General features: G+C 43.5%; 1 protein-coding gene and 1 long non-coding RNA gene across 2 annotated transcripts; one reads left to right on the top strand and one right to left on the bottom strand.

Moving 5' to 3' along the window:
* Window positions 1–1,400: 1,400 nt before the first annotated feature.
* Window positions 1,401–2,203, bottom strand: LOC138770146 (uncharacterized). Its single transcript, XR_011359411.1, has 3 exons — window positions 1,826–2,203; window positions 1,697–1,740; window positions 1,401–1,606 (listed from the first exon to the last, which is right to left on the bottom strand). It is a non-coding gene; the product is annotated as an uncharacterized lncRNA (long non-coding RNA).
* Window positions 2,204–34,792: 32,589 nt separating this feature from the next.
* C1QTNF12 (C1q and TNF related 12) lies at window positions 34,793–86,936 on the top strand. Its single transcript, XM_069949086.1, has 8 exons — window positions 34,793–35,766; window positions 67,878–67,994; window positions 68,253–68,370; window positions 69,548–69,732; window positions 71,303–71,411; window positions 73,329–73,419; window positions 79,831–79,909; window positions 86,182–86,936. Exons 1-8 carry the CDS (start codon window positions 35,596–35,598, stop codon window positions 86,278–86,280), a joined length of 969 nt encoding a protein of 322 aa, XP_069805187.1. The 5' UTR covers window positions 34,793–35,595; the 3' UTR covers window positions 86,281–86,936.
* Window positions 86,937–144,179: the final 57,243 nt, after the last annotated feature.

Genomic DNA, 144,179 nt, shown 5'->3' with positions numbered 1-144,179 from the left:
TGGGCTGTACAGCAGCTGGGCCCCCTCTCCTATATGGGCAGTGTCACCTAGGTGGGCTGTACAGCAGCTGGGCCCCCTCTCCTATATGGACAGTGTCACCTAGGTGGGCTGTACAGCAGCTGGGCCCCCTCTCCTATATGGCCAGTGTCACCTAGATGGGGCTGTACAGCAGCTGGCCCCCTCTCCTATATGGACAGTGTCACCTAGGTGGGCTGTACAGCAGCTGGACCCCTCTCCTATATGTACAGTGTCACCTAGGTGGGGCTGTACAGCAGCTGGGCCCCCTCTCCTATATGGGCAGTGTCACCTAGGTGGGCTGTACAGCAGCCGGGCCCCCTCTCCTATATGGGCAGCGTCACTTAGGTGGGCTGTACAGCAGCTGGACCCCCTCTCCTATATGGGCAGTGTCACCTAGGTGGGCTGTACAGCAGCTGGACCCCCTCTCCTATATGGACAGTGTCACCTAGGTGGGCTGTACAGCAGCTGGGCCCCCTCTCCTATATGGGCAGTGTCACCTAGGTGGGCTGTACAGCAGCTGGGCCCCCTCTCCTTCCTATATGGACAGTGTCACCTAGGTGGGCTGTACAACAGCTGGGCCCCCTCTCCTTCCTATATGGACAGTGTCACCTAGGTGGGGCTGTATAGCAGCTGGGCCCCCTCTCCTATATGGACAGTGTCACCTAGGTGGGCTGTACAGCAGCTGGACCCCCTCTCCTATATGGACGGTGTCACCTAGGTGGGCTGTACAGTATCACTTTTTTGTATGTGTATTGTAATTGATATATTATTACACCCTGTCTATGGCAGATGGCTCTATGGATCCCTAACATGACAGACCTGGGTATCTTTAACCAGTGTCCAATCAGGTTATAGAGTGGGGGACCTCATTTAAAGGAGACCTGTCACCCCCCGTGCCGGGGTGACAGGCTCCCGACCCTCCGTTACAGCCCCCTATACTCACTTGATCCCGTCGGGTCCCGCTTCCTGAGCCAGTCGGGTCACGGAGATATCTGCGCCTGAACCCCGGCGCGCGCGCTGACAGGAGAGTCAGATGCTCATAGAGAATGAATGGGGAGTCAGATGCTCCGTCATTCTGTGTGGGCATCGGACTCTCCTGTCAGCGCGTGCGCCGGGCTTCGGGCGCTGATATCTCCGTGACCCGGCGGGATCAGGTGAGTATAGGGGGCTGTAACTGGGGGTCGGGAGCCTGTCACCCCGGCACGGGGGGTGACAGGTCCTCTTTAACTTAGTCTGAGCCCACTCTATATGCACCTCGGCTATTAGGCCTAAACCTCCTGTACAGCAAAGCATATACAGTATTTTCCGTGGATAAAAGGAATAAAGATACAAATACAGATTAAATTTTCATTTATTTATTATAAATTAATATTCATTGAAAAATAAATAGTCAGATATTTGGGTAGAAGAGAGGAGGCCTGGCTGCACGATGCTAGGAAGAGTACAGAAGGCGTCTATCGGATGGTGGTCCGCACAATCCTGGATGAGGTGAAGGTTTCCCAGGCAGCAGGAATCTTGTGTTCTATGGAGCTAGGACAGGAGCCGAGTCTTCAGGAGAACCTCAGATGTTATAGAGGTTATTGGGAAGCTGAAAAGAGACAGAGAATAAGGATTTCATCTTCCAGCATTTCTAGAACAGTCTACAGAGAGGAGAAGATCATCCCTGTGACGTCCTTACCTCTGCTGATGGAATCCGAGCTCCCAATAGATGTTATGTATAACCTAGAAAACAACGGACAACAATGGTTATAGGTCAGAAACTTCCAGAAAGTGATGAGAAAGAAGAAAGAATAGGAAGTCACTGTACCTTATAGTGATGGCAAAAGCGCTTGCTAAACAGTTGGAAAGAAAAAAAGCAGTTTAACTCCTTTTGGCCTTTGGCTTTATCAGCCACGGTGTTACGTCCTCCATGATGGCATCATCGTCAGAGTCATAGGTGAACTGCAGCTCAGGACTGACGTCCGTCATAATGCAGTCACCATCCTCATCAAACCTGAACTGCTTCTCCGGAGTGATGTCCTTCATGATGCAGTCGCCATCTGAGTCGAACGTAAACTGGTACTTTTTTTTCCGCTCCCTCCGCCTGTTTCGCCTCACGTTAAGCGTATTGCCTCCATTACTGTTCTCCACCTTCTTCGGTACAGCTCCACTAGCCGGAGACACTTTCCCCCCACTCATGTTGAGAAAGTGTCACTGTTGTCAGGGCTGCAGTCTGTTTTACTAGGATTCTGTATGACATCACAATTGGTATGTGTGTATGTGTGTATGACATCACCAACAGTATATTGTATGCAGATGTGTGTATGACATCACCAACAGTACACTGTATGCAGATGAGTGTATGACATCACCAATAGTACACTATGCAGAAGAGGACATCACATGATACATTGCTTCCAGCTTCAGTTAAGATAAAACCAGGATCCACCACATCAATAAAGTTTGCAATACATAGTGGATGGGGCCCTCCATTCCCCAGTCTGCCAATGATAAATACCATGAGGGAGCTCAGGTTAATAAAAGAATGTAAATCCATATACATAAGTCTATAGGGTCTGATAGAGAATTAATAGAACAGCAGGGGGCGCCAGTATGTAGACACAGGGACATATAGTTGTACATAAATGTAAGGTTATGTTCACACACTGTAAAATAAAGGTAACATAGGGCAGTAATGTTGAGGTTAAAATAAGTCCGTATAGTGGCTATGTTCACACAGCATTTCTGTCAGTCTTTTTCAACCAAAATTAAGAGTGGAACTGACAACGCATAATTATAATGGAAAGATTTACACAGTTTTTCAACCCACTCCTGGTTTTGGTTGATCTGAAGACTCTGAGAAATGTTGGTAGAGATTATCAAACATGGTGTAAAGTGAAACTGGCTTAGTTGCCCCTAGCAACCAATCAGATTCCACCTTTCATTTAAGGTGGAATCTGATTGGTTGCTAGGGGCAACTTAGCCAGTTTCACTTTACACCATGTTCGATAAATCTCCGCCATTATGTGTAACTCTAAGCTTTCAATGTAATAATGTGAAAAATGTGAATTGATAAAAGACTGACAGAAATACTATGTATGACCATAGCCTGTCACTGTAATAATGCTCCACACTGACATACAGTAAATGGGATATTGGCCGGCAGTGCAAACACTGCATAGAATAACAGCCATAACTGGTTACTACACTACTATATACTATTAGTAATATTTGTCTGTATAGTGGATTGTATTCAGTGACCATATAGCGCACATGTGTCACACTGCAGCCCCCCAGCTGTTACCATCATGGGGGAATTGTAGTTTTGCAGCAGCTGGAGGGCAGCGAGTGTGACCCCCCTGGTATAGGCTGGGTTCACACTACGTTTTTGCAAAAAACGGATGAAAAAAAATGGATGCAACCGTGTTCATCCGTTTTGATCCGTTTCTTTTATAATGTAAGTCAATAGAAAAACGGATCAAAACGAATGCACACAATTGATACAATTTTTTTCATCTGTTTTTCAGCCATTTTTTGCAAAAAAAAAAAGAATTGTAAAAACGTAGTGTGAACAAAGCCTATTATGTTGTCATGATGGTAGTGATCATGGTATTGTGTGCCAGATTGACCCTAGGCCAGAGTATACCCCGGGGTATAAAACAGCCTAGGCCAAACTATACCTCTCCAGGCCAGAGTATACCTCGGGGTAGAAAACAGCCTAGGCCAAACTATACCCATCCAGGCCAGAATATCCATCTAATGTTGAACCAGGACACAGTATACCCTGGGGACTAAACTCTATACCTGGGGTGTAAAACAGCCTAGGCCAGACTATATCTCTCCGGGTCATAATGTTATCGTCTCTCTGGTTTTATCACCCCTGGCCCAGGCCACAGTATACCCCAGGGCATATATTTTTGCACCCAGGGGTGTATTATAGCCTAGGCCATACTATAAACCTGGGTATTGTCTGCCCCAAGCCACAGTATACCCCGGGGGATAGACTCCGTATTTGGGGGTGTAAAACAGTCTAGGCCAGACTATATCCCTCCAAGTTATCATGTCACTGGTTTTCCCCCTTTTGCCTAGGCTACAGTATACCACGGGATATATTCTATACCTGGGGGTGTAAAATAGCTTAGGCCAGAATATATCCCTCCAGGTCATAATGTTATCACTTCACTGGTTTTCTCACTTTATCTCTAATTTGTTGAAAAGTGCACAGATCTTTTTTTTTTAATCATACTCAGATAGACAGCTGCTTCCTCTTGTTGGGAAATACAGTATAGTGCTTACATTAAACTGACAGTAGATGGCGCTGTCCCATCACTGCATTATCTGCACATTTTTTTTTTTCGCAGGAGGTGCTTTGTATGGGCTATGCAAAATTTTACAGTTGTGGTGCAAAAATCATCATAAGACACGAGAAGTGTCTTGATACATTTGACATAAGGCTGGGTTCACACTGCATTATTTTCATCCTTTTTTCAAACAAAACAACGGATTAAAAACTAATCAAAACGCATCTTTTTTTAAGCGTATACAAAAACATGGTTGACCATGTTTTTTGTGTGCGCTAAAAAAAATGGATGCATTTTGATCGTTTTTTATTGTGGAAGTCAATGAAAAAACTGATCAAAACGGAGGCACACGAATTCATCAGTCCAGCAGGATTTAATAGAATCTCCAACATACAGCAGGTAGGTATAATGAACAAGTGGCACTCACCAATGCGTAGAATGGTCATTTATTGTACAAACAATACTTGATAAAACACTTGTGTGTGATATACAGAATTCTAGGGCGTTCCACAGGCAAAATCCATTTTGCGCAGCTTGCGCTCCTTCCGGCCTAGTGGGACGTCACTACGTACATGTGTAAGGCTTTAAAAGCCATGTAACAGTCATGATACATTGTAACAACACTGCATCCAAACAATATTTAAAGTGACAATAAACCCAACATAGTGAATGAATAAATAAATATACAGATAACAGCAACAGAAGATTACAGGTATAGTATACATATTAAATAAGTCTCGGGGAGCCTACTCTCATTTGAATAGATCTGTTTAAATCTTGGCAGCACTCTGCGGCACTTGGCCCCGCACGGTTCAGTCACTACAGTGTGGCAGAGTTTCAAACAGTTTCCCCGCTCCCAGCATGATATTAAGACACCATGCCGTGCGAGGAAACAGTCCAGTAAAGGGATTCACCCTTGGGATGGGATGGGAAACACAAGGACTGACAGAGATTGCAGGGAGTATGAAGGAATGAGCAGGGCAGATGTGGGCACTGTATAGCAGCACTCTCTGTCTGGGGAGAGAGGGGTTACAGCTATGAAGAGATTACCTCCACAGCCCTGTCCTCTGATGCAAGCCCCAGCGTGAAGTGTATCTGCTATGATTTGGAAGGTGAGGGAGACTTCCTGGGTCAGAGTACAGTGCTGTAGACCACCCTGTGCAGGCCATGTCCTTCCCCCCACTCCCACCCAGTAGAGGGAGCTCTTAAACCAAAGCAATGCTCTTAAACCAAGTTACAATTTTGAAAAACTGTGAGCTCTTCTTGAAAAACGCTCTTAATCCAAGTTGCTCTTAAACTAAGGTACCACTGTACATATAAATAGTCAATCTTTTATGATACTAGCAACAATCCTGACACAACCCCTTGGGAACTGATTAAATGTGGCTAAAGGTGGTCATACACCCTCAATACCGCTGGCTGAACAGTTACCTCTCCTGTCCTCTCCACACGGCTGAGTATTCCTGCGTTCTCTAATGGGAGGGGTAAGCCGCAGGCAGAGAGTGATTTTCCGTCACGCCCTACCCCTATGTCCACTGACATTATCTGTTTGTGGACTGGAGAGCCCAATACACGTTATACTGATGTCTGAACCCATTGTGATCGTGCCACCAAAAGAAGCCCCCTCCCCTAATAAAAATTTGAATCACCCACCTTTTCCCATTTTATTAATAAAAATATTATAAAAATAAATAAAAAAGTAAACATGTTTGGTATCACATCACTAAACTCACACTATAAACGGCGTAAGGGTAAAAAAATTCCAAAGTGCAAAATTGCTCATTTTGTTCACATCAAATCCAGAAAAATTGTGATAAAAAGTGATCAAAAAGTCACATATATGCAAACAGGGTACCTATAGAAAGTACTGATCATGGTGCAAAAAATGACACCTCGCACAGCCCCATAGACCAAAGGATAAAAGCGTTATCAATAGAGCAATTTTAAGGAACATTTTTTTTTTTTTTTTAAAGGTTTTGATTTTTTAAAAGCCGTCAAACAAAATAAAAGTTCTACAAGTTGCCTTTTATTGTAATTGTACTGACTTGAAGAACATAGATAACGAGTCAGTTTTACCATATGGCAAACGGCGTAAATGCAAACCCCCCCCCCCCCCCCCCAATAAAAAAAAGGTGTTTTATTTTCAATTTCACAGCGGAAATTTATTTTTTCTGGTTTTGCAGAATATGTAATGCAAAAATTAAGTCTGTAATTGCAAAGTACAATTAGTAGAGCAAAAAGAGAGGACTCTGGCCTGTGAAAAAATGCAAGGCTGATTTCACATGCAGCGATATCAAATATGTTTATTTATAAAATTGGAAAAGGTGCTAATTTGAACTTTTAATATGGGATGAGATTTTTTATTAATGAAAAAACATTATTATTTTTTTTTTAACACTAATTTGTAGTCGCCCTAGGGGACTCCTTTGAGCAATACACTGATTGCTTATAGGGATTAATGCAGTATATATTGCACTTTACTTAAAGGTTGCCTCTTCATATGAGGTATTTTGCTTCATTGTGTTATAATAAGGAATTGTGCCTCTGTATACAGTACTGTGGATTGTTTCCTGCCATGTTAAGTTGTTCCATATGTCTATTCAATAACAAGTACATCTCACACATACAAAGACATACTTAGCATACTCATGGTGTACCCTGGGGAAAAGACTACTGCCACCATCAGTGTACAGTGGCAGCCTGGAGGACTGTGAGAGGACCAGTGAAGCCACTTCTATCACTGTGACTTGATGACCCTGCATAATACCCACTAGATTCAGGGTGACAGCACACACAAATATATTGGGTCCTAGAGCCACATAACATTCTGCATGATCAGGTATGTCTAGGAGAGTTGAGTCATTGGTATCTGATCAGCTGCTGCTGATAGCACTGACATCATCTCTCTCAGCTCTGTGATCTCAATCTCCCGTTCAGCATCAGTATTTCCTGTAGTTTACAGCAGATCTTGTGAAGCATGTGACCTTTGTGACCTAAAATATAGGCATCCATTACAAGAGCAGAATTCACTTGGTTACTTAATCTGCCCCAATTAAAAAAGGTTAAAAGGAAATTACAAATTACTTAAAATGTGTATTGTATGGTGTAAACCAAAAGTAGATGTCATTTAAAGCAAGTTTGCAATATACATTCATTTTTTTTACCGTTATTATGGAAAACACGGCACTTCCTTTTTTTCCTCAAAGAGTCAGAAAACAGGAAGTCCTGTGTTTCACAGGCCATCTGAGCACTCACAGAGAGGAGGCAGTCATGTGACTGATGGACACACTGAGCCGTGACTCTCTTTACTGGCCGGAATTCCTGTGTTTAGTCTGTTTTTTTTTTTTCAACCAGTACAAGTCAGAAAATCTGCCTTTAGGAGAGTGGACCTGGATTTCTGGTAAGTACAGCTTTGTTTTACAGCATGATAACAAGAAAAAAAATAATGAATGTAAATTGCAAACTTGCTTTATATCACATCTACTGTTGATTTAGATTTTGAAAGTTATAACGACAGTGACACTTTAAGGACATGCAAAATAAGATTGCACTGCAATATAATAACTAACCTGCAGGAAAAATTCACTTGATCCTGTGGATAGGGTAAAAGAAGTAGATCGCGTAGATCTCTGTATTGGGCCCCGCCGGTTCTGTTATGAATAGAGCTGTGGGTACTGCATGCCACCCACGGCTCTATTGGAGCTGGGTGTGGAGGGGAACGGTTTGAGTTGCCATGACAAATTTGATAGGAGATTATGTAATTTTTCTGGTTGTCAGACTGGTGGTCACATGACCAAACTACAATGTATGAAATGTATAGATAGTAGCTGAGCAGGGATGAAATAGATGAATCTGCAGGAATAAGGTGGTAAATTAGAGTCTTTGGGAAATATGGAACAGCTAAGGGATACAGTACTGCTGATCATGTAAGGGGGTATTCCTATCTCAAGAGGTTACTCCACCTCTACAGAATAGGGGATAACAAGTTTTAATTGGTGGTGGATCAACTGTCCTGAGTAGGGATACTTTCTTCCAATGGAAATTTCTCTTCAATCCTCACCTGCAATAAAGGGGTGACAATGCCGATAGGATGCAGCCACATTCTTTTTACTGATTGGCATTGCTTAAAGAGGACCTGTCACCCCCGAAGCCGGGGTGACAGGCTCCCGACCCCCCTGCTAGAGCCCCTCATACTTACTTTATCGCGCGTCGGACTCACCATTCATTCTCTATGAGCGTCGGACTCATCTCAGCGGCACGCACGCCGGGTTTCCCGCGGGGATATCTCCATCCCGGGACTGGCCAAAGAAGCGGGACTCGGCGCAATCAAGTAAGTATGAGGGGCTCTATCGGGGGGTCGGGTACTCTTTAAGTTATACAAGAATAACTAGGGGTGATGCCTATAGCTTGGCAGCTGTCCAAATCTATACACACTTTATCTTTCCATTACATACAGGGTATACGTTTTCCAGAAGGTAAATTCATCCCAGTTTGATGTATCTTGAGAGCATCTTCAGTGACACGGACAGATCCTGTATGTTACCATTGGCCATCCCTGCCCAGCTCATTGCTGCTAATCTCGGCAAGCATCAAGTGCACATCCTCTCCAATGATCGTCACACATTAATCTGTCAAACACACAGCTTCATGTTTTCTTGTAAAATCTCCAGCCGCAGCTCATCACTGCATCGTGCACGGACAAGGGAGACCCGAAGACAGTCGGTGAATGTGAAATGTACCATATTCCTAAGTGCACAAGACATCCGAGATCCTAATCGATGAATCATCTCGTACAGACAGCGTATGGACATAGTTCAGAATCCAGCAATATCAGATCTAGTGTCACTTCCAAGCATTTCGCTTTAGCTTCTAATAACAGGAATGTGCCTCTCCTGCAAAATGTGTCTGCGCCGCGTTCTGAGCCTCGAAAATGCTCAAGGGCTTAGAAGATAATATGTCAGATTATAACATTATAACTACCGTTTTTTTGTATTACAGGATCCTACATTATAAACAAAAGCTTCATTGAGGGTTAGGAGGAGTAGGAGGCTGCCTAGGGCAACATTGGCTAGGAAAAGAGAGAGTAATATACAGAATAACACTAGGGGTTAATAGGAAAGAGTCAGGCCATGTTCACTATATAACACCGGACGTTCTGTGACCCGGCCAGATCACAGAATGGCCGATGTTACTTAAGATCATAATTGGATGATGATTACTTCTGGTGAATTCGCACACGGGTGTGCCCGCATCCTAATTCACCATTGCACACAATGGGGCGTGCGGCCGGAGCTGCATGCTCTTTGCGTGAACTGACACGTCTTGGGCGATGTGTAGGCGATAACAATGCATGTAAATGGCCACATAATCCAGCTATGGAGCCTTGTGAAGGCACTGCATATGAGTGCCGATCTTGCTGATCAGTACTCAATTGCTGCCTCAAATTGGGCCATGTAAAAGGGTCCTAAGAATGTGGTCTAGGTTAGGGGTGGTCTTCTCAAAGAAGTGATCCTATAGTGAGGCTGCACTATATCCAATCATCATAACATTTGCCAAATTACAGCTGTAGTCCACAAAACTGCATGCAACGTCATGTTTTCCTTTGAATTACAGTCAGGGCCGGCTCCAGGTTTTTGCGGGTCCTAAGGCGACAGAGCCTCCGAGGGCCCCTCATTCATCCACTATGCCTCCATCATGCAAACACTATGCACAATCACTTGAGACATCACTAACATACACAAACACACTTTATTGACACAGACACCGACTGACACAGACACTGACTGACACATACAGCACTTACAGCTCAGTCTTCTTCCTCTTCCTCTCTGTCAGGCTGCTCTCCACACTGTAAGGCCCCATTCACACTGAGCAAGAGGGGCGGAATTCCGCGGCGGAATTGTCTGCCGCGGAATGCCGTTAGTCTCTGTGTCATAATGACTGTTCATTCTTCAGCGCCGAGAGATGCAGCGCGCGCGCCTCCCATAGAGTGTCATTATGACACAGAGGCTAACAGCATTCCGCAGCGGACAATTGTGCCGCGGAATTCCGTCCCTCTTGCTCTGTGTGAACGGGGCCTAAGGTTGAGGACCTTCGGGTCATGTGATCAGGTCCTTCACTTTCTCTCTCTGTGCAGGTCCTGCTACGTCTCCTGTGTCTTCTGATGTTTGGCCGCTCAGCCTGCACTACAGTGAGCCCGTTCAGTATTAGGCCCCTCACCGGGTCCTTCTCTGGGCCCCTAGAGGTGCTGTGGGCCCCGGGTAAGCCTTGTGCTGACGCCAACCCTCATTACAGTGGAATAAGCAATAGCACAACAAAGAGTTATCGAGCCACGTCTTCAGTCCACAGTAATCCTCAATGGCATCTGTGAATAGGCTGCAATCTTGGTGATCTGCTCTCATATACTGAGTCTTCATAAAGCTTGGTTAGGGTCTAGAGATGAGCGAACCTGGAGCATGCTCGAGTCCATCCAAACCCGATTGGCATTTGATTAGCGGTGGCTGCTGAGCTTGAATAAAGCCCTAAGGCTATGTGGAAAACATGGATATAGTCATTGGCTGTATCCATGTTTTCCAGACAACCTTAGAGCTTTATCCAAGTTCAGCAGCCACCACTAATCAAATGCCGAAAGATCGGGTTCCGATGGGCTCGAGCGTGCTCGAGGTTCACTCATCTCTATTAGGGTCCTATTACACAGGAACATAATCAACCGAATTGGCCCGAGAGAATGATCAGACAATGAAACGATCATCAGCTGATCGTTTTTTTAGGCCCTAAAATCAACGCATATCGCTATGTGTAGTAATGATGCATGGCCGATGGCTAACGATTTAACAAGCCGTTTACGTCAACTGTCCACATTTCTGGTCTCCTCCTGCGCTCTGTATGCATCCCTGCACTGCAATGCAGCTTCGGAGCGGCCTGTCTGAGGTAACAGGCCGCTCAGGTAATCACTGGCCGTTTTGGTCCCAGGCAGTGATTGGCTGAGCTGCCAGTCAGCTTGGACAGGCCGCTCTGAAGCTGCAGCGCATGGGACCATGGAGGAAGCAGAGCGCAGGAGAACACCAGGAACGTGGACCGGTAATGTAAACTGGACAACCCTTGTGCCTCCGTGCAGCACTTGCTAAATGATTATCAGGCCGTGTAATAGTCCCAATAAACGAGCACGGATCTAACAGATTGGCGCTCGTTTAGAGTATTGATCAGGCCTTTATTGGCCCCTGTAATAGGACCCTAAGTTGCGCAACCAGGCCCCACAAACAATCGCTGGACCTTTACACGGACAGATGTGCAACCCATGGCCGGTGATTTCTTGGCATGTTGGAACGGCAAGATCAGCCGACGAACATTTACCTATTTGTTGGCTGATCGCACACCTTTTTAAATAGGGCGATATAGGCCTGCTCGTAATGGGGCCCTTAGGCTTATAGCAGTATACAGGAATTGAGTCCATCACAATATAGTTATTAAAAGCAATGATGGCAATAGAAAGTTAGATGATCATCCATATATATATATATATATATATATATATATATATATATATATATATATATATATAGTACATGCTCAGATTTAACTTCCCTATTGTAGTTCCCAGTCATATGTAATACTTGTTGCATACGGAATTATGGCAGTATAGCCATGGCATGGCATGGCTAATAGCAGTATACAGGAATTGAGTCCATCACAATATAGTTATTAAAAGCAATGATGGCAATAGAAAGTTAGATGATCATCCATATATATATATATATATATATATATATATATATATATATATATATATATATATATATATATAGTACATGCTCAGATTTATCTTCCCTATGGTAGTTCCCAGTCATATGTAATACTTGTTGCATACGGCATTTCATTCTAATCACAATCTACAGGTCTCATAACACAGCGCCGTATTACTGCCAAGATGTAATCAAAATGGAAAGATTAACAGATATCTGATCTGGCCGTAACTTAAATAACCTGCCCTCCAGTTTTGAAAGTAAATCTAGCATGTAAAAGACTGCGGTTTCTAAATATAACTTACATATATAAAAATAAATTCATTATACTCTGGTTTTATTAACATCAAACGAACAAGTAATATATAACATGATGAAAAGATCTCCTAAAAAGGACCGGAACCATAGAGGGTAATGTTAAAGCATACCCTTAAAGGGGAACTCCAGCGATTATTTTTTTCTTTCAAATCAACTAGTGTCAGAAAGACAAAGATTTACACTTTATTTCCATTTGAAAATCCTCAGAATTCCCGTATGTCCTACGGGAAGTGGTGTTTTCTTTCGAGTCTGAGGGTATGTGCACACTGCTTAAAACAGACGGAAACTTCATCTCATAGTCAGTCGCTCGCGGACAGCGGCAGGCGCGTTTCCGCCCATGTCATAGACTCCATTCTATGCACGGGGGATTCCTTCCTCCCTCCAAAGAATGAGCTTGATCATTCTTTGGATGGAGGAAGGAATCCACCCGTGCATAGAATGGAGTCTATGACACTAACGGAGACGCGTGCACCCGCCGCTGTCTGCGAGTGACGGATTATGCGATGGAGTTCCCGTCTGTTTTAAGCAGTGTGCACATACCCAGACACAGTGCTCTCTGCTGCCGCCTTTGTCCATGTCAGGAACTGTCCAGAGCAGGACAGGTTGTCTGTGAGGATTTGCTACTATCTGGACAGTTCTTTACATGGACGGAGGTGGCAACAGAGAGCACTGTGTAAGACTGGAAAGAAAACATCACTTTATGTAGGACATACAGCAGTTGATAAGTACTGGAAGATTTAAATAGAAGTAAATTACAAATCTCTTGCACTTTCTGGTACCAGTTGATTTGAAAGAACATTTTTTTCAGCTGGTGTACCCCTTTAAATTAAATAAATAAATAAATCTATGTTGGTGTTATTGAGCCCCTGAGAGTCCCCTCCATGGTGCATAGCTATTCCTCATCCCTTACTCTCATGACATGTTTAATTTTGTAGTCGTTACCTGTCTGCACTGTATTACAGGCTATTCTATGCACAGCCATAGGGTATGTGCACACTGCGTAAGAGACCGGCTGTTCCGTCACCCGGCTGGGTCATGGAATGGCCGGTCTCTGTAAAGATCATTCCGGCCGGTACTTAAGTACCGTCCAGATGATCTTTCCTGCCGCAGTGTTCTGATGCGGGCGCATCAGCGCGCTCCCGAATCAGAGCTTCCCGTAGCGCACAATGAAGCAAGCGGCCAGAGCCGCTTGCTTCATTGTGTGAACTGACATGGGTTTCAATTCAGTGACAATGTCAGTTCTTTGCGGTGCCGCATGGGATCCCGGCTGGAGCGTATACTATGTGTATACGCTCCGGCCGGGATCCCATAGCAGTAAAGGCAATGTTTCACACCGTACAAAGTTTACGTAGTGTGAACATAGCCATATTCTGTTCAGGTTTTTACGGCCAGTTACAGTGCTGATTTTTCACCAGTAGATGGAGCTTTAATACAAGAAAAAACTCAGATAATACCGTACAGTACTTCTAAGGTGAAGTTGAACATTTTTATTTATTTATTTATTTTTTTTAAATTATAGTTTATTAAATTTTAACTGAATTTATAAAAGGCATACACACACCTAAGGAACCGCATTGGTTCGCATACATAGTAACACGTTCTACATCAGCATACAATCATCAGAGCAATAGTAGACCTAGAACTTAATCTAAGCAATGGAACAAGCTACCTAAGTTACCCTGATATTGCGAGTAATACGCATAGGTGCGGGGGACTTTAGCACAATACTCAATTGGGATGTAATCTTTGCAAACCCAATGCAACACATCAAATGTAACATACTGGACCAGTATCAACCGTGTACCGGTCAAAATAAGCATGAACAATCAAACAAACCAACAAAAAACAAGCAAGGAAACAAACAAACAAGCAAGACAGGGTGGTACAAGAGAGTCAAGGTACTATCATTAAGGTCAGAGCATGATCCGCTCCAACAGAATTCTAGCATAGCATATTGGTAAAATAAAACCGTATACAACGATCACGTGCTAATCATCAATGGACTTAAATGTTCTCCACTTATCCCATAACTTAAGGAAGGACCATAGATTATTTGTCTTAGCACTAATTGTGCCTTCCATATTGCAGTTGTAATGGACCACATTTAGGATCTCAGGTATGGAAGGTAAGGTAAGGGCTCTATTCCACCAGACGATTATCGTTCAGATTATTGTTAAATCGTTTGAATCTAAGCGATAATCGTTCGGATGAAATGCAGTTAACGGTTAACGACCGAACGACTAATCGTTGATCGCTTTATAAGACCTGGACCTATTTTTATCGTTGCTGGTTCGCAAAACGTTTGCAAATCGTTCGCATTGAATAAGACGTCGTTCGGTCGTTCGCAGTAGATACGAACGCAATAGCGAAGATAAAACGATCGCAAATACGTATCATAAGTAACGATTATCGTTCCATGGAAATGAGTGAACGTTTTCAGGTCTTTCGCAATAGCGGTCGTTTGGGATTGTTAATCGTTAACGATTATGCGAACGATAATTGTCTGGTGGAATAGGGCCCTAAAGTGGAACATTTTCTTAGACAAATGAATAAACTTAAAGTATATAAAATTTTAATCCTAACACCATCCTTTAATTTCTGTTTAGACCTTCACAACTCCAGAACTATCTGTTTCTTCATTATTTTTTCAGGTTTGACTATTATAGAAACAAAATGGAATGTACCTAAAAACTTCCTTTTTACCACCTTTAGGCTTCCCATTGCCCACTAAATCAATTTCCCCGTTTGCATATGCCATCCAAGCTTGGTTTCACACCACTTTCTGCCCCATCCTGCTCTGCCCAACTGGTTGTTCTATAAATGTATATCTATCTACATGCTACTGCTCTACCACCATAATGCTGAATAACTAAGCCAAGCCCCTTCATGCAATCCACCATTGGCCCTCTGATTCCCTTCACTCTGGCTGCTGCCTTCAACCTTAGCTGCAACTGCTTTTCTTGATAAGCCAGAAACATCTGTATATATTTGCTACTATTTTCTGGTCAAATTTGAATAGATTGGTGACAATGAACATGCACAAGTTTCTTCTCCCTCCACCACCAACGCCTTTTCCACCAATGCCCCCCCCCCCCGATACCCCGTTCAACGTTCATACTTTTCTTGACCTGCACACTTTTCACTCTCATCATCATCGTCAGATTCACCCCACTCCCGCTGTGTTGACGCCATCACTTTCCTAACTCACTGTCACTCCATCTATGGTAGAATCCTATCCTTTTCTCACACTCCCTAGGGCTGCATCCGACTTCTTCAGGCTCCAGTATCCAAATGTCAAATGATTGGACCCAAGCTTGCTCAAGTTACGCTCACGAGTTCACCTCCCAATGACCGCTACACAGAGTACTAAACCATATTTATTCTTCCCCATAAGGATAACCTAAGCCATTCTGAACCTGAGGTGAACCTGAAGAAGACCATGCCCATTGTTCACCTACCTCGCCCATAGATCACCGGGTGACAACATAAAACAGGTTGACTTTAGACAGATGAAGGCAAAGAGACACCTTGAAGTCGATAAGTAAACCTCATAGAGGTCTATGTGATCTAGCTTGTTGCCACTTGTGGAAATAGTAAGCCCAATGGCCACCACTAATTTATATAGTCCCCTAAGGAGTTTTATCGCTAGTTGCTGTGGTTTGGCCATGCCGTTTTATTGGGTGGAAACATATAAAGAAGAGGTGTGTAACCTGTAAACAACATATCACAGACCTGTGGCAATTCACGTACAAAACGCTTGTAATCTTGCCATGCAACTTGTAAACCCAGCTGCGATCACTGGCTTGAACGAAATGGAAGCGAATGGGAAAGTGCTGACGCAAGGTAGAGGAAGCAATGGTAACAATATGAAGGTGCTGCCAAACAGATGCTAACACATTGTAATGTCTAAAGCACCTCAGCATAAAATAAAAGTTAACAATATAATAAAATGAAGAGGAAAAAAAAACACAAAATGCAAAGCCAACAATAAGAAAATTTGGTACAACAAATATTTTATTATTGCCAGTATAGTCACGTCTTTTAACTGTGATGTCATTTACAATACCAAGTACAATGACTCACATCCAGAATAATAGAGTAATAAAACACCAGGAATTGCTGTAGCTTGCATGATCCATCTGAAACCAAAATACCTTGCATTTTAGCGCAAGAAAAACAATCCCAAGTCGGTTCAACCTGGTCCAGTTCAGCAAATGGTTTCACAATCTACTTTGAATTTCTCATTGATTCCAGGAAAGAAAACATATTCTGATGTTCTATTCATACTTAGAAATGGATACGTGTGGAGATAGCACCATGCGCTAATAGTCCGAGGTGTAAACTGCTGGACTGGAAAAGATCCACATGGCACTCAAAAACTCTAAAGTAGAGATAAGCAAAGTAATTAAATATATTCGAAACCTCAAAATTCGATTCGGGTAGACCGCGATGTTCGACTATTTGAACGAATATATAGAACCCCATTAAAGTCTATGGGAGAAAAATGCTTGTTTCTTGGTGAACTCCAAGTGGTCGAATTTAGGTTTCCAAGTCCACAATGACACTTTAGAAAATGATGCAAACACCTCTGGAATGCAACTGGGACAGCAGAGGAAGCATGCTTGGGTGCATCTAACACGCTCAAGTCGCAGTATTACACCACTATCACAGGCTATCAACAATACACTCCAAACACAAGATATGGCAAGAGGTGTTTCACTGTTTTCAATGAGGCGCAGAGTGCAAAATAAACTGCAAGCCTTTTTTTTTTTTGGCTCCACCATGTCTACACAGGCGTTTATACTATATCTCAACATTTACGTGTGCCAACAGGCGACAGGTGTCAGGTGTTTTACTGCTTTCAATGAGGCGCAGAGGGCAAACAACTACTGCGACAATTACTAACTGGGACAAAATAGTCCGACACAAGTCTATGCAAGATAATTGCTGTCTGTGCTGTGTGGTATCCTTGATAAGGGCTTTTATGGTTTCTCCTGCCTACAATCTTCTAAAATCCTCACTGTCCCTACTCCAAAATCTATCCACTCAACTACCTGCAACACGTACAGGAGGAAGTAGATGAACTGCAGCTTATTCTTCACAGTGAGCAGCAGCTGATTGCCTGTCTGTGAGAATAAGCTGATATGCTGTTGGCCGGTTTATTTGCTAAATATCTGCAGATAACTGCTGTGCTGTGTATGGTTGTAGCCCTAAAAATGGCTTTTGGGGTCTTTCCTGTCTACAGTCAGCTAAATCCTTACTCTCCCTGTTCCAATCTCTTTTCCTGACAACCTTCAAGATGACATCTTAATGGAATAAAGCTGAGAAGACTGGAGCTGGAGATCTCTCCCTCTGTGCAGCTCATTGTTCACACTTGTAATCCGCCCGACATCTAGTCTCTCTCGTCCTCCACCCCGAAGAAACTGTTTTGATCACTTTTTGGACTTAGTGAGTTGATTTTTTTTTTTTTAATTATCAAGCAACATGTGATAAAATTAGTTAATTTATAGACAATCACCAATTTTTTTTTCTTTCAAATCAACTGATGCCAGAAAGTGCCAAAGATCTGTAATTTACTTATACTAAACAGTCTCAAGTCTTCCAGTATTTATCAGCTGCTGTATGTCCTGTGGGAAGTGATGTTTTCTTTCCAGTCTGACACAGTGCTCTTTGCTGCCTCTTCCCATATTCCCATAGAAAGCCTCTCCTGCTATCCAGACTGGAAAGAATACACCACTCCCTGCAGGACATACAGCAGCTGATAAGTACTGGAAGACTTGAGTTTTTTTTTTTTTTATAGAAGTAAATTACAAATCTGGCACTTTCTGGCACCAGTTGATTTGAAAGTAAAATTTTTGGGGTAAACTACTCCTTTAAATAGAGATAGGTGTAGCGTTGAAAATCTGTGGAGCCCTCTCCTGGAGCGAGACTGAAATTACAGTGAAGTACGGTGCTTCTCGTGACTTCATCTTACAGTTGGTGGTCTGGACACGGGTCATTTTTTATAATGACAGTAACACTTTAACGTACATAATTGTAACACGTATACAGCTCTGGTCCAGATTGATCCAGTTTACCTAAACTCTTGGTTTTCTTCACCGCCATAGACCTCCCATTGTCTCCTGTATGTGCCCGGCTTTATGTAACCAGGGACAGTTCATAGCAAGCCTCCAGAACGGCTAATTTACAATGTGGCTACAGACAGCAATGCAGATCATAAATCTAAGTGCTAGACAATTGTTTTTGTCTCCATAGATCTCAGCTCATAAAACAAGACCCATAAACAGAACAGCATACGCCGACCCCAGGTTTATCTGTATGTTATTGTACAAACAAATACATGGGATTCGAGAATGGTCTCTACTGGAAATAAATCAACATTGTCTTTGCCTAATGCGTAAATAAGTGATATATAAAGACGTCGGACTATTAATATTTATCTAATGATGGCGGTAAGTATCAATCACATCTGTCCGGGTCCCCTGGTGGAGTTTACAATCTACATATTGCATAAGAAAATACACACAAAAATACAATATATACAACACAAAAAAATGAGCTCTATGTACATATACATATAAATATACGTATATACACTATGGGGGAGATTTATCAAACATGGTGTAAAGTGAAACTGGCTCAGTTGCCCCTAGCAACCAATCAGATTCCACTTTTAATTCCTCACAGACTCTTTGGAAAATGAAAGGTGGAATCTGATTGGTTGCTAGGGGCAACTGAGCCAGTTTCACTTGATAAATCTCCCCCTATAAGTATCATGCTAAACAGGACCTACGATTTCTTTTCACCCTATGAGATAAATATAGGGATATGTGCAAGACTTCTGAACAACTGGGGCCCAGTTCTCATTTGCAACAGGGCCTTCATTTTTGCCCAATGAACCTCATTGACCCCTCAAGGTTTATGGCAAGAATAGCACTGGGTTCTCATGGTTCAGGCAGTAGCCAGTGGTTTCATCCTACTCCACCGGCCATGATCGATAAATTCCTTAATTCCTCCCTTTTTGGTTAGGCCCCGTTCCCACTGAGCAAAGCTAGCGGAATTCCGCGACGGAATTGTCCGCCGCGGAATGCCGTTAGCCTCCCGCTCATAATGGGAGTCTATGGGAGGCGCGCGCTGCTGCTCTGTACGCGCTGAAGAATGAACATGTTCATTCTTCAGCGCGGACAGGGCAGGAGCGCGCGCCTCCCATAGAGTCCCATTATGAGCGGGAGGCTAACGGCATTCCGCGGCGGACAATTCCGTCGCGGAATTCCGCTACCTTTGCTCAGTGGGAACGGAGCCTTATAGGGGGAGGCTCTATCAATCAAGGTCAGTGAGGCAACATGTAAGCAATGTCAGGTTTTCTATCGATCAACAAGAACTGTGTTTTTAACATTGGCCCATTTAACAGGGTCTTTATTGGTCTAGTATTGCACTTTCTGAGGACAACCCCCCCACCCTTTTTTCAAAAAAGTTATCAAACGTAAAAGTTAATAAAAAGTAAATAAGTGGGTGCCAGTGAATAGGCAAACCATTTAAACCCTGGTTAGACATTACTCCAAACAGAGAGGTGGGACAACTTATTTTTGAAGGTTTTAGTAAACACTAGTGTTCAGCGAACACTAAAATGCTCAGGTGTTCGGCTCAAGTAGCGAACCCCATTAAAATCAATGGGAGATTTGAAAATTTAACTAGGTGCCCCTTGCTTTGTGAAACGGTGGGTGCTTGGTGAACCTATGTCATTTTTTGTTCTAATTTTTGCATCTTTCGTCCCTTGAAGGATGTTTAAACAAAATATACAAAAATTATAGTGAAAAAACAAAAATAGGTTACTGCGATGGGTGAGAGATATGATGAACAATCATTCGTCAGTAGAGATGAGCGAACCGGGTCCGGGTCTGAGTCGATCCGAACCCAAACGATCGGCATTTGATTAGTGGCGGCTGCTAAACTTGGATAAAGCTCTAAGGTTGTCTGAAAAACATGGATACAGCCAATGACTATATCCATGTTTTCCACATAGCCTTAGGGCTTTATCCAAGTTCAGCAGCCACCGCTAATCAAATGCCAAACGTTCGGGTTCGGATTGACTCGAGCATGCTCGAGGTTCACTCATCTCTATTCGTCAGTCAGTTATTGAAGGTGTATGGCCACTTTTACCTGATGACCTTCTACACTGATGACCCTCTTAAAAATGGGGGACTGTTAGGATCACTTTGATAGTATTGTTTTGTAGGGTTAACTTCCCCAAATGGGTAGCTGCAGGCCTGTTGTCTTGAGAATTTCTCATTGAGTAATAACCTACTGCTTTCAGACTCCTACGGCACTGAATTTCGCTTCTGTAAGCTATACGTTTTTTTTACGGACAGTAAAGATTTGATCAGAAGATTTGAAAAAAAGAAAGTCCTGACAGTGAAAACTCAAATTAAATCAGAGATGGCCACTTAATCCAATTGGCTTTAGTTCTTAAGGCTGTTTCACACTTTTAGTTTTTTAATTGCAAAGATATTGAGGTGTAATCATCCTAAACATAAGAATCTTCCAATGGCTAGGTTCAAACATCGTATTTCTTTGATTGTTTGACGGCCATCTTTTTGGACGTCCGTTATTTTGGAATCACAGGGTCCTCAAAATGACGGATGTCCAGAAAGACGACCGTCGAACGGCTAAAAAAAGATGGTGTGTGAACCTGGCCCTAATCTTTTTAGAGAAAAACTGGTTGAAGATGGATAAACACTATGCTTGCCTTTACAGCATTTGAACTGCATGTGTATCCTGTAAAAGTTTGCCTGCTCCTTTAAATGAATTATACCTCCCGTAGCTTAACCCTTTGAGGACCAGGCCCAAAATGACCCAGTGGACCGCGCAAATTTTGATCTTAGTGTTTCCGTTTTTCCCTCCTCCCCTTCTAAGAGCTCTAGCACTCTCAGTTTTCTATCTACAGGGCCATGTAAGGGCTTATTTGTTACAGGAATAGTTGTACTTTGTAATGGCGTCTTTCATTTTACCATAACATGTATGATGGAATTCCAAATATATTATTTATGAAGATATAAATTGGTGAAATCGCAAAAAAGAATGCAATATGGTAACGTTTGGGGGGTTCCTGTGTCTACGTAATGCATTACATGGTAACAGCGACATGATACTATCATTCTATAGGTCAGTCCGAACACAACCATATGCAGGTTACACAGATTCTCTAATGTTATATATAATTTTTAAATGAAATCCTTTTTTTTGGCAATTAATTATAAATAAAATGGGCCTATTGTGACGCTTATAACAGTTTTATTTTTTCACCTATGGGGCTGTATGGGGTGTCTTTTTTTCCGCCATGATCTCTAGTTTTTATTAATACCATATTTGTGAAGATCGGACGTTTTGATCACTTTTTATTAATTTTTTTTTATATATAATGTAACATAAAATCGGTAATCCGCGCACTTTTTTCCCTCTTTTCGTGTACGCCGTTTACCGTTCGCAATGACGCTTGTTATATTTTAATAGATCGGACAATTACGCACGCTACGGTATATTATGTGTTTATTTGTTTATTTATTTTTATATGTTTTATTTATATAATGGGAAAGGGGGGTGATTTCAACTTTTATTGGGGGAAGGGTTTTGGGGTAGTGTGTTAGTGTTTTTAACTTTTTTTTTTTTTACACATTTGAAGTCCCTTTGGGGGACTTTTACATAGATTAGTTTGATTTCTACACTGATGAATGCTATGCCATAGGCATAGCATTGATCAGTGTTATCGGCGATCTGCTCATTGAGCCTGCCTGTGCAGGCTCAGTGTAGCAGATCGCCGATCGGACCGCACGGAGGCAGGTGAGAGACCTCCGGCGGCCCGTTTTACCGATCAGGACCCCTGCAGTCACACTGCGGGGGTCCCGATCGGTAAGTGACAGGGGACTCCCCCTGTCACTTACACTTAAACGTCGAGGTTGCGGCGTTTAAGGAGTTAATGACACGCGGCAGCGCGATCGCTGCAGCGTGTCATTACCGGTGAGGGCCGGCTGCTGATTGCAGCCGGCCCCCACCTGCTATGAAGCGCGCTCCGCTCCGGAGCACGCTTCATAGCGGGAGAAACACCCAGGGCGTACAGTTACGTCCTAGGTCGTCTGGGGACAGACTTCCATGGCGTAACTATACGCCCTGGGTCGTCTAGGGGTTAAAGTGTCACTGTCATTACAACATTTCAAATCTAAATCAACAGGGGATGTGATATAAATCAAGTTTGCAATATACATTCATTATTTTCCCTTTTTTAGTTATGCTTTTAAACAAAGCTATACTTACCAGAAATTCAGGTCCAGTCTCTGGAAGCTTTTTAGTCTTGTGCTGGTTGAAAAAAAGACAACAAACATATGAAACCCCAACAAGTACAAAGTGTCACAGCTCAATGCGTCCATCACATTACTGCCTTCTCTGTGAGCGCTCAGGAACATCCTATGTTTAGTCTCTTTTTTTCAACGAGCACAAGACCAAAAAGCTGCCTTCAGGAGACTGGACCTGGATACAGGTAAGTGCAGCTTTGTTTGAAAGGATGAGAATAAAAATAAAATAAAAATAATGAATCATTTAGATTTTGAAAGTTATAATGACAGTGAGCCCCTAATGGCCTTACCGGATAGAGGATTTTACAACAAACAGCATGGGAACAGTGCCGGGGATGAAGGTAAGAGGCATACCTTCATCCTCAGCACCCTATGTGTAGGTTAGAGTCGTCTAGCTCACTCATAGTTTCCCTTTAAATTTTGATATCTGTGTTTCCATGTTCTTAGACTGAAGAAGAAAACCGGAAAGCTATTCAAATAAAGGGAGAACATAGGCACTTGAAGACGTGATACTTTGTCAGACACTAAGCCATGGCCAATAGTAAAAAGACAAAATGAAAGATATTCATATATATCCTTATAGCAAATAATATATTATGTGATCTAGCCTATATGTGTAAATGTGTGTATTATCCCAAGGAGGGGAGGAAGGAGCGAGAATGTCAGTTTCTACCATGGACTGTGCATCTGAGGATCTGTCAGAGCTGTTTAGCTGCTCTCTGACAGATTGTCCTATTTATGTGTCATCAAGTGTACTTTTAACAAATTCGGGGCTTGTCTACAAGTAACGTAGAAGGGGGGCTGAAGTACAAGCAGGCGCCAAAGAAGGTTAAATATTATTAACAAATAAAGAAAGGCACATACTTTTAATGGAATGTGAGGAAGAGAATGGGTGAGGAGGAGGGACGGTGGTGATTGGAGGTCGGGCTGTTTAACTGTTCATAACCCTAGTACCTAGAGAACCCATCGCAGGGGGTATTAGTTTGTAAAATAAATATATATTTCTTTCACTCTGTAGACTGGTATATGACTCAAGGGGGTAAGTCACATACTTAATTTCATGATAAAACTAACTTGTGTAGTGTGTTGCATCCTATTGAATGGATTGGTTGTTCTTTGTGTAAAATCTTTTTTTTTAGCGCCTCTAACAGTAGGAACCCTGGAGCTAATGTTCTCTTTAAAGAGGTATTTTGCAAAAAAAAATAAAAAATATCTTTCAAATCAACTAGTTCCAGAAAAGGCCAGAGATTAGTAATTTACATCTATTAAAAAATCTCGTCCAGTTCTTATGAGCTGCTGTATGTATGTTGTGTAATCTTTCTAGTCTGGAAAACAGGAGAGGGTTTCTATGGAGATTGCTACTTCTTTGGACAGTTCCTGACATGGACAGAGGTGGCAGCAGAGAGCACTGTGTCAGACTGGAAAGAATACACCACTTCCTGCAGGACACACAGCAGCTGATAAGTACTGGAAAATTTTAGATTTTTTTCATTAGAGGTAAATTACAAATCTCTGGCACATTCTGGAACCAGTTGATTTGAAAGAAAAAGGGCCCTATTACACGGGACGATTATCGTGCGAAAAATTGTTATATATCGTTCAAATTTAAAGGATAATCGTTCTGTGTAATTGCAGGCAACGATCGAAAAATCGTTCATATGTCGTTGATTTAGATCTGAACCTAAAATTATTGTTAGGCGCTCGCTAATCGTTCGCTGTAATTCCACATTCGTTCGCTCAAGTTCTGCATTTTTTAAATAATCGTTCAGTGTAATTGCACATTGTTCATTGTTTTGCTGGGATCAGAAGGAATAAGCGATCATAGTGACGATCGCAATAACGATCGTAACTAACGACCATCGTTCTGTCTAATAGGGTGAACGATTTTAGGTTAACGATGAACTAACTCGTTTGCGATCGTTTATCGTTAGTCATTAATCGTTGAAAATTGCTCTGTGTAATAGGACCCTAAATCAACCACTGGGGTGGGACACATTCCTATGTGTCTCTGTCTGTCTTACCTAGTTCCCTCTTTCTACACTTTCCTTTTCTATAGATATCTATGGGATGAAGAAACCTGACATTTTAGGGAGCTGATCAGTCTCAAGATTGTTGCAGTCTTTCCAGTTACATTTTAGGAGAAAGGGGGAAAGGAGAAAGGCATTTTCTCTAATAAGATATATTACAAGTTACTGACACCTTTGCAGTGCCTTAATATTATTTTTATTATATTTGTTTGCTGAATGCAAAATTAAGTAGCTTGTTTTTAAATGCTTGAGTTCTATGCAGAATTTGAAAGATTATCAACCATTTAAACCATTTCTGGAAAGAAAGATATGCAGAGCAACTCTGGTGCCAACATTGGGAGAAATCTTTTGCTTCTTCAATTGTAGACTCCTTTAAAATGCCTTAGAACATGACGGGGATGTAATAAGCCAAGCCAGAAGCTCCCCCATCTAAAGACAGCTGTTTCAGGGTTATGACCTCTCATCAGTACAGAGCAGAGTGTTGGTCGGCTGCAGAAAGGGCTATTGTTGTGGAAAAGCTACCTGTAAATAGTGGCATCATAGAGCACCATTTCCCCAGAATTCCCAGATGATGAGGTGCATCAACCCGCAAACAGCTCTATACAAATGAGTAACTTCTGGAGGAGTTGATGGCTTGACTTATAAAAATCCTAAGTCATGTTCTAAGGCTTCTTAAAGGAGTCCAGCATTGACCATCTACCGTCAAAAGTAGGCATCAAAGAGATGACTATTTACATGAATATTTATTTGTTCAAACCCTTTGTAGCAGTGGCGGGCATATTACTTGTGCAGCCTGTTCAGCTGCACAGGGGCCCAGGCCAACAGAGGGCCCTCCAGGTTAGGATTCTGAGCCTCAGCCTAGCGGGCCCCAGTGATGTCACCTGGTGGTTGTACATTGGCAATCGCAGCATTGAATATCCTGATGACCTGGAGGACCACTGGCTGGGTCAGGTGGGGTATTGTGTGTGGGGATGGGGGTCAGCCAGGATGGGTAGTGTGTGGAGATGGGGGGCAGGTGGAGTAGTGTGTGTGGGGATGGGGGTCAGCCAGGATGGGTAGTGTGTGGGGATGCGGGTAACCAGGAATGTGATGGCATGGCTTGCCTATATGGGGGCCCCAGGCAAATTTTCTGCACAGGGCCCTTTGCAGTCTGTGTCCGCCCCTGCTTTGTAGAGACTATTATTGTAAGGCTTTGCCTTAGATCAGCACTCCGGTTACTTGACTGTGGTCCTGTGCTTCCCTTATAGGTGAACCATAACTATCCATATGATTACAATTAGTAGAACCATAAGTAGAACTTTTATTATAACGCTGAGGTATAGCGTTCCCATGGTCCTTACAGATGTGTATGGGGATGAATACCCTGAGTTCTGCCCAGCTTCCGTTACACTGTCTAGGCCATGCTATTGCTATTACAGCCCGTATGTTGACACTTATTAGATGTATTTTGAAGTGTGCGCACACAGCCTGAAACACAACCCTCTTCCACTGCGACCTAAGGCACACTTTTTCACGCTTGTGGAGTCTGATTATCCACAGCTCTGCACATACATGTTTATGAGGTTAAATTAACATCAATGTGTTTTTGGTGAACTCCTAGTACAGAACCGTGCTGACGGATAGCATCAAATGCTAGAAATCCTCAGTGCCCTTGGCTACAATACTTGACGTGAAGTTTTTATCATGTGAATGTGACATGTTAAATTATACTAAAGACACTTCTTTTTCTTATGCTTAAATTAAAAAAAATAACCTACATTTTTGTACAGATTATAACTAGGGATGGTCCGAACCCTCCAAGGTTCGGGTTCGTATGAACCCGAACGCTCGGCATCAGATTCCCGCTGTCTGCCCGCTCCGTGGAGCGGGTGGATACAGCGGGAGGACCGCCTGGAAAACTGGGATGCAGCCTATGGCTATGGCTGTATCCCAGTTTTCTAGGCGGTCCTCCCGCTGGATCCGCCCACTGCACGGAGCGGGCAAACAGCGGGAATCATTACCGAGAGTTCGGGTTCGTACCATGCCTAATTATAACCATGCAGATTATATATATATATATATATATATATATATATATATATATATATATATACTGTATTTTACGGCTTATAAGACGATTTTTTAACCCTGAAAAATCTTCTTAGAAGTCGGGGGTCGTCTTATACGCCAAGTAGGGTCGCCCCATACGGTGGGGGAGCTTAAAAATGGCCCCAACCCCACTGTACGGGGAGACCACTATAAAAAAAACAAACAGTTCACTCACCCAGGGCCCATTCCCGGCATCAGCGCGCCTCCCGTACTGTTCCCGACACAGGCAGTGTGAAGTATACTACCTGCGCTGGAGGCGGAGATCGCTGAACCTCTCCTGGGCAGCCGAGCGTCTCATCGGAGAGGCTCGAAAATGTTCGGCTGCCGGGAGAGCTTCGGGAGAATGAGGGCGGCGCCGGAAGTTTCCGAAGCCTCCCCGCAGCCGAGCGCCTCCGAGCCTCTCCGATGAGACGCTCGGCTGCTGGGGAGACGTTCGGCAATCTTCGTCTCTGGCGCAGCTAGTATACTTCAAGTAAAAAGGTATCTGTGTGAACTAAATTCACTATCTCATGTGCATGTCAATCACTCACACAGGTGGTGTGCACTCTCAGTTGCGCAGGCTGCCACTAGCCCGTGTATGTATATCAGCACAAAATACAAAAAGTTACTGGAGTGCCGTACAGGTACGTATGCTATAGTTCCTTATGATTCCAAGGTTAAAAGAGAGATAGACTCACGTTTCAGTTGCTGAAGTATTTTCAGTTTTATTTTCAGGGATCTTGGCATGATGTGTTCATACTAATCACTTGCGGGCTCTCTCGGGTGTGCATAGAACGGAGTGGGTGTTCCTTACTGCCGTTGCGCGACGTTTCGGGGTGGACCCCTTAAAAAGTTTGCAATTTTACAGAGGCATGTCAAAAGTTTTGATCTAGGTGTTTTGGGTGAATCAGTAGAAGCACATGGCCAAGCACTTCACTCTACAGACCACTGACTAATCACTTGCGGGCTCTCTCGGGTGTGCATAGAACGGAGTGGGCGTTCCTTACTGCCGTGACGCGACGTTTCGGGGTGGACCCCTTAAAAAGTTTGCAATTTTACAGAGGCATGTCAAAAGTTTTGATCTAGGTGTTTTGGGTGAATCAGTAGAAGCACATGGCCAAGCACTTCACTCTACAGACCACTGGCTTTTCCTGCCCTCTGTAGGAGAGAACCACTATAAGTCTTTTGCATGACCGAGATCGCAAAGAGTCAGAGAGGGAAGGGCTTGGCTGAGTGCTTCTCACAGTGCAGTATAGTGATTGTTGGGGGTCTAAACACCCAGTCCCTGAAAGATGAAAATTGTTGACATGTCGGAGCACCTTGGCTAGCCTGAATAGCTCATTGGCATAGATACCCTATCAGCTATTGAATTAGTGCATGCTTCTGAATCATTAGCATACCGTCATACCAAACAGGTAAGGCTTCATTACCACTATGACATCATAAGGGTCGTAATTCCAAAATTACAGCCATGTAGCTCAATATTGTCTCTAAGGCTATGTTCGCACTGCATAAAACAGTGGCCATTGTTTGATTCTGTGATTGTTTGCAGTGTCCAACAACGACCGCTGTTTTACATGTTCCTGCTGCCGATACTGCCACATATCTGCCACAGAAACTTTATTTTAACCCTATTCAAATCTGCTGGCCGTATGGGTGTGCCTGGAAATCAATTAACCAGCATGACGGCCGGCACGACAGCCACACTGTGTGTGAACTGTCAATTATTTCCGTCGCTGTTTGGAAACAATGGCCGGAAATAATTGACAGGTCAATTACTTCCACAACCATATTGAACAATGGCCATTGTTTAATACACTGTGTGAACAACGGCCATTGTTGGCATTGATTTCAAGCAGGACTTTTTTTTTTATGAAAAGAACCGCCGTTGTTTTAATTGCCACCAACGGCCGTTCTTGTTAAAAAAAAAAAAGAATACGTAGTGTGAACATAACCTAATAGCCTAAAAGAGCATTGCATAACTGCTGTCTCCTCCTCTTCACAATGAGTACTGACTCGAGGAGATATGTTCTTTTCGTGGTTGTCCACTTAAACCTTAAAGGGGTGTCCGGCAAGCAGAAAACGTCTGAAACCTTGCGCTTGCTGACGCTTACTGAGATGGAGGACATGACCAAGTAAAAAAAAAAAAAAAAAGGATTGTTCCAGCATAGGGAAGTTTCCCTGTATTGAAAGCTTCCAAAACCATTAGGCTCAGCTATGATTGGCAGTCTCAATACAGGAAGCTATGGAGAAGAGCCCACCTCCTGGACACTTTCCGAGACAGTGACTGGCACGTTGTTTTTCTCGCTCATACAAGCTGCATGACAGAGACCTCAGGTATGTTTGGATTCCCCTTCCCACCCTCTGCATAGGGCTGTCAGCAGGTTTGATGGCTCAGAGCCGCCTACAGAATCCCTTTAAGGTAACAAAATGTAATTATAAGACTTTGGCTGCTGCTGTAACTTCTGGTCTACTCATATATGGTTGTTTTAACATTTTCGGGTTGAAATCGGCTATTATGTAAGCAGCCAAATAGAACAGAATGTTACGTATCATTTGCGTGTAAACTGCATTTTCACGCCATGAATGTCCTTTATATTGAACCGTCTGAATTGTTGTGTAAATCGTTTCTAATCCCATTTAATTATGAGTGTAGAAGTGACACTCCAATGTTTGTGGTTGGGGATAGTTATTATAAGACACCACAGAATTGTTTTTGGAATCCTGGTGAAACATCAGTCTATTGTTTTCCTTCAGTCATTTTATAACACAGAGAACACTCAATACATCATTACTTAAAGGGAACTATGCATTTACTGAATCGGAATGGGTGGCGGTTTGTTTATACAACTATTATAACAGAAAAACTTTGTTTCCTATGTGTGTGAATAATGTAGAAGGGCAGACTGCCACTCACTGGGCCCGCCACTCTCTGGGCCGCCGCTCACTGGGCCCGCCTCTCTCTGGGCCTGCCTCTCTCTGTGCCCACCTCTCTCTGGGCCCGCCACTCACTGGGCCCACCACTCACTGGCCCCACCACTCACTTGGCCCACCACTCACTGGGCCCACCACTCACTGGGCTACATTACATATTAGCCAAAGGTATTCTTCTTCATGGAGGAATCCACCACTCTATCAGGGCAGCTCCTGCTCTGGCAGACTTGAGTGGCCACCATACAGTATATACCTACATTTCCCCAAATGGCTGGCTAGCCATAGCTTTCCTAACAAAATCAACATTTCAAAATAGGTGGGGGAACAGCTCCAAACTGAAAGGGGGTGTTTCTGGTTAGCGTATTCCTTTACCTATTTAACTATATAACTATTTAGGCTACTAAAAATGCTGTTTGGTTATTGAAGATGACATGCCTTAGGCCTCATTCACACGATCCGTGCTGAGGTTTGCGCCACGATGGCCGGAGGAGGATCACGGCACAGTTCCCACAAAGTGCAGCCACCCTGCCGCCAGCCGATGACAGGAGGGCAGGAGACAACTACTCGCCTACTCCCCCCGTGCCGTCCGGCTCACATGTTCACCAGTATGGGGGAAGTAGGCGAGTAGTTGTCTTCTGCGCTCCTGTCTCTGCTGCCGGGCGGTGGGGGGAGGATCTGTGCCATGATCCGCACTGGGATATGTCCTATTTTTTTGCTGTGGGGGTTGCGGCTTTCCCCTCCTCTTAGGGAATATAGGAATGTGCTGAAAGCTCATGTGTATGTGAAGGACTAGTGCATGGGTCTCTAAACTGCGGCCCTCCAGCTGTTGTAAAACTACATTTCCCATCATGCCTGGGCAGCCAAATCCAAAGCTTCGGCTGCCCAGGCATGATGGGAATTGTAGTTTTGCAACAGCTGGAGGGTCGAAGGTTCCCCCATCCCTGGACTAGAGGGTCAACTGATGGCCGACTGATTGTTCCACAAACAGTTAATGGAGGTGTAGAGGCTCGTTTAGAAATGCAGTGAACCCCACCACAGGCAGTGAGTGCTTCCGAATTTGATATAAAATGTAAGGCCAACTTTAGTTGTGACCTCAGTTGAAATAAATGGAAACCCAAAGAGCAGGAGATTGCTTTGCTAGCTCCGAGAGAAAAAGTTGGCTGACCTGCATAAGCCCCTTCTTTTGTGTGGCCAATTTCCGGGGGTGGGGAAATGATCACAGTTCAGGTTACCCAGCCTTCAAAATGTCTGGCTATGATGGCAACTTTCTGTTCCCGGTTCCACAGAGAAGAACAGGAGTGCTGTCCTAATATTCACCTATCTCATCCCTCTAAAATCACTCATGGGGGGATGCTTGGGGGATGGGTAGTGTTAAGAAGTGTAAGATCACTTCCTTGATGTCTCGTTCAGCACAAGCTCTCCCGTGGGCAGAAGTTCTCGTACTATGACAAAAGGTCTTGTTCATTAAAAACCCTTATATATATATATATATATATATATATATATATATATATATATATATATATACAGGTGGTCCTCGAGTTACATCGTTTCGTGTTTACAACGCTTTATTCGACCCCTTATTCCAACTTACACGGTATCAACGTAACTCGAATACATGCAGCTGTATATATATATATATTTTTTTTTTAGCTTCCAGTCGATAAAAGACGACTTGATATTTGCTCATATAGTTGACTCTGACTCCAGCAGAGACAAAGGCTTTATTTATCCATAAGCTTATTAATGATACAGCAACCAACCTGCCTTGTGTTTTCTCTGTCATAGTGCCAAAATCCTTTGTCTTGTGTCACCGAGAAAATTCCCCCCCCCCCCCCATTCTTTCACACTTCCCCCCTATTTCTAGGTCTTCTCTCTAAGTGCTAGGGAGACTATGAGCAAGCAGAAGTCATAGGACTGTAAATGTAATGGATATTCCAGTATAAGAAAATTTAAGTCTTAAAAATTGAAAAAAAAAATAAAAATAAAATAGAACTATAAAATGTGCCTACCGCTGCCCAACTCCTCCTTTTCTTCATAGACAACACATCATCCTCATTGTCTCATGTCCACCATTGTCTCTGAACCCCCACCCCACCCCCCGAGTGATGTCTCCATCTGACCAGCCCCTACAGCACCATCTCCTTGTCATATACATAGATACATACATACATATCTTTTTTGGGACATTTGGGGAGATTGCAGTGTGATACAATATGCTGCCTTGTTGTGCTGAATGATGCAGCAGGTGCTGCAACCTCACTGTGTAATAGTCTGCAGTAAAATTAGATGTTCTGCAACAGCCTTAGGGCCCGTTCACACTGTGAAAAAACAGGTGGAAATTCCAAGCAGAATCCCCACTGTGGACTCCGCTCAGAATCTCGCTTTCCTCCCTGTCTCAATGTTATGTATAGGGTGCCTCCGCTATCTGCGGCTCTTCACTCAAAAAATCGACATGTCAAGAGCACGTATACATAACATTGAAACAGTGAGGCACACAGCATTCTGAGCGGAGTCTCGGGTGGGGATTCCGCTCGGAATATCCACCTGTTTTCCGCAGTGTGCACAGGCCCTTAGGAAGGGAATTGGCAGGAATGCTGTGGGAAGGGAGTAGGCAGGGTGGGAGGACTGTCATAATCAGCTGAAGAAAAGCAATGCATTCTGGGACTTATAGTACTGAGAAACTGCTCAACCAGTAAGTAAACCCAGAAATACAGAACTAAGACCCCAAAACAAATAGATTTTTGGTGGTTTAAGAGCTAGGCGGACAGGTAAGCAATGCTATATATTTCTGTAGCATGTTTTTTTTTTAACCTAAAGTCGGAGTACCCCTTTTAAATAAATGGAAAATCCTGCCTCAAAAACCACATGTAAGGCTATGTTCGGGTCACGGAACGGCTGGTCTCAGAAAAGATCATCTCAGCCAGTACTACAGTACCGGCCAGATCATCTTTAGCGCTGCTGAGTTCTGATGCAGGCGCATCCGTGCGCGCCCAATCAGAACTCTCCACTGCACACAATGAATAGCGGCCGCAGAAAACTGACATGTCAGTTTCTCGCTGTGCCGCTAGGGATCCTGCCCGGAGTGTATACCATGTGTATACACTCTGGCCTGGATTCCCTCAGCCTGCAGCACAACTTAAGTACCGGAACTTACGTTGTGTAAACATAGCCTAAATGAGCATTTAAAATCTATGGATATTTTGACATGGATTCCCATGCAAATTTTAGAGTGGAAAAAATCTGCAGTGATTCCATGAAGAATGCACCGAAAAGTCACGTCATGTTTTCCATGCATAAAAATCTGTTGTTTGAAGCATTGTGCAGCCATTTTAACGTGATTTCTGCATTTCTGCAGAATATCATTGTCCTATTGACCCCTGGTCAACATGCAAAACAGTGAGGATATTAGCCATCTGAACATGCCCTTATATTTAATGGATGCCAATAATACACCTGTTCTTTCTAAAACCCTGAGGAAATAGAAAAATTGTGCTTAGCCCACAGCATATAGGAACATACTTAAAGGGATTCTGTCACATTGAAAATAGATTCTAAGCTGCAGGCAGCATGTTATAGAGCAAGCTAAGCAGAGTAATATATGGGTTTGTGTGTTTCCAGTATAATTGATCATTTATTAATCTAAATCTCTGCTTAGTCTGGGATTCCAGAGTCCAGTGGGAGGTCCTATCAACAATTCACAGTTATATTGGAATTTAACACTTTGTAACGGTAAAACTGGGTAAAAACTTTTAGAACGTTGGACTAAAATACATATTTTTACCCGATGTGCCAGTTACAATGTGTTTAGATTGCTGTTTTTCGTGGGTTCCGAGCACTGGTATTGCGGACCTTCACACAGGCATGAGAGATATAAGGTGAGTTGGAATCACTTTGTATTTGTATGTAAACTCATACAGGGGAGGCTGTCAGTTACTGAGTATTACCAGATGCTCAGTAATAATATATCGTTATTCTGGGTTTAGGAGTCCAGTGGGCGGTCCTATATGCTGCTGGTTAACTTTGTATGTAAGCTCAAACAGGAAAGGCTTTTAGTTTCTGAGTCACATGCTCAGGACCATCATCTAGTTATTCTGGATTTAGCCAGTTCATAATGGGACCTGGACTGGACTCCTATCTTTGTGTATAAAGTTATAAAGAGAAGGCTCTCAGTTACTGCGTAGGACCGCCAGCCCAGGACACTCATCTAGTTATCCTGGGCTTAGTCCAGTCCAGTGGGCAGTCCTGCCAAGTAGCTAACAGCCTTCTCTGTATGAGCTTACACACAAAAATAACTTACAATCACTGATAGGACCACCCACTTGACTCCTAAGCTCGGACAGAGCAAAGGTTTAGATTAATATATGATAAGTTATATTAAATCTTTTCCACACAACCCTATATATCAATCTTCTCAGTTCCTCCTGCTCTATAATAGCTCCATAAAGCTTCCATCCATGGAAAGTACTCACTCTCATCCTCATATATTAGCCAATCACAAAACCTATTTTACCATTAGGGCGCGTTCACACTAAAAAAATCAGTGCGGATAACCTCAGGCGGATTCTGTGCGCGCTCCCACTTAAACATCTGGCCGTCACATAGTCACATGTCAATTCTTTTTCAGTGGACGGCGGAATCTGCCTGAATACCCTGGAGCCTATGGGACTGGCAGATCTTCAAGCGGGGGTGCCCAGCGCATGGATTCCATAGTGTGAGCGCGCCATTATACAAAGTTTTTGGAATGATCAGCTGAAAACTGTGCTGGAAATCAGCACGTACATGTTATCCGCCCACCCATCAGAGCATTTTAAGGGTTAATATGAAACATTTTTTTTTTCACGTATTCTGTTTTTGACATTTCCATAAACAGTCTTTTCCCCCTGGGGTTAAGGAAAAAAAAAGTTTTTATGGGTCATTAAAATGTGATTAGCATCTCTGTGGAGAAGGGCTGAACTGCTTATCAGCTCTACTTTAATAGGGCTGTTAAAAAAACTAGGATTGACAGATGAGCAGGGTGAGTCCCCTCCCTCTCCTACAAGTAGCAGCTACAGGAAAGAAGGATATATTTGGTGAAATGAGCAGCCCGGAGAACAACTGCCAATTTGCAGTTGGGGAGAGAGACAGAGTGAGAGAGAAATTGAGAGAAGACTGGGACACGGCAAGAAGCAATAAGCCATCATTGTGAACAATCACTAAAGGAGCAGCAGCATCTAAGAAGACGTTTCTTAGAATTTAGATTTTTTTTTTATTTTTGTGAACACTTTTATAACCCAGAGAACAGGGCTGTTGACAAAGAGCCAAGACGAGATATTGACTACTGTACGTGAACATTTTCACTTGTTTGGGGAATTAATCCTGAAAAGAAGCTGCTGAGAAGATCCTGAATTTTACCCTAAAGGTGGCTTCAAGTCAACTGGAGGACATGTGTCCGAGGATGATCAACAGAGTTTCCGTTGTTTATTGTCCACCTAATGGGTCCACTCATTGATCTCCATCTCCGAAGAAGGTCTAAACCCATGGGGCTCTATGCTGACAGATGTGGGCTGAGATGTCATCCTGATCCCTTTAACGTTACAGGCTTCATCGTTGAGTGAGTTTTAATTATACTGTTTGGACTTTTGAAGAAATTGATGGGAGAACATTTACTTTCACCCTCCCTCCTACTTGTCATGTGTAAAAAGACCTGGTGGAGTTAAGTAGATTAATGCTTTATCTTGACCCCTTTTGTCTTGGCAAGTGCTTATCTACACAGAAGGATCACTTTCCACTTGTTTTGTTCCTTTCGGCATCTTTTGAAGGTACTTGGAGCTTTGCACAATTCAACTTTCTAAACTTTTGAAGGATATAATCACCGAGCATAATGAGGTGTTGGGTATGGCTCCTGGTGGCCACGGTACTGTGCCAACAACTTGCAATTTTCCCGGTCCTGGCAGCTAAAAAAGAACGTAAAAGGGGAAAGGATCCACATCAGTTTACTGATCCTTTCAATGTTACACTATCCAACAGTGAGGAGGTACATGAACTTGAAAAGGTATGTGAGCCATGCATAGACACCTCCACTGCCTCTTATCTTCTACGCAAGTCAAGTCGCATCAGCTTTACAACATCACTTGTGTCCATGTGATTTAACTGTTAGAGTGCCGTAGACGTCCATGGTAGCAAAAAGGACCTCAAGCAATGAGGAGGTTCAAAGAGAGGTTTAGCTAGAACCCAGAAAGTTGTAGGACGAAATTCATGACCACCAATGAAGCCATTGGTTGGAGACAAGTTCTCTTACAGCTGTCTAATCATTATATGTAGTCTATGCATAGATTATTTTATGTATGTATCATTAGCTTTAGCCTAGTTACAAGTATAGAATTTTATACGTATATAGATTGTATGTTGGTTTAGCCTAGGTAAGATGCCCCCGTTAGGTTTGTGGTTGAAAAGTTCTTTGTACTTCAGTCAGCCAATATATTTGAATATATTTCTGTCTGGTTATACATCTATGGGGTAAATACATCTTTATCTTTGTTATTTTTTTAAGGGTCGGTTGATAGAATTCAACTTTATTCTGCTTTTATTGTGAGAGTATATTGTGGTACTATTAGTAATACAGTGATCTGTAATAGGTGAATTTCATTCTTTTTTTTTTTTTTCTAAAGACACCGACTTTTGTATTGGAATACTTTGTATTGCACGTTTATGCTATTTGGTATTAGAGTGAAATAAGAAAACTCAATAGTGATGGCCGTAGTAGTAAAGTTTATAGACGTTACGTTTAGAGTCGGAATGATGAATGATTTGGACCAAAGCCTCTTATTTCTGAAGGAACAAGTAAGTTTGGCACCTGACCCACCTGAAATAGTTGTGTAGAACACAAGATCTACTGTGTAAGGTCATGGTCATTAAAATAAGACAAATGTTAGTAAAACGTGTCTTGATATAGTCGAGCTATATCTTCAGAATGAATGGGAGACACTGTCAGGAGGAGTAGGGGGGGTGTTGAGAAAGTCTTGGCCTGGCTGCGAAGAGGGAGAGATGAGCAATGTGGTGTAAAGTTGTGGAGATAATGAGAGTGAGCATTGGGAATGAAAGAGATGTATTTCAGGAAGAGAGAGGTGTTTACGTTGTGGGAGGCAATGGAATGTAGTGGAAAGATTGGACTGAGGCATGTCGGTCGCCTTTGGGCCAGAGAAATGGTGTGCCAGCCTGAAGTGGTCAATAAAATGTAGACAGGAGCAGATGATGGGGCACAACATGGAAATGTATATAGACAGAAATACCTGGGAGGCGGTTAGAGAATGTTCTGTAGACATAACCCATAGGCATACAGATGAGTGATGTCATGTAATAACTAGCGTGATTATACAGAAGGGAATGAAGAGTTACTAGAGAGATGAACGAGGGTGATCACAAATATTGTAATAGTGTGTATGAAGATTAAAGGGGTAGTTCACCAATAATGCTTTTCTTTCAAATCTATTGGTGCAAGAAAGTGACAGAGATTTGCAATTTAATTCTATAAAAAGATATCGTCCTTCAGTACTCATCAGCTGCGGTAAGTCCTGCAGGAAGTGGTATATTTTTCAGTCTGGAGAGCAGGAGAGGTTTTCTATGGGAATTTGTTACTGCTCTATACAGTTCCTGACATGGACAGAGGTGGCAGCAGAGAGCACTGTGTCAGACTGGAAAGAATACACCACTTCCTGCAGGACATACAGCAGCTAATAAGTACTGGAAGACCATTTTCCAAAAAGTAAATGACAAATCTCTAGCACTTGCTGGGACCAGTTGATATGAAAGAAAAAAAAATTGGTGACAAACCCCTGTAACTATAGAAGGAGAATGATTGTAGAATCAGAGACTGGACAGGTAGAGATATCACAGGGTGTAGCCATAGAGCAGGTTTCCACTGTGACAGTAGCGCATGCTGGGTGCCACTTACCTGGGAGCATTTGTAGATATGACTATTATGTATCAGGTACCTTAGTTACATATAATTACTATAATCTAATAAAACTAATATTTTATACCTGGAAGACATTTTCACCATCTTCACAGCAGGGGCGTTGTTAGGGTTATCCGAAGCACGGGCCCTGTGTGTTACATTTCCTCAGTATGGGCCGGTTCACACTGTGCAAATACGGCGCAATTCCGCGGCGGAGCTCTCCACCACGCTCACTGTTCTACTTTGAGCGGTGGGAAAGCGTGCGCCTGTCCTCTTCTCTCCGCTCAAAGAATGAACATGTTCATTCTTGGAGCGGAGAGCGGCCGCAGCGGACAGGCGCGGGCTCTCCCATTCACTCAAAGCAGCACACCGAGCACGGCGGGAATTCCGACGATCTTACTCAGTGTGAACTGGCCCTAAGAAGTAAAACACAAGCCCATGTGCTTTACATTTTACGCATCCGAATTCAGCAGAAATGGAGATCATCTAGCTGGTACTGCAGGGATGATTTTCAGTAGCACCGGCCATTCTTTGACCCGACGGGGTCACAGAATGGCCGGTGTTATGCATATAATCTACACACTGTGGAGGAGATTTATCAAATATGGTGTAAAGTGAAACTGGCTCAGTTGCCCCTAGCAACCAATCCGATTCCACCTTTCATTCCTCACAGAAAAGGTGGAATCTGATTGGTTGCTAGGGGCAACTGAGCCAGTTACACCATGTTTGATAAATCTCCCCCTATGTGTATATACCAACCCTAAATAGTTATTCTGTACAAATTGAGATTTAAAATGACCGCACACATACACAGAAGCAAATCAAGCATAAACGAAACTAACAGCCCAACAGACCCCACTGGTTTTTGTTCTCAGGGGAGATAAGCCGCTGCCAGAGGTTCCTGGCAGTTCGTTGCTGTCTTCTCCTCTGTTCTTCTCAGGTGTACCGAGCATGCAAGCATAAAGAGAAGTTGGGAATGATGGCTATCTTTAGGGTCCTATTCCACGGGCCGAGCAGGGCCCAATCAACGATGTAAACGAGCGCCGATCTGCTAGATTAGCGCTCGTTTACTGAGCCTATTCCATGGCCCAATGATCGTTGAGCGAGGGCTGCAGGGACATCGTTACTGATGTCCTTGCAGCATACATTACCTGGCAGAACTTCTCCTCTGCTCCGTCTTCTTCCCCGGGTCCCGCGGCACAGCATCAGCAGCTCCGGAGTGGTCTGACTGAGCTGTCAGACCGCTCAGCCAATCACTGGCCGCAGCAGTCCTGGCCTGTGATTGGCTGAGCAGTCTGACTGCTCAGTCAGGCCGCTCCGGAGCTGCTGATGCTGCGCCGCGGGACCCGGGGAGGAAGACGGAGCGGAGGAGAAGCCCTGCCAGGTAATGTATTCTGCTTCTCAAATTGTCGGTCTATTCCACCATAGCGATGCGCAATGGGGGACTGATGATTTTAGGTCTGGTCCTAAATGAACGATCACCCAATGACACGATCATCGGCGGATCGTTTTCTCTATTCCACCGAGTGATAATTATCGATCCCGTGGAATAGGCCCCTTAGAGTATGGCTAGCTTTACAGGTACCACTGTTGTGTTCCATTGTGAAAGGGAAAAATGTGGCATTATGGGCCAATACTTGAGGCTGAAGGGGTAATATTTCTTCTAAGGCTTGTGGTGACTTTTGATGCTCCAGTGGGAATTTTAGGAAAAAAAGAATCTGCAAAATTGCTCTCTCTTTCCAAAGGAAAAGAGCTTGTTCTTTGGTGCCATCCTCCTTACCTCCAAGAGGTGGCACCAGAGAGCAAGCTGCTTATCCTTCTGGGAAAGAGCTGCTTTGCATATCCTTTTACTTGGAGCAACACTTGATGATAGGAGAGTAGACGTTTTATGTGAACTTTAAGCAGCAATCTGTCATAGCTTTTACACGGAAGGGGATGCCCAATGCTTTATGGGTGTATAGTGGGCAATGGCAAAAGCACTTGCTAACACTTTTAGATTATAATACTTTTAGGCTATGTTCACACTACGTATATTTCAGTCAGTATTGTGGTCCTCATATTGCAACCAAAACCAGGAGTGGATTAAAAACACAGAAAGGATCTGTTCACACAATGTTGAAATTGAGTGGATGGCTGCCATTTAATGGCAAATATTTGCTGTTATTTTAAAACAACGGCTGTTATATTGAAATAATGGCCGTTATTTACTGTTATATGGCGGCCATCCACTCAATTTCAACACTGTGTGAACAGATCCTTTCTGTGTTTTTAATCCACTCCTGGTTTTGGTTGCAATATGAGGACCACAATACTGACTGAAATATACGTAGTGTGAACACAGCCTTAGAATGTGTCAGAAACTGAAAGGTGTTCTCATTTCTAAGCTGTGACCTGTGTAGAGGCCAGTGGGCGGAGATGGGGAGCAGGTGAGCTGTTGACATCACCTATCGTCAGTGGTGGATCCTGTGTTATCTGCCTCCACCTTGGTAACATAGGTGTAACAATACATTGTAATCCTGGTGACACATTCTCTGTGCCCATACACATTAGGGAAAAGTCAGCTGAACCCGCTGACTTCTGACTTCAACGGGATCAGCTAATTGACTGGCAGGTCATTGACTAATTGGCTAATCGGGATCGGCTGATTGACTAGCAGGTCATTGACTAATTGGCTAATCGGGATCGGCTGATTGACTAGCAGGTCATTGACTAATCTCCAACAGGTGATGTTAGGGAAGAGAAGGGCCTGGCATGTTGGATTTCAAATGCTCAACCATATTTGTTTGAGAGAGATTAAGTGCCACCAGGGTAATAGGACAGCGACTTACCCCTCCTCTTTCGACTGGGAACACATGACTGTCCTGCCAAGCCAAATCTTTAAGGGTATGGAGGGATCGGGAGTAAGCGCTGTTTGCAGAACAAATATTCAACTGACTGTAATGACAGAAAGCCATGGTCGGGAGGGAGAGAGGACAGGCATGCCAGCATGTGGCTTTTCAAGGTGAGGCTCCGCCCCTTTGACTATCTTGTTATAATGAATAAACTGGGTTTTTGTTGTTTTTACAGTACAGCTAACACAAAAGTACAGATACCGATATCCTAAATCATCTTAGATTGTGAGTGGTTTGTTATGGTCGCAGCAGGTGACGGACTTCCTATAGCTATAGCTATATATCTTTTTTTTTTTTTTTTTTTTAGAAGAATCAACATTTGTCTTGGCCAGGGCCTTCAACAGTCAGCTGTAGACATGAGCGAACCTCGAGCATGCTTGAGTCCATCCGAACCCGATCGTTCGGCATTTGATTAGCAGTGGCTGCTGAAGTTGGATAAAGCTCTAAGGTTGTCTGGAAAACATGGATACAGCCAATGACTATATCCATGATTTCCACATAGCCTTAGGGCTTTATCCAAGTTCAGCAGCCCCTGCTAATCAAATGCCGAACGATCGGGTTCGGATGGACTCAAGCATGCTCAAGGTTCGCTCATCTCTAGTCAGCTGTAATTGAATCCAACAGCAATTGTTGTGTTCAGTTTCCCTGCAGCACCTCCACAGGGGAAATGAAGAATTACAAGTTCCTGAAATGCATAGACTCTCTATGTAACACAGAGACATGCTGGGTCTTCCAAAGCAAAAGATGCTCTATACAGCTGCTTTCTGCTTGGTCAATATGCAAAAAAGGGGTCCGTGGAGCCTCAGTTACAAGTCTCAAAACACGGGAATAGCCAGATATCTCTCTCTCCAGAGAAGGAAGCCCATTGCTAAGGGGTGCCTCCTAGTGGGGAGAGCACCAAACCACCCTGATACATAGTCCCTCAGGTCCTCACTCTGTTACGAGCTTTGGGACCTAAATAGGGAAACACCAGGGTGGCCCTTGTAAATCAAAGTCTAGCTCTGTGGCGAGTATAACAACATAAGACAAGGGTTACCAAGGCCAGGCATCCATCCACAGACTGCAGTTTCGGGGTATTTGCCCCTCGTCAGTGTGGAGCAGGATTCTGGCTACTGGGGCAATGATAAATAGACCAACAAAACACAACAATCACTGAACTCAGGGAGAACAGTGAAAAATTCCAATGGAGTACTCATTTACGAGTCTCCATTGATTGTCCCATACAAAATTTAAATATGCAAAAAAGGGGTCCGTGGAGCCTCAGTTACGAGTCTCAAAACACGGGAATAGCCAGATATCCCTCTCTCCCTCTGGTCAATAAATAAGGGGGCTTAATATGGGACCTGCCTCTCATAAATTTTATAATGGGATATTGAAATTCATATTGTAAACCAGACCAATATAACCAATGAATATCCAGCTAAGCTGGGTTTTCTATGTTATTGCATCACATCGAGGTTGACTGCTACTCTACTGCTACTTTATATACTAGAATTATCAATTTTTCTAACAATCCTTGTAGAACAAAAATTTCCCGCCAATCTGTGATCCTGAACTAAAACACCCAGCATGACCTGTCAGTCAGAAGCAGAACACTATGATCAGGGCGGATAGGATATCACTGTCATCAGCTGATAGCATCTCCAGCTGGGTCTCACATTCTCTCCGGCAGACGGATCTGTCTTCCTTCTCTAAAATCACCTAATCTTATACTTGAACATGATCTCTATTTACGTCATAGGAAATGATCCCATTTTTCACTTTGATTATATGGAAAATGGAAAGTGTATATAATACCTCATTGCGACATTAATCAACACATGGTTCCGGCTTTAAAATAATTGTAAAATATTTGATAAACCACAATATAACATGCGGGACTAGCAGCCATCTTCCCGTAATATCACTATGTTATGTCTATGGAATCACATGGAAAGTTAGGACTGATCCTCATACAGATCACCCAATAGGGTGCTCTAAAGGTGCCTATACACCTTCAGTAACTGTCTCTCCCATTCTTTCCATACACAGACATTTATGTGTTCTCTATGGAGAGGGTAGAGCTGCAGCCAGACAGTTCTAGCAGTGGTTTATCTCTTTGAGAACAAAGGGGTTGGAAAGTCCATCACGCCAGACAATTTTTAAACCAACATTATGTGTTGGTGCAGATTCAGGAGGCCTCCATACATTTTAGGCTATGTTCACACTACGTACGTCTCCGGACGTAGTGCGTTCCGTGAATAAGCGTCCGGAGACTTACGTAGTTTGCGTACAATGGAAAGTATACGATATACGGCGGCACAGTTCACACTACGTAAGAACTTACGCGAGGATCGTACGCGGCGCCATATAAAATTAACCAGACCATTGTTTGAGGACGAAAATGCCGTAACTTACGCCCGTAGCGTTACATGCGGTCCCGTACGTAGTGGTGATTTCTTCATTTTGCCATCTTTTTGTGCCGATCCAAAAGGTTCTGTGGGGTGTCCGGGGCTAGGCGAAGATTTCCAAGTAAAAGACCGCTGTAAGATCGCTACGTAGGGCGCTCGGGAAGCGTAAGTAGACTTTGGGCGTAAGTTCGCGCTCTGTACGTAGCCGGCCGCAAGTAGCGTAAATCTCCAGCCGGAGTTTACCGCGTATGTGTCCGGCCGCGAAAATACGCAGTGTGAACATAGCCTTATACTGATGGTTAAACATGCCACCAGCTAACGATGGGTTTAGCCGACTTCTGTGTATGGGGACCTTAAGACTTGATTGAAAGATCCAGGTCAAACCTTCATTTTAGAATAGATTGTAAAAATGTGTATCTTGAAGAGAATTCAATAATCGGTAACATTATACAGGAAAATCAAAGAGTAAAGAACTTTAGATAAACTGAAGTGCGCGTTACCTTTGAAAGAACCAGAGGGTCTTTTCTGTTCTTGTATTTTGACTATGAGGTAGGATGCCCATACACCTAACATTAGGGTTGGTGAAAGTGAAAGATTTCAATCAAAACAAAAGTTTGTTGAGTGAAATTTTAAAAAGATCGACCTATCAAATTTGCTATCATCTGAATTAAAGTCAGGGTGAGTTTGAAATGTTTGGGCAATAGTTGGACAAAATATTTTTTGATCACTAATAAAGTCCTTTTGATTACCAGTGGATAAGTTGGATGCAGTCCTGAAGGGGTTTTCCAGCAAAAAATCTTTTTCTTTCACATCAACTGAATCCAGAAAGTTATATAGATTTGTAATTTACTTCTATTAAAAAGTCTTCCCATACTTATTAACTGCTGTATGTCCTGCAGAAAATGTATTTTCAGTCTGACACTGCTCTCTGCTGATATCTCTGTCCGAGACAGGAACTCTGTCTGAATCCCCATAGAAAACATCTCCTGCTCTGGACAGTTCCTGTCTCGGCCAGAGATGTCAGTAACGAGCACTGTGTCAGACTTAAAATAAAACAACATTTCCTGCATGACATACAGCAGCTAATAAGTATGGGAAGACTTGATATTTTTTAATAGAAGTAAATTACAAATCTATATAAATTTCTGACACCAGTTGATTTGAAAGAAAAAGATTTTCGCTGGACAACCCCTTTAAGTAGAACTAGTAATTTACTCATGTTCATTCTGAGCTTCGGAGTCCAGGGGGTGGTCCTAATTGGTGATGTCAGTAAGCACACTCCTAAGTCCTGAATAAGTAGATGTTGATATAACTAAAATACTAGTTGTTCTAAATCTTTTCCCATAAAACTATATATCAATCTGCTCAGCTCCTCCTCCTCTATAACATGCTGCCCACAGATGGGACTGCATTTTCGACGTGACAGGTTCCCTTTAAGCAGACATATTGTTTATCAAGACTGATGATCCCCATCATTCTGATGTGAGTACAAGCTGTGCTCGCCATGGTTTGGAACACTGTAAAGCTCTGCGATCCACTGGCACACATAAAGTGTCTGTATACACGAGGGCTCGGAGACAAGGCATGTCAGACAAAATATTTAAATTAACTTGATAGTATTTACTCCTATTGGTAAATTATATGCGTAGCGATCCTGAGCCTGAGATTGAGAATAAAAACCATAACAAATATGAGTGTTGGGTTAATGCATTGTATAAATATTAGTTCTTAAAAGAATTTTTGGAGAAGAAAAGCTGATTGGTGCCATTGTTTACCCATACACATTGTCGGGGAAGGAAGGCGGGGTTAGAAAAACTTTGCAGGAATAATGTATATTTTTCTTTTCTGGACAGGTGTCATTGGGGATTATTCTGGTTCATAAGTTAGAGAAAAAAAAACAGCGAGTCAGGGAGTGCTGTCCCCTTAAAGGATTCCCAGGAAAGATTCTGGGAGAGGAGTGTGGACAAAACAATAAGTAGGATTAACAAGTTGCGAGATGAAAGAGTCCGGAGTGAGAGAAGTGATTGTGAAGTGTGTTAAGAAAATAAGATCTTCATCAACTCGAAATACTCTTCTGAGTGATGTGTGAATCTCAGCAATTATGACAATGAAGACGGAACCGTGCGTGTTTGACATGTTAAGTGACCAAAGGCTAGAAAGGGCTTTGATCTGAGCCCCAGGGGTATGGCATGGTGTTGTGTGATAGACAGAGGGCTACAATGGACTGGAAGTCATAGAGGTAACCAAGCGAGAGCTTAACACTACCTCTAGGCTACTAGCTCAATAATTGGTTACAGATGAGGAACCCCTTTAATTTCCTCAGAATGTTGTTCTTGAGACGTCTTCATATATGCGTGTATATATATTTCTTATAATAAGGAAAATGCTGCTGATGCAACGGTACAGACCGTAATAACTCATTATATATGAATGCATCATCTTTGACAATTGTTTATATACATTACTTTTTTGGTCTTAAGAAGAGATGAGTGCAACACAAGGAAGTACCTGCTCAGCCAATCAGGGGGCATCTTGTGTTAAGACAAGAGATGAGCGCAAAACAATGAAGTACCTGCTCAGCCAATCAGGGGACACCTTGTGTTAAGACTAGAGATGAGCGCAAAACAAGGAAGTACCTGCTCAGCCAATCAGGGGGCACCTTGTGTTAAGACAAGAGATGAGCGCAAAACAAGGAAGTACCTGCTCAGCCAATCAGGGGGCACCTTGTGTTAAGACAAGAGATGAGCGGAAAACAAGGAAGTACCTGCTCAGCCAATCAGGGGGCACCTTGTGTTAAGACAAGAGATGAGCGGAAAACAAGGAAGTACCTGCTCTGCCAATCAGGGGACACCTTGTGTTAAGACAAGAGATGAGTGCAAAACAAGGAAGTACCTGCTCAGCCAATCAGGGGGCACCTTGTGTTAAGACAAGAGATGAGCGCAAAACAAGGAAGTACCTGCTCAGCCAATCAGGGGGCACCTTGTGTTAAGACAAGAGATGAGCGCAAAACAAGGAAGTACCTGCTCAGCCAATCAGGGGGCACCTTGTGTTAAGACTAGAGATGAGCGCAACTCGAGCAAGCTGTCCGAACTGCATTTCTTTAGCGTTGGCTGCAGAACTTGAATGCAGCCCTAAGGCTGCTTGGAAAACATGAATACAGCATAGACTGTATCCATGCTTTCCAGGACTCCCTAGAATTGCATCCAACTTCTGCAGCCACTACAGAGCAAATGCAGTCCCGAGCATGCTCGAGCTGAGCTCATCTCTGGTCAGAACACAAGGTGCCCCCTGATTGGCTGAGCAGGCACTTCCTTGTGTCTGGACTGAGATCAGGAAGTGCAGGACAGTTGGGCCGGGCACCAAAGGAACGGGCATAACTCTTTCTTTTCCCATTTTCCCATGTACAGGGTCAAATGAGGGCTTGTTTTTTTTTGAGGGATATTACTTTTTCAAATACCCTTTTTTTTACCATAAATATTTTACTCCAAACAGAATATTTTACTCCAAAAAAAAAAAAAAAAATGTAAGTGGAAAAAAAACAGCAACCCTGCAGCTTTTAAGGGATTTCATTTTTTCACCATTCACTTTACAATAAAACTGATACATTATCTTTATTCCCACCCCTTCCCCGGTTATTGCTGGAAAAGGGGTCCCAGCCTAAGTATCCCTTTAAGTACCCCTAGGCAGGGCCGTTTTAATACATTGGTGGGCCCAGTGCACAGCCCTCAAGAGCGGCCCCCCCCCTTCCCTTTCGGCACATTGTATAATGTACTGAATTTCCCCCCACACTGTATCAAGAGCCCCAATACATACAGTGGTTACCTTATAACACTATTTCCACCATAAAGTGATTACATATTACATAAAAACTGCACTAAACAAAACAGAAAGATATCACCAATGATACCATTACATAATACCGCCACATCATGACCCCTAACACTACAACCCTATAACAGAGTGCAGTTACATCCAGTGACTCACCGGGGTGTCTTCTCCGATCAGAGTCTGTCACCTTTTCTTTTTCTCTCCATCCAGTCTGGGCCACCTTGAAGTCTTCTCCTGGCTGTGAATCTTCTCTCCAGAATCTGCCGGCAAATATTTTAGGCTCCAACACATACAGTAGTTAGGTCCCTTGTACCCCTATACAGTAGTTACACCCCTCTGTACCCCTACATAGTAACACCCCTCTGTGCCTCCATGGTTTTAAGGTGTCCCTCTAGTATATAGACCCTCATGTGCTCCTCCAGTTATATACAGCCCTCCTGTGCGCTCCCCCATTAGTATTTAGCCCCCCTGTGCACTCTCCCCAGTAGTATATAGCCCCCTGTGCTCTCCCACAATAGTATATAGCCCCCCTGTGCTCTCCCACAATAGTATATAGCCCCCCTGTGCTCTCCAATAGTATATAGCCCCCCTATGCTCTCCCACAATAGTATTTAGCCCCCCTGTGCTCTCCCACAACAGTATATAGCCCCCCTGTGCTCTCCCCCAATAGTATATAGCCCCCCTGTGCTCCCCCCAATAGTAAATAGCCCCCGTGCTCTCCCCAATAGTATATAACCCCCCTGTGCTCTCCATAATATATAGCCCCCCTGTGCTCTCCCCCATAGTATATAGACCCCTGTGCTCCCCAAAAGTATATAGACCCCTGTTCTCCCCAATAGTATATAGCTCCCCTGTGCTCCCCAATAGTATATAGCCCCCTGTGCTCCCCAATAGTATATAGCTCCCCTGTGCTCCCCCATAGTATAAAACCCCCTGTGCTCCCCCATAGTATATAGCCCCCTGTGCTCCCCCATAGTATATAGCCCCCTGTGCTCCCCAATAGTATATAGCCCCCTGTGCTCCCCAGTAGTATATAGCCCCCTGTGCTCCCCAGTAGTATATAGCTCCCCTGTGCTCCCCCATAGTATATAGCCCCCTGTGCTCCCCAATAGTATATAGCCCCCTGTGCTCCCCAGTAGTATATAGCCCCCTGTGCTCCCCCATAGTATATAGCTCCCCTGTGCTCCCCCATAGTATATAGCCCCCTGTGCTCCCCCATAGTATATAGCCCCCTGTGCTCCCCCATAGTATATAGCTCCCCTGTGCTCCCCCATAGTATATAGCTCCCCTGTGCTCCCCCATAGTATATAGCTCCCCTGTGCTCCCCCAGAGTATATAGCCCCCTGTGCTCTTCCATAGTATATAGCTAGACTGTGCTCCCCCATAGTATATAGCTCCCCTGTGCTCCCCCATAGTATTTAGCTCCCCTGTGCTCCCCCATAGTATATAGCTCCCCTGTGCTCCCCCATAGTATATAGCCCCCTGTGCTCCCCCATAGTATATAACCCCCTGTGCTCCCCCATAGTATATAGCCCCCTGTGCTCCCCCATAGTATATAGCCCCCTGTGCTCCCCAATAGTATATAGCCCCCTGTGCTCCCCAGTAGTATATAGCCCCCTGTGCTCCCCAGTAGTATATAGCTCCCCTGTGCTCCCCCATAGTATATAGCCCCCTGTGCTCCCCAATAGTATATGCGCTCCCCTGTGCTCCCCAATAGTATATAGCCCCCTGTGCTCCCCAATAGTATATAGCTCCCCTGTGCTCCCCCATGGTATATAGCTCCCCTGTGCTCCCCCATAGTATATAGCTCCCCTGTGCTCCTCCATAGTATATAGCCCTCTGTGCTCCCCCATAGTATATAGCCCCCTGTGCTCCCCAATAGTATATAGCTCCCCTGTGCTCCCCCATAGTATATAGCTCCCCTGTGCTCCCCCATAGTATATAGCTCCCCTGTGCTCCCCTAGAGTATATAGCCCCCTGTGCTCCCCCATAGTATATAGCCCTCTGTGCTCCCCCATAGTATATAGCTCCCCTGTGCTCCCCCATAGTATATAGCTCCCCTGTGCTCCCCCATAGTATATAGCTCCCCTGTGCTCCCCCATAGTATATAGCTCCCCTGTGCTCCCCCATAGTATATAACCCCCTGTGCTCCCCCATAGTATATAGCCCCCTGTGCTCCCCCACAGTATATAGCCCCCTGTGCTCCCCAATAGTATATAGCCCCCTGTGTTCCCAAGTAGTATATAGCCCCCTGTGCTCCCCAGTAGTATATAGCTCCCCTGTGCTCCCCCATAGTATATAGCCCCCTGTGCTCCCCAATAGTATATGCGCTCCCCTGTGCTCCCCAATAGTATATAGCCCCCTGTGCTCCCCAATAGTATATAGCCCCCTGTGCTCCCCAATAGTATATAGCTCCCCTGTGCTCCCCCATAGTATATAGCTCCCCTGTGCTCCCCCATAGTATATAGCTCCCCTGTGCTCCCCCATAGTATATAGCCCTCTGTGCTCCCCCATAGTATATAGCACCCTCTGCTCCCCAATAGTATATAGCTCCCCTGTGCTCCCCCATAGTATATAGCTCCCCTGTGCTCCCCCATAGTATATAGCTCCCCCATAGTATATAGCTCCCCTGTGCTCCCCTAGAGTATATAGCCCCTGTGCTCCCCCATAGTATATAGCCCCCTGTGCTCCCCCATAGTATATAGCTCCCCTGTGCTCCCCCATAGTATATAGCTCCCCTGTGCTCCCCCATAGTATATAGCTCCCCTGTGCTCCCCCATAGTATTTAGCTCCCCTGTGCTCCCCCATAGTATATAGCCCCCTGTGCTCCCCCATAGTATATAGCTCCCCTGTGCTCCCCCATAGTATATAGCTCCCCTGTGCTCCCCCATAGTATATAGCCCCCTGTGCTCCCCCATAGTATATAACCCCCTGTGCTCCCCCATAGTATATAGCCCCCTGTGCTCCCCAATAGTATATAGCCCCCTGTGCTCCCCAGTAGTATATAGCCCCCTATGCTCCCCAGTAGTATATAGCTCCCCTGTGCTCCCCCATAGTATATAGCCCCCTGTGCTCCCCAATAGTATATGCGCTCCCCTGTGCTCCCCAATAGTATATAGCCCCCTGTGCTCCCCAATAGTATATAGCCCCCTGTGCTCCCCAATAGTATATAGCTCCCCTGTGCTCCCCCATAGTATATAGCTCCCCTGTGCTCCCCCATAGTATATAGCTCCCCTGTGCTCCCCCATAGTATATAGCCCCTTGTGCTCCCCCATAGTATATAGCTCCCCTGTGCTCCCCCATAGTATATAGCTCCCCTGTGCTCCCCCATAGTATATAGCCCCCTGTGCTCCCCAATAGTATTTAGCTCCCCCTCCCATATAACATTGAAAAAAACAAACACTTTTACTCACCTAGGTCCACGCGTTCCTCTTCTCTTCCCTCTTGTGGCCGCACTTCCTGCGGTCACAAAAGGCTGCACTCCCCTTACCCTCGCGCTGACGCTCCAGTGACGTCGGGCGCTAGAGGGAGAGTGCGGCCTCTTGTGACCGCAGGAAGTGCAGCCACAAGAGTGACTGACAGGGAGGGAGCCAATGGCTCTCTCTCTGTCAGTACCGCTGATGCTGAAGCGCTGAAGCGCCGCAGCAGCAGCGGGCGGGGGCAGCGGCGGACGGGGGGGGGGGGGGGCCTGCAGGGGGCGCCATGGAGGGGTAAGTAGATTACCCATCCATGGCTCTCCCCCCTGACAGGCTGGTGGCCGGAGCCCTGTGCGACCGCACTGGTCGCACATAGCAACGGCCAGCCTGCTCGGGGGGGCCCCTTTAACCAGTGGGCCCTGTGCACGTGCACCAGGTGCCCTCTGGTTAAAGCGGCCCTGTGCACGTGCACCATGTGACCTCTGGTTAAAGCGGCCCTGCCCCTAGGTGACATTTACAATCATTAGGTTGCTTCATTGAACAGTGTAATGGGTGCTACAGTATACCGGTATATCCTACCTGAGTCTAATCTTTTGGCATTTGAATACCGGTGGCTGGAGAAGTTGGCTGAACAAATGCCGAACGATCGGACTCGAGTATGCTTAATTTGTGCTTATCTCTACAAGCAAGAAAGGAGTCCTTTATTGCGCATGTTCACTCCCGCTCTTTTCATGTGACTGTAGTGACTGCATGTCATGTGACTGTAGATTACGCATGGGGATTCTTTGGCCCTCCAGCTGTTGCACAACTATAGCCAAAGGCTGTCCTGGCATGATGGGAATGGTAGGTTTGCAACAGCTGGACAGACGCAGGTTCCCCATTCCTGCTGTAGATGGACTTCAATAGAAGGCCTATGGGTCAGTTTTAGAGATGAGCGAGTACTAAAATGCTCGGGTGCTTGATACTAAAGACGAATATTTCCTGATGCTCGGGTGCTCGTTTCGAGTAACGAATCCCATTGAAGTCAATTTGAAACTCGAGCATTTTTGCAGGGGACCAAAGCTCTGCACAGGGAAGGTTGCCTGAAAACCTAGAAACCTCAGAAAATGATGGAAACAACACAGAAATGGACAGGAAACAGGGGGTAGATGTATTGAGGAGAGATTTATCAAACATGGAGTAAAGTGAAACTGGCTCAGTTGCCCCTAGCAACCAATCAGATTCCACTTTTCATTTTCCAAAAGAGTCTGTGAGCAATGAAAGGTGGAATCTGATTGGTTGCTAGGGGCAACTGAGCCAGTTTCACTTTACGCCATGTTTGATAAATCTCCTCCATAGAGTATGTGTGTAACTGGTGTACCACGTGCAAGACGCAGTACAGTGAGGATAGGTATAGCTGAACTACAGATCCCAGCCAGCCAAGAGAATGTCAGCAACACGACAAATTGACTACTGACAGCTGCACTACAAGTCCAAGCCAGCAGCCAAGAGTAGCAAAAAAAAAATGTTTTCAAAATTTTAAGCCATTAGAAGGACTGTTGGGTTCTTCATGTTGAATTCCTGCCTAATCGCACACGAATTCTCTGCCTAACTCTCTCCCTGACAGGCAGCAGCTCTCCCTAATCTCTTCCAGCCTGCGTCTGACGCGAGCACCGCGGGACCTGATTCTTATATGCCCAGGTCATCTAATCTGCTCACCCAATCGTTGCTTTCGACATGTAGGGTTCCCACATGATGCTACGAGATCCCAAAGACTCTCCTGCATGACGATTGGCTGAGAAAAAGCCGCCAAACATGCAGGAAGAGAAAGATACCATTGTCATGAGTATCGCGAGATGCTCTTCCGAGTACCGAGCACCATTGAGTACCCTAATACTCGAACGAGTACCAAGCTCGAGCATGCTCGCTCATCACTAGTCAGTTTCCTTTCTTGTACAATGAGCGGGGAGAAACAGCACACAGCTGTGCTTCTTTTTACTTGTTCTGAACAGCAAGACCCCGACCAATCAAGACTATTGATATGTCCTAAGTAGGGATGGTCCGAACCAAGTTTGGTTTGGGTCCGTACAAACCCGAACTCTCGGTAATGATTCCCGCTGTCTGCCCGCTCCGTGCAGCGGGCGGATCCAGTGGGAGGACCGCCTGGAAAACTGGGATACAGCCATAGACAGCAGGAATCTGATGCCGAGCGTTCGGGTTCATACGAACCCGAACCTCGGCAGGTTCGGACCATCCCTAGTCCTAAACATTGTCCATTACAAAGTGTAATTACCTATTACCCATTAACTAAAAATAATAGCTTCTCACCCTAAGGAACAAAGTCGGTCCCAGACGCCATACCTATTGCACCTTCCTGACATATCTGAATGACTTGTGTGCAAAACGTGCGGAAACCTTCTTTATGCTTGTTAACTTAAGTGCAATATCAAAGAAAAAAGAGACAATTTCACTTTAACAGCACGTGCCGTATGTTCAGAGATGTCAGGAATCAAAGGAATATTTCAGCACAGGGGTGGAATTACCTGCTTACATTTCCTTTCATGCTTGAAGGGGCCGCAAGGAGCTCAGATTGGACTTAAAGTGTCAATTTCAAAGTAGAGTGGGACTTGTGATACTCTTGTATTATACAATCAAACAACTAATTTCAGAGGTTGATCTGCTGATAGGAGATTTGTAGAAGTCACAGAGCTCAGCTACAAATTCTCAATTCCCTGGTGTGAGATGGTGTTTGTAGCTTGGCCGCAGTACAGACACAAGTTTGGTTAGTATAACAGGCTGCACTAGTAAAATGAGCCTTATTATTCTCTAGTTGATAGGATAAAAATAGCTTTACTGGCTTTTACATTACCAGACGAGGTCGAAAACAAGGCGAGATGCTTGAGTAAGTTATGTACATCTGTAAGACATTGGGATTTCCTTGCATTCAACGACGAGCCTATCTGTTCTATATAACAGATGTCAGCGAAACTTTTCGCGAAGTAATTTTAGAGCCGGTCATGTGATCCCTCTTGGCCAATGGGCTAATTGGCATGCGTTGGGTTGCACTGGAGACACTGTCAAATATCATCTGTGCCAGCATTATGACAGCCATGGCACTACCAAAGTCTGCCAGTCAGAGTGTAATAAAGAAGAACGCATGCTTGAGTCTGATCGTTCAGCATATGAATACCAGCGGCTAAAGAAATTGGATGCATCCCTAGGGAGTCCAGGAAAACATGGATACAGGCTATAGCCTATGGCTGTATCCATGTTTTCCAGAACTCCCTAAGGGCTAATTCACACATCTGTTGTTCTGTCCACAATTGGGGACAGAACATGAAACCAATGTTATCCTATGGCCCCGTTCACATGTCCGTAAGTGTATACGGGGCCGCAATCCGCGCCGCAAAAAAACGGACATGTAATGCGGACCTTTTTTTGCGGCACAGATGTCTGGGGTAATGATGTGTGAACGTAGTGCTCCGTGAAGCACGGAGCACTACGGATACTTATACGGTAGTGCGGTCCGCGGCCATGGACTGCACTACGGGTGTGTGAATGTGGCCTAAGGCTGTGTTCACATTAAGTATAACCGGCAGTTCTGTGACCTGGCTGGATCACAGAACAGCCGGTGTTACTGAACATCATCCCGACCGGTACTGCAGTACCGGCCGGATGATCTTCTTTTCTGCTGAATTTAGATGCGTCAGTTCACACAACGGAGCGTGCGCTCTGGCTCGGCTTTTGTTTGGCTGGATGGAATCCCAGCCGGAGTGTGTACTGTGTGTATACGCTCCAGCTGGGATTCCATTCATTCACAGACAACGTATGGTTTGTATAAATCCCGGAAGTTGTTGCAAATTGTAAACAACGGCCTTGATTTATACAAAACATACGTTGTGTGAACATAGCCTAGAGCTGCATCCAGCTTCTTCAGCCAGTGGTATTCATATGCCAAACAATTGGACTTGAGCATGCTGAAATTGCGCTCATCTCTACTCCTGAACAAACACAATAATCTAATCATTTTCTCCATTACCAGTACTACCAGAAGAGTGGTGTCTTCCATCCTGTGGTGCATCTCCCATTGGCATCTATGGGAGATGCACCACCAGAGAGACGGCTGCCAGGTGCATGCAGACGTTCTGGAAGCCCAGTCAGCACAAATGTGTTGATTGGTTCCCTTAAATGATTGGCTAAAAAAATAATAACAATTACAAGCTTTCTAGACTACAATAGTCTCTTCGTCAGGCATGGTCCAATATTGTGTTTAACCGTGCATGATGAGGAGACCTAGGTAGTCTTGAAAGCTTGTAATTTGTTATATTTTCAGTTAGCCATTGAAACATATTAACTCGACTTAATAATCTCTTAAAGTGATACTGTTAGCTAGAAAACACGTCCCAAGCTACTTACGTAGGTACATAGCTCTGTAAACAGTGAGATCAATCACATCTTTATTGCAGTTGTGTGGGGCTGAAATCCCCAAATACAAAAGTTTCTATTGCTGCTCTGCAGTGTCACTTTAGTGCCTGGCCACACCTCTATGACACTTCGGAGCAGTAGCAAAAAACTTTTTTTTTTTTAGTTAACTGCAGGATCTGCAATATATGATCAGTCTCACTTTCTGCATAGCTATTTAGCTACGTAAGCAGTTTGGGATGTCTTTTGTCTCATGGTTTTTCTTTTATATGGTTTTATATGTACAGACCCCATATAGTGAGTTAGAAAGTGCTTCTATTTAACACTGTCCACCGCATAATGCTCACATAAATAGGGGCCCAATAGGAATTAGGAGCGGATAGCTATCACGGATGGTTGGTGACACATGCGTCCGTCCTCTTAGAAGTTTTGAGTAAGGATCACAGGCTAATAGAAAAGGAAGTAAGGATATTTTTCCAACATGTTGGAAAGATTTCTTGTTGAATATCAAGATTGGCGAGCCCATCATGACCTTTTACAAGAAGTAATTTTTGGCCTAATATAAGCGCATGGAACAAGTTTAGCACTGAAGATATCTTTTAACTCTGAAGGTTTAATGTGATTACTGTCAACAAGTAGAATTCCGTTGCGCCTGGTAAGTATTCAGGCTATTATTCCGTTAATAGAAATAGGTCCGGTTATACAGTTCACACTGAGTTTTACGTCATCATTTTGTGGAAATAAGCGTATTAATGGCTGAATGATGTGTTTTGCTTTTTATTTTTTTCCCAGGTTGTTGACAACAATTCGGATTTGTAGTCTGTTTTTGGATTTCCAAAGTTGTCAGATGTAAACTATGTTTTTGGATGTTTTATAATATTATTTAAAAGGAGAAGTCCCATGACAATAAAAAAGACAGAGGCTGGCAGGGGGGTGCTGGAACATAATAAAGGAATTATACGTACATATCCCTGTGCTCCCGTAGCGCTGCTTTAACCATACCGGCCTCCAGCAGCCCCTGCTGCTGGAACGTCACATAGCCCGTTGATGGATAGCCCGCTCAGCCAATCAATGACTGGGGTGGGAAGAAGTTGGGCGAAAATTGCTTCTGATGGCTGTCCGAAAGAAACCAGTGGCAAGTGCAAGAGAATGTGTTTTTTTATTATGTTCACGCACCCCCCTGCCTGCAGCCTATTTTTTTTATTTTACGGCACTTCACTTGGTGTTATGGCTCTATTCTCACTACATGAGTAAGCTATAGGGCAGTCGCGAAAACAGCACTGAGCCTCATGTGAGGACAGCTAAGTTTTGTTGCCTCCCTTTCATTATAGGCACAAAGGATGTTAGTTTTCCTTAAGTAGAGTCTGCCACAAGCTGTGTGAAGACCATTTGTGCTTTACTGGGAATTCTGGTAAGAAAGGATATGCAAAATAGCTCTCAAAACAATTAGAAAAAGTGACATCCCTTCAAGTCAGTGTTTCACTCCATTAAGGATTCTTAGAAAATGGACTAAGGATATATGCCAAGCCAAAAATCTCTCCAAAAGGAAAGACGACCCATCGGCAGACAGCTGTTTCAAGGTTGTTCCCCCTCTTCAGTGCAGAGCAAGGTGTTGGCTGGATAGTGAGAGGCCTTGCAACATGGGACAAAGGGATAAGAGATCCATAGAGTCCACCATAAAGACGTGTGGTGACTAAAAGGCCCATTCCTGCTCCACTGGGAATTCTGGGAAGAAATGATATGCAAAACAGCTCTCACCCCACTTATAAAAAGTGGTCTTCTTTCAAGTCAGAGTTTGACTCCATCTAGGAGTCAAAGAAAATTGACTAGGGATTAGAGAAAACAAAAGTGAATCTTGAGGATTCTTAGGTTCATCCGAACCCAAACTTTTTACATTTGATTACTGGTGGCTAAAGAAGTTCAATGCAGCCCTAGGGAGTCCAGGAAAACATGGATACAGCCAGAGGTTGTATTCATGTTTTTCAGGACTCCCTAGGGCTGCATCCAACTTCTTCAGCCACTCGTAATCAAACGTTGCTCGGGTTTGGACGGACTCGATCATGCTCAAAATTCGCTCATCTCTACTAGAGACATATGCCAAGCCAAAAATCACCATCAGTTTTTACTATGGGGTACCCCTTCTTTAGCTATCTTCAGTTGTTCTGGCTACTTCCTTTATTATATATCAACTTCTATTCTCTGTCAGGGACAGCAAACCCAAAAACTCAGTGGGATGCTGGGTAATAGATGGCAATGGAAGATGAACATGTATTTATGTGTTCATTCATGGATAAAATAATAGGTGGCATGCATTTTGCACTCTTAGGTTGGGTTCACATAATTATTTTCTTGCAAACATATACGTTAAACTTTATATAGCTTTTTTTAATTTTCAGAAGTACATTTTTTTTCCTGTTCTCCCAGTCACTGTATATGGCAGAAAAGAAATATTAAAGAAGCATTTCAGAATTTTTTTTTTTATTTGTCCCCCCCCCCCCCCCGCACGCACTGGCGTGTATACTCACCAGCGATGATCGGTGTCCTGCGGCGCGGCTTCGTTCTGGTCCTGCGGTCCACGCACATTCACGTCACCGCTCTTCTGACCCCTATTCTGTCTTCATGTCGATTTAAGGCCGGAAGTCACACTCTCCCATCAGGGGCGTAGCTAGGATCCATTGGGCTTCATAGCAAAAAACTGTTTGCCCCCCCCCCCCTACGCACGTAAAAAAGCACTGTGTATATATATATATATATATATATATATATATATATATATATATATATATAGGCTCGGTGATGTGGCCAGAAAATCTTGTGTGGCCAGATGCAGAGTCTTGCCTGCTGCTACAAAATGTTGCAGCAAGTAAACACTGGGTCACCTATACACTGCAGTACACAAGGGGTTAAGCAGCAGGACACAGGAGGCTCTTATGTTTCCTGTACATGCCCAGGCCCCCTTCCTGCATGGGCCCCATAGCAGCTGCCTACCCTGCCTCTATGGTAGCTACGCCACTGTCTCCCATTGAGAATGCAGAGTGTGACTTTCGGCCTTGAATCAACATGGAGATAGAAGAACCGTGACATGAACGCGTACAGGAATTGAATGGCGCCACAGGACCAGAATAAAGCCGTGCTGATCATCACTGGTGAGTATACCCCCCAGCGTGCAGTGGGGCGACAAATAAAAAAAAAGTATGTTTAAGTATGTTAGAATAGACCTAGAAACATGAGGCTTTCTCATTGACCGAAGCGCTAAAAAGTATTTTATCGTCATATACGAAATGGTGACGGGAATGAATAACAATAATGAGATTGTGTCAGTATAGAGTATACATAGTGCAGAAATATTTTCGTTTTTTTTGCAGCACGTAAGCTATATGATATTGTCCGGCTCCAGTAGATGTCACTGTCACCAGCCAAGCTTTGCTAACCGGAAAGATTTATGAATCAGCTGCAGCGGCATAAGTAACTGTGAGACTGTGTGCACTCACCATGCCACCTCTCCTAAGCTGCTGTGTATTAGGCTGCATGTCCAGTAGGACAGAGCCTGGCAGCACCTGAATTGGCAGCCTTGCCTCAGTGCCTCGACTTAAAGCTGCCAAAACAAAGAAGATCCCAGCCAGCCAGAGTCGGGACTGCTTCTGCATGCCATAGTAATTAAATAATCACTGTGCAATGGGGCTCCTTCCAGAAGCCATTCAGACTTCACAACAGCACTTGGGTGGAGAGTGAATTACTGTTCGTCTACCAGAAAAACAGGCCGAGTTTTTTTTTTACCCTCCCTTTAATCAGACTAACATGCCATAGATCTTATAATGTAATCAATAGAGCAGGCCTGACATTGAGAAACTGAAGAAAAGTAAATAGAGTTTAATGTTTTGCAGGATTTTTATTGGGTTAATATATATATATATTACATTTATATCAACCTTATAGTATCTGCTTATGTTTAAAGGGGTAGTTCAGCAAAGAAGTAATTTCTTTCAAATCAACTGATGGCAAAGATTTGTAATTTACTTCCATTAAAAAAAATCTCAAGTCTTCCAGTTCTGTATGTCTTGCAGAAAGTGGTATTCTTTATAGTCTGGAGAGCAGGAGAGGTTTTCTATGGGGATTTGCTACTGATCTGGGTAGATCCTGACATGGACAGAGGTGGCAGCAGAGAGCACTATGTCAGACTGGAAAGAATACACCACTTCCTGCAGGACATATAGCAGCTGGAAGACTGGAGATTTTTTAATAGAAGTAAATCACAAATCTCTGGCACCAGTTGACTTGAAAAAAAAAAAAAAAAAAAAACATTTATGATTTTTTTTAATGCAAGGCAACATTCTGAAATATTACAGCTACAAGACCAGGTGCAATACCTGAAGGCTGGGTAATGTGCTAGAGCTATGTATAATTGTTACCATTCTGTGTATGTTTCAGAAGAATTTTTTTGCTTTAATGTTTTTATTTATTTTATTTCATAATTTTTTTTCCCTTCATGTGCAGAACCTAAAAATATATTTATATATATTTTGGTTGTCCTTAGAAACAGACAACAATTTATCACTCTGTTGCCACCCAGGTGACCTTTCAACTGAAAGGGGTACCTATCCGAAATATGTATGGCATATCCACTGAATATATCATAACTGTCTGATAGATGTGGGTATCATCTATGCGACCATTACCTATCTAGCTGCCATACCTACACAGTTTACAGAGATTCCATAGACGTCAATGGGAGTGTTGTAAACAGTGTAGGACTGTGGGCTGCAGACACTCCAGAAGGGACCATGGGAGGTCCTCACTCTTCAGATAAATGCAGGTCCCAGAAGTGAAACCCACAGCTATCAGCCATTTATAGCATATCTTGGGGATTTGCTGAGATCAGAAGAACAAGAACAACACACCCCTGTAAATGAAAGCGGGTTAGAGAAGAAACCTGCATACAGTGATGTACAACTGGCACACTGCTTGTTTTGGTGAACAGTGAGCACTTAAATGCTTCTGTGCTCTTTACTCGAGTCAAGCGTTTTTCAATGCTCAAGTTCCCAACTCGAGTAATGAACCCCATTGAATCCAATGGGAGACTCAAGCATTTAAACAGGTGCCCCCTGTTCGGCAGAATTGAGGGGGTGCCTTGGTTAACCTATTATAATTTTTCGTTCTAGTTTTTGTATATTTAGTTCCTTGAAGGAATATTTTAACAAAATATACAAAAATTAGAACAAAATTTTTTTTATAAGTTTCTGCAAGACACGTTAGATCTCCGGCAGGATGCTGGCAATAACCATTTCGCTTTCAGTTATTAAAGGAAACAAGTGCCACGAGGTGCTAGGTCGGGCATCGAATTCGATCGAGCACCCCAATGCTTGATCAAATACTATGCTCGACTGAGCATCAAGCTCAACCCTAATGGTGAAGCTAACTGACAAATCAAAGTTTGTCTGCTAATATTGACCCATTAATTTGTGTTGTGTTGTTATAATGTATGTTTAGGTATATGTGTTGCTGTTATTGCAAATTAAGGTGAGAACCTGAACCCTGGACTGTGTTTGTTTGACCATAGTTCTCTCATAGTGGGTAACTTGTACACTTTCACTTGTAGGGGTTGTTTGGAGAGTTGTTCTGTGTATACAGTATGTAACTGTGCGTCTTCTTGTAAAGGAAATAAAGACTATTGCAGATCATAAGCACAGGTTGACCGTCATAAACATCCCATACATAGTAACAGGGTCTCCCCATAAAGCCGAACCTACAAGTAGTGTAACCTACAAGTATGGTGACACACTTAACGGCACTATTAGCAGCAATTTCATTGGGCGCCACAGGAGGGGTGTGCTGGGTGGGCCGAAGGGGGTTGCTCTTGGCTGCCCACTATGTATATTTATATATGACTAGTGAGCGGCACAAGAGGGAGCGGGCTGGACAGGCCAATCTGGTACTCCAGGCCCTCGGGTAACGCCCCAAATGCTCCTAAGCACCTAAATAGCATAGGGGCAATTAGGGGCTATCTACATAATGCGGGGCAGAAGAGGAGAATGATTCACAGCCCTGCAGTCATCAGGTAAAGAAGTTGTGGGGCATATCAGCAGGTTTATTGGGCAGAACCTGCTGATAATGCCGTTTTAAGCAAATCAGACCCCACTGTCGTTCGTAGAACCATCCTTACACGTTTAAATAGATATATATGCTTACAAGGAAATAAAGGTCAGATGAGTGAATTAGAACAGTGATTTACCTTAAAAAATCTCTTGGGGTGGCAGGTGGTATGTGTAACCCTTCTTAGCATATGCCATTGGTCACCAAACTTCGGCCCTCCAGCTGTTGCAAAACTACATTTCCCATCATGCTTGGACAGCCAAATCCAAAGCTATAGCTGTCCAGGCATGATGGGAGTTGTGGTTTTGCAACAGCTGGAGGGCCGCAGTTTGGAGACCCATGGCATATGCCCTCATAGACCTCAGGTAAAGAGTTCTTATGAACAGCTACCAAATACAAATTCAATGAGTGAATGACATGGTTTCTTTGAGGAGACCATCACGAAGACACATGGAGGTGTGGGGCCATTCATGCTCAACTGGGAATTCTAGAAAGAATATGCAAAGCAGCTATCTTACAACAGAGATCTTCTCCTTAGAGTCGCTATTTGACTTGGATTTGAAGCCTTGTAATATGGCGGGGGATTTAAGCCAAGCCAAAATCCTCTCCAGAAGTAACGATTACTCATCTATAGACAACTTTTTGGGGGTATTGCCCCTCATCAGTACAGAGCGGTGGTTGGCCCCAGAGAGGCCTGTTGTCACAGGATCAAAGGAGTGATGTGATGTTTCTATTTAAGAAACATTAGCCCTTTGATGTTGTGATAATAGAGTCTCTCCAAAAAGCCAGCACCAAGATCTGTTCTGTTAAAAGGAAGCTACCTCCAAAACGTTGTGTCAGAAAAGTGTTTTAAATATTTACTGACATCATCTGTCGGTGGAGAGTGGGAGGTTGCTATATACCTAAGAGAGTTGGCCAACCCCTCCAGTGAAGGTTTGGATGACTTTAGTATACGGTGAATGGGCACCTTTAGAACCATATAGGGGCATACAGAATTCTAGACAGCTCTGGATGCATATCTGGAAACTGTCCAGAATTTCGGATTCTGTGTATGGCAGCCCAGTTTAGCTCCAGCACCTGGGCAACTGTCACCAGATGCTGATGCTGGTCCTTTAACTCTACACGCTCCTAGCATACAGTTAAATGTGGGGCTGTGCTTGACAGGGCTGGGAGATAGAGAAACCAGAGCAGAGCACCGCTGCAGCTGTGCAGCAGGTGAGTATGTATTTTTTTTTCACCTTTGTTTTTATGGTCAGGAAACACTGATGGTTTCATAAAGCCTCCTGAAAGGCTTCCTGATCAGTGTTTTCTGACCACGGAAGGGGGCCTGAGTCCCTTGGCAAAAACCTCTGTACTAGCCAGTCAGCAACCTGCTTATTACTGGTGAAAAGGGCTACTGTGCATTAAAAAATTTACCACATGGTATACATTTTTTTTTTGCACTGGGAGTCAAGGGCAGAAAAATAAAAATACATGACATAGATCAAATATGTTATAGATATCAAGAGAAATCGAGAGTAGAGATGAGCGTGTCTCATGCATCCCTAGGGAGTCCTGGAAAACTTGGATATAATAGGCTGTATCTATGTTTTCCAGGACTCCCTAGGGATACATCTAACTTCAGCCCTGATATCCAAATGCCGAGCGATCCGATTAACGCATGCTCAAGTTGTGCTTATCAGGAGCCATCTCATTGCTGTGGTCAAAGTTTGCTCTTTGCTGATATCTGGATTTTAGAGAGAAATTTCATTTATATATTTTTTTTATATGAATAAATATAAATTTCAGATAAGAAACAAAATATGATAATTAGATAAAATTGCAACAAGTGGTAAAGTGAGCCCAGTGAGAGTCCGCAAGGTGCTGCCGAGACTGTTTATGACCCATATTGCACAAGACATATCTTGGCCTGGCCGTCGTCTCTTGCCTCACCAGAAGAAATCATTGTTCATTTTTTTATTATTAGAAATAAAATCAACATTTTTACAAGCGCAGTGGTCTTGCCCAATGGCTATTATTCTCATTGCTGTGTTTTATTACATCCTGTTTGAAGTGTGGCTGGCACATACCACACCCTCATTTCACTAATGGGGAAAGCACACTTCGGCAGAAACCAGCTGACTCTGACTTCTTTAACCTGCCCTTGGCCAGACATTGACATTGAGTCTTACAGCAGATGCCGTTCTTGGCACACAAGCTATTGGAGGCCATACGCGTTATATGTTTGTTGCTTTGAAAGTTCTACAAGGTATAATGTCTACTGTGTTACACTGCACCCATCATCCATAGAGAGACGTGGTCGGGGCGTCTCCTTCCATTGTTTTCAATCTGTGTGCCAAATAGTTAGGGTGTGAATAGTATTTTAGGCACCCTTGCGCAAGGTTCTTGTTACGCAAGAAACTTTGCCCTTAAAGGGTGGGATTTTCAGGAAATGTAGTTGCTCAATAACAAAGGAGTTGGCAGTCTGGTTTCTAGGGGCAGCAGAGACGCTAGTATAATTGGGTGGCACGTAGAGTATGGTTACCAGACAGGTTGGTACCTCTCCAGCTTGGGTTTATATGAAAGACAGGTGGTAAACAGCTCTTATGAGTAATCTTCACAAGTGCATGTGCTATGTAGGAGAATATATGGGTGCATTAATAGATGCTTGTCTATATATAGTCCATAGTTAGGTCTCAATCTAACTTGGAGAAATCTGCCATTGACGTTACATTCGAACTACTGCATTACTACCCCAAGTGAACATATACAGCAGGGATGGGGAATCTTTGGCCCTCCAGCTGTTGCAAAACTACAATATCCATCATGCCTGGACGGCCAAAGCTTTAGCTTTGGTTGTCCAGGCTTGATGGGAATTGTAATTTTGCAACAGCTGGAGAGCCAAGGTTCCCCATCCCTGATATAAAGAAATGCTGTAGTTACTACTGTACTATTTGTTCCTTGTTCTATACAAACCTGTAATGATTCCGCAGGAACATATAATTTGAGCCCCAAAAACCTTGTCCTCTATGGAAAAATAAAAAAACCCAGTTATGACGGTGAAGTTGTATGGCTGTGGTTGGATAACTCAATAATGTGTTATTGTGCTCCCATTGAGGTCGGGTCATTATGGCCGGCAGCTAACCATCCGGCCCCATATTACCCATACGCAGGAACATTTCGCATGGCTAAGCCATCCTGTGTTCTCTATTTGGAGGGAGGGTTAAGCTGCAGCTGCAACTTATGTCTCCCAGAACAATAGGGTCGAGCAGTGATTTTCCATCACCCCCAACCCCTATCTGACATTATCCGACAGTGGTTGGTCAAAAGAGATGCATTCACCTTACACTGACCGTGAACAGTAGGTACGGCTGACTAAGGTATAGGGTGTATGGGGACCTTTACACCCATGAACAATCAATTTGCATAGGGTACTCACATCTTATGGTGCCCAGGTTTGTGTGGCCTTAGGCAAGTTTTGACATGCATTACACATGATGGTCTATAGGCCATTAATAGTTTGTCAGCAGGGTGCAGACACCCAGCTGTTTGGACAATCTGCGGCACCCAATGTAGACACACTGTATGGCACAGGAAGCCTTGAAGTTAATGGGAGCCAAGCTATAGTAACAGAGCATGGCTACAGGACATAATATATGGAAGAGAGGGTGCTATGGCTCACCCAAACAGCTTGGTACCCTCCCGCCACCAGGTATAAGTTGTATGGGCGCCTTAACTCTAATATGCCAAAGCGGTTATCCAGCCTTATAAATCTGCTGGTGTATCCTCAAGATAGGTATTGTATTTTCCTGTGTATAAGGCTACTTTTTAACACAGGAAAATCTTCTCAAAAGTCAGGGGTCGTCTTATACGCTGAGTGTGATCTTATAGGACGGGTGCTGAAAAGCTTCGGAACCAGACTGGAGAATCTGCGCTTGCCGCACACGGTGGAGGGAGCTCAAAAACGTCCGCATCTCAGTCATATGCGGTGACCATACGAAGGGCAGAGCAAGCTGCAGGTGTCCGGGTTATGGAAAAAAGATATGGTAGAGTGGTGCTGTGCCCAGAAAAACACACCACTATCACCTGTCTGGCCGGCCCTTGTATGTATTACTGTACCTCCTTCTCTACCTCCCAGATCTCGCTGCTACTGTATATTTTTAATACATTTTTTTTTGGTGAGCGTTGGAAGAGCGGTAGTCTTATACGGCGAGTATATCCTAAACTCTATATTTCAACTGGACAAGTTGGGGTCGTCTTATATGCCGGAAAATACGGTAATCAGTTCTAGCATGGCGGAGGTCTGACTATAAGTTGGTCTTCAGGGTAGGCCACTTATTTTGTAAGGCTGGATAGTCCCTATGTTCAACATGTGGAATCTTTGCATTTATCGTGCACTTTTACTGTGGTTCTTACCCGTTTTAGAAATCAATGTGATCTAAAGGTTCTTACTTGTTTTCTCCATCATAGAAAGAATTTGGAAGGCTCCAATACTTGGACTGACATTTTACTTTCTCAGTATTTTTTTGTGAATTGGACTAAAGTATTGTGTTTATATAGGAATTCAAGACTCTGATTACATAGCGCTGGGTATGTAATACAGCCCTGACATACCTTTCCGCAGATATTTTCCCTCTGTGGATGTTTTCATTAACACATATACCGGGTCCAGTAGTTATTACACTAGTAGGTGCCATGGACACTTCATTTGTCCTTAGACGTAAGCCTTTCTTTTATCGCCTTGGCGGGTTTTACGTGTTACAGGATGCACAAAAGGCACGGCAGGCAGGCTCGTGTTGTTTGCTGTGCTGTAGTCAACTGGAATCAGATCCCATTCACTTCAACTACGAAGCAGAAGCGGAAAAGGAATAGTATTTTAGTTGCTTTTAAGGCTCTGTTCACTTGACATATGAGCCTTGTGTCGAGGTATTGGAACTCTTTCCCGATATGTACCTCCAAAGGAAGGCTTTGTCTTTTGCCACTTTACAGACATTCGATGGCATACGTTGCCCAAATGCTGTCTTGACGCGCCGAAAGATCACTTTTGGCATTCATCATATATATTGGGCCCCATGGAAAATGTAATGTGGGCAAAAAAAGTAACACTTGAAATGCTCATTGAAAATAAAGTATTATTTGTTATCTTGATAACTCTCCTTTAATATATTGGGTGTGTGCCCTAAGGCTGGGTTCAAACTGCGTTTTTTTTGTTGTTTTTTTTCAAAAAAGGATGAAAAAAAAATTATGCATTTGTGTGATCCGTTTTTCTGTTGACATATCAAAACTGATGTTTTTTTAATGGACACAAAAATGAGGTTGACTACGTTTTTGTGTGTGTAAAAAAAAACAAACAGATCCGTTTGATTCATTATATAATAATAGAAATCAATGGAAAACTGATGCACAGAAATGCATCCGTTTTTTGAAGAAAAAAAAAACAAAACGCATTGCAAAAATGGATTGCAAAAACGCAGTGTGAGCCCAGCCTAAGGCATCTTTATGTGATCCATTCTACCATGTACAACCATATGAGGGAAATTTAATCCAAATATTTTTTGTAGTTCACCTAGAAATGAACCAACAAATTTGTTCACAAATTTCATTCGAGTTGTAAAATGAAATATTTAGGGGACAAGTATGGCAAAGGGACTGGGGATCTCAGTTGGCACCCCAGCTCCTTTGTTATGAATGGAGCCGAGGGTCAGCATGTAAACCATGGTTCCATTCATTCTTTGTGGAGCCGCTGGAGAGAATAGACAAGTATTCTTAAATAAGAAAACCGCTTTACGTGTGAACTGTGTAATGTGTCGTTTCACCTGTGGTGGCACTGTAGGGAGATTTAGCACAGATCATTGTTTGCTGTGGGGCAAAGCATCTGTGATCAGCCTCTTGTTACTTCTCACTATCAGATTATCCAGAAGTTTTGTTTAACCAGATTATCCAGAAGCTTGGTTTAATAATTTAATTGCAGACATAAAACGAAACCATAGAGAACCTTCATCAGCCCGAGAGGATAGTCTACAAAGAGCGTCTTTGACGTTGGAGGACTAAATATGGCCATGCCTCACACTGCCTGATGCTGCATTTACACGGAAGATCGCTTTGTGTAAACAGTCTTTTAAAGATTCACCCTATGTAAAAGATGGGCTTAAGCAATCTTAAAAACGCTCGCAATAACGATTTTTCTTACGAATCTTCTAACGATTTTTCTCCATCTAAATGCTGATCGTTATAAAAACCAAATCGTTGCTTCAAAATTAATAATTAATCATCACCATTTCATTAAATCGTTAATCAAACGCATTTTGTTAAATCGTTAATCAAACGCCCCATTAGAGTCACTGGGGCCTGAACAGCTGATTGGGCCCGGAAGCAGTTGGCTCCATTCACTTTGTAATGGCCGGACCTGGTTGCTGCTTCTGGACCCATTTACTGTGCAGCTAAAATAATCATTTAACTTTCACCAAATGAGCATTTATTATGGCTGAAATTATCCATTTCTATTGACTAATGTGTATATGCACCTTAAAGTTTATTGGCACACTTCAGACGGAGAGTGTGCCAGAACACAGTGTGAACAGAGTCTACTCCATTTACTTTTCCAAGGTGGTAATACTATACTATTTATACTGCCAGTACCTGTGTTATGTCCATTCAGACCTCATTTTAGTCCTCTGCCCTGTCTGAATCTACGCTTTTGGCCATAATTCAGTGTCTGAACTGTATGTTTCCTTTGCACCAGTCTGAACTCTGTCTTAATCTAGTACTTGCTGTGTGATGATTGACGGATTCTGCACCACACCCGTCTGGTTTCTTCAGTTAGCTCTAGTACTGGGTCTAGTTTATACTGAGTAGTGATGGACTGTTGCTTTCTCCACTCATCTCCATTTCCTGCCAGTCTGTGGTCTGGATGTCAAAGGGCTGGTCCAATCACGCTCTGGACTAAGACTCCACTTATGCTCTGGGACCTTGTCTTGTCTAGTTCTGTGTTTCACTTACCTAGTGAAGGGAACATTGCCCAGTTGTCGCCAACTACTTAGGATGGGACGAGCAAGTAGGCAGGGACATTCTTGGGGGGCTTAGCGCTAGGGCTGTCCCTATCTGTCCCTTTATTCCATCCAGGTCCCGGGTTTCCTTACAACCTGTTACAGTATTAGAGAATTTATTTTAAAAAAATGAATTGCTGATATGGATTTGTCTCCCCTTTGTTTTAGCTTTCTGAATCTCCCGGTCCTGAAAAACCAGATCCTGCATTGACATGGGTTAAATTTAGAGACCGAGTCGATGATGGGACTTACCCCAAAAAGAAATGTAAACTTACCAAAAATCAAGTAAGTATCTCTATCTGCTTAGTCCTTCATCATTGTTGGTCAGATCCTTGTGGGATTATTTTCCTCCTCCAGGATTGGTTCCCAACCATGAATGTTTCCAGGACTAGAATAATGGCCTAATAAACACTACGTAGATGTAGGTTGATGGTTAATCATTGATAAATGATCGTCTGGGATGAATTGCTTTGCATTTTGGTCAGTATAGGCTGTTATGGTTGTTAAAGTTCAGTGCTGAGTGATTCTTCTGTTTTACTTCAGAGACTATCTGGGCCACCAGGTCCACCAGGACCTCCAGGGCCTCCCGGTCCTCCAGGAATGCCGGGAGCTGAGGTCACACATGAAGTTCTGTTGCAGGAGTTCAAACTGATGCTGAAAGGTAAGGATGAACCCAGTAACAGGTCTACATCTGCAGATCTGTGCCCTGTCTACTACAACATATACATTAGGGTTAGGGGTATTATTATAGGAGGAGATATGTGTTAGACAGGATCATGAGCTGAGGAATAACTCACTGGAGTAGAGATGACCTCTAAGAATTCAGGGCTCTCTTCTATTAAAGGAGAAGTCCGACGAAAATTTTTATTAAAGTATTGTATTGCCCCCCAAAAGTTATAAAAATCCCCAATTTACACTTATTACAGAAAATGCTTAAAAACTTTTCCCCCTGCACTTACTACTGCATCAAGGCTTCACTTCCTGGATAACATGGTGATGTCACTTCCTGGATAACATGGTGATGTCACTTCCTGGATAACATGGTTATGTCATGACCCGACTCCCAGAGCTGTGCGGGCTGTGGCTGCTGGAGAGGATGATGGCAGAGGGATGCTCAGTGTCACTCCAGTGCCCTGTGTCCCTCAGTGTCCCCCTGCCATCATCCTCTCCAACAGCCACAGCCCACACAGCTCTGGGAGTCGGGTCGTGACATCACCATGTTATCCAGGAAGTGACATCACCATGTTATCCAGGAAGTGACATCACCATGTTATCCAGGAAGTGAAGCCTTGATGCAGTAGTAAGTGCAGGGAAAAAAGCACTTTATAAGCATTTCCAGTAATAAGTGTATATTGGTGATTCGTATAACTTTTGGGGGGCAATACAATACTTTCATTAAAAAATTTGCCGGACTTCTCCTTCAACCTGTGTATATGAGGGTGCAGAAGTGACCACTTTCTTAAAGAGACATTGCAAGGCATATGTGTCAGGTCATGGGGGGGTCTGACTACGGGATTTCCAACTATCTTGACTATTTCTGTCAGCTCTGTAGACAGTGAATGGAGTGGCAGTGCACATGGACGGCTACTCGCTCAGTGCTGGGCGGGAATTAAGATTAAAGTACCAGGGAATTTTTATTAAATATATATTTTTTCCTATTTTCTCCTGTGCAGACTTTCATGCTCTCTTTAGTCCGATTTTTTTTTTGCAGTCAGGAAAAAATGCAATAGTTTGAAAGGGGGGAAAAAACCTCATGTATGTTTTAGTTCCTAATTACAGAATTGTATTTTTGTTTTTGTTTTGTTTATAACATCTTTTAACAAATTCTTATTTCTTAGAGGCCACAGAGCGTCGCTCCACATCTGGAGACAGCGCGGACCAAACCAGTGAACCTCCGCCTCTAGTGCTCCCCATTAAAGACCTCTATCCATACAGAAGAATAGATGAAGCTTTTCATTGTCGACTTAAGGGTCCCGTACTTGTGGACAAAAGGACGCTGGCAGAACTTCAAAATTTTCAGCTGGTACGTGTGAAAAGAAAATGATCAACTGTATGCAGTTACAGAAATGTATACAGATTTGTAAATTACTTCTATTAAAAAAAAAAAAAAAAAAATTAGACCTTCCAGTACTTATCAGTTGTTGTATGTCCTACAGGAAGCGGAGTATTGTTTACAGTCTGACACCGTGATCTCTGCTACCCAGAGCAGTAGAAAAATCTCTATAGAAAAAATCCTGCTCTGGACAGTTCCTGGCACAGACAGAGGTGGCAGCAGAGAGCACTGTGCCCGACTGGAAAAAAATACACCACTTCCTGCAGGACATGCAGCAGCTCATAAGTACTGGAAGACTTGAGTTTTTTAAACAGAAGTAAATTACGAATCTGTATCACTTTCTGACACCTGTTGATTTGAAAACAAAACACGTACCCCTTTAAAAAAAAAAAAAAAAAAGAATTGATTGAATGGGCTTGACACGGGGCAATTATTTTTTTAAGGAGTCAGAGCAATATCCTCATCCTTTTATCTTTTTACCTGGTCAAACCCTTTGTATTGCTTAGCATCAGAAAAAGCATTTCCTACTAATTTTTTTAATTTTTTTTTAGACCATATAGAGGCATAAAAGTTTTAGTTGTTTTTTTTTTTTACTATTTATCATCTACCTTTGGAAGGTTTAGAGTGGTTAATATAAGCATTCATGAATCAGCCTGTCAACACCTGCATGTTATCTTGTGGGCTAGTTGCCCTTCTTGTGCCTCTTCCTGTACTCAGTTACCATAACTCATTGGTTAAGTAGAGATGGATAATTGCCCCATGTGTGACAATTTTTACGCTTGAACTTCTGAAGTTTCCATATTGTAAATTCTTCTCGCCTGTCAGCTCCCATGACATGTCACTTTCAGTACATACTTCTACTCTTTTAGTACATAAATACTTGAATGTTCCTACCATAAAATACAATTCCAGAAAACCGTTTCTTAGAACTTTATGTTATCTTCTCACATGTCTATTTTAGTAAATATAATTCTAGATGATCTTTTTTCTTGGCGCTTTCCATTTTGTCGTCCCTCTGTTTTTTTTTTCCCCCCTCTAGACATTTATGAATAAATTGACAGCTAAATGTTATCTTTCCTCTTGTCAAAGGGGCGTGTCCCTATACTTTCTGACCCGATTGAACAATGTATGGACACACCCACAACTCAGTTTATCCGTAAATTTGTAGGAGGACTAAAGGCCCCATACACCTTTTACTATTGTCAGCCCTATTCGGTTGTGGGTATAAAATCTATGGGGTTGTTCCCACCGACAACCAACAGATGATGTCAATGGAGATAGAGGTCGGGCTTGATAAAAAATCACTGCCCAACCCCTTTGTTCACTTTACACCATGTTTGATAAATCTCCCCCTATATTTCCAGGAGGAATGACAGAGGGATAAAAAGCTCAAACCGATTTTTCTTTACAAAACCTCATACGCTCTGTCTCTTACTGCCAGTCCTGCACTTAGGCTTTCCCTCACACTTTCTCTCTTACATTTATATGGAGCGTGTACACTTGATATCCCTAAGTATATAAGGTTTTGTTTCCACTGCAGCCATCGGCCAAAGGCTCCTTCCTTCGTGGTTCTGGAATGAACCTGCCAACAGGTCGCTTTACAGCCACTATTCCTGGGATTTACCAGTTTTCTGCTCATATTCATATAGGTGAGTGAGCTCAGTTGTTTCCACTTGGGATGTGAAGTTGTTCAACACAGAATTAAGAAAATTGGATAAGGCAAATTCTACTGTCAAGCCAAAAATTTGTCCACCATAACCCGTGATAAAAAAATTTATACTTGTCTTATTTCCTGATATTCATTGCTTACTGGTGCACGCATCAACATAGGATATTCCCAATTCAGAAATGACCTGCCTTGGCCAGTGGTTTCCTAAGTCACGACGTGTACCAGGAAACTCTGACTTGCAGGTACTGAGCGTGATTAGAACCATAAGGCCAGCCTTATAATATTTTTTTCCAATGCTGAACTGACCAGCAGTGATCAGAGGTGGAGCTTAGTGCAGTAAGAGTTTTGATTTCTCTACACTGCCACTACAGGAGAAATGAAGTATTACGCACATCTCATTCACATGGGCTGTCCATATAATCCATATATGAGCCTGGTCCTCCAGAGCATAAGGTGTTCTTTGTAGTCACTGAGGTTCGTTTTTTGCTGGACTTTATTAAAAGTCCTATTTTACTTAATTAATATCTGATCAGTTGGGTGACAAGATCCAATCAGCTACTTGTCAGACCTGTGTCACCACACATACACAGTGAAGTAGCTCTGTAGGCTGTGCAGTGTTCTAGCTGTGTTGAAGTGGACAGGAGCTGAGCTGCAGTAACTCGGAATGGCCACTACAAATGTTTGGAGCTGTCTGCTTCCTGCTCTGTTTCGCTGATACCCTAGCAAACAGCTGATCGGTGCGGTTGGTCAGGTGTCAGTAATATACCCATCTGATAGTGATGACATATCGTAGAAATAGGCCATCAAATCATTTTTTTAACCGTATTTTATTTGCATTTTGTGACAATCATATAATTACAACTATTTGAAAATAGATGATATGGATACATTTATCCATTGCCCACAATTTAAGAAGATACAGTGTATACATCCTGACTAGAAATGAGCGAACCTGGAGCATGTTCGAGTTGATCCGAACCCGAACTTTTGGCATTTGATGAGCGGTGGCTGCTGAAGTTGGATAAAGCCCTAAGGCTATGTGGAAACCATGGATATAGTCATTGGCTGTATCCATGTTTTCCAGACAACCTTAGAGCTTTATCCAAGTTCAGCAGCCCCAGCTAATCAAATACCGAACATTTGGGTTCGGATCGACTCGAACCTAAACCCGGTTCGCTCATCTCTACTCCTGACATATGTTGGGATGGAAAAGCCCTTTTAACTTAAAATTAAATCGCTTGAATTTTTTGGATGTTCACACACCCTAAAATAAAAATACTGTCATAATTTTAAGGTTAAAATACAGGCGTCTTTTCAATATAATACTATGCTCCATTGTATTCAATAGGAAATTGGATGGCGGCACACAATTTATATCGGATTATGCCATAATTAACTATGATTGTCCATAGTCCACGGACTTCCACTAAATTTCAACAGTGTGTGACCATAGCCTTTCTGTGTTTTTAATCCACTCCTGGTTTGCAAAATACTGACCGAAATTCTGAGAAAAAATACTGTGTGTGAAAATAGCCTTATACAGACATTAGACAACTGTTTTTCTTATTAGCTGACTAACATGGGGTGCTGATGCTAGGATCCCCAACATTACCAGCTGTCATTGTAACCTTATGTTAAATGAATTTGCAGCAAGGAGGTCAAGATATATATATATATATATATATATATATATATATATATATACATACATATATATATGTATATATATATATTCCATGTTAAGATGAGTAAACAGTCCGTTAACAACAGTTTCTAGAATAATCTTTGTGTTGTACTCAGCCTGTGGTGTACTGTATTACTGTAATCTATTGGCGTTATGCGAATAAATACAAATGTGCTTCTTTCAGTAAGCTTTCTCCCTTAATATTGTTTTTAGATCACAGTGAGATGAAGAGCAAAGGGCAGTTACGTCCACGGGACAGTATCCGCGTCCTGATATGCATTGAGTCCCTCTGTCATGGATATACGTGAGTATAATATAACTATGAATTGACTTGATCATTAGTAGTATAGATGTCAGCACTCCATGTGTGGTGGTGCTAGTGGAACAATGGTAGAGAATACCCTCAGCACTCACCAGGTGAGTGCCGGGTATTTCCCCTACCATTGGTTGATTGTTGTTTGTTTGTTTTTTAAAATCAGAAACAGCTACACTCATGTATATGGGCTGTGAGTAGTATTGCTGCTTACCCCCGGGCACTCCCCACATCAGAACCCTCATAGCACACAATGAAGCAAGTGGCCGGAGCCGCTCGCTTCATTGCGTTTTTTGCAGCGCCGCAAGGGATCCCGGCCGGAGCGTATACTGTGTGTGTATACGCTCCGGCCAGGATCCCATAAAAGAACATGCGGTGTGTTCAACCGTACAAAGTACGGCCGTTGTTGCCGATTGCAACAACGGCCATACTTTTACGTTGTGTGAACATAGCCCAAAGACTACATCTTAAATATTTATTCTGAGGCATTGAATGTTCCCTCGGCGGGTTATAAAATTTTTGATTTACTCAGTTATTATTTATAAAGTGGCGGCCAGTCTATTGTGTGCAAGAAATGTCATCCTGGGATGATCCAAGGAGTGTGTGATTTGGAAATTTGGGACGTTTCTCTTGATTTTGGAACATCGCACTCGTGGCTTTTTTTTCCGCTGAAGTGTTTTTACAGAAATTTTGGCACTGGTTCAGACATTTTTATGAGAATGCACTCAATTAAAGGATCCCATCTTATTCTAGATTGGAAGGGACTTCTGCTTAAGCCTTCTGCGGATTCTCTTGGCACTGGGAGTGTTAAAAAAGGCTTTCCTTTCTAATTCATAGAACTGGAGCTTATAATAAAAAAAAAGTTCTGTAATTGTTGCAAAGTAAATTTACAGAAAGGTCTAAAAAGAAAAAAAAATTATAACATGCCAAATATCTTTTCAACGTATCCCCTTACTTGCCTTCCCCAAATCTCCCCTCAGGTCCTTCCCCTCCCCCAGGTTCCCTTTTGCAGGTATGCCAAGAGAGAGTCAGGGTTTGCACTTGTAATGCTCGAGACCTTCTGTCGTCAGTGTGATCTCATGCCCCAGCAATGTTCCATCTGCGTCCTCTTCTGCCCACCAGCCTGGCACTTCTTATTTCCCAGCAGAGCGTGTCCCTCAGCATCATTTTCCAGTAAACTGTCTTTTTATTGTTATGAAAGGTCGAGCTGATATTGTGTCTCGGGAGGGAAGGAATTGTCAAGGAGCTGGAGGAGTGCCTTACACCTTCACAAAGAACCTTAGCCCAGCTCCAATACTTAGTGATTAAGTCCAATGGAATTCGGAAGAAGACAATGTAGAATGTTCTCTTTCGATTATCCATCCTTGGCAGTTTTAAAAAAAATCTATTATATAACTTTATTATATTACTTCTATGAGTATCTGAGGTGTAGAAGTAAGGTCAGATTTCGACCCCCAGCCTGCCCCCAGAGTATTGAATGTGGCTGGCTGAACCAGTAGAGATGAGCGAATTTACGTTAACAGCAAAGCGAATCACTTTGTTAGCTCGGCAGTTGGTTTATTAGCCTGCTTCCTTTTAAAGCGAATCTGTACCAACAATCTGTCCCCCCCAAACCACTTGTACCTTCAGATAGCTTCAGATTTTAATCCAAGATCTGTCCTGGGGTCTGCTCGGCAGGGGATGCAGTTATTGTCCTAAAAAACAACTTTTAAACTGGCGTGCCCAACGGCCGTGGCCTAGACTGTGTATGCATTAGGCTGGCACACCCTCCTGTCCCTTCTGCCCGCCTTCCTCATCATTAGAAATGCTCCAGACAGATTGTCTCCTATTCATCAGCTGTGTGAGCACTGCACATGGGCTGGATCGTTAAGGCACCTGTGCTATGTTCAGCCAGGAGAAAATGTTCCAGTGGCATTCCTAATGATAAGGAGGATGGGGAGGAGGGACGGAGGGGTGGTGCAAAGTTAGGGCACAGATACTCTAAGCCCCAGCCGTTGGGCACGGGGCTGCAAGTTTAAAAGTTGTTTTTTAGTACAATAACTGCATCACCTGCCGAACGGACCCCAGGACAGATCTTGGATTAAAAGCAGCTATCCAAAGGTACAAGTGGTTTGGGGGAGTCAGATTGTGGGTACAGAGTCACTTTAAGGGCCACATCACCCAGAGCAAAACTGGTGGAATTCCGCGGCGGAGCTCTCCGTGGTTGAATCCTGCCAGCCTCCGTGTCATACAAGCAGTCTATGGGAGGGATCGCACACCTCCTCTCTCCGCTCGGACAAATTGACATATTGGTACCTGGGGAGGGCCAGTTCACATGGAGTTAAACTGTCATAGAGGAAGTCTATGGGAGGGATTGCGTGCCTCCTCTCTTCCGCGCGTAGAGAGGAGATGCAAGCCCTCCCATAGACTGCCAGTATGACACAGAGACTGGCAAGATTCCAGTGCCGCTCCTCCCCAGGTACCTGGAAAAGCTAGATCCAGTCTTGGGAAACCGGGAGAAGTTTCCCAGGACTGGATCCAGCTTTTCCAGGCACCCAGGGAGGAATGGCACTGAGCTAAAAGGCAGCAGGCTTATAAGCGGACTGCCGAGCTAACAAAACAATTCACTTTGTTATTACTGTATTTTCACTCATCTCTAGTCTGCAGTTAGAGCAGAACTTTTCCTTGAATGGCGCCATGCCACAAAGTACTACAACAGTGCTGTGCCCCTTTTTTCTAACAATCAGTGCAGATTCCAGAGGTCGGACCCCCACTGATCATAAAGTGATGGCCTATTCTATCAATACACCATCACATGAGATCTGAACTATGACTATGAGAGTTAAACACACAATTAAATCAGCAATTACTACCATATGTTTTAGTTGATCTTAGGACCAATGCATCAGCTGTTACCTAATTTCTCCTTTTCCTAATCTGAAGACAACAGACCCTATCCATATGGAGAGCGGAAATATATGCCTAGTCATGGCCTAAGTTCTTCACAACTAAAACAAATATCCCTTTAAATGGACACTTTCATAATATTCATGAAAAATATATATAATTATTTTTTTAATTTTATGGCTTGTTTGTTTTTAACTGTACACATAAGGACCCAGCCCCCAACATATAGTAAATGTTATGTCATTTTAGTTATGTGTGTAGTTCACTTTTGTATCCATCAAATCAAAGTTTGAATTTCTTTTCTTTGAAATTAACTAGTGTCAGAAAATTAGAACTGTAATTTACTTCTATTTAAAATTCTAAAGTATTCCAGTATATATCAGCTGCTGTAAGTCCTGCAGGAAGTGGTATATTCTTTTCAGTTAGACACAGTGCTCTCTGCTGCCACCTCTGTCCATGTCTGGAACTGTCCAGAGCAGGAGATGTTTCCTATGGGGATTTGCTACTGCTCTGGACAATTCGTGTCATGGACAGAGGTGGCAGCAGAGAGCACCGGAAAGAATATACCACTTCCTGTAGAGCATATAGCAGCTCATAAGTACTGGAAGACTGGGCCCCTTTAACACTTATGAAGGAATGGAATAGAAGTGTGCATGAGTGACTGCCACAATGTTCTGCCGGGAGACTCAAGACTCAATTCTTGAGATTACAGTGAGTCCAAGCAGTCAGACCCTCTGACACCCCCTGACCCCCAGTGGGAGGAGACTCCCACCCCTCTATGACGTGGCTCCATTAGAATCAAGGGAGCTGCATCATAGCGGGACGGGGGATTCCCCCAACTGGGGGTGGGCTGGCCCTCCTCCAGTGCTTCACCGGTGCTCGTGGATAGAACGGCGCCATACGAGGGAACTCGGCCGCCGTTCTATCCATGGGCAAAGCTTAAAGCGAATGTACCTGATGGCACATTCGCTTTAAACTTCATCGACTGCATATTGCCCAGTGTAATAGTGGATATGCAAGTGGGAAGTGGGCGGCCAACAGGGGTGCTGGACGTTACTCATTGACAGCGAGAATATCCAAAATGTATGTAGCCGTCACATGACCAGCTATAGCATTGTTACTGTGTCTTATAGAAACTCTCCTGTAAGTAGATCTCCCGCCATGACAGATTATCCCTAAATAACTTTTGCAGTTGACACCTTCCTGTGCGCTGGTATGTAATAGTAAGGTATCTGGAATGTGAAAATCCTATTGTAAATTGGCAAGATCTACCCGATAATGTAACAATTGAAATTCTGAGACACTGGATATAATCTTACCGCTATGTGTTCAGTTTCCAGGATCTTGGTTTAATACTACCACCCCATACGGGAATAACAAACCTATACTAGACAAAAACAGAAACATCCATCAGAGGGCTAAATACACAAAAGAACTATCCGGAACTGGATGTTACCGCATGATTACCTATGTTACTTAAAGGGGTATTCCGATCTCAAGATGTTATCCCCTATGTATAAGATGTATATATGTGTAAGATTAAGATGACTGGTCAGAGTCTGACTGCTGAGACCCCCAACCATCCCTAGAATATGAAGAAAATTATGAGGAGCACTAGCTACCTAGAGAATGAATGGAGTGCTGGTCACTTATGTGCTTGAGCTGCAGTAACCAGATATGGCCACTATGCAGTGAATGGAGCCGGCTGTGGTTTCGGCTGTGGCAAACGTTGATGTGTATGGGGACTACAGGAGAGATAACTCCACACTCAGACCCTCTATTGTCCGCTCCCTATCCTGCTGACCCCTTTACAGACACTTTACAGGCCTCAACACTGCCCTCCAGGTCAAAAGCCTTTTAGGAGGAGGGGGCTTGGAAATAGTTATACTTTTTTGCCTGTTCTGTCACCCCCTCTAAGTGCCACCTTAGGCGCTGGACCTCCGTGGCCTAACGATTGGCTGGATGGGCCATGTATAGTAGTCGACAACCCTATGAAGACCCTATGGGGCTAATTTACTAACGTGTTCCTGGCAGCAAATTGTGGGGTTTTTGTTCATTTTCTCTGTCGGTTTAGTGTTCTGACATAATTACTAAAGATGTGCAACACATTGGGGGAGATTTATCCATCATGGTGTAAAGCAAAACTGGCTCAATTGCCCTCTACAACCAACAGATTTACTATGCAAACTGTTATTTTTTGATGGGTTTTCTATTCTAAAAACCAGTCACTTCTAGAGTGGCGGGATGGTCGGGTTCTACGTGAATGAATTTGTCGTAAAAAAAAAAAAAAAAAAAAACAGACACAACCAACAGCATGCCAGCTTAAAATTGACTGATTGTTAGGAAATCAAGCCCAAGATGCTGCTATAGTCGGTTCTTTGTTGGCTATGTATAGATTTTTTCCGCAGGCCACTTTGTCAACCTATAGTCAACATCACTGATCAGACACTGATGATCTATCCTAGTCATAGGCCATCAAGGTCTGTAATGAGACAACCCCTTTAAGGCCTGGCAGAGATGGTAACAGGATCTGTCTTTATTTTCCACTTGATGCACTTAAAGGAAAAATATGGAGATTTATAAAATCCGGCAGCAGGCAGGGGGAGGGGGGAATTCATTACAAGTATGTACTTACCTCTCCCCGTGCCCATGGTGAGCAGCGGGATTGGCCTCAGGACCCTCGCCGGTAGGTATTCTCCCCCGAGTTGTGATGACGTCATGAGGGAAAAGGTCCATCCTGGCTGGTGGACTGGCCACTCAGATGGTCCCGAGGCCAGTCCTGCTGCTTGTCACGTGCACGGGGAGAGGTAAGTCCGTTCTTGTAATCAATTTCCCCCCTGCCCCTACTGGCTGCTGGATTTTATAAATCGACGGACTTCTCCTTCAAGACAACTATCATCTGGTCGCCATATTGTATTACATCCCATTATAACCTGGAAATCATCATCTTATTACGCACTGTTGTAATTTTTTTTTTTTGTACTTAATATTTATTATGTAATATTAGAGTTTTATATATACGCTAATACTTTCCTAGCTGTTGTCAGTCGCTGCCAGCGAGCAGCCACATCCCGAGCCCCTGCACACAGTAGATATTGGTTGGTGGGGGGGGGGGTGGATAGTGTGTCATCATCCTGGAAGAATCTCCGGCTCCTGGAAGAATCTCAGGCAGAGAGATACATGTCAGGGCTGGCTTTCTCCTGGCACCATACACTGCGCACTGCTAGCATGCTGGCCATGTCAGTCTTGTGCTGTGTACTGCAGTCATTCACTTCTTACACCGCCTCAGGGAACGTAGAGACAGAGACGGGAAAGGACTGAATTTAACTCTTTCTAACATGACCAGAAGTGTGCAAGGGAACTACATAAACACCAGCCCAGTAACAGGGCACATATATAGCGTTCACACATACTAATGCCGAGGTAATAAATATGCTAATAAATATTCTAGAAAACAATTCATTCTTTGTGTTATTGCATTGTCCTATACATAGTCATCGATTTTCTCTTTTTTAGGTCACTAGAAGTCATAGCTGGACTGGAAAGTAACAGCAGAATATTTACTGTACATGTGCAGGGATTGCTACAATTACAGGTAGGGCTGGATACTAGTATCTGTCCAGTATAGCAGCATCATTTTTGCAATGAATGGCCCTATTATTAAAGGGGTTATCCAGTGCTACAAAAACATGGCCACTTTCTTCCAGTCTTGTCTCCAGTTTGGGTGCAGGTTTTGCTGCTCAGTTCCATTGAAGTGAATGGAGCTTAATTGCAAACCGCACCTGAACTGAAGACAAGAGTCGTGTTGTCTCTCAAAGAAAGTGGCCATGTTTTTGTACCGCTGGATAACCCCTTTAAAGGGGAAGTAGACAAATCTAACCTGCTGATATGTCCCTTTTGCACAAGAGACGCAGAGGATGAAGGTATGTCTCATGTGGAGTTAGTAGTTTCCTCCACCATCCTGTATGACTGTTAGGAACACTGGGACACTGTTAGGAGCACTGCCCGCCCCCATAGCGCCGATCCGCCCCCAGCCGGCCCGCCTCTTTCTAATGATTATCAATTAGGCGCAGTCAGTCCGCCTAACGTTCTTACCGGACTGTGGAGTAAACGGCTAACTGCACCAGAAAGGCGCAGAGGATGAGTGTAAGAGACATACCTTCATTATCCGCGTCTCCTGCTCAATAGGGACATAACAGTAGGTTAGATCCATAGTATAGCAGTCACTGGGTATTTATGCTTGTATTCTTGTATATGTATGACTTATATCTCTATCTTGTTTTATTTTACTTCTTTTTCCTGTGCCAAAAATGTAATAAAATCTGATTACACATAAACTGCTGATAGTTCCCCTTTAATGCACTGTGTGGTAGTCTATTGTTTGCATTATTTTCCCGGTTATTTTTCAATTGCATCACATTATTATTATTATTATTATTATTATTATTATTATTATTATTATTATTATTCTGTTGCTTGCTTTCTTTATAGCTTCATTTATACAAAGTATTGGGCTACATTCACATTTAATAGGTAACCTACTTTAGGTGTATTCATCAGCATAATGGCAGGACAGTATACCAATGTACACTGCAATATACTCATGCCTAGTCCGTTTAGTTAAAGGGATAGAACATTATACATCAGTATAAGATTCTGTTGGTACAGTATACCAATGTATACCCTGAACATAGGCTACTTATCAGATGTGGCTGTAGCTTTACCCTGAACATGCTGTATTCTACTGTTATTTGTATACAGTATGGTCCTATTGTTTCTTCACTTTATGCTCTTGTTGCTTCTAATTTATTACTTTATTAAATTGGTACCATATGGTGGTATTCTGTGGCTACTATGTGGCAGTATGTGCACTGTAAGACAATATATAAACTGGTCTACAGCACTGTACTTTGTCCCGGGAAGTCTCCCTCACCTTCCAAATCACAGCAGATCCACTTCAGACTAGGGCTTACATCAGGGGACAGGACTGTGGGGGTAATCTCTCCATAGCTGTAACTCCTCTCTCCATGGACAGAGAACTGCATTTATGTAAACACAAAAACACAGAAAAATGTAACAGCTCACTGCAATGGCAAGATGTAGAACCGCTACAGACATGAAAATAGTTAAAAGCAGCCCTCGCAACTGCAAAAAAAATTCCCACAAAAATAATGAGGCTTTTGGTTACCATTTGCAAACAATGTAAACTACCCCACCACGATAAGGTAGCCTCATGCTCAGGGCGGACCCTACACTGTACTATGGCCTCTCAATGGCGTACAATACGCCAATGCTCTGGGCATGCAAGATCTGTCTTATACCTGCAAAAATAATTGCACCACCTGGGTGGGATGGGTGGAGTGCACGACCAAGTAGAGGCAGCCACTCCCTTCATCTGGAACACAGAAAAAAAGACAAATTTGGTCAGCTCTCCTAGAACACCATTCACACTAGGCAGGAGCTCGTTGCTATGGCTGAAATTGTAAGCTGCATTTATGTGCCCGTAAATGCTGCCTGCAGTCTCTGTCAGTCCTTGTGTTTCTCATCTTCTCTATTTCTCCTATAATGTGCCTGCACTTACACTCAGCTATACACACTGCTGCTATATTATGCCTGCACTTACACTCAGCTATACAGACTGCTGCTATAATATGCCTGCACTTACACTCAGCTATACACACTTGGGGAGATTTATCAAACATGGCATAAAGTGAAACTGGCTCAGTTGCCCCTAGCAACCAATCAGATTCCACCTTTCATTTTCCAAAGAGTCTGTGAGGAATGAAAGGTGGAATCTGATTGGTTGCTAGGGGCAACTGAGCCAGTTTAACTTTACACCATGTTTGATAAATCTACCCCACTACTTCTATAATGTGCCTGCACGCCTGCACTTACACTCAGCTATACACACTGCTGCTATAATGTCCCTACACTAACGCACAGCTATACACACTACTAATTTAATGTCTCTGCACTCACACTCAGCTATACACACTGCTGCTATAATGAGCCTGCACTTACACTCAGCCATTCACACTGCTGAATAGAAATGTTTCTGTCACTGTCAGTGTCACTGCACAGCTTTGCGATTCTCACTTCCTGATTGGTCCATGATAAACACCCCCCCCTTCCCTATTGCTGTCACATGACCACACAGACCTCTGACAGCAGCCCTGCCCCTCTATTCTAGCCTGTTGTACTACGCTACTGCATTATAGGGATGTGCAGCCCAAACCCAGCTACAAACTGCTGCTGTATTTTCAGGTTTATGCAGTTACTATACATTATACACCACATGCTGACTGCTATACTGTACAGTAACTAATATTACATATTCTGCTATTTCTGAATGTTTGTTTCATCTGTTTTACATGTTATTTAGAATAATAAATCACTATTTTTGGGGGTGGAACTAATTGTCTGTATTTCAATGATTTCTTATGGGAACAAATTATGCTCGTAATCCAAGACACCACTGTGTGTTTGTGTATATATATATATATATATATATATATATATATATATATATATATATAATTTTTTTTTTTTTTTTAATGGCTGATATAATACGGCTAATGAACACCAGGCGTGTAATGTATACCCCTTTGAAATGTTTCCTTCTAAAACAGAGGCTTTGCTTATATATCAGATGTGGCCGTGGCGGCTTGTGTGCCAAGGCTACTCCTTAATTCCAGCTGGACCCATTAAGCATGGTAGAATCAGTTTATTACATACTGTTTCCAAGATTCTTTGTGCCCCATTGTAATCTCCAGCCGCATTCATATTAATCCTTTTATACGGTGTCTAGAAATCTCTCCATGTAATGATCAGGACCTCTACTCTCTGGAAGGTCAGACCCCCTGTACATTAAGATGAATTATAGCTTAATCAGCCGTAGCTCCCGTTGACTTTAGGGCCGGGGCCTAGCCATAACAGACAGTAAAATCGTCCATAAAAGTTGATGAATAACCCCTTTATTATCGTAAACTGTCCATTCAATTAGAACTGCATGGTAGGCAGCAATATATAGCGTTCTCGGTTTTCATTTTAAGGCTGAGGCACTTTGAGGAGTTACACTACTTTTCCCAAGATGCCGTTCACTTTGGTATTTTGTTATTGCGAGTGCCCCGCAAGGCTGATCTATAAAGAGGATTCCTTCAGCCCGTGTTTATTTGAATCTTTTCGTTTCATTGAAAAGCTTGGAATCATAAAACCATCCTTTCTTCGGTTACTTTTCTGGAACATTTGGAGTTGTCTCCGTGAGACAGCTAAAAGTTATAGTTATTGTTTTTGGACGGCCTAGACATCACCCAGCGAGCCATTAGAGAACTCATCGTGGCCTGTGTTATTCTTACGGACGAGCATCTTTAGGGCTTTGATTTGCTACTTTGCCTCAGTTCCAAGAAATCGGACAAGGAACTGTTTTCTTAATGACAGTTTATAAAGGCGGTGAACCGTGCCCATGTGCCGTATATGCAAGTACCCGTACAAGCAACATTCATTCAATCGTCTTGGAGGGAGCCGTGCGGGCAATGAGTAATGGCACCAAACACATTGAGATGTATATATTGAAAGAAACGTAGAAAATGTGAATGGTCACGATAGTGAGGCCTGTGAGGAGTGAGCATCTGTATAATTTTGCATGTTTATAAGGAAGATGAGTGATATTAGTGTTATGTACATGTTTTTTTTAAATCAACTGGCATCAGAAAGTTGTACAAATTTGTAAATTTTATTTAAAAAATCTCAAGTTTCAGTGCTTATCAGCTGCTGTATGTTCTGCAGGAAGTGGTGTATTCTTTCCAATTTGACTCAGTGCTCTCTGCTGCCACCTCTGTCCATGTTAGGAACTGGGAAAAGCAGTAGCAGATCCCCGTAGAAAACCTCTCCTCCTGCTTTGAACAGTTCCTATGGCAGACAGGAGTGGCAGCAGATAGCACCATATCAGACTAGAAAGAATCCATTACTTCATGCAGAGCATACAGCAGCTGATAAGTACTAGAAGGCTTGACATTTTTAAATAGAAGTAATATATAAATCTATATAACTTTCTGACACCAGTTGATGTAAAAACATTTTTTTTCTCCATAACTTTTCTACATAACTCTGATGTATAACGTGATGTTTTGGGGACTGAGGGTACGTTCACATGTACCGAATCCGCAGCGGACTTTCTGCTGCAGATTTGATGGTGCAGATTTGATGCTGTGTTCAGCTATTTAGAGGAAATCTGCTGCGGATCCGGTACGTGTGAATGTACCCTTAAAGGGGTTATCCAGCGCTACAAAAACATGGCCACTCTTTCCCCTACTGTTGTCTCCAGTTCAGGTGTGGTTTGCAATTAAGCTCCATTTACTTCAATGGAACTAAGTTTATAAAACCCCACCCAAACTGGAGACAACAATAGGGGGAAAGTGGCCATGTTTTTGTAGCCCTGGATAACCCCTTTAATGCTTCTCTCCCTGTAGAACAATAGGGGGAAAGTGGCCATGTTTTTGTAGCGCTGGATAACCCCTTTAATGAGAATTCTGGACCAGAAATTCACCTATAGGTGTCAAATTTAACGCTTATGTCTTCTGGTGTGACAGAGAGGCATTTGGGTCCCCTCAGGCAGGCAAACCCAGATGTATCTTGTACCTCTGTACAATCTTTACCCGTCCTTGTAACAGATCTACCAGTTCTTGCAGTGGATCTTTAGATCTACTATGCGGATCCACACAAAAAAGTGGAATCCAAGCCCCTAGGTCTTAACCTTTATCCCCAGCAAGAGGCATATGGACTTTAACCCCTAGTGTGGCCACCATTTTCAGCTTCTGAAGTGTAGAGGTATATAGTAGAAGGATGTAAGTCATACCGGCAGTAAAAGGGTTGAAAGAACAGATACAGGAGATGGACAGGGAAAGACAATCTCCATCCATGTTACATCTGTACTTTTTTACCCAAAAACTGGATTGGATTCCATGAGTTGGATCCCATGAGCAATCCCCTCCTCCATTATAAGTGACTGGATGGTTTGGCCCTGCCTCACCAGCACAGGTGTGCATTTGTTGTAATGGTGGTCTTTGAGAACAGTTCCCTGGTGGGGCAAAGCCTGGTTGGCATGAAACATGGACAAAAAATATGTGTGCGGGTACTCTGAAGAACAAAAATTGTGTGTAAATCAACTGGTGTCAGAAAGTTATACAGGTTTCTAAATTACTTCTATTAAAAAAATCTCTGGCCTTTCAATACTTATCAGCTGCTGTATGTCCTACAGTAAGAAGTGTATTCTTTCCAGTCTGACACAGTGCTCTCTGCTGCCACCTCTGCCCACGTCAGGAACTGTGCAGAGCCGGAGAGCTTTTCTATGGGGATTTGCCTACTGCTCTCAACAGTTCCTGACATGGACAGAGGTGGCAGCAGAGAGCACCGAGACTGGGAAGAATACACCACTTCCTGCAGGACATACAGCATCTGATAAGTGCGAAAAGACTTGAGATTTTTTTTTTTTAATAGAAGTAGTTTAAAAATCTTTATATCTTCCTGACCCCAAATGTTTTGTTTCTCCAAAGTACCCCTTTAACTTCAGTAAATGGTTAAACCATAAATACAAGGATAAAATGGAAAAACAAGTATGTGATAAAAAATGAATAGACTATCGGAATTTGTATTAAAAAGTGATCTATTATAGGGATGATATAACCTCTATTCATTAATCTTTGCTCATATGAAAATCCTTCACATGAAATCTGGTCTGGATAGGTGGTCTTTTCAAAGAGGTGGTCTTTTGGAAACATTTTACTGTATGATATATATATATATATATATATATTAGAAACAAGATATACTCATGTATTAATTTCACTCTATTACTTTTTGTTTTCGCAGAGTGGTCAATATACGTCTATATTTATCGACAACGGTGCGGGGGCACCCATCACCGTCCAGAATGGCTCTGATTTTATGGGCATTTTTATGGGACTGTAAAACTGATCAAACCCAAGGCATTAACTCCAGATTATCATTAACTCTCAGACATACTCATTCACTCACCTGCAATGGAAGAAGCTTTCACAATATCTGTTACCTGGGACCATCTCTTGTGTAACTGCAACGCAACAAGGAAACTTAGTGACCCCCCCCCCCACCCCACTGCTTGTTACATCTCCTTCTGAGCCTTACGTCGCCATAGAGGCCAGCATTCGCTTTAAATAGCCGTGTTATGCAACGTATTGTAGGCCCCACAGGGGAAGGGTTAATATTTACATGTTGGACTATGTAAAAAAAAAATATTAATAATATTTAGGAGAGCTTGTCCTTTCTTTATTGATTATTGTTCGGTATATGCTATAAGAAGATGGGGGCACAAAGAGATATACAGGAGGAATGGCTAGAATGGACACAGTCAATCTACGAACTATGCAAAACTATTCCTAACTGATTTAAAAGGGATATGCGGCAGAACGCTGCCGATGTGTGACGTTGCGGGACTGAAGGCGTTCTTTGTGTCGAACGACATGAACGGATAGAGACTTGTCTCCAGTTATAAGCAATGACACTTGTATTGATTTCTATATTATAAAATATTGCTTACATGTCTGTAATTTAATAAACAGAACGGTCACGTTATTCTATAACAATAATATACAATTATTTTTAAGACTTTTTTTTTTTTTTTGGATTTCTGGGTATCAGTAGTAGTAATTTAATCCTTTTTTTTTTTTATCTTACCTATTTTTCCCAGGTAATTCAGAATAAAATCTAAATTATAGTGGACTATGCACAATGTTGAGAATAATGTTGCACCATTTATCAGTATATCAGTATTTCTGGGAAACTAGGTATGCGCAGGCCTCCTTAGGTCATGCTACAAAATCTTAATAGAGTTAGGGTGGGTTCACACTGAGGAATTCTCGCGGATTTTCAGGCGGATTCCGTGGCAATATGCGGGCGGAATCCGCACGGAATTCCGCCCGTTAAGAATGAACATTGTGAATGTAAATTGGCTTTAATGGGCTTTCCGCTTATTTGTTCACACAGCCGAATTTCCGCGCAGAAAATTCCGCCGCGGATCCGTTTTCCGCCTGAAGAATTGACATGTCAATTCTTTGGGCGGATTCCGCTAAAAAAATTGTATAGAAGTCAATGGGGCTTTAAATCTGCTTGAAATTCTGCTTGAATTCTGGTTCAATTGCGCTCAAATTCTGCTCCTATTTTGCCAGAGCTGAATAGGTGAGGAATTTCAAGCAGAAAACTTTCTGCTTCAATTCCTTGAGAATTCCTCAGTGTGAAGCCACCCTTAAAAGGGATCTATCATTAGGCCCCGTTCCCACTGAGCAAAACTCAGTGGGAACGGGGCCTTAAAAGAGAAGTACGGCCATTTTTAAAATTCGGCAGGGGCAGGGGGACTTTGATTACAAGTACTAACTTACCTTTCCCCATGCCCGGGGTGAGCGGCGGGACCAGCCTCAGGACCCCCCACCTGTCCCAGATAATGGACTGGCTGCTTAGCCAATCAGTTGGGTCGTGATGTGTCAGCAGCGGAGATCCTGGAGCCCAGTGAGGGTCTTAAAGCTTGTCCCGCCGCTCACCACGGGTACAGGCACAGGGAGAGGAATGTTTGCACTTGTAATCAAATTCCTTTATATTTAGGCATACAGACCTTCTGATGTCACGATCCTGAGCCCAGTTTTCTTATTCCAATCGAAGGTTCTATTCCCGAGAAATTCAACAAAAACTATTTAGTAAATGAGATTTTTCGGTGCACCATTGGAAGTTCCAAACTCCCGGTTCTACCTCCACCCAATGCGCACCCCCTTTTAAATATTCATTAGGAGCTCTGCTGCAGGCATAGCTCCCTGGCTATCCAAACCCCATGGTTGTACCGTAAGAGTCCTATTACACTACACTGTTACCAAACCAAAAGAGTTTTTTTTTTACATATATGGTAGATTTCTCTGGAACTGAATTTTGCGTTGGAGTAGGAGAAGCACCTATGAGCTCAAAATTGCAGCAGCTATTAAATTTGGATGCCTAAGTTTAATAATAGCTTCGATTTAAGGTCCAAAAATACAATACACTTAAGTTGATGTCATGGTGCCCTTTGGGTCGTTGTCTTGTTGCATCAATCATCGTTGCTTGAGGTCATGGACGGGTGCCCTTACATTTTAGTTAGAGATGAGCAGACCGAACCTGCCAAACTAAGATTTGTTTCGAACTTTGCAAAACATTTTAACCAGACTTTCTGCCAATTTCGGATGGATTCGGCAAGATGACACCGCTCATGTAAAAAAAAAAAACAACAAAAAGTAAACATATTCTCACCTTTTCTCTGTCTCCTGGTGGCTCTCTGGTCCCATCCTGGCGTCTTCTGTGGTGAAGGCCTGCTCAGCCAATCACAGGCTGACTAGGATGGGGCAGCACCACGGCCTGTGATTGGCTAATCAGGCTGTCACTCTTGTTTCAACAGTCACAGTCCTCTCAGCCAATCACAGGCTACAGTGCTGTCCCATCCTAATCAGCCTGTGGCTGAGAGGGCTGTCATACCTGAGACAAGTGTGACAGCCCCCTCAGCCAATCACAGGCTGATTAGAACAGGACAAACCTGCCGAACCAAACTTTTGAAAATCGCTCATCTCTAATTCTACTATAGATTACAAAGCTTCCAGGTACTGAGGCTACAAACCCTGATTCCTCCTACATGTATTGGTTGATATAAGGTTTTAGCGTTGGTGTGCTATGTACTTTTTACTCCAAACATAAGTTTGTACATATGTACCTAAACGTTCTACTTTTGTCCAAAGAACCCATGTTTCCACACGTATTGTAACACATTTCAGTGGCCTATGGCTCTATCCATGTTTTTCAGGACTCTCTAGGGCTGCATCCAACTTCTTCAGCCACCAGTAATCAATTGCCGAGAGTTTGGGTTTGGACGAACCCTAACGGCTTGAAGTTCGCTCATCTCTCTTCACATGTTATTAGTTTAGTTAGAATGTTTGTCTGCAATAGAGATTTGGATAACATTGAGCCACATTTCATTAGTCAAAAAAAAATTCCATCCACTGTTGAACAGGCTGTAACAAGGCGAGTACGGATTGTTCATGATATCCAGAGATCCACAGGACAGCAACAGTTCAGCAAAGCAATTTTCTGTATCCGCTCACATCACGAAAAAACAGTGACAATAAAAATGTAGCACGTCTTCCAAGTTGTTTAGTTTCGTCGGAAGTCTCTGTCATAAAAATCGTAAAATAAGCTTTCCTGCGGAAAATGCTTTTTTAGAAAACTATTTTAACATTAAAATTGCAAATTCCACAGATTCTGAATTTCAAATTTACAGGATGTGTACTGTATTGTGCACAGCAAAGCATTTCCTTAGTTCTCTTGTTCACAAAAAGAGTGAAGAGTTGGGGTGAGGGGCCTCCCGGCGAGGAACCATAAGGGGGGTCTCTGCGACCACGACTGGGTGGTTGCTAGAGGGATTAGTTTGTAATGGGGGATAATGGTGGTTTGGTCTCATGAGGGAGTTAAAATGGCTGCTGGAGTTAGTAGAGTGGGTGGGCTTATCTGGGGGGCTTTGTGTAGAGACAAAGAGAATTAGCTAGGCAGCGGGAATACCTGTGGGAGGTATGTCAGGTGAGATAGGTGTGAGAGGGGGCGGGGTTAGGAGAATAAAAGGAGAGGGAGTGTAAGATGGGTTAAGCACTTTTTTGCAGGTTTTTTGCAAAGTATAGATGACAATTCTTTGGCTAATACTATACCAAAAGAACAGGTCAACCACCAATAAAATGCCAAAAATTTATTAGCATACATTGAGATTTTAAAGAGAAGCCCACAAACATTTCTGTGGTCAAGAAATGGAAAATGACATGTTGTATTATACAGTAATAGGTTCAGGTACAGGCATATATACAGTATGATGGGCAATAAACATTAACACCCAGAGCCCTGGTTAATAGATATAATCCAAACATTCAAAAATAATAATATCCATGCTACAGTATTGATCCCATAACACTCATACTCACATAAGCCACCTTATATCAAAATATGGTTTATCACCAAACAAGTGCTAATAAATCAGACCCAAATTATGCTGTAGGCTTACACATGTGTCATATCTACTATCCACACCACCTTATACCCCAATGCGTGTTTCACATTAATTGGCTTCTTCAGGGGGTACAAAACATTACTGTAAAATTCTAGTATATAGACTACTGTTTTCAGAATGACATTGTTCGGAATAAGGCTTGGTTCACACTGTGTTTTTGCAGTCCGTTTAACGAATCTGTTCAATAAAAAAAAAATGGATCTGTTTTTCCATTGACTTCCATTATAAAAAAATATATATATATATATATCAAAATGGACAAGTTTCGTTTTTTTTTCTTTAGAATGCACAAAAGCGTGGTTGACCATGTTTTTGTGTACAGCCTAAGGCTATGTTCACACTACGTAAGTTCCGCAGAAATTACGGCTGTTGTCACAGCGGCCCTGATTTCTGCGGTACTTACGTAGTGCTGCAGGCTGAGGGAATCCCGGCCGGAGTGTATACACATGGTATTGACTCCAGCCAGGATCCCTAGCGGCACAGCGAGAAACTGCCATGTCAGCTTTCTGCGGCCGCTATTCACTGAATAGCGGCCCTGGCCGCACGCTCCATTGTGTGCGGTAGGGAGTTCTGATGTGGGCGCACATTGATGCGTCCGCATCAGAACTCACTGCCACTAAAGACCATTTGGCCGAGATGATCTTCTCTCAAACCAGCCATTCCATGACCCGGCCAGGTCACTGAACGGCCTGTCTCTTACCAAATGTGAACATGAGGCATTGCTCCCACCTAGCCAGAATCCTGCTCCACACTGATGAGGGGCAACACCCCGAAACAGCTGTATGTGGATGGTTACTTAGCCTTGGTTTATCCCTTGTCATTACATTGACTTATAGGGCCACTTAATATGGTGGATTTGGTGGTTTCCTAACAGGAGCTGCCCCTTGGCTGGGTCCTTCCCGGAGGGATATCTGGCTAGTCCTGTGTTTTGAGACTCTTCAATGAGGCTCCACGGACTCCTCTTTTGCATATTCATGTTTCCCAGGGGGCAATGCACCTAGGACTTCACTGCATTGAGCGCTTTCACTAGCAGCCGGCAGTGTTGTCGTTTGGCTGGTCTCCCTGAGTTCAGCAATCTGTTTTTCTTATTGCTCTACTAGGCATTGCTCCCACCTAGCCAGAATCCTGCTCCACACTGATGAGGGGCAACACCCCGAAACAGCTGTATGTGGATGGTTACTTAGCCTTGGTTTATCCCTTGTCATTACATTGACTTATAGGGCCACTTAATATGGTGGATTTGGTGGTTTCCTAACAGGAGCTGCCCCCTGGCTGGGTCCTTCCCGGAGGGATATCTGGCTAGTCCTGTGTTTTGAGACTCTTCAATGAGGCTCCACGGACTCCAAATGTGAACATAGCCTAAGCCCTGTATAAGCATCCTCTAAACTAAAGATCTTAGGAGCCTGTAGAATTGTCCAGTCAGAGACAGATTTTCATATAGGGTTTAACTCGGTGCACGACAAGGAATGGAATATATTTACGTATTCAAATTTAATGTTTTTCCTAATTTTAGAGGACTAGGGGGCAGATTTATCAAACATGGTGTAAAGTGAAACTGGCCCAGTTGCCCCTAGCAACCAATCAGATTCCACCTTTCATTTTCCAAAGCATCTGTGAGGAATGAAAGGTGGAATCTGATTGGTTGCTAGGGGCAACTGAGCCAGTTTCACTTTACACCATGTTTGATATATCTCCCCCTAGATGTTTTGCTTTCTGGCACAAGCTCGCTGCAGTTTTTATCTTTATTTATTACTTTCATTGTGTCCCAAAAATACAGAAATGTGAAACAATGTAATTCTAGTTATTTTGCATCTTCCTTATATTTTATAGTCCTACTTTTTATGCAATTAATCATTTGATCCCAAGAATAGGGGGATTCTATGCTGTCTGTGCATGTGTGCTCACCACTGATTTCCTGACTCTTTATAACTAGCACCTGATTCTCATGGCTTTCCACCTCTCTGTGGTAGATGGTGCTTAGCCCTGAGGGACAGACTTGAGGGCACTATTACACAGAGAGATAATTTGCCGAATCATCAGCTAATTGTGTCTTTTGATCATGCCTAAAAATCATTGTCCACCGACTGCGCATTGCTGCATTTAATAATGATGTGTGGCTGATGGCTGACGGCTGATGAGTTAAAAAAACAACTTTATACATACCTGTCCACATACCCCAGTGTCATCTCGCTGCTGCAGCCGCTGTAGCTTCTACACTAGTCTTTGAAGTGACAGGCCGCTCAGCCAATCACTGGCTACAGCGCTGTCCTGTCTCAGCCAGTGATTGGCTGAGCAGCCTGTCTCTTCAGAGGGTGGCTCTGAAGTTCCAGCAGAGGCTAAAGGGTGTGGGCAAAAGGGAGAGGTAACGTATATACTTAATTATTTATGAATGAATGAATCATGTGTACATACACCGAAAGATTAGAGAACGTTGAGCAATGATTTTATGGTCAGCTCAAAAGATGCGATGAACGACAATTTTTCGATTGTTGCCTGCACATATACTGAAAGATTATTGATTAAATTTGAACAATATAAAGATTTTTCATACAATAACCGTTTAATAGGACCCTTACTTAAAAATCCTTGACCATCAGCTGCACATCTCTCTAAGTAATAGGGGATGTTAGGCTGGTTAAAGCAAAGGGCTGCACAAACAATCTAGTTATCATTTGCACAGTCTTGGCCACATGATTACCGAGCAGTGTAATAGGTTCAGTAAACGAATGCCGATCAGAGATCTGCTCTCATTTACTAAGCAGCTGAGGCCTTTAAATACGCCCTTTAGTGTTTAGTTTCCCGACAACCTTACTTTTGTCCAGGATATATATATATATATATAAAAGTTAATGACTATGAAACCCGATAAAAAAAAATTGCCAAATACAAATTCAAGAATAAATCTTAATCTTTGTTTCTAAATAGAAGAACCAACATTTTTACCCATTTTCCATAGCCCTATCCAGGTCATTCCTGAAGCATCTTCTCCGGACAAGAACATGTGCGGGCGCTGGAGAAGAGCTTCCGTCTCCGGTTACAAATGACTTTCCAGGCAAGACTCTTCTCCTATTACTTGTGGGTAAGTAAACATTTTAAATTATGCAAATGATTTTTGGAACCCGACATTGAAAAATATTATATAAGCATTTTGTATTTCAGTAAAACATCAAACTATAATTTCTAAAATTCTGGAATGTTTTGGAAAATATTTTCAAGCACTTTTTATGAAATGGATAGTTTTTCTTGGTTTGTCTTAGATTCACCATTAGAGACTGACCTTTTATTATTTCTGTATGTGATGGGACTTCCTTGTACCCCAGCATAGGGTAAACCAAAGGATGTAAAAGACACTATTAATCACTTACATCGCCTGGAGTCCTGGGCTCAAATCCCACCAAGGGCAACATCTGCAAAGGTTTGTATGTTCTCTCCGTGTTTGCGCGGGTTTCCTCCCACACCCAAAAACATACAGATAGGTGAAGCACTGCGGAATCTGTGTGCGCTATACAAATAAAAAAACATTATTATTCCCTGTCCCCACTGGGGCTTACAATCTAAATTTCAAATTCACCTGTTTAACAGCTACCATATTATCCTACGGATGACAGATACTACAGTATGGTAGAGTTTTGGTGGCGTCAAGTTGTTCCTCTCTTCTCTTAGCTCCCTCAAAGGTGTACTGTAGGAATACATTTGACAACATTTATGCTACATTCACATGCCCACGGACAATTTTAGGTACCATTAAAGTGAATGCAGCCATTCACATGATCCGTGCCGCGATCCCCACCCAGAAAAAATAGGACTAGTCCTAGTGCGGATTGCAGCACAGATCACCCCCCCCAACCCCCCGCGTGCAGTCCGGCAGCAGAGATAACAGGAGCGCATGATGTGCACCCCTGTCATCGCATCTGACTACTCACCTACTCCCCCATGCGGGCCAGCTACGTCACCAGAAGTGGCCTGCACTACGCTGCCTTCTTCTCCCGGGAGTGTAGTCCAGGCAACTTCCGATGAGCGTGTGTAGTCGGCCTGCACAGGGGAATAGGTAAGTAGTCAGATGTGATGACGGGCGCACATCCTGCCTTGCCGGGTGGCTCTGGCTAGGGGATCTGTGCAGTAATCCTTCTTCCAGATTGCGGCACAGATCGTGTGAATGCAGCCTTAGGCTATATCCACATTTGGTGTGAGGTCATGGAACGGCCGGTCTCAGAAAAGATCATCGCGGCCGGTACTGCAGTACCGGCTGGATGATCTTTTGCACCGCTGAGCTCTGATGCTCACGCATCAGTGTGCGCCTGCATCATAACTCCCCACTGCACACAATAGAGCGTGCGCCCGTAGCCGCACGCTCCATTGTGTGCACTAACAGGGTTTTCTGCGGCCGCTATTCAATGGGTAGCAGCCGCAGAAAACTGACATGTCAGTTTCTCGCAGCGCCGCTAGGGATCCCATCCAGAGTGTATACTATGTGTATACACTCCAGCTGGGATTCCTCAAAAGGCAGCACAATGTAAGGTTCGTATAAATCTCTGCCGTTGTTCAAATCGGCAACAACGGCCGTGATTAATAGGAACTTTACATTGTGTGAACATAGCCTTGGAATTAAAAATGTGAGTTGAATGGCTATGAGTAGTGTTGAGCGGACTTGCTGAACTGTTTTGGTTCGGCAACCTTCTCCATACCCGAACGCTTGGCATTTGACTCCTTGTGTCTGGAGAAGTTGGATGCCACCCAAGTCCTGGAAAACATGGCAGCCTGAGTGTTCTCGTTTGGAGAACGTTGCCAAACCTGAACAGTTCGGCAAGTCTACAACAACAATCTTTGAGCAGCACCAAATCTATCACACTACGCCTATATAGTGGGATACATTGTAGCCTTCTGTTGGAGGTATATGTCAAGAGTGCTCCTTTAATAGTAGGTTTTTCCAACACATGGTTGATATTGAGGGCTTCTGATGTATGGAGGTGATCGGCTGCTTTCCATACACATGGATCTTCTTGTTACAGCTGGTTATAACTAAGCAATTTTTGTCCAGTCCAATAATAGGTGAACTCTACAATTAAAACAAGTTTCCAAAGTTTAACTTCCAATATTGCAATCATATTCAAGGTGCTTTAGTAAAAGCCTCTGACAGACAGGCTAAAGTAGCTTGGCTTTTAATTTTATTTTCTGCTTGAAAAGCTTCCCAAATTTGTTTGACATCGAGAGTAGCGGGTTATAAATCAACAGGATCTTTTTTTTTTCCAACATCTTCAGACTGCGGTTTAGGCTTTCCAACATTTCGTTATTGTTACTTTATAAGTGCAGAGAAACTTTGGAGCCCATGGATTGGTGCCAACCTTTCTTTGCCAAAATATAGATAAGTCTCACTCTTGCCTCACCTAGGAGGAATCCATAGAAATGAGTCCGTATGTATTATATGCTAATAACATTACCCATTCTGATAATAAATCAACATTATCCGCTGGACTAATATTGAAATATAAGTAACAGTAACCTACTAACCTAGAGCATTTGGAGAACACACAGCGGTCTATGCGCTCATATGTGGTTTTGTGTTGAATGTGCTTAAAGGCATAAACCACTTGAGTCTTTTTAGACGAGAACCTAAAGTCTGATGTCTCAATTTGCTGTACAGGTGTTAGTAACAGGTCATTGTAATACTCCTACAAGTCAGGTTCCCTGTATTCCTAGTTAGTGGAGAGCAAGACATGTCGCTTTTTTGTTTTAGTTAAAAGTAGTCAACAGGTTGATATACACTTTATGGCTGCGTTCACACTACGTATATTTCAGTCAGTATATTTCAGTCAGTATTGCAACCAAAACCAGGAGTGGATTAAAAACACAGAAAGGATCCGTTCACACAATGTTGAAATTGAGTGGATGGCCGCCATTTAATGGCAAATATTTGCTGTTATTTTAGAACAATGGCTGTTATATTGAAATAATGGCCGTTATTTACTGTTATATGGCGGCCATCCACTCAATTTCAACATTGTGTGAACAGAGCCTTTCTGTGTTTTTAATCCACTCCTGGTTTTGGTTGCAATACTGACTGAAATATACTGACTGAAATATACGTAGTGTGAACGCAGCCATAAAGTGTATATCAACCTGTTGAATACTTTTAACTAAAACAAAAAAGCGACATGTCTTGCTCTCCACTAACTAGGAATACAGGGAACCTGACTTGTAGGAGTATTTCAATGACCTGTTACTAACACCTGGCAGCCCCCGCACCTCCCCTGCACTTACCCTCTCGCGGGGAACAAGGAGCAAATGATCGCTGACTGCGCTAGTTTGCTCCTCTTTGTCGCCCCATGTAATAGGGGCTTTATACTGTTCTGTACAGCTGATACAGAGATATCCTCCTGAATAAACAATACTTGTGTAATAGGGCCTTAACATGGACAATAGGTAGTCCTCTCCATTATGTGCATGAGCCCAGTAGTCCTCATTATTCATGAGAAGCAGCAAACTCCGCCCAACAGCTGCTGATTGGCAGTTTTCTATCCATGCTGTGTACAGTCATTCAACTGTCAATCAGCAGCTGGAGGGCGGGGGGAGGGAGTGCAGCAAAAATAGTATTCTCCTGCATATTAGGAGAACGGCTGAATAGAATGATGTAAGTAATACACCGATCTGTTCAGCATTTCTATCATTAGTTTATGCTGCCCTAATTTAAGGCAGCATAATCCTAGTGACAGATTCCCTTTAAGTAGTTGTCCCAAAGTTAAATGTAACCCCTTATCTACAGAACTAGCTGATTGGTGGGGGTCCAACAGAAGGGGCACCCAGTGAGATCTGTTTTCTCCCACGTGAGCAGTCGTTATGCTTGTCCCGTGTACTGTATATGGGACTTTTCAAATATTGCCATGTTCAACACTCAGCAATGTCTGGAGGCTTCCCAAAAGCAGAAAAAAAGTTATCAAAAAGTGTAGGTACACCTAAATATTTCTAACAAACCTAAAGGTCATGTAAAAAAAAAAAAATCAAGCCCTCATACAGCTTTGTGGATAGGGGATAAGTCATAACAGTGGGGCAACCCATTTAAAGCCATAACTGGGGTTATTGGGAAAAGCACTGGTGTGGTACTGTTGCAAAATCCAGTATTACACAGTTTAGCACCATTAGTCTATTGTTTGATTCTGAGCCATTCACCATCCATATGGTGCCAGATTTTTGTAATTCTATGTCTTACAATGCCCAGGTGTGTCTAGTGCCATTGATGCTCAAAAGTATCTGATGCTTTTAACAGCTATGGAACCACATTTAGGAAACCCTATCACCAATATTGGCCTCTAGTTGGGGAACGCTAGTATAAAGGGTTCCTATGTACAGTATAACGTGACATGTGTGCCTCACAGTAGATGTATTCTCTTTCCATCTATACAGTAACGTTGTGATACTGCCGCCATTCTTTCCTTATCGACCATGCCAGAAAAAAGCCTGGAAATTTGACCCTGCCAAACAAAACTGTATATTAACAGCGGAGCTGACAGTCTGAACATATTAGTGGCTTCTTACTGAAAAGTTATCGTAGAGAATGTTCTGAGGTTTTAAGAGAAATAGTAATAAAACTTCTGAGAAGCTACTCCGAGACATTATTGACATGTCACCATAGACTGCCCCTGTATTTCATCCTAGACAGTCTACCCACAAGACCTTGAGATGACTATATGGGATTATATGGAGATTTCCCAGAGATTTCTTTATTCAGACAGTCTCAAGATTTACCAAGAAAGCATTAAGACATCACGATAACTTGCTTAAATCAAGGAGACTACAGTAAAATGACTTTGCAGGACATGTATTGCCAACTACACCTGTTTCCAATACTGAAGGCTCTTAAAGTCATCGACTACCTGACACTAAGTTCTCCATGGTTATCCTGGAATCTGATGTATATACAATCAGGAACATTTGGAACCTGTTAGGCCCAAACCTAACTAAATTTTACTGATATGCTGGCAACGTCTTTAAGTTATCAACTTTTGAGAAGGTGGATTGGTGTGACTTCCTGGAGACTGGATTGATTGGTCATGTCTAACGTAAAGACTATGTCCTTTCTACCCTAGAACCTGTGCAAACCTTACATTTTCTTTGTATTTTTTATGGGTTCTATCATAAGAAGTTTTGTGGTATGGGAGCACCTAGTCTGCACCAAGCTTGTATCTTAGGACCACCCTAACAGTTGGCACAATGTAACGCTTGGCTTTTATAACCCTGGATTTAGGTTTCAGGTTCAGTAAGTGACAGTAACGTCTACGCAGACAGACTGTGTAGGTATTTGTCTCACACTTTGGCTCTGTCTTGGCACACTATGAACTTCTTCTGTCCTCTGTTAAGGTTCTTTTATAAATAGGAAAGTCTATAAATCAAGGGGCTGAAGGACGGGGTCAAGGGGCAACTAAGAGACTAATGACGGATATTTAAACACAAGAAATGCATTTATGGGTTTAGCTCAGATCCAGTCGAAAATCATCCTTAGAAAGTCGAAAATCATCCTCGAGACATGGAAATAAAAAGTTCAGCAAAAGCGTAGTGCCTAAGGAGGGGCACATTGATTCTTTTACATTTCATGGAACGTTAAGCAATTATTGATATAGATATATATTTCCCATGTGCAAATGACCTAAAAAAAGAGATCTCCTGCCGTATGTGTAGAATCTTACAATCCCCAGATAATGGAGGCGTGGAGTCTTGCACTCCCAAGAGTTTACTTGAAGCAGTCATGGCCACTATGCAGTGGATAGAGCCAACTGCTTCCAACCTAGTTCACCGCACCCGTGCCGATCAAAGTCGGCCCCTGACAAGGCTCTATTCTGCAAAGCTGAACCAGTTTGATGTAGAATATTACATATCATCAGTGAAGTCCATACAAAGATTGGATTCAGTTGAGTAATAATTGAATGACAATGATATATGTGAGGGGTGCCCACAGTATAGAATGCCACCATGGCATGACTACAGTCCTCTGGGACAAATATTACATTACACACTATTATTAGGCATAGTAGATAGAGTACTGCATCGCCCTAGTGTGTCAGTGAGAGTGGGCTACACTTATAAAGCAACGTATGGGCCCATTAGTGATGTCATTGAGGCGGGAACCCACTATGGCTGCTGACTGGCTGAGCGGGCCTAACACATCATGTCCCAGGTCCCACTCAAACCCAGAAGTCATTGAAGACACTGATTTAAGATCTTCAAAAGCCCTGGGGAAAGAACACGGGTCAGGATACATGACGTACATGGGAACAAGTGAACCTTAGTGCTACTTTTAATCTTGAAGGTTTTATTCTGGCCACTAATCCTAATAATATAATAATTAGAGATGAGCGAACCGGGTTCGGGTTCGAGTCGATTTGAACCCGAACGTTCGGTATTTGATTAGCAGTGGCTGCTGAACTTGGATAAAGCTCTAAGGTTGTCTGGAAAACATGGATACAGCCAATGACTATATCCATGGTTTCCACATAGCCTTAGGGCTTTATCCAACTTCAGCAGCCACCGCTAATCAAATGCCGAAAGTTCGGGTTCGGATCGACTCGAGCATGCTCAAGGTTCGCTCATCTCTAATAATAACTTTTTCTGTTCTGTAGAAAAAACTTTTCTGTAGTTTCATCATCACCATCACAGGCAGATTTACAGTGAATTATCCCCTCTATATACACTGACCTCTGAATGCGCCTAGAAAACTCTACAATACAATTCAATAGGTCAGCTCCAGTCGCGCCTAGAAAACTCTTCAATAAAATTCAATAGGTCAGCTCCAGCCTATTGTTTACTATGTCCATGGGTCTCTAAATGCTATGGAGAAAACTCAAGCAATATGAATACCCATAATACTTACATTTGAAGTATTGACACATTCCCATTAAAAGTTAGGGACCTACCCAACACAATATTGCTAGTTTAAAAAAAAAAAAAATCCCGTAGAAATTCAGCAACCATCTTCTCGAGACCTGGAAAACACCACTGATCGAACGTCTGAGTCAAATAACCTAAATTAAAGTCTAATACAGCAGTCTTGTCATAGATGCTGACATCCATATCACGCAATGAAGAATCACGAGCCTTAGGACAGCCTGGCTGAAAAGAAAAGGTCTATAGATCATTATATAACTGGACGGCATTCTCATCATGTCGAAGAATGCAAACCAGCTGGCAGAAGATGTAACACGTAACAAACGCTCCTGGTAGATCACTTATGCTCTTACGAATGTCTCAGATAAAGGCACACAGGTAATTGAACTATTAAAAACACAGACCGTATCCATCAAAATAGAGTGAATCATGAGGAACGGTAATTTTTTAAAATAATCCATATAGCAAATTTGGCTTGGCCAAGTTCACGGCGTAAGACTAGGGGCTTACTGAACATTCAGATGAAAGCCAAAGCAGTAGGTGCGGCTGATTATGTCTTCCAGTAACTTAATTAGGTAGAGGCATAACGGCGGTACAGAAAACCGAGAGGAAGAATTACATATTTGCTTCATGGCCAAGCTGCTGGTGCTCACATACATCAAGCAAATTAGAGGTGGCTTCTCCAGACAAATTTACCATCGATGTATCCTACAGAAGTAAATTAAGAAAATATAGTGGTCCCTCAACTTACAATAGCCTCAGGTTACAATATTTTCAACATACAATGGTCTTTCCTGAACCATTGTAACTTGAGACCCGACACAACATACAGTGCTACAGACAGGATCTGCGGTACATGTGAATATCTAGATGGTCGACTAATAAAAGTGGCCATTTTACTGGTAAGACCCCAGTATTACTGAAGTCCCTGCAGTGATTGGCTGTCTAGTATTTCCTCTCTACAGTTAAAGCGCAACTATAAAATATTTTGACCATTCAGTTTTAGTTAGCTTAGGTCATGATAAGACTTTTTGCAATACACATTAATAACCTAAAATGAACAGTTTTTTAAATACATAAGGCTGACTATGCCCTTAGGCTCTGTCTGGCTCTAACTTATTTCTGCATTCCTGCTGGACACGCCCCCTCACTGCAGATCCGTTCTGAGTGTACGGACTGTGACAGGAGGATCAGATAACAGCCCTGACACAGAGAAACATAAACAAACCGCGCACTTCCGGCACACAGAGAGCTCTATGATATGCGCGCTGCCGGGGATAGGACACAACACCCCCGGAAGCCGTGCATCAGACGGGGGACTGACAGGAGCGCTGTCGGTCGGTCCCGTGCTCCTCCTGGCCCAGTGACTCCTTTTCCCTATGGTTGGGGAAAGGAGTCGCCGGGTCAGGAGGAGCACGGGACCCGCGTCACGGGCCCCCTGATGCGGTGGGGCCCCGTAGCAGCCGCTATGGCTGCTACGGCAGTAGTTCCGTCAGTGGCTGAGGGTGTTGTGTGTGAGGAGCAGCGCAGGGGAAGAGCTGAATGGAGAGACAAGTGTATCCAGTGCCACCATCACTCCAATGTACTGCATGAGGGAGAGTGGGTGAGTCACTGAGGGGAGGACTACAAGTCCCAGCACAACACAGCTGTAGTCCTTCCATAGTACATAGAACATTCACTATCAGATGTCTGCAACAGGTCCTCCCCCTGTCTGGCTGACATTATCCTACAGTGTTATGAGAGCAGATGACTGTATCTAATCCCACTGTGTGTGATACCATCTGCTTGGGCTCAGTATCTAATCTTACATTGTGATACTGTATGTTGGGGCTGTATCTGATCCTGCTATGTGTGATACATCTGCTAAGGTGCTGCTCAGTGAATGGAGGGACCCAGCCAGGGAGATGAGGGATAGGCCACGCCCACTTTCAGTCAGCCAGAAGAAAAATTCATTTATTCCTCTGAGCCAAACAACTGGGGATATCTCAGCGAGCGTACATGCTATCAACGCAGTTTAGGGCTCTTTTTAAAAGGTAACACGAGGGCTTTTTATTTGAGGAATTTAATTTTTTGGCTACTGAAATTATAGTTGCGCTTTAAGTGCGATACTACATGTCCTGTACTGCTGTGTGTCTAGTATCTAGTCTCTACAGTAAAGTGTGATACTGCATGTCCTGTACTGCTGTGTGTCTAGTATCTCCTCTCTACAGTAATGTGCGATACAACATGTCCTGTACTGCTGTGTGTCTAGTATCTAGTCTCTACAGTAAAGTGTGATACTGCATGTCCTGTACTGCTGTGTGTCTAGTATCTCCTCTCTACAGTAATGTGCGATACAACATGTCCTGTACTGCTGTGTGTCTAGTATCTAGTCTCTACAGTAAAGTGTGATACTGCATGTCCTGTACTGCTGTGTGTCTAGTATCTCCTCTCTACAGTAATGTGCGATACAACATGTCCTGTACTGCTGTGTGTGTCTAGGATCTCCCCTCTACAGTACAGTGTGATACTACATGTCCTGTACTGCTGTGTGTCTAGTATCTCCTCTCTACAGTATAGTGTGATACTGCATGTCCTGTACTGCTGTGTGTCTAGTATCTCCTCTCTACAGTAATGTGCGATACAACATGTCCTGTACTGCTGTGTGTGTCTAGGATCTCCCCTCTACAGTACAGTGTGATACTACATGTCCTGTACTGCTGTGTGTGTCTAGTATCTCCTCTCTACAGTATAGTGTGATACTACATGTCCTCAGGGGCGGTCTTGGCATTTCTGAGGCCCCAAGCGAAGTTATATCTGGGGCCCCCCCCTCGACACGCGTTCCAAAACAATAGACCACTGTGTGTTGCTCCCAGTAGTATATACCCCTTGTGCGCTACCGCCAGTAATATATACTCCTTGTGTGCCGCCCCCAATAGTATATACCCCTTGTGTCCTGCCCCCAGTAGTATATAGACCCCTGTGTGTTCCCCCAGTTATATATAGCCCCCCGTGTGCTCCCCCAGAAGTATATAGACCTCCTGTGTGCTGCCCCAGTTGTATATAGACCCCCTGTGTGCTGCCCCCAGTTGTATATACCCCCTGTGTGCTCCCCCACTAGTATATCGTCCCCCTGTGTGCTCCCTCAGGGGTATTTAGCCCCCCGTGTGCTCCCCCACTTGGATATAGACCTCCTGTGTGCTCCCCCACTTGGATATAGACCCCTGTGTGCTCCTCCAGTAGTATATAAACCCCCTGTGTGGTTCCCCCAGTAGTATATAGACCCCCTGTGTGCCCCACCAGTATTATATAGACCCCTTGTGTGCTGCCCCAGTAGTATACAGACCCCTGTGTGCTCCCCCAGTGATATATAGACCACCTGTGTGCCTCACAAGTAGTATATAGACCCCCTGTATGTTCCCCCAGTAGTATATAGACCCCCTGTGTGCCCCACCAGTAGTACATAGACCCCTGTGTGCTCCCCCAGTAGTATATAGCCCCCCTGTGTGCTCCTCCACTTGGATATAGACCTCCTGTGTGCTCTCCAAGTTGTATATAGACCTCATTCTGCTGCCCCAAGTAGTATATAGACCCCCTGTGTGCTGCCCCCAGTAGTATATAGACCCATCTGTGAAGCCCCAGTAGTCTATAGCCCCCCTGTGTGCTCCCCCTGTTATATAGCCCCCCCTGTTATATAGCCCCCCTGTGTGCTTCCCCCATTTATGTAGACCCCAGATGTGCGCTCCCCCAGTTACACAGGCCCCTGTGTGCTCCCCCTCCCATATAGTATATAACACAATAAAACAAACACTTATACTCACCTGGGTCCGGGCGTCTCCTCTTCTCTTCACTCTTGTGGCCGCAGGAAGGGTTTTCCCTGCGATCACAAGAGGCCGCACTCCCCTTGTCCTGGCACCGATGCTCCAGTGATGTCACTGGAGCACCAGCACCACAAGGACAAAGCTGCCACTTGTGACCGCAGGGAAAACCCTTCCTGCGGCCACAAGAGGGACTGACAGGAAGGGGGCCAATGTCTCCCGCCCTGTCAGTGCTGCTGCATGTAACCATGAGCGCTCATTACGAGTGCTTATAGTTACAGTTCAGATGGCAGCAGCGAGCGGGGCAGCGGCCAAGTCCAGCGGTCTTGAGCGCAAGAGCGGGGCGTGGGGGCCCCCCTGGATCTTGGGGGCCCCAAGCGATCGCTTGGTGTGCTTGGTGCCAAAGACCGCCACTGCATGTCCTGTACTGCTGTGTGTCTAGTATCTCCTCTCTACAGTATAGTGTGATACTACATGTCCTGTACTGCTGTGTGTCTAGTATCTCCTCTCTTCAGTATAATGTGATACTACATGTCCTGTACTGCTATGTGTCGAGTATCTTCTCTAAAGTTCAGTGTGATACTACATGTCCTGTACTGCTGTGTGTGTCTAGTATCTCCTCTTTAAAGTATAGTGTGATACTACATGTCCTGTACAGCTGTGTGTGTCTAGTATCTCCTCTCTACAGTATAGTGTGATACTACATGTCCTGTACAGCTGTGTGTGTCTAGAAGTGCCTCTCTACAGTACAGTGTGATACTACATGTCCTGTACGTCTCTTTATCTGTGCCAGGATGAGCTGCTCCTTTGGGCACCAGGAGAGGGCAGCTTAATTTTATATTTCTGGGACCCTGTGTGATCTGTACAGCACCCTAAAAACATTCCAGTCCTCTACACAGAACGTAATTTAAAGTCTCCAGTAGATGTTACTGACCGTTGTATGTAAGGACCTGCTATATATATATATATTAGGGATAGTCCGAACCGAGTTCGGTTCGGGTTCATACGAACCCGAACCCTCGGTAATGATTCCCGATGTCTGCCCGCTCCGTGGAGCGGGCGGATCCAGCGGGAGGACCGCCTGGAAAACTGGGATACAGCCATAGCCATAGGCTGTATCCCAGTTTTCCAGACGTTCCTCCCGCTGTATCCACCCGCTCCACGGAGCTGGCAGACAGCGGGAATCAAATATAAGATTTGATATATTTCATATAGGGATGAGCGAACCGAACCGCTACAAACAAGTTTCGTCACGAACTTTGGGAGAAGTTCAGTTTGGGGCCGAAGCGAACTTTGAGAAAGTTTGTTACGAATCTGGTAAAAATAACAACGGCGACGCAAAATTGTACTTGTGTCACAGAATAGACCAGGATTATTACTCCTATAATCCCTTGTATCCTGATTTTCTGTGAATACCAAGATGTGTGACGTCACCCCTGTTAGGGTGAGACCTTAAATTAGTTTCCTCAGATATACCTGGGTGCTGCTTAATCAAAAATGTAATGTGACAGCTGTCTGTGAGTATTAACCAAGACACATGAAAGCAACTTCAGTGCTTAAAGAAGCAGTTCTTTTTTTGGACTTTTTTTAAACTTTTTTTTGTTGCGGCTAAATGGGGTTCTTCTATTTTTTTGAACCTGATTGTAAAGATATGAACTGATTTTCCCTTAATAAATTCAATAAGCTTAAAGAAGCAGTTCCGTTTTTTTTTTTCCGGCCCCCCGGGTAGCCGCTGTCATGTATACTTACAGAAGATAATCGGTGTCCCGTTCCCATTGGTCAGTTCCCGTCCTGTGGTGCCGTTCAAATCAGGGGTGCTCATTTCCGCCGACGCTGTGACTCCTCTTCTCGGCCTTGTAATTTGAACGCCAGAAGTCACGCGTTTCCATAGCGAATGCATGGAAGCGAGTGACTTCCGGCGTATAATCACTGGTCAGAGAAGAGGACTCGCAGCAGCCAGCGGACGTGAGCGCGCCCGATTTGAACGGCACCAAGGGACGGGAACTGACCGACTGGAACGGGACACCGATCATCTTCTGTAAGTATACATGACAGCGGCTACCCGGGGGGCCCAAAAAAAAAAAAACTGAACTGCTTCTTTAAGCTTATTGAATTTATTAAGGGAAAATCAGTTCATATCTTTACAATCAGGTTCAAAAAAATAGAAGAACCCCATTTAGCCGCAACAAAAAAAAGGTAAAAAAAGTCCCATCACTGTTTGAGAAACAAAAAAGGTCCAAAAAAAAAGTCCCATCACTGTCTGAGAAACACAAAAAGTCAAAAAAAAAGTCCCATCACTGTCTCAGAAACAAAATAATTAAAAAAAAAGTCCCATCACTGTCCCAGAAACCAAAAAAAAGTCCAAAAAAAGTCCCATCAGCTGTCCCATCGGCTGTCCCATCACTGCACAGTTGTGTAGAAAAATGTTGCCGACTCATTGGGTATCTTGGTGTCCAAGACCGTGCACCCCAGTGCTGATGTCTGGTCCTTTAATTATGGGCAAGGGCAGTAGATGTCTGTTACTGCCCATTGGGTCAACATTCCCCCAGAAGACCACCAGAAAGTTAGCCCATTCTTGCCACTGTCACCTCCCCGGTGCTTTAGGGGGCCAGTTCTGCACAGGTTCTGCCTCCGCCAGCTTGCAACCATCCACCGCTTTGACTGCAGTCCAACCTGCCCCGCTGTCTTACCAACGATGTCAGGCCCGGCGCTCTCAGGCTGTCCTCCATTTTGTGAGCCTGGGTGAACAAAGCCACAGTGGGCGGGAGCTCCTCTGGACCATCAGGTAGGAGATATATGAATGGCTGAGCCAAGGTCAACTAACGGTGGGAAGTGTTGTAGCCCACAAAGGGAGGAACCTTTTCTCTGCAGTGCAGCAGGGAGTCATACACTTTGTATAGCACATGTGATAAACCTCAGTGCACAGGTTTCTTTGAATATGTTGTGCCAATTGTTGATCCCTTTTGAGGACGCGACTCTGTGAGCAGGCATCATGGACATCATCCCACTCGTCCGTATTCTAGAAAGTGCGGTAACCAACATCATCAGCGAGGAATCCCAGGCCACCACTCCAAGGTTGACCATCCTCCTACATGAATAGACTGTTCGCACTCATACTGGGCTTGGTGCAATCAAGTTGTGCCGCTGCCTCCTCCAATAGTCTCTTTTCAACCATACTGGGCTGTTTGCAATCAAAGTGCTACTGCCTCCTCCTCCCCCTCCTCCACACTGGGTCCAATACAGTACTATTACTGCTATTGGTTCCACTGTCAAATATCTGTTTTCCACCCTACTGGGTCCAAGGAACATTGTGTCCTATGTCCAGTGTAATCACTTACACCTTGGCTCATTTTTTTTTCACTATTTTTGCACTTTAATTTTTTTCTCTTTTTTTTATTGTAAAAGCAACTGCAACTAAACGAAACTATACTCTATCACACTCCCACTATTGTAGCTGCAATTATTCAGCCGTTATTGCAAGGTTCGGTTTAGGTTCGGTTTGTACTAATCCGAACTTACATAGTTACATAGTTAATACGGTTGAAAAAAGACACATGTCCATCAAGTTCAACCAAGGAGGGGATGGATACAGGGAAGGGGGAGGGTGATAGGTTCTATACATATGCATTTATATTATTTTGCTCTAAGAACTTGTCTAGGCCGGTTTTGAAGCCCTCTACTGTTTTTGCTGTGACCAGATCCTGTGGTAGACTGTTCCACAGATTCACAGTTCTCATGGTAAAGAAGACTTGTCGCCTCCGGAGATTGAACCTTTTTTCTCCAGGCGGAGGCAGTGCCCCCTTGTCCTTTGAGGGGGTTTTACCTGGAACATCTTTTCTCCATATTTCTTGTAGGGGCCATTTATATATTTAAATAAATTAATCATATCTCCCCTTAAACGTCTCCTCTCCAGACTAAACAAATGTAATTCTTTTAATCTCTCCTCATAACTAAGATGCTCCATTCCCCTTATTAGTTTAGTTGCCCGTCTTTGTACCCTCTCCAGCTCTAGAACATCCTTTTTATGAATCGGGTTCCAAAACTGGACGGCATACTCCAGATGAGGCTGCACCAAAGCTTTAGAAAGCGGTAATATTATATTCCTGTCCCGAGAGTCCAGGCCTGTTATATACATGACAATATCCTGCTGGCCTTAGAAGCAGCTGACTGACATTGTGTGCTGTTCTGTAGTCTATTATCTACAAGTACACCCAGATCCTTCTCCATCAGTGACTCTCCCAGAGTAACTCCCCCCAGGACATATGATGCATGTGGGTTATTAGTACCCAGGTGAATAACTTTACATTTATCCACATTGAACCTCATTTGCCAAGTGGACGCCCAAACACTCAGTGTGTCTAAGTCATCCTGTAAGATCTGCACATCCTCCATAGACTGTACTGTACTACAAAGCTTGGTGTCATCTCAGGGCCGTCTTAACAAAACTATGGGCCCCTGGGCACAGCTGCGGACTGGGCCCCCCAACACAAGATCAAGTCCCCGCATCCCCCTCACAGTGTTGCTGTGTAGCCCCATGTGGAGAAAAAGAAATAGAATACCCCCCTGCATCCCCCATATAGAATAGCCCCCACCCTGCATGCCCACATATAGAATAGCCCCCCTGTGTACCCTCATATAGAATACCCCACTACCCCCCCCCATATAGAATAGCCCCCATGCATCCCCCCATATAAAATAGCCCCCCCCCTGTGCATCTCCCCATATAGAATAGCCCCCCTGTGCATTCCCCCTATAGAATAGCCCCCCTGTGCATCCCCCCCATATAGAATAGCCCCCCCCTGTGCATCCCCCCATATAGAATAGCCCCCCCATACATTCCCCCATATAGAATAGCCCCCCTGTGCATCCTCCCCTTATAGAATAGCCCCCCTGTGCATCTCCCCATATAGAATAGCCCCCTGTGCATCCTCCCCTTATAGAACAGCCCCCCCTGTGCATCCCCCCCATATAGAATAGCCCCCATGCACCCCCCTATGTAGAATAGCCCCCCTGTATATCTCCCCTTATAGAATAGCCCCCCCCCTGTGCATCCTCCCCTTATAGAACAGCCCCCTGTGCATCCTCCCCTTATAGAACAGCCCCTTCTGTGCATCCTCCCCTTATAGAATAGCCCCCCTGTGCATCCTTCCCTTATAGAATAGCCCCCCTGTGCATCCCCCCCTTATAGAACAGCCCCCCCTGTGCATCCCCCCCTTATAAAATAGCCCCCCTGTGCATCCCCCTTATAGAACAGCCCCCCCTGTGCATCCCCCCTTATAGAATAGCCCCCCCTGCATCCCCCTTATAGAACAGCCCCCCCTGTGCATCCCCCCTCATAGAATAGCCCCCCTGTGCATCCCCCCTTATAGAATAGCCCCCCTGTGCATCCCCCCTTATAGAATAGCCCCCCAGTGCATCCCCCCATATAGAATAGCCCCCCTGTGCATCCCCCCCCCCCTTTGGCCACATGTGAAGGGGTTTTAAAAGAAAATAAAAAAAAATACAACTCACCTCTCCTCGGGCCGGATCTTCAGTTGGCAGGAGCTTCTCCCTGCTGCTGCAGCGCGACGGCTCCTCTCTCCACTCAGGTCCTCAGTGGCGCGTCAGGGAAGTGACGTCACCGCTGGGGACCTGATGTAGGTGCCTGCAGACGTGCCTGCGCGCGGCACGTCTGCTGCTCCTGAGGGATCACTGAGGCCCGGAAGAGACTGAGGGAATAGCGCGGCGGGCGGCCGCGCTATTCTCTCAGTCTCAACTACTGCACCACTCAGTGGTGAGGAAGACCGGACCGGGCGGCACATGCCCCCCAGCCCAGCCCGCCCCTGGTCTTTCCCTTTCTGCAGGGTAGGCGACTGCCACTGGGGCCCCCCATGAGTCATAGGGCCCCCGGGCAGCCGCCTACCCTGCCCAATGGGAAAGACGGCCCTGTGTCATCTGCAAAGATAGAAACATTGCTGTTAATTCCATTCTCAATATCATTAATAAACAAGTTAAACAGAAGAGGGCCCAGTACTGACCCTTGGGGTACACCACTTATTACCGGGGACCATTCGGAGTAGGAATCATTGACCACCACTCTCTGGGTACGATTATTAAGCCAGTTTTCAATCCAGTTACACATTAAATTTTCCAAACCGATAGACTTTAACTTACCCATCAGACGTCCATGAGGAACTGTGTCAAACGCTTTTGCAAAATCCAGGTACACTATATCCACAGCCGCGCCGCCATCCAGGCTTCTACTTACCTCTTCATAGAAACATATTAGGTTGGTTTGACAGCTTCTGTCCTTAGTAAAACCATGCTGGTTATCACTTATAATACTATTAGCCACTACATATTCCTCGATGTAGTCCCTTATAAGCCCCTCAAATAGTTTCCCCACAATGGACGTTAAGCTTACAGGTCTATAGTTACCTGGGGAAGTTCGAGAGCCCTTTTTGAAGATCGGCACTACATTTGCCTTACACCAGTCCCTCGGCACAATACCAGTAAGCAAAGAATCACGGAATATTTCATACAAGGGTAGAGAAATTACAGAACTGAGTTCCCTAAGAACTCTGGGGTGTAATCCATCAGGCCCTGGAGCTTTGGTTACATTGAGTTTGTATAATTTATCTTGGACCATATCTATAGTAAACCAGTTCAGTACATTACATGTGTTAGCAGCACTGGCCCCACCCACCTCAGTACTGGCCCCACCCACCACAGCTCCATCCTCTTTTGTATATACAGAACTGAAGAAGCCATTAAGTAACTCAGCTTTCTCCTGATCCCCAGTTATTAACTCCCTGTCACCATTATTTAGGGGTCCTACATGCTCTGACCTTGTTTTTTTTGCATTAATACATTTGAAGAATTTTTTGGGGTTTCTTTTGCTTTCTATAGCTACCTGCCTTTCGTTGTGAATTTTTGCTGCTTTTATTACATTTTTACAGGTTTTGTTGACTTCTTTGTAATGTTTAAATGCTAAAGCTGACCCCTCCGATTTGTATTTTTTGAATGCCCCTTTTTTCTCATTTATAGCCCTTCTAACCTCGGTTGTAAGCCATGTGGGATTGGATTTTAACCGTTTATATTTGTTACCCATAGGAATATATTTGGCAGTACAGTTATTTAATGTGGATTTGAAGATTTCCCATTTATTAGCTGTATCAGTATGTGACAACAGCCGCTCCCAGTCTATGCCCTGAAGTTCTGCCCTGAACCCAGGAAAATTGGCCCTTTTAAAATTAAACGTTTTTGCCCTCCCAACATGTTTTTCTTTTCTACACTTTAAGCTAAAAGTCACTATATTGTGGTCACTATTACCCAGGTGTTCATGGACAGTGACATCCCCAACCAGCTCAGCGTTGTTAGAAATAACCAGATCCAACAAGGCATCACTTCTAGTTGGCTCCTCCACAAACTGGCCCAGAAAATTATCCTGCAGGAGGTTAAGAAATTCCCTCCCCTTTGTGGTTTTAGCTGAACCGTGACCCCAATCTATATCTGGGTAGTTGAGGTCCCCCATTATCACTACTGTCCCCTCCCGGGCAGCCCGCTCTATTTGTCTATTCAACTGACCATCTACCTCCTCAGTAATGTTGGGGGGTCTATAGATTACACCAAGAATAATTTTTTCACTCTTTACCTCCTTCTGTAGTTCTACCCATAATGCTTCCACATCATCACAGTCATCGCCCACTATTGCATCTTTTACACTCACTTTAATATCATTTCTGACATACAGACATACTCCTCCTCCCCTTCTGCCCACCCGGTCCCTTCTGAACAATGCAAATCCCTGAATATTGACAGCCCAGTCATGTGAGGAGTCCAGCCATGTCTCAGTCACACCAACCACATCAATGGACTCCTCCAGAACCAAGGCCTCTAGCTCCCCCATTTTGCTGGCTAGACTTCTGGCATTAGTAACCATGCACTTTATATTACCATCGAGTTTAACCGCTTCATTATAAGAAATGGGATTTATTACTGTGCTGTGGCTACAATCATCCTCACTGTTCATCCGCAACATATGGATCTCCCTATGCACTGGTCTTATCCTCCCCCCACAGGACCCTTCTCCTCCCACCTTAATGTTCTGTCCCCTCTCTAACCTATCCGCCACTATATTACACACTACATTGTCCTCCCTCCACATCCCTAGTTTAAAAACCTCTCCACCCCTTCTATTTCGCCGGATCAAACCGAACCGAACTTTTCAAAAGTTCGCTCATCCCTAATTTCATATACAATACCCAAATGGAATATAAAATTGCCAAAAAAAACCCAGCAATGAATGGAAATGTTCCTAGAGTAATTCCAAAGTTCAACCATAGTTAAAGAAATTCTAAACCTTATAGTATTTTACCTATTGTATTTGGCTGGGTGGAGACTGATGACAGTGTTCTTCAACAGAAGAAATGCAAATGCCCCAAAAATTTGCAAACCCCCCCAATTGTCCATCTATCTGACTTGTTTCTTGGCAAAAAGTTTTGACAGTTAGAATCCAACATGGCCAACCCTTCTCTCGGGAGGACCCAAATACATTGGAGAATCACCAAACCTTCTTAAGTTGACAGGTCAATGTCCTTCTGTGAATGTGGTGATTGACTATTTGATACATGTACATACATCTCATTTACATATACTGTATGAGCTTTTGTGTTTTAGTGACCCCCGTAAAACACCCCAAGTCAGAGCTGCCTATAGGTACTATTGTTCTTATAAAGTAAATCTGGTCCTGGTTATCTTTGTACTAAGAAGGAGGATCAAAGGAAACAAAGACCTATCAGTGTGTTTTTTTCCAGTTTTAGCCTAAAAATATTAGTTAAAGAAATTTTATATTTTAAATGATGGCATATGCTCAGAATAGGCCACCGATAATGGATTGGTGGGGCATCTTTACCAACTAGCCAGAGTTGTGATGTCCATATATATATAGTAAAAAGAGAGGGAAGCAGACAGCTCTGTACAGTGGCGGAACTACCGCTGTAGCAACGGTAGCCGTTGCTACGGGGCCCGCCGCATCAGGGGGCCCGGGGACCGATCCTGTAATAGACGAGACCCGAGCCCCCTGATATCCTGTTTAGCGACGCCGAGCGGGCCGACCGGGTGCTGCTCCTTCAAGGTGAGTGCTCCTGGTGTACATAGCTCCAGTGTCTGTGTAGCACCGCCGGAGCCTGACTGCGACTGATGGGGAGCCTTCCCGGGGATCTGGCATTCAAATGCCAGATCCCTGGGCAAGCGTGACCTTTAGCTGTGCGTTCGTCTTTAAGACGCACGTACAGCTAGAGGGAACGTCGCACCAGGTGACTTCCGGGCGCTGGGAGAGGGCGCCACTGGAAGCTGCTGGGATCCGGTGAGAGGTGAGTTTTTTTTTTTTTTCAATACTTTCACTGGGAGAGGGGAGGCTATGCTACAGAGGGGAGGCTATGCTACAGAGGGGACGCTATACTACATGGGGTTATAGTACAGGGGGGGGCTATACTACGGGGGGGGTGCTATACTACATAGGGTTATACTATAGGGGGAGCTATACTACAGGGGGGGACTATACTACAGGGTGGTATTTATTTTAAAGGGGGAGCTATACTACAGGGGGCTTTATTTCAAGGGGGCTTTAATTCAAAGGGGGGGCTATACTACGGGGGGAGCTTTATTTTAAAGGGGTTTTATACTAGAGGGGGGAGCTTTATTACCAAGAGGGGGTATACTACAGGGGAGGCTTTATTACAACGAGGGGCATTATTACAAAGAGGAGCTATACTACAGGGGGGCTTTATTACAAGGAGGGGCATTATTACAAAGAGGGGCTATACTATAGGGGGGCTTTATTACAAAGATGGAACTATACAGCAAAGAGGGTAATATACAACACAGAGGCTGGACAAAGGGGGGGCTATACTGCGCAGAGGGGCCTTTATTACAGAGGCTGCACAAAGGGTGGGCTAAGCTTAGGACACATAGATGGACACGGAGGACCTATAGATGGGCTGCTTTGAGTGGTATATAGTTAGTAAATATAGGCAAAAATGGGGCTGGCCTTACTATATGGTGACTGCATCGAGGGGCCTATTACTACATGGGAGCTGCACAGGGAGGCCTAACTACTATAGAGATGCACAGAATGGGGCCAGACTACTATACAGGGGCATAGAAGGGTCTAACTACTATATGGATACAGAACTAACCACTATATAAGGGCACAGATGAGGCAGTATAAATATGAAGGATAATGATGGTGCATGAGTGAAGAGCCTAAAATGTTTGTCTGGCAGATCCTACGGGGATGACTTGTGACTGAGAGAAGTCCTCATAATGGCCCGGGCCGGATGGAGCGGAAGAGTCAAAGAAAGCAGCTCTGATTGGAGAAGACTCCCCCTGTGAGTCATTGGCTGTAACTGCACTGCAATCACTTATGGTGTAGACCTGATATCTGCTGCTATAAGGTCACTGTATGAGGTCATATTGGTCTTTGTACAGTGGATTTAATTCAGTAGCAGTGGCGGTATTAGTCAGTATGTGGTGGTAATACTGACTAATACCAGGGGCGGGGGGGGGGGGCCCAATCAAAAGATGTGAGCCAGTTGAAGCGCGCAGGCGCGAAACGTTCGTTGCTCCTTTCTGTGGAACGCACCTGCTATGTGTTGTACACTCTTTCCCTGAAATAAAGCATCATTTTCGCTGAATCGGTGAGTGCGGTGGTCATCTCTACTGGACTTTTGTTCTTATGTTTGCCTTGTGCTGTCCCCACGAGCACCACCACAGCGTTCTTGTTGAGAGCGGTCTGCTGTCTGCGAGGCTAGGAGCCGTAGTTGCCTGCTCTTCCTTCTGCTCAAGGATATCCAATCAAAAGTTTGCTATGGGGCCCAGCCATTTCTAGTTACGCCCCTGGCTCTGTATATTGTGTAGTGGTCACACTGGGTTACTGCAATTATTCTACCATTAAAGTTGATAGGAGCTGATCTGTGGTTGCCTGGAATGGCTACTATAGGATGAATGGCACTGTCTACTTCCACCTCTGTTCTCTGTGTAACAGCTGACTGGTGTTGTACTTGGTATTGGATCCCTATTATCTGATATTTAGCCTAGGCCAGCAATCAAGTAGTCAGAGGAAACCCCCTTTAAAAGCTGCCTCATAGTGAGGGTTAAGGCTGGGTTCACACACAGTATATTTCAGGCTGTATTTGGTCCTCAAGTCAGGTCCTCATAGCAACCAAAACCAGGAGTGGATTGAAAACACAGAAAGGATCTGTTCACACAATGTTGAAATTGAGTGGATGGCCGCCATATAACGGTAAATAACTGCCATTATTTCAATATAACAGCCGTTGTTTTAAAATAACAGCAAATATTTGCCATTAAATGACGGCCATCCACTCAATTACAACATTATGTGAACATAGCCTTTCTGTGTTTTCAATCCACTCCTTGTTTTGGTTGCTATACAGCCTCACAAATACAGCCTCAAATATACATAGTGTGAACCCAGCCTTATAAAGGTGCACAAGACGTTGCAACTTTTCATCTCACCCATCAACCTTGAAAAATTGTTTGGTCTCCTAGGAAAAGTAATTTAACCCAAATTTAATAAATAGAATATAAAAATAAAGTGGGGAGTTGTTGTGTCTTGCCAACTATCCTCTATACTTTGACTACCATCAAACATCCATTATTAGTAACTGTAGGCCATTGCTGATTATAGAATAGTTTAAATATAGGACATTGATTTTGGACTAAAAATCTTTATATCTTGCCTAGAAAATATTGCGCAGCTTTGCGCTCATACACAAGTTTAGTTTATTCTGTAAGAGAATAAAATGTAAAAACGCCACTCTGCAAGACCAAACAGATAGTAAACCCAGTTTACAATTTATACCACAATATAAAACACAGCAGCAAGAAAATGAAGGGGCATTTATTTCTACTTAGCTTGATAAAAGACATAGTAAAAGACACAGGTATAATATATAATAAAGGCTGCACATTTTTGCAGTTAATAAAAGGTTAGTTATTGCTGCCATGAAAATGATTCATAAAATGATTCATAAAATTTAGCAGACAGAATGCTGCAAGCAAACCCTAAAATCGTGGACGTTCTTATAAAAAATGATTTCTTTTCCATGATATAGAGAAATAAATGTCTATTTATTTTTACCGCAGATTTTATAATGTGCGTCTGTCACTTACTAGCGGAGTTGGTAGACATCATTGTGGTGAAGCCAAAATCACAATTCAATATGGGGCATTTAAAGGAAAAATCCATTGACATATTATTATCATTATTACTATTATTTGATGTTGGGGGCGGCCTTCTCCGCCGGCGGTGCTGGCCGGGTTCTGGTGTGGTGTTTTTGGGTCTGGTCCTGTGGCATGGGGGTCGCAGGGCCGTCCCATGGCCCACGTTCCCGGACTGTACACGCCTGCGGGACTGGTAGCCACTGACTGGCACGGTGTGGACTTAGTGTAGGGACCCATGTGTATCAGATGGTACATGGCACGATGGTACATGGGGCAGTGTGGCTTGATCAATTCATACACAAAATTCTGATGTTTTTTATTTAGCCTAGGGGCACTAGTATCAGCCATAGGTGTGAGGTGCAGCGCTCTTTTTCTTCCCTGAACAGTATTTTGTTTCTCTCTTTTCTCAGTGTTTTTGCACTCCTCCTGGCAACCCACATGACAGCAATTAGCAGGAGACACCTGAGTGCACATGGTTTTAATCCCTCCTGTCTTTTCCCATTCTGTCTGCAGCAGCTATGGTGAGCGCAATACCTCATCCAGACTTGTGCTGTTTGGGGGCGGCCTTCTCCGCCGGCGGTGCTGGCCGGGTTCTGTTGTGGTGTTTTTAGGTCTGGTCCTGTGGCATGGGGGTCGCAGGGCCGTCCCATGGCCCCCGTTCCTGGACTGTACACGCCTGCGGGGTTGGTAGCCACTGACCGGCACGGTGTGGACTTAGTGTAGGGACCCATGTGTATCAGATACCTGCACGATGGTACATGGGGCAGTGTGGCTTGATCAATTCATACACAAAATTCTGATGTGTTTTTTAATTAGCCTAGGGGCACTAGTATCAGCCATAGGTGTGAGGTGCAGCGCTCTTTTTCTTCCCTGAACAGTGATTATTATTATTATTATGCATTGGCAAAGTCTGAGGGTAGGGATGAGCAAATATACAGTACTAACAAAGCTAATTGCTTTCTTAGCTCAGCAGTCGACTTATCAGCCTGCTGCCTTTTAACTCAGTGCTGCTTTATGCCCTCCTCCCCGGGTTCTTAGAAAAGCTGGATCCAGTCCTGGGAAACTTCTCCCAGTTTCCCAGGACTGGATCCAGCTTTTATTATCACCTGGAGAAGATAAGCCGACTGCAGAGGTAACAAAGCAATTCACTCATCCCTACTGAGGGGTTGTTGCCTTGTTTTGTGGTATCCAATAATGCAAAAGAGAGAGTTGGAGGTATTCACCGCATGAAGTCTGCAATGAAACGCGCATAAATACGAGAAACATCCTAGTGTTGTTTGGCATCCCCGCCGTCTGCAAGCTGCTCCGGTTTACATGGTTTGAGTTGATCAATAAAGAAGACTTCACGAGGTGAGTGCCTCCGACTCTCTCTTTTGCATTATTGTATTCCATGGTTTGCTGCCTTTCTAGTGGGAAGAACACCCTGCCGTTTAAGTTGGTTTGTAGCTTCCAGGCTGTGTTGTGTTATCAGTAGTGCCAGTCCACTGTGTCTCCAATTTTCCTTGTTTCGTGGTATGCCTCTGATGACCATCACAATAGCGCCATATTGGGTGTGGCCTAGTTTTCTCAAAATCTTAAAGGGGTAATCCTATCTTTCACTGGGGCTGGGGGTGTTGCGTATCAGCAGTCTCTGTGACAGCAATGTGAGCACCATCTCTGTGCTTGGGTTCGGAATAATGTGGCGGTCATCTACAGTAGATGCTTTTGTCTTGGAAATATAGAGATATCAATAGCACTGGGCCCTGGTGGCTGAGGGAGGCTATAGACCCCTTTGCTACATGGAAAGGCAACAAGGTTTCCTCAAAACCTTTAAGGGAACCAATCACCTCCTGGGCGAAGTGTGAACTGGCACTAGTACCTTATAGCTGCTGGGCACAGATCTCCAATGCTATGCTAACACTGACTATAATCTTCTCAGCTGAGAAGTTGGCAGATACTTCATTCCACTTCTCTGGCCAGGGCCAGACTGGCTGAATTATCCCAGGCCTCTAGGGACAGAGGGTTAAACTAAGGGTTCTGGTAGCTTCGTGTATCATGTATGATAACAGCATGATAACAACAACAAAAATAATGAATGTAAATTGTAAAATTGCTTTATATCACATCTACTGTTGATCTGGATTTTGAAAGTTATAACGACAGTGACACTTTGACTCCCTTATACCACAGTGTATGCACAAATGGAAGTATGAAAAATACAAGTTACAGGTTATAGCATACTCACAATACCCAAAGAGAAATTCCTCAGACACACAACAACTTTAGACTACAACAGTTGGGACATGGGTACAAGGACACGGCAGATGTGTTTCTTAAAGGAGAAGTCTGGCAAAAATGTTTATTAAAGTATTGTATAACCCCCCCAAAAGTTATACAAATTACCAATATACACTTATTATGGGAAATGCTTATAAAGTGCTTTTTTCCCTGCACTTACTACTGCATCAAGGCTTCACTTCCTGGATAAACGGGTGATGTCACTTCCTGGATAACATGGTGATGTCACGACCCGACTCCAAGAGCTGTGCGGCTGTGGCTGCTGGAGAGGATGAGGGACACTGAGGGACACAGGGCACTGGAGGGACAATGAGCATCTCTCTGCCATCATCCTCTCCAGCAGCCACAGCTCGCACAGCTCTGGGAGTCGGGTCGTGACATCACCATTTTATCCAGGAAGTGAAGCTTGATGCAGTAGTAAGTGCAGGGAAAAAAGCACTTTATAAGCATTTCCCATAATAAGTGTATATTGGTAATTTGTATAACTTTTGGGGGGCAATACAATACCTTAATAAAAATTTTCGCCGGACTTCTCCTTTAACTCTGGGGCCCAGCCTGCTTTCAGCAGGGAAGTCAGGAACAGCCAAATTGACTGTTTTATACAATTTGTGTAACTCCAATTAATGAGAGTGGCACCATAAGAAAACTGCATTGTAAATCAGAAATATAATTTCACATGACTCTACTAAGGTAAAAAAAAAACATTTAAAAAAAAACCCATACCTACCGTCTGCCTAGATCTGATATACAAAAACTGTAACTGGAAGGGGATTGATTTTAGACTCACTTAAGTGCAATATTGAAAAAAACTGAAAAAAAAAGCAATTACGACGAAAGTCCAATTTGTCACGGGAAACAACTATGTAAAAAATGAAGTGGATTCGCTTTAAGGAAGCATCATGGCTTAAAGTAAATAACTCACTGCAGAGGGGCGCAGAGTTTGCCTCAGGCAGCACACAGTACGTTCAACCTTGGTTTTCAAGTGGTATGTCTGAAAATGACTCTACATCTTCATCCTAATATCACAGAATGATTAAAATGTTGATTGGCAGAGAGGAAGAAGGGGCCCATCTTGATAAGAGGAAACATTCAAAAAGTCTTCAGGCTGGGCCTGCATTGACCTGCACAAATTCTACCGTAGGACATGGTCTGGTAATGAAATGACGCTACGATTGTGCCTCAAGACCCCTGTTACCATGGTACAGAGGTGTTTGTCTGAAGAGAAAAACACTTGCTTTACTGGAAGCCAGGCATATATTGTATATAAGTGTCAACGTCTTTCTGAGTAAGACAAGCAGACCTAACAAAATAATATATCTGTACATGAGAATTGTGTGCTTGCTGCATATCCGGGGGGGGGGGGATATTAGTGCAATAAAATACTCCATGTATGCCATGACAAAGAGGTAGAGAGAATACATCTGGATTTGGGAGGGGGCTGTGGAAGCTGTGGCCAATCAATAGGTGGGCCAGAGAGAAGAGAAGTGGGAGATCTTTCTTTGGCAGTACCATTAGACTTTGTGCTGAAATTACTCTTTTACTGGTACACTGTCGCTACTAGTCCTGGCAATACTGGCGGAGGGTTGCAATTAGACCGATTAACGATAAATGATTGCAAGTGAGTGGTTTTGAGAACGACCTTAAATCATTCAACATAATCGTAATACACAACGATGGAAACAGATCACTGATCTCAGGGAGACAAGCCAAAGATAACACTGTCGGCTGCCAGCTAAAGCGAAATCCTGCAAAAAAAGAACCAGTGGAGTCTCAAAACACAGGACTATCCAGATATCCCTCACAGAAGGGCCCAGCCCAGGGGTAGCTCCTGTATGGAAACCAACAAAACCACCATATTGTTGCCCTATAAGCCAATGTAATGACAAGGTAAAACCCAAGGCCAGGTATCCATCTACAGACAGCTGTTTTGGGGTGTTGCCCCTCATCAGTGTTCAGCAGGATTCTGGCTTGGTGGGAGCAATGCTTAGTAGAAGTATCTTTGGCTAGTCTCACTGAGATCAGTGATCTGTTTCTCGTATGGCTCTACTAGGCATTGCTCCCGCCAAGTCAGAATCCTGCTCCACACTGATAAGGGGCAACACCCTAAAACAGCTGCATGTGGATGGATACCTGGCCTTGGTTTTTCCCTTGTCATTACATTGACTTGTAGGGCAACTTAATATGGTGGTTTCCCTAGGATTATCTGGCTACTCCAGTGTTTTCAGACTCTTAAATGAGGCTCCACTGGCTCTTTTTTGCATATCCTGATTGATTGTACGTTCTGCACACTGTGCTGATGTGTCACCTGATGTTGCCCCCCACATATCTGTTCCTCTAATAATCTGGGAGGCTTCCCCACGATTAAAGGGATGACCGGGAGTGGCACCTAGATGGGGAAGAAGGACAGCGCAAGCACAGGGTCGGGGGAGTTTCTGATACTAGCAATCTACGATGAATGGGGGGCCATGTAAAACATGGCTTAACAGCCCATAAAGCAGTAAAAAAAAATGTATTGTTTGAATGTTGCACATAAATGTTCTCAATTCTTTCAAAGTGCCAACATGACCTTTGGATTGACATGTTTTCACTTTGAACATGCACTGGGCTACTCCGCTGAGAGTAGTAGTAGGTGGTAGTACTAGGTAGGGACCCGGTTAGCCACTTGCCTGATGGGCAGGAGGGATAGCAGCTGTAGACCAGGAACCTGACCAAGCGGAGGCCGAGCAATTCTTCGTTGTCCTTAGTCAGGGCACCAATAATTACACCAATGCCAAGATTCAGAAACAACGGTAGTTGTGTATTTATTATAACGGTGGTAACTCGTAGCAACAGTCTCTCCGGATGCAACCGGGTATAAGGCAGACTTGGATAAGGCAGAGTAATGGGTGATGCTGCAATAGGCTGTGAGTGTAACGTGCTGGATGATGGGAGTAGTAGTGATACTGAAGCTGAGGTGCTGGGCGGAATGAAACTGAGATGAATCCTTGCTGTTGATGATTAGAGAAGATGATGAGAGGAATGACTGAAGAACGGCACCCAGATCTTTAGTATAGATGAGGATCTTGAGACTTGAGAATAAGGACACAGCCAGGAACACTTCTGGTAATGCTGCAGCAGAGCACACGTCCTTCTCTCTTCTGGCAGTGGAGAGAGGTCACACACACCCTATCCCCTTGAAGGTAGGAGATAGGACTCAGGAACAACAGAGCAACACACCCTTCTTCCCTAAAGGTGGAGAGAAGCCTGAGGTAGGACAGGAATTCACATGGTATTCCCAGCCAAAGCTCGATGGCCATTGGGGTTACCATGGAAGCAGGGGACAGTCACATGACACCAAGCCATTGCATCATCACACCATTAGGACATATTGGACTGAATATACATGAGAAGTACCATACTTGAACACTGGGGGGGGGCGACATAATACCATTAGGCACTGATAACTGAATATGCATGAGAAATAAATGAAATAACAGACCTGAATACTGAGAGGGGTGACACAATACACACAGTTTGCAGTGGACCATAGCTTTCCAGAACAGAGACAATAACATATTGACTGACTCAGATATAAAGATACACTTTGAAGAAAACAACAAGAGAAGGAACTCTGTTCTGGGACACTGCAAACACGTTGTACATTGTAGCTAAAGGGGGTGATGGGTGTGATGGAGGAGGTTGTAGATTGTACCAGTCTGTCATTTACTTTATTCATATTTTCTAGGCTTTATGTTACATCATATTTTTTTTATGTTACATCATATGTTTGTATGTTACATCATATGTACAGCACTCTAGGATCAAGGGCCCTTTAAAAATAAATATTATTAATAATAAAAGGCCCATTTACTGCATAAGAAGACTTCAGCAGAGTAATGTAACTTTGGGCCCAGATGCTTCGGGTTGCATCTACAGCATCTGTAACCTCTATGTCATCTATGATGGGATGGAAGCTTCTTAGTAAACTGATTTCCTTTGATTCAGAAGAAGTCCTAACATTTTGTCAGACATTTATTATGCGATGAATGGAAGATTCATTGTAAGCTCAATTTTCAAAACAAATTTACTGGAAGATATATGGATGGTATGTGCACATGATATACTGTAGACATGTCAACTCTGGGATATCAAGTGAACGAGATAAAGATCGAGCTCAGTTAATCTCTGTACTACCAAGTTTTTCTATAAATCTCAGAATCTGTACCTGGAGAAGTAAGATGGGTAGTAAATAGGGGTAAGGAGCGTTCATCTGAAAGCTGATTCACATATTATCAGTCTCAAGGACTATTCTGGGGTCAGCAAATACAAGTTACAATGTAACAGGAAAAATGGCAGCCATGGATGATCTATACGTGGCCCTAAGAAGACTGAAGCATCAATAACTGAAGCATTAAAAATATCTATGTCCTAATGGGTTCTGAGGATGAAGGTAATTTGTTCCTTGGTGCTGTTTTGGGGGTATTTGTAGATTCTTTCATATGCTAATTAGATGTTCAGTGCTCTGGGGGCAGGGCTACTGCTCTCAGTTTGCCAATCCACACCGGCCAGCTTGTCCCTCCTAATGAATATTGGGGCTCTGCTAATATTTGTTAGGAGGATGGGTTGTCTGGGGCGGATCGGAGAGCAGTAGCCCGCCCCCAGAGCACCTAATTAGCATATGAAATAACCTACAAATATCCCAACAACGAAAATTGCCTTTATTCTCAAACCCCCCTGTGCACTATAGGGACATATCAGCAGGTTATATGCTTAAAAAGGAAGATAAAAAAAAAAAATTTAAGATTTTTTTTTTCTTTATTCTGTTATCAGGCCCCCCATCCCCTTCTAAACTTTTATTCACTATAAAAAAACTGCTAAATTCTGTCCTGTTTACTAGGTGGACCAGCGGCTCTACCAATACAAGTCTATGGAGAGGGGAGGGGGTGAGGAGGGAGTTGAAAGGGGACTGCAAAGAGACTTATTAACACAAGCATTAACTGTAAGTATTAGCTCTCACTCCTTCCCTCCCAGGGTTGCAATTACAGCTGGGCCTGTTGACTACTGCTCTATAATGCCCTCTGTGCTGCTATTGCTTCTTCATATTGTTTGTATGGAGACACAGTCCATGGGAGACACTATAGAGAACAATTTGACATTGAGCAGAACACAAATCTGGTAAAAAAGCCATATACAAGTACTATACTGGCCAGATATGGTGCTACTATACTATACTGGCCAGACATGGTGCTACTATACCATACTGGCCAGACATTGTGCTACTCTTCATGCACACATGATCACTTATCCTGAAAAGATACCGGAAAGGACAGACAGGCTTTAAATGTTAGTAAGTAGTTTATGTATAATCTGTAATTTACTCTCGTTCCAGATCGCCCAGGCATTCTGTATTCTGGAGAAGTCTGTTTATAGCTCCAGTGACGCCATGACTTCCAATTGCAGAGTAAGAAGAGACATTTTTAGCTTTCCCATTAAACACACAGCTCAGCAAACTCGATGTGCAAATGACAGGATGTGGACGTGCTGCATTTTGTCTGGATCACATGGTCCCCAGGATACCATTGTAAGATATAGGATGCTGGCTGGACCCAGTTTCCTGGTCTTCTTGTGTAATGCCATAAAACAGAGACGTTCTCCCCTCTCGCTGGACCTGCCAGCATGGTGGTAAACAATAATGTTTATTCTTGCTGCTAAAACGATGGAATCCATTAAAGAGCCCCCACGGACCCCATTATAAATCATCAAAAGCAGATGCAAACAGCCTATGAATTACATTAACTCCATAGACATTAGCGGAATGCACGGACAGGCTGGGTCCTCAAAAGGGAAAGACTCACTTTGCGGTGTCTATTCCCTATAGCTAATATAGGGAGCCTTGATAGGTGATTTAATTGCTTACTGTACAGGCGTCATCTGGGCCGGCCGGGATGATCTTTTCTGACACCGGCCGGTCCCTGAATGGCGGGTGTCTTACGCCATGTGAACATGGCCTAAAGGTCCTTTTACACAGCCTTATATGGGGCATGCAAGGACACAAGCGGGTGCTGATCAGCAAGATCGGTGATTGTTTGCAGTGTCTTTAGAAAGCATAACTAAATGAGGAGCCAGGCTGTACGAGCAATAACTGCATTGTTTGTGCTGCCTTTTAAATGTATTGCTATCGTCCGCATGTCATCTGTTTGCACAAGCTCCCTTTTCCTACTGGTTGTACCTCTAGGTATACAGCCCAGCATACGATTTGCTTTCCCCACTGCCTCGTTGCACTAGTGACTCATTTTAAGGCTGTCAGAAATCACTACCCCTAAATCCTTCTCTTCTGAAGTCTTTGCTAACACAGAATTGTTGATATGATACTTGGATAGAGGATTCCTCCTCCCCAAGAGCATTATTTTACATTTAGAAACATTGAACCACAGTTTCCAATGTTTTGACCACTTATCTAGTAAATTTAAATCATCTTCCAGGAATATCAACAGTATTGCACACTTCTGTGTCATCAGCAAACAGACAAACCTTACCTACCAAACCCTCTCCTAACTTCCGGCAATAGCGTCTGTCAAAAGCTCCACAGGGCCTCCATTATAATCTCATCTACTGCTACTTTACTAGTGAGAGCGGAGATGAAGGGCCAGAATGTGCACAACTGAGCTTGTTTACCCATTTGTTCTAGCAAATTGCGGGGGTCTCAGCACCCAGACCCCCACCAATACAAACCTCTGACATGTCACTATGACATGTCAAAAGTTTATTTAAATTATAGGTACCCTTTAACAACAACCCTCTGATATCAGTCCTTCAGCCAAAGACAAACTCCCTGAACTATCCAGGGATTAATGCAACTCTGTACCCACAATCTGACCTCCCCAAACTGCTTGTACCTTCGGATAGCTGCTTTTAATCCAAGATCTGTCCTGGGGTCCGTTCAGCAGGTGATGCAGTTATTGTCCTAAAAAACAACTTTTAAACTGGCAGCCCCATGCCCAATGGCCAGGGCTTGTATTGTGTATGCATTAGGCTGGCATAACCTCTCTGTCCCTCCTCCCCACCCTCCTCATCATTAGGAATGCTCCAGGCAGATTGTCTCTTATTCATCAGCTGTGTGAATAAGGCACCTGTGCAATGTTCAGCATGGAGAAAATGTTCCAGTGACATTCCTAATGATGAAGAGGGTGGGGAGCAGGGACGGAGGGGTGGTGCAAAGTTAGGGCACAGACACTACCGTTGGGCACGGGGCTGCAAGTTTAAAAGTAGTTTTTTAGGTCAATAACTGCATCACCTGCCGAACGGACTCCAGGACAGATCTTGGATTAAAAGCAGCTATCCGAAGGTACAAGTGGTTTGGGGGAGGCGTGTCAGATTGTGGGTACAGAGTCGCTTTAAGTCCATTTTTTGTGAACTATACTAATACTGCTATACTAATCATGTCATAAATATCGGGGTTACATATACAAATGATCTTCCCCTTTACACCGAGTCTGTCAGTGCACTGAACCAGGTATGAGCAGCTGTCCCTTAAGTGATAGTCCAATAGGATCATGGGAAGCCTAGCTCACTTACAGCTGGAGTGTTGATGGCCGCCCATCCCTATTCCAAAGCTTTCCCTCCTGCCGCTGTGTAATGCCTTGGCAATGTAATCCACCCATGCTCTCTTCTCCTCTGGTACACGGCTGGTTCAGGCTTGCCACGTTCATGTGTGTTTTTTACCCTAATTAAAACAAAAAAACAAAAGCTGAGAAGAATGGGATTAGTTAATGAATGGGGTATTTTATCACATTGCAACACCCAAGGCAGATCCAGCGAGATTGCATTCCTTTACCGGAGATGTAAGAAAAATGATCAACCATAACAGAAATCTTGGGCTAACTATTAACCCTTCTATTGCAGGTACATACAGCATGGTTTAACTTGGGCTTATGTATTAGGTGCAGTTATAATATAGAAGGCAGTGTGCATTTCATTTTTCCATATCTAATATTCTAATATTACGTGTCTTCTACCTCTGTCTTTTTACGATATGGAAACATTGCGGCAGGAACAGGAGGCTGGTAGGAGGCATGTAATGAATGGCATGGCAGTAATGGAGGAGGTGGTCACGTAATGTATTAAGCGACCGATCCACCCCTAAGAGTCTTGCACCTGTGTATACAAATATGACCTGGCTTCATTACAAGTGCTTCAGTGGTATCAGTGGACGCTATGGATGCAGCTGTCTCACAAAGAAACATAAGGTTAAATTCACATATGATATATTCTCAGCATTTTTTTGCCTAAAGTTTTGGCCACTAGGTGTCTCCCTTTCCTGCAATCTGCTCACCACTGCCTGTTGCTAGGGAAAATACATGTCTATCAGCGGAGAGACCAGGATGAAATGCAGGAAGTGGAGGAAGGGCAAGTAAAATAGATGAAGGCTTTACTCTAATCTATCACCCATTAAAGGAGAAATCCAGTGGGGAACTAAAATATCATTAAGGGTGGGGGGTGGGGGTGGGGGAATAAAAATCAAGTTGTAGTGACCTGTCACCTGTTAAAATGACGGAAAAACGCCATTGTGTGTTTTTTCCCCAAAAAAACGCCAGCAACCAGATGTTAGCTGGAAGTCAATGGAGTTTTATCATATGTCTTACACATATGGCTTTTTCTCTCCTCTCTGGCGTTTTTGAGGCTTTGTGGTAGTTTGTCAAAATGCAGCATGCTGCGGGTGTGGGGCGTTTTTTTTCCCTCCAAACTGAGGTGTTTTTTTATCCTAGAGACATCAATAAGATTGTTTTGGTTGTCTCAAAACCGCCATTGCTGTGCGTATGATATATGTATATACAGTGGTACCTTGGTTTAAGAGTAACTTGGTTTAAGAGCGTTTTGGTTTAAGAGCTCACAGTTTTTCAAAATTGTGACTTGGTTTAAGAGCATTGCTTTTGTTTAAGAGCTCCATGTTCTGAGTGGGAGCGCGAGTGTAGGAGGGGCATGGTCTGCATAGCGGGGTCTACAGCACTGTACTCTGACCCAGGAAGTCTCCCTCACCTTCCAAATCATAGCAGATCTACTGGCTGGGGCTTACATCAGGGGACAGGACTGTGGAGGTAATCTCTCCATAGCTGTAACCCCTCTCTCCCCGGACAGAGAGCGCTGCATGTATGTGCCCACATCTGCCCTGCTCATTCCTTCATGCTCCCTGCAGTCTCTCTCAGCTCTCTCCATTACTGTACAGTAGTTTATGATATCACATATTCTGCTGTTTCTTAATCTTCGTTTCATCTGTTTTACATGTAATTCAGAAAAATAAATCATTATTTTTGGGGTGTGGAACCAATTGTCTGCACTTCTATGATTTATTATGGGAAAATTTGCTTTGGATTTGGATTACAAGCACGGTACCGGAACGAATTATGCTCGTAATCCAAGGCACCACTGTATATATATTTTGTTTTGGCATTTTTGTCACCTTTTGTGGTCCAGCAGCTAGGTCATGCGATGGCACAGGAAAAAACAAGTTCAGTACACAAAAACACCTAAACCACAAAAAAAGATAATTCACACATAAAGTCTAAAACACTAGAAAAAATGGCAGAAAAAATGCAAAAGCATATACAGTGGTGCCTTGGATTACGAGCATAATTCGTTCAGGGACTGTGCTTGTAATCCAAATCCACTCCAAAACAAATTTTCCCATAAGGAGTTATTAAAATACAGACAATTGGTTCAACACCCCAAATATAATGATTTTTTAAAATTCTAAATAACGTGTAAAACAAACATTTAGAAAGCTAAATATGTGATGTTATAAGTTACTGTACAGTATAGCAGTCAGCATGTGGAGTATAATGTATAGTAACTGCATAAAACTGAAAAACAGCCACAGTTTGTAGATACAGAATGGAGGTGCAGATACCCATAATGCAGTAGTGTAGTACAACAGGCTAGAATAGAGAAGCAGGGCTGCTGTCAGAGGTCTGTGTGGTCACATGACAGCAATGGGGAAGGGGGGCGAGTGTTCAGCATGGACTAATCAGGAAGTGAGAATCACAGAGCTGTGCAGGAGGACAGTGACAGAAACCTTTCTATATAGCAGTGTGAATAGCTAAGTATGAGTGCAGGCACATTATAGCTGCAGTGTGTATAGCTGAGTGTGAGTGCAGGCACACTATAGCAGTAATGGAGAGGATGAGAAACACAAGGGCTGACAGGGACTGCAGGGAGCATGAAGGAATGAGCAGGACATATGTGGGCACTTGGATACAGCACTTTCTGTCCGAGGAGAGAGGGGTTACAGCTATGGAGAGATTACCTCCACAGTCCTGTCCCCTGATGTAAGCCCCAGCCTGAAGTGGATCTGCTATGATTTGGAACGTGATGGAGACTTCCTGAGACAGAGTACAGTGCTGTAGACCACACTTTGTAGACCATGCCCCTCCCTGACTTTCCCTCCCATCTAGTACAGGGAGCTCTTAAATGGAACCTGTCAACAGGCATTAGGGTGCAGAGCCCGCCCGACCTTAAGTGGAGCCCCGGATACTTACCCTTTGCTGCAAGTCCCGCTCCTGGACCCAGTCCCGGGACGGAGATATCGCCGCCGGTAGCCGTGCACGCGCGCTTCAGAGATGAGTCCGACGGCTAACAGCTCCAGTCATTCTCTGTGGGCATCGGACTCATCTCTGGTAATTAGCATACAACGTGCTAACCTTCAGGGCGCCGATTCCGGGGACTGGGTCCAGGAGCGGGACTTGCAGCAAAGGGTAAATATCCGGGGCTCTACCAGGGGGTCAGGCAGGCTCTGCGCCGCAATGCCGGGTGACAGGTTTTCTTTAAACCAAAGCAATGCTCTTAAAGTTACAATTTTGAAAAACTGTGAGCTCTTCTTGAGCCAAGTTACTCTTAAACCAAGGTACCATTGTGTATATAAAAAAAAAAACCACCCTAGGGTGTGAGGCACCCTAAGGAGAACTCAAAGCACCCTGTAAGCACTCTGATGGGTTACTCTAACAATACCATGTTTTGTTTTGTTTTTAATTTCTTTGTTTTTTAGTACTGGTGTGCTTTAGGCCGGGTTCACACTGCGGCCGGTGTCAGTGAAGTTCATCCCGGCCGGTACTGCAGTACCAGCTGGATGAACTTGACTTGTGCTAAATTGGGATGCGGGCGCACTTGTGTGTGCCTATATCTGAATTCACCATAGCTGACAATGGAGAGTGTGGCCAGAGCCGCACTTTCCATTGTGTGAGCTGTCAGTGTTGTGCGGCTGCTATTTAATGAATAGTTAGGAATCCCGACCAGAGTATATACAGTACATTGGGGGACATTTATTAAGTCCAGCGTTTTCTGCGCCCCTGGCAGTGCAGAGATTTATGTAGAGGCGGACTGTTTCCACATAAATCCTGTACCCGCACCAGGAAACCTATGCCAGCTCAGAGCTGGAGTAGCTTTCCTGACTATTTTTTTGCGAAAATAGTCCGCGCCCCCCTTTCTGCCCCCTTCATCCCCCCCGCTTCCCCCCCGGTGTACCCTGTGGAAAGGGGCCGATGGCAATATTTTATTCGCAAAACAACCATTTGCAAATAAATTTATTTGCATTTTTACATTGATAAATTTCCCCTATGTGTATAAACTCCGTCCGGGATTCTCTCTGACTGCAGTGCAATGTAACTTCTCTACTAATCACGGGCGTTGTTGCAAATTGAAAAGTTGAAAAGAAGTTACGTTGTGTGAACATAGCCTTAAAATGATACGAACATATTTTCCTGTTTTTATGGGGGGGGGGGGGGGTCAGGTGGGCGCAAAAACACAAAATATTTAATAATAAGTGAATATTTAAAAATTCAAAATAAAATATATATATTTTAAATTCTTACTCCTAGGCTTCAAAACAATGTCATTGTGATCCTGTTTTTTTCATATGTAGCGAAGACCTTTCAAGCACCCTCATGTTCCAGTGCTTAGGTGAGACGGCAACCTCTGACCCCCTCTAGCTATGCCCCAGCCTCTGCTGTTGTACTAAGGGATCTGACGCCACAAATCATGTGAAGTGTGGTAGGAGCTGAGTATGGTTGAATAAATCAGGCCTGTATTTGGAGAACAGCCACAGAGGCTTAGGTAGGATCTTTTCAGCATAGACATGCAGCTCCTTTCTTTATCCAGTGTCCCGTACATATATGTATGTAAACTGGGCATGATTCATTTCTGGGAACATTCATTAGAAGTTGGCGCCACTGAATATTTTGTTGGTTGGGTTGAAAGGATCAGAAACAGCCTTTGATGCCAAAACGTGAAATCCAGGCCATGTTGTCACAATGGCTGTATGGCTTTATGAAAGTCCCTGAAGGTATAGAAACACTAAAGCACCACTGTTTATACATCAATAATGAGATGCTTCAATCATAGTGCATATGACAGAAGGAACAATCGAAAGCTACAGTAAATATTGCATGTATTTACTTAGGAAGCCGTTCATATGCCCTGCTATTGTAGAGCAGCTTTGAGTCATCTAAGGATGAGGAAGTGTATTATTTGGAGGCAAAATCAGGCCTGTCCTAATTAAAAAAAAAAAAAAAAAAAAAAAAAAAAATATATATATATATATATATATATATATATATACACAGTATATATATCCACTGTAAGGTTAAGTAGTACTAATAGGGTACAAATGTAAAGCTCTAAGATAAATGACATGCTGAAGTAATACACTTATTAAAACGACTCTGTACGCACAATCTGCCCGCTCCCCCCAAACTGCTTTTAATCCAAGATCTGTCCTGGTGTTATTGTACTAAAAAACAACTTTTAATTTATCGGCCCTGTATCAAATTGGCGTGGCCTAGGGTCTGTGCCCTAGGCCTGTGACGCTCCTCTGTCCCTCCTTCGTGCCCAGGAATGCCACTGGGTAGGATTTATCCTAATCATCACTTGTTTGAACACTGCACATGTGTCTTAATGATCCAGACAAGTGATGAATAGGAGAAATCCGCCCAGGGGCATTTCTGGGCGGGGAGGAGGGATGGGGGGGGCGTCGCAGACTTAGGGCACGGGTACTCTAGGTCACACCAATTTAACACAGGGCAGCAAGATTAAAAGTTGTTTTTTAGGACAATAACTGCATCACCTGCCGATCGGACCCCAGGACAGATCTAGGTTTAAAAGCAGCTATCTGATGGTACAAGCAGTTTGGGGGTGTGTGTCAGATTGTAGGTATAGCCTTATTAAACACTCAATTATAGCCTTATAAAACACCTCAAGAACCTAACTTCTTTACTTCACACTTTATGACTAGCACTATGCGCTTACAGTACAGAATAACATAGGGCCTATTAGTACCGTGCACCTAATGAAGGATATTTCTGAGCTTGTGTCTTCTTGTCTGACTACACAGACTATGGTTACTGTGTTTGGTGTTGATCTGTTTCCAAAAGTCTGCGGAGGAGACTCGTATCTAGGTATACAGCAGAAACTTAGGAGAAAGTGCGACTAAACAAATCTTAGGTGTCCTTCTTTGGGCAATGGTTGGGAGGTATGCTGCCGGCTCGTAACCAAATGGGTCAGTGAAAAGATCTTTTCATCACGTACCTTTCCACTTTGCAAATAATTGAGTTAAATGACGTTCCGGAAAAACATAACTTATTTGAGATAAATATAAATAAATAAATATATATATATCTATGTATATATATATATATATATATATATATATATATATATAGTGACTTGTTCAAGCTTGCTATCAGTGTCCTGAAGCCGTTGTAAATACTGGTGCACACTGTCAACAGCTCCTCATATTAACACCTCTTACAATATCCTCCAACAGTGGTTGAAGCAATAACATTCTTCCTTACCAGCAACACAGCCGCTCGTAGATGGTGGTGCCTTGGCTAATGGCAGATGCAATATTATGACAGAAGAGGTGATAAGTGCTGCTGGGTGATGACATGGACTTATTTTTAGTCATCACCATCAAAGACATTTTCAACCTATTTAGGGGGGGAAGACAAGTTATACATCTCTATTTATCATTATTAACAGGTAACAACCCACAGCCCTGTTTTCTACTGTCACGGCTTAGATATATTGTCTGAATGGCGGCCTGACCATTGACATTAATAGTTTTGCTCTCAATGACCACCCACAGTGAACCAGTGTATAAGGATATGGGTAAATTATGAGATTTTTATCCTTACTTGCATAGTTAGGCAGCAGGTTGGCGCCTCCAGAGAGCCGATGTTTTTTTTTAATTATTTTTTTATTTTAATTAGTTTTTATAATAATAATAAAATAGTATTTATTTGTATAGCGCCAACAGATTCCTCAGCTCTGCCAACAGATTCTGCAGCACTAGTTTTGCACAAACAAATACTTAAAGGAGAAGTCTGGACAAAATTTTTTATTAAAGTATTGTATTGCCCCCCAAAAGTTATACAAATCACCAATATACACTTATTATGGGAAATGCACATAAAGTGCTTTTTTCCCTGAACTTACTACTGCATCATGGCTTCACTTCCTGGATAACATGGTGATGTCACTTCCTGGATAACATGGGGATGTCACAAACCACAGCCTCCTTCTGGCTGCAGCAGTTCCCCAGGACCTTCTCCTAACCCCCATCAGCACTCATCCAGCACCCATATGCCAGCTCTTTAACCCCCCCTTCTTCCCTGGGAAGCCGCTGCTTCTCCCCACCACTTCAGGGCTCTCCCCCCTGGGCAGCTGCTGCTTCTCACTGCTGCTAGGAAGTTGTGCATCAGTTGTGGAGAGCCTAGCAGCGATGGGGAGATGCAGTGCCCCCTGGGAGGTGGGGGGTGAGAGTTGGCAGAGGGGTGCCAAGGGCTATGGGAAGGTCCGGGAGAGCTGCTGTAGGCAGGACAAGGCTGCAGGTTGTGACATCACTATGTTATCCAGGAAATGACATCACCATGTTATCCAGGAAGTGACATCACCATGTTATCCAGGAAGTGACATCACCATTTTATCCAGGAAGTGAAGCCTTGATGCAGTAGTAGCACTTAATGTCCATTTCCCTTAATAAGTGTAAATTGGTGATTTGTATAACTTTTGGTGGGCAATAAAAAACTTTTTTTTTTATTTTGGCTGGACTTCTTTAACCCCTTAAGGTCAAAGCCAATTTTCGTTTTTGCGCTTTTGCTTTTTCCATTTTATGTTTAAAAGTCCATAGCGCTTGCATTTTTTCACCTAGAGACTTATATGTGCGCTTATGTTTTGCGAAACCAATTGTACTTTGCAATGACAGGCATTATTTTTCCATAACACATGCTACAAAACCGGAAAAAAATCATTTGCGCTGTCAAATAAAAAAAAAACGAATTTGTTTTGATTTTGGGGAGTTTTGCATTTACGCCGTTCGCCCTGGGGTAAAACTTACTTGTTATGCATGTTCCTTAAAGAGAACCAATCACCTAAATGTAACTGTCCCTATTATGAAAGTATATCTCTCCCTAAGTCTATTCATGAAGATACAGACTGCATTTGCAGTCTGTATCTTTATACTTTACCTGATCCTCTGTTCCCTGGCTGTTCCGGTGGGCGCCGCCATCTTGATGACGTCACTTGCGTTCCAGCGGTGCGTTCCAGCGTGACGTCATCAAGATGGCGCCGCCGCCGGAACAGCCAGGGAACAGAGAATCGGGTAAAGTATAAAGATACAGACTGCAAAGGCAGTCTGTATCTTCATAGATAGACTTCATGAAGATACAGACTGTATTTGCAGTCTGTATCTTTATACTTTACCTATCCTCTGCTTCAGTGCCGCACGGCCGGGCGCCGCCATCTTGATTACGGGCCTTGCGTTCCACCGCTGGAACGCAAGTGACGTAATCAAGATGGCGGCGCCGGCCTTGCTGCACCGAAGAGGAGGATAGGTAAAGTATAAAGATACAGACTGCAGAGGCAGTCTGTATCTTCATAAATAGATTAGAGAAGAGGGACTAGAAAATACACAGCGATCTTGCGCTGTATAGCGCGAGATCACTGTGTATTAACGGAGCGGCGGGCAAAGGATCATGGGAACCTTTCCTGCCGCTCTGCATGACGGGAGTTTCCTGTCTCGCGCCGGCTCTTTTGAAAAGAGCCGGCTCGAGACAGGAAAGTAAAAAGTGAATAATTAAAAAACGTGGCAAAAAAAATAATGAATTATATTTACAAATGTTAATAAAATGTTGATTTACATCTAATTAGGGAATAAATTTTTTTTAACTTTCGTCCATGGTTGGTTCTCTTTAAGTTGTTTCGATTACAATGATATATAACATGTATAACTTTTATATTATGTGATGGTTTATAAAAAATTCAAACCATTGTTAACAAATATATGTTCCTTAAAATCGCTCTATTTCCAGGTTTAAAGCGCTTTTATCTTTTGGTCTAAGGGTCTGTGTCAGGTGTCATTCTTTGCGCCATGATGTGTTCTTTCTATCGGTACCTTGATTGTGCATATACGACTTTTTGATCACTTTTTATTACATTTTTTACTGTATTTGATGCACTTGCACTTTGGAATTTTTTGGCGCTGACGCCGTTTACCGTGCGAGATCAGGAATGTGATAATTTAATAGTTCGGGTGATTACTTGCTCGGCGATACCAAATATGTTTATTTATTTGTTTATTTATTAATTTATATTTATAAAATGGGAAAAGGGGGGTGATTTGGACTTTCATTAGGGGAGGGGATTTTTTATTAATAAAAACACTTTTTTACTTTTTTTTTTTAACATAAACTAGAAGTCCCCCTGGGGGACTTGTATATACAAAGCACTGATCTCTCATAGAGATCAATGCTGTGTATATACACAGCAAAGATCGATTACATCGGTCATAGATTGCTTTGGCCTGCTGCAGGCCACAGCAATCTATTGCCGAGCCGGGATCAGCGTCAATACGACGCTGAGGCCCGGCACGGGCAGAAGAATGGATCTTTCAGGTGGAGTAGGTTTTCGGCTGTGCGCACCGACGCGCACGGGATTTATGTAGAGGCTGTACGCCTCTACATAAATCTCCGTAGCGCCGGAGATGCGGGGAACATTTATAAATCCGGCATAAAAAACGCCGGACTAAATAAATGTCCCCCATTGTCTATACCAGACAATTGGTTCAATTAGTTGAAGCCTAAGGGCATTTGCCCCATGATATAATCCAGCCATGAAGACAATGGACCTAATGTAAACTGGTCAGAGAAATAGTGAGAGTGTTTCCTATAGCATCCAGGTGATCTGATCTGCTTTATTGCATAAGGGCTATTGTGTCCCTGCAGAAGTTTGTGCAAGACAGGAGAAGTATCTTTAAATCCCTGGGCGGGGTCTTGGGTTGTCACTCAGCCGACATGTCATGTTCACTAAGAAGCTGCAGGCGATAGGTTCTAGCTTAGAAATATTGAGCTTCTCTGTTACTTTTCACTCCAGATAATGAAATCTGTGACAAGTTAAGACAAACAAGCTATTGGAGACGTCTCAGTATTAACGCTACATGACATGATGGACATTTTAAGCTCCAAGAAATATCCTACGTAATGTTAATATTGTATTCTATATAGATATACAGACAGCCAACAGGGATATTGTTAAGTAGGGTTAAGCTTACTTACTGAACGTTCAGGATCGCCAACATTCATCTGAAACCGAACGCTTGGCATTTGACTTCCTGCGTTGGGAGAAGTTGGATGCCACCCTAGGGAGTTCTGGAAAACATAGGCTGTATCCATGTTTCCTGGCAGCCCTAGGGTGGCATCCAACTTCTCTAGACACTGGGAGTCAAATGCGGAGCATTAGGGTTCAGAGAACACTGCTGAACCCGAACTTACGTCAAGTTCACTCAACACTATTGTTAGAGGGGTACTCCAGCGATAATAATTTTCTTTCAAATCAGTTGGTTTCAGAAAGTTATATAGATTTGTAATTTACTTCTATTTAAAAGTCTTCCCATACTTATCAGCTGCTGTATGTTCTGCAGGAAGTGGTGTATTCTTTTCAGTCTGTCACAGTGCTCTTTGATGACACCTCTGTCCCCAAACAGGAACTGTCCAGAGCAGAAGCAAATCCCCATAGGAAACCTCTCCTGCTCTGGACAGTTCTTGTCTTGGCCAGAGATGTCAGCAGAGAGCACTTTTTCAGACTGAAAAGAATACATTTCCTGCAAGACATACAGCAGCTGAAAAGTACGGGAAGACTTGAGATTTTTAAGTAGAAGTAAATCACAAATCTATATAACTTTCTGAAACCAGTTGTTTTGAAAGAAAAAGATTTTCACTGAATAACCCCTTTAAGTAAGGCTGGGATAAGAATGAAGTCCCATGAAATCCATACTTATATGATATCCTAAAAAAATTGGTATAAAATTGCAGGGGAAAAAATCATGTTTAATGGGGAATTCTAAAACCTAATGCAAAAAATATATATATATATATTTTTTTAATTTTAATTCTGGTAAAAGGTAATGGGAGCTGTATTCTGATTGGTTAATATGGGGGACGCTCTTGAGCTTCAAGTTACACCTTGGAATACTGTTTGCACGGTCTACACTTGTAGTTTGTAATATCAAACTACAAGTGTCACATGTATAGTAGTGTCCCTACACAGTAATATTACCCCCTTACTGCCCTAACACAACATTAGTGTCCCTACACAGTAATAGTGCCCCTTACTGCCCTAACAGCAATAGTGCCCCTAAACAGTAATAGATGCCCCCTTACTGCCCTAACACAGCATTAGTGTCTCTACACAGTAATAGTGCCCCCTTACTGCCCTAACAGCAATAGTGCCCATAAACAGTAATAGATGCCCCCTTACTGCCCTAACACAGCAATAATGCCCCTAAACAGTAATAGATGCCCCCTTACTGCCCAAACACAGGATTAGTGTCTCTACACAGTAATAGATGCCCCCTTACTGCCCTAACACAGCATTAGTGTCCCTACACAGTAATAGTACTCCCTTACTGCCCTAACACAGCAATAATGCCCCTACACAGTAATAGATGCCCCCTTACTGCCTTAACACAGCAATAGTGCCCCTACACAGTAATAGTGCCCCCTTACTGCCCTAACACAGCATTAGTGTCTCTACACAGTAATAGTGCCCCCTTACTGCCCTAACAGCAATAGTGCCCCTAAACAGTAATAGATGCCCCCTTACTGCCCTAACACAGCATTAGTGTCCCTACACAGTAATAGTACCCCCTTACTGCCTTAACACAGCAATAGTGCCCCTACACAGTAATAGATGCCCCCTTACTGCCCTAACACAGCATTAGTGTCTCTACACAGTAATAGTACCCCCTTACTGCCCTAACACAGCAATAATGCCCCTACACAGTAATAGTACCCCCTTACTGCCCTAACACAGCAATAATGCCCCTACACAGTAATAGTGCCCCCTTACTGCCCTAACACAGCAATAATGCCCCTACACAGTAATATATGCCCCCTTACTGCCCTAACACAGCATTAGTGTCTCTACACAGTAATAGTGCCCCCTTACTGCCCTAACAGCAATAGTGCCCATAAACAGTAATAGATGCCCCCTTACTGCCCTAACACAGCATTAGTGTCCCTACACAGTAATAGTACCCCCTTACTGCCCTAACACAGCAATAATGCCCCTACACAGTAATAGTACCCCCTTACTGCCCTAACACAGCAATAATGCCCCTACACAGTAATAGATGCCCCCTTACTGCCCTAACACAGCAATAGTGCCCCTACACAGTAATAGTGCCCCCTTAGTGTCCCTACATAGTAATAGTGTCCCCTTACTGCCCCAACACAGCAACAGAAACCCATTACTGCCCTCCTAATATGCCCTCTTTAGTACCCTCATATGCTCTCTTTAGTACCGTATTAACAATACAAGTTCCCCTACACATTAGTAGTAGTGCCCCCTTCCTGCCTACATAGCCCTAGTGTCATAAAGTAAATATCCTGAAGAAGCCTGGGATTCCTTGAGCTCACAAAGCAACAACAAGACCTGTCTAAAGTAACATACCTTAACATTATAGAACTGAATAAGAATAATAGAATGCTTTCCTCCTTTACACCAAGCTTCTTGAGACAAGAATGGCAATAGGGGCTTCCCCAGGATTGGAAACATTCACTTTCGCAGACTGTAATTCATTAGATCCTGGAGAAACCTCATGGATATTATGAACATATGACCAAAATGTAATAGTCCTCACATCTGTTAGCAACAACCCACGTCCTTGTAAAATGCCTTACAGAGTCTTATCCAGCGCTACAAAAACATGGCCACTTTTCCCCCTCTCTTGTCTCCAGTTCAGGTGTGGTTTGCAATTAAGCTCCATTTACCTCAATGGAACTGAGTTTCAAAACCCCACCCAAACTGGAGACAACAGTAGGGGGAAAGTGGCCATGTTTTTTGTAGCGCTAGATAACCCTTTTAAGCGCCTTTATTTCCGAGACTCTCCATCATTATTTCTCATACTGCCCCCCCCTTCTGTACTGACCTGTAACTATGTAATGTAACACAATTTTTTACATCATTCACTTGAAATGGAGACATGCACCAACAGCAAATGTGTGAACATGGCCTTACTTTTATTTTCTCAGCTTCAGTGTTCTATTTAGTGCCCCATAATGCTGCTCATGCGTCTGCATTTCACTCTGAGCAGGTGGGCGAAGCCTCAGATCTAGTTTACTCAGCTGCAGCAGTGTGCAGGGGCGTGTACAGCTCCGGGCCAATCATCATTCATTTTACTAAGCCAGCCTGTGCAGAGCAGAGGGACAATTGACATCACTTCCTGCATTTGGTCTCTTTTTTGCTGTCACTAAAGACCAACTGACCTTAGTGATGGGGCCTCGACTCCTGTTTTCCAGTAAGTGAGACACCTAGTGACCGATTTTATAGCATTGTCTTTCATATAGAAAACAGGCAAAAATAATAAAAATAAAGTAAATTGCAAAGATGTAGTATATTACCTCCCCTGCAGATGTATTAGTAATCACAGTGAACATTTACATATAATCCTATTTAAATCTGTATTGAAGACCTAGGTGATGTCTCTAAATATTACAAACTTGCTTTTATACCAATTTCTTACTAAGCACATATACATCTATGTCCCTCTGAGTCATTAGGGTATGTGAACATGGGGAAAAAAACTTGTCCCTGTGCAGCTCAAACTGATTACAATGGAAATTTTAGGGTGGAATGAAAAAAAAAAAAGTATTTCTTTTTCCCATATTGTCGCCTCAAAAGTAACCATACTGGATTAGTGTATGTCTAAGGCGGAGCAAGATTTTAAGCCCAACAAAAAAAAAAAAGTATGGTTTTGTACAAGTAAATCAGTATGAAAAAAACAGAGACATTTCCAGGGCCAAAACTTTCCAGTGACAAGTCATTAAAACCTGGGACTGTTCCTAGAAATTAGGGACAGTTGGCGTGCCGGGGATATTCCAGACGGGAAACCTAACCGCAATGATACATGCAAATAAAATGAAAATGAACAGAAATAAGGGGAGTATATATTACAGCTAGGGCGCATTTACACAAAGTGGTATTGTTCCACTTCTTAGGTGTTTTCAGATGTCTCAACTAAAGGGCTGGTCACGTCTCGGAGATGACTTTGTCATCAGTGTTATGTAAATGGACTGCTCTAGTCTGACTAACACACGGAGCCTAGTTTGCATTGGTATACATTAAAATAAACACGACGATTGAGAAATCGATCTATGTTATATAGGGATTACATAGGTGACTGATATTTTACGCAGCTTAGACGATCCCTACTAGAGTCCTGAGCGGTGCTGACGCTGAACACTATGGCTTTTCAGAAGTGACACTCGGGCCAGGAAGAAATGTGTTCCAAGGTATTATCCCAGTGTTGACACCTAAAGCTGCTCTAAGCCTGGGATTTGCAGAAGATTAGCTCCACAAAGCCTTGAGTTCTTCTGAAACTGAAGTATTCATTTGATTTAGAGATCCTTGGAAGAAGAACCTCCAAATAAATGGTCATGAATCAATCACTCATTCCTGAAAGTGGCCCTGGTGTTATGCGTCATCCCTGGCTTCTTTTGGGGTTTACCCATAGTCTTTCCTAAGGGAAGCTATCTAATGTGACCTGAACTGCCCATCTATAAACCAGACTTATAACTACTATTAGTTGGTATTATATGTATATATTTTATAGGTGTGGCTATTCCAACCTCTTCCAACTCAACTGTTCCACATCCGCTCAAGTCCTGTGGACCCTAAAACAAATTTTGGACCTGGTTACCCATCCACCTTTGACAGCTATTCCTTCCATATTCCGGCCTACCTTGTTGGAGTGGTTTTTGTCTCAAGGTCTACCTGGCTGTAATAATAGTAAATTCTCTGCGTTGCTATAGGCTAGACTGAAAACTCTATGGAGACTGTATGGGAATACGGAGTCTTCCAGGTCACTGTCTTTATAGTTGTCTCCAAGGAGCACACACAGGAACCGGGTCTACAGGGGAAGCAAAACACAACAATCACTGAGCTCAAGGAGATCAGCAAAAAAAAAAATAAAAAAAAAATCCAATGGAGAACTCAAGAATCTCCATTGATCCATTGTACCCTGAAAAATTTGAATATGCAAAATCAGAGTCCATTGGAATAGCCAGATATCCCTCCAGAGAAGGAAGCCTGTTGCTAAGGGCTGCCTCCCAGTGGGAAGATCACCAGATCACCCTTATGCGTAGTCCCTTAAGTCCCAATCAATTGTGAATATTTTAACGTCTTTAACGTCAAAGTCTAACTCAGTTGTGAATATTGCGACAGGACAAGGGATTACAAAAGCCAGGCATCCATCCACAAATAGCTGTTTCGGGATATTGCCTCTCATCAGTGTGGAGGAGGATTCTGGCTATTGGGGAGCAATGAACAGTACAGGGGAAGGGAATCTGTGGCACATGTACTGGATTCTTGGGTAAGTGCAGCTGTTTAAAGGAACCAATCACTTAAAAAACGCCTGTTACCCTATGGAAATGTGCTGTAGCAGCACCCAGCACACTTCCCAAACATGCTTTTACACCCCCCTCCCTGCAATGTACAACCCGCAAACTTACTTTATAAACTTGGCATGCTGTATGTAAATTGCCCCCAAGTAGTCATCTGGGAGGTTAGCCGCCGGCAAGTAGTCACTGTCCCCCTGGGCGTTTCGGAGTGGTAATCACGCCCCTCTGGGCGTGATTAAACTGCATAATTGTGGTGACGTCACTGAGAGGCGCGTCGTCCCTTACGTCGTAACGTCTACTTCCTTACAGCACCGCACATTTGCAGTACAGCAGGTCCGGTCCGCGCTGCACTGTGCAGGTGCAGAGTAGCCTTGAACTCATTGCCAGATCTGCAGCAATGAGTTTGAGGCTATTCTGCACCTGTGCAGTACAGCGCGTAGTGGACCCGCTGTACTGTGCAAGTGCGGTGCAGCAAGAATGTAGGCGCGCCAACATGAGAGACAGTGTGCCTCTCAGTGACGTCACCGCAATTATGCAGTTTAATCACGCAGGGCCTGTGTACAACTGGTATCTACCAGTATAGAAACTGTATGGAAGGAATATTTGTCTTAGCACAGTGTTTTTTTATTTCGTAAATGGTTGTATTATTTAATCACTATACAGGGATAATAGTAGTAGTCATAGTGTGGTATATTATTTTATTTGTCTCTTGTATACTGGTATTATTGCTAATGCTACTGTCGGCATATTAGGGTTTGTTCACCAACAGTAGCATTCTGGTGTTATTTAGTATGCCTAATATATATATATATATATATATATATATATATATATATATATATAATTTTTTTCTTGGGGGGGGGGGGTAATTTTTTTTATTGTATACCTAGTGCTGTCAAAGGAGGATGGGTAACCAGATCCAAAATTTGTTCTAGGGTCCACAGGACTGTAGATGTGCCACTGAGTGGGTGTGGAACAGTTGAGTTGGAAGAGTTTGGAATAGCTACACATTGAGTTGTGCTGAGCACAATGAGCGATCATCACGACAATATTGAAGGACAACAATGATGCACAATAGAAATAATAGCTCCCTGGCATGCTTCTTCCATTATCTAATATTTCTATATGTACACCACATACAGCTAATAAGGACTTTATGAAATTCACCAAGTAATACTTATTTTATAGGTGGCTTGTCTTGTCATTACTTGTCAGCTACTTGCTACTGGAGGACCACTGGGTACTCTCATTAGACACAACAGATGGCAAAGATGTTCGAAGACTTCAGTGACCACCATGCCATTCTTCTTCCCATAGAGTTATTTCATTGCAAATAGCTTAAAAAGAAAACCCTGTCCCTTCTCAATATTTCAAGGCATGATGTACAAACACTGTAATGCTCAGCTTCACAAACAGCAGAAGTAATATGAAAATGTAAATTAAAATGCAACAATGCATCTAGAGATGCTGCCGGTACTTGTCTTGTCTATGGAACATGTTAAGTGTGTAATTTCCTGAGAAGACTTTACTCGTTGCTGGTAAGGCAGTCAGCCTATGCCGCATGCATGTAAGTGAGACTACCTAACCTCATGAATTATATCCATTGATTTCTTGGATAGTAGGCCACAATTCAAATGGATCAAACATCAAGAGGGGTAGCCAAGAGGGTAGGAGTGCAGAGAGCAGCAAGCCTGGGTCAGGCAAGCAGGAGCCAGGAGCAATGAATTGGATCCTGTGCTTATTTTCTTTGGCTCTACAACACTGCTGCACGGAATGTAAATTGTCTCCTCTTCGGAATGCCGGCTCCACTGCCAGGACTCACCTGATACCATCTCTGTCTGGCACCGAAGTAGCAGGTGCTTTATCAAGCGACCCAGGGCACGTAGGCACTGGATGTCTACATGCTCGCTTGGCATGGTGTGGGACCTTGGGTAAGTTGTCTCACTCTTCAGTTTTAAGCTGTTTAGCTTACTTTTAGATGACATTAGATTCCCAAGATTACTAAATATGTCACCGCTTTGAAGAATAGTCATTAAATTGCACAGTAAGAACAGGTTCACACATACAAGCTTTGTGAAAGTCTGGCTGGTTGTCGGGATCACGGTTGTAAAATAATTCAACAAGAAATGTGGCGTAGAGCTACAGTACATGATTTAAAGGGCAGACAGCTTTATCCCCCACCTGCAAATGACCTATCATTGGCGTTTTTATGAGGACCTCAGATACAGGGAACCTATGTGTCAGGCTGGGGATCAGGAACACAGGACAAGTGATACTCTAACACAGGCACCCGCCCCGCTGTCCCTTCATTTTGGAGTGATCGGCTCTTTAGCAGGCCGGCCCCAACCAGATGACTGATCACTGTACTAATGTAAGTGGTACACAAGACAAGGACAGGACAAAACAAACACAATAATCTCAGGATCAGCTAGCCAGGTCAGTAACTATGGGTCATTGCAGTACAAAATCATGAGTCTGGGGGATAGTCGGAAAGTCAAACCAAAATCAGGAAAACCATGGAATAACAATCAGGATACAATGCTAGCTTAGTCACACTCAAAGAGGCTCTTTTGCAGGCAAAGAGACCTGATAGGGGTGCCAGTTTTATGGAGGCCCCAGACCCAGCCCCAGGTGTGATTGGGTCAGAAACTCCAGCTCCCAACAATACATAGAGCT

Source organism: Dendropsophus ebraccatus, chromosome 12 (assembly GCF_027789765.1).
Source record: "Dendropsophus ebraccatus isolate aDenEbr1 chromosome 12, aDenEbr1.pat, whole genome shotgun sequence".
NCBI lineage: Eukaryota > Metazoa > Chordata > Amphibia > Anura > Hylidae > Dendropsophus > Dendropsophus ebraccatus.
The sequence above is the reverse complement of the archived record's forward strand: the minus strand, read 5'-3'. Positions and strand labels throughout refer to the sequence as shown.

Coding starts and splice junctions, on each gene's coding strand:
- C1QTNF12 (XM_069949086.1), top strand. CDS start 35,596: ATGAGGTGTTGGGTATGGCTCCTGGTGGCCACGGTACTGTGCCAACAA. Junction 71,412..73,328: donor TTCTGCTCATATTCATATAG/GTGAGTGAGCTC, acceptor TATTGTTTTTAG/ATCACAGTGAGATGAAGAGC. Junction 73,420..79,830: donor TCCCTCTGTCATGGATATAC/GTGAGTATAATA, acceptor TCTCTTTTTTAG/GTCACTAGAAGTCATAGCTG.